A 132426-nucleotide genomic window follows, 5' to 3' on the forward strand; every position below is an offset into this window, starting at 1 on the left:
ACAAGTGGCAAAAGACAGAAAGTTGAGGAATGCTCATCAAACACTTATTTGGAACATCCCACTGGTGAACAGGCTAATTGGAAACAGGTGGGTGCCATGATTGGGTATAAAAGCAGCTTCCATGAAAGGCTCATTCATTCACAAACAAGGATGGGCCGAGGAGACACCACTTTTTGAACAAATGCGTGAGCAAATTGTCAAACAGTTTAAGTACAACATCTCTGAACTAACCATTGCAAGGAATTTAGGGATTTCACCATCTACGGTCCGTAATATCATCAAAAGGTTCAGAGAATTTGGACAAATCACGGTATGGGGGGTGTATTAGTACCTAAGGCCTGGGTAACTTACACATCTGTGAAGGCACCATTAATGCTGAAAGGTACACACAGGTTTTGGAGCAACATATGTTGTCATCCAAGCAACGTTATCATGGACGCCCCTGCTTATTTCAGCAAAACAATACCAAGCCACGTGTTACAACAGCTTGGCTTCATAGTTAGAGTGCGGGTACTAGACTGGCCTGCCTTTAGTCCAGACCTGTCTCGTATTGAAAATGTGTGGGTCAATAAGCCTAAAACACCGCAACGGAGACCCCCGGACTGTTGAACAATGGGAAAGAATTCCACCAGAAAAACTTCAAAAATTGGTCTCCTCAGTTCCCAAACATTTACTGAGTGTAGTTAAAAGGAAAGGCCATGTAACACCGTGGTAAAAATGCCCCTGTGCCAACTTTTTTGCAATGTGTTGCCATTAAATTCCTAGTTAATGATTATTTGCACACAAAAAAATATTTTTTTCAGTTCAAACATTAAATATATTGTCTTTACAGTCTATTTGGGGAATATATAAGTTGAAAAGGATTAGCAAATTATTGTATTCTGTTTTTATTTACAAATTACACAAGGTGCCAACTTCACTGGTTTTGGGTTTTGTAATTGTTTTTGGACAGACATTAACAGTGATCAAACACTCCCTAGTGTTGTTTATAAAAGGTACTGGCATATTGTATGGCCACCTTACCTTACAGGTTTAAAATAAAAACATTAATACATAATTTTTATTATATTCATGTTAGCGTTTAAGATAGCTAGCAACTAGCGGCGCTATAATGTATTTTTTGAATATCGTATCATTGCACAATAACTGTACAAACCCTATTTCCATATGAGTTGGGAAATTGTGTTAGATGTAAATATAAACGGAATACAATGATTTGCAAATCATTTTGAACCCATATTCAGTTGAATATGCAACAAAGACAACATATTTGATGTTCAAACTGATAAACAATTTTTTTTTTTGCAAATAATCATTGACTTTAGAATTTGATGCCAGCAAAATGTAACAAAGAAGTTGGGAAAGGTGGCAATAAATACTGATAAAGTTGAGGACTGCTCATCAAACACTTATTTGGAACATCCCACAGGTGTGGAGGCTAATTGGGAACAGGTGGGTGCCATGATTGGGTATAAAAACAGCTTCCCAAAAAAATGCTCAGTCTTTCACAAGAAAGGATGGGGCGAGGTACACCCCTTTGTCCACAACTGCGTGAGCAAATAGTCAAACAGTTTAAGAACAACGTTTCTCAAGGTGCAATTGCAAGAAATTTAGGGATTACAACATCTACGGTCCATAATATCATCAAAAGGTTCAGAGAATCCGGAAAAATCACTCCACGTAAGCGACATGGCCGAAAACCAACATTGAATGACCGTGACCTTCGATCCCTCAGACGGCACTGTATTAAAAACCGAAATCAATCTCTGAAGTATATCACCACATGGGGTCAGGAAATAAAGTTTGTCGCTACATCTGTAAGAGCAAGTTAAATCTCTACTATGCAAAGCGAAAGCCATTTATCAACAACACCCAGAAACGCCGCCGGCTTCTCTGGGCCTGAGATCATATAAGATGGACTGATGCAAAGTGGAAGTGTTCTGTGGTCTGAGGAGTCCACATTTCAAATTGTTTTTGGAAATATTCGACATGGTGTCATCCGGACCAAAGGGTAAGCGAACCATCCAGACTGTTATCGATGCAAAGTTCAAAAGCCAGCATCTGTGATGATACGGGGGTGCATTAGTGCCCAAGTCATGGGTAACTTACACATCTGTGAAGGCATCATTAATGTTGAAAGGTACATACAAGTTTTGGAACAACATATGCTGCCATCTAAGTGCCGTCTTTTTCATGGACGCCCCTGCTTATTTCATCAAGACAATGCCAAGCCACATTCAGCACGTGTTACAAGAGCGTGCCTTCGTAAAAACAGAGTGCGGGTACTTTCCTGGCCCGCCTGCAGTCCAGACCTGTCTCCCATCGAAAATGTGTGGTACAACACGAAACGTAAAATACGACAGCGGAGACCCCGGACTGTTGAACGACTGAAGCTGTACATAAAACAAGAATGGGAAAGAATTCCAGTTTCAAAGCTTCAACAATTAGTTTCCTCAGTTCCCAAATGTTTATTGAGTGTTGTTAAAAGAAAAGGTGATGTAACACAGTGGTGAACATGCCCTTTCTCAACTACTTTGGCACATGTTGCAGCCATGAAATTCTAAGTTAATTATTATTTGCAAAAAAATATATATGGTTTATGACTTTGAACGTCAAATATCTTGTCTTTGCAGTGCATTCAATTGAATATGGGTTGAAAATTATTTGCAAATCATTGTATTCTGTTTATATTTACATCTACCGTAACACAACTTCCCAACTCAAATGGAAACGGGTTTTGTATGTTTTAGGACTATTTTGTTTTGAAACACATTATGCACAAGATATATACTGTAGGAATGGGGCCCTGCTCCATCCATCATCAGTTTGAAGACCCCTGCAATAAGGAATAAATTATACTATGTAACCTATTTTACCACTATAACAGGGGTGTCAAACATACGGCCAGAGGACCGGATCAGGCCATCGAACAGGTTTTATCCGGCCTGCAGGATGAGTTTGCCATGTATAAAAATTAAGCTGAAATTTTTTAATGAAAGAAACAACTGTTCTAAATGTGTCCACTGGATGTCGCAATAGCAATTCATCATCTTTGTAAATGATGCTACATACTGTATGTACAAAATTAACCACATGATTTTAGTACATCAGTCAAGGAAAATGATCAAACTATCAATCAATCAATCAATCAATGTTTATTTATATAGCCCTAAATCACAAATATTTCAAAGGATTGTACAAACCAATATGACTATGACATCCTCGGAAGAACCCACATAAGGGCAAGGAAAACTCACACCCAGTGGGACGCCAGTGACAATGCTGACTATGAGAAACCTTGGAGAGGACCTCAAATGTGGGCAACCCCCGCCCCCCTCCAAGGGACCGAAAGCAATGGATGTCGAGCGGGTCTAACATGATACTGTGAAAGTTCAATCCATAGTGGCTCCAACACAGCCGCGAGAGTTCAGTTCAAAGCGGATCCAAGACAGCAGCGAGAGTCCCGTCCACAGCAAACCATCCTAAGCGGAGGCGGATCAGCAGCGTAGAGATGTCCCCAACCGATACACAGGCGAGCGGTCCATTCTGGGTCCCGACAAGTGGTACATCCTGGGTCCCGACTCTGGACAGCCAGTACTTCATCCATGGTCATCGGACCGGACCCCCTCTACAAGGGAGGGGGGGACAGAGGAGAAAAAGAAAAGAAGCGGCAGATCAACTGGTTTAAAAAGGAGGTCTATTTAAAGGCTAGAGCAGGGGTCGGGAACCTTTCTGGCTGAGAGAGCCATGAAAGCCAAATATTTTAAAATGTATTTCCGTGAGAGCCATATAATAGTTTTTAACAATGGATGTAACTAAATGCCTGCATTTTTTTAGTAAGACCAAAATTTTTAAAGTATTGTAGGTCTTTTATTCTTTTTAATAACATTGTTATTCTGAAGCTAACCAATAATAAATCAAATACTTCTTATCATGAATGCGACTTCTTGAACAGGTGCGGTAGAAAGCGGATATTTTGACACCGTGATTACCAGCGTAATTATGTAGGTAGGTAAGTATTGTTATTGCCCAAGTACAACACAACTTTGTTAATTTACTGATTGATTTGATTAGACAATCAATCAATCAATCAATCAATGTTTACTTATATAGCCCTAAATCACTAGTGTCTCAAAGGGCTGCACAAACCACAACACAAACCACTACGACATCCTCGGTAGGCCCACATAAGGGCAAGGAAAACTCACACCCAGTGGGACGTCGGTGACAATGATGACTATGAGAACGTTGGAGAGGACAAAAGCAATGGATGTCGAGCGGGTCTAACATGATACTGTGAAAGTTCAATCCATAATGGATCCAACACAGTCGCGAGAGTCCAGTCCAAAGCAGATCCAACACAGCAGCGAGAGTCCCGTTCACAGCGGAGCCAGCAGGAAACCATCCCAAGCGGAGGCGGATCAGCAGCGCAGAGATGTCCCCAGCCGATACACAGGCAAGCAGTACATGGCCACCGGATCGGACCGGACCCCCTCCACAAGGGAGAGTGGGACATAGGAGAAAAAGAAAAGAAACGGCAGATCAACTGGTTTAAAAAGGGAGTCTAATTAATGGCTAGAGTATACAAATGAGTTTTAAGGTGAGACTTAAATGCTTCTACTGAGGTGGCATCTCGAACTTTTACCGGGAGGGCATTCCAGAGTACTGGAGCCCGAAATGAAAACGCTCTATAGCCCGCATACTTTTTTTGGGCTTTGGGAATCACTAATAAGCCGGAGTCTTTTGAACGCAGATTTCTTACCGGGACATATGGTACAATACAATCTGCAAGATAGGATGGAGCTAGACCGTGTAGTATTTTATACGTAAGTAGTAAAACCTTAAAGTCACATCTTAAGTGCACAGGAAGCCAGTGCAGGTGAGCCAGTATAGGCGTAATGTGATCAAACTTTCTTATTCTTGTCAAAAGTCTAGCAGCCGCATTTTGTACCAACTGTAATCTTTTAATGCTAGACATGGGGAGACCCGAAAATAATACGTTACAGTAGTCGAGGCGAGACGTAACAAACGCATGGATAATGATCTCAGCGTCTTTAGTGGACAGAATGGAGCGAATTTTAGCGATATTACGGAGATGAAAGAAGGCCGTTTTAGTAACGCTTTTAATGTGTGCCTAAAAGGAGAGAGTTGGGTCGAAGATAATACCCAGATTCTTTACCGTGTCGCCTTGTTTAATTGTTTGGTTGTCAAATGTTAGAGTTGTATTATCAAATAGAGGTCGGTGTCTAGCAGGACCGATAATCAGCATTTCCGTTTTGTGGCGTTGAGTTGCAAAAAGTTAACGGACATCCAATGTTTAATTTCATTAAGACACGCCTCCAGCTGACTACAATCCGGCGTGTTGGTCAGCTTTAGGGGCATGTAGAGTTGGGTGTCATCAGCATAACAGTGAAAGCTAACACCGTATTTGCATATGATGTCACCTAGCGGCAGCATGTAGATGCTGAAGAGTGCAGGGCCAAGGACCGAACCCTGGGGAACTCCACACGTTACCTTAACGTAGTCCGAGGTCACATTGTTATGGGAGACGCAAACAGTGTTTAGGGTCACAGAACAGCTATGGGGAGAAAAAAACAACTCCAGAGCAAAGCATATATACGTATCACAACATACGTACATCTCCAGACTTGCAACAGAGGGGAGGGAGTGGGGGGCTACGGTGGCGGGCTGCAGCTCTTCAGGCACTGCCCAGTTGTCCATCACCCCTAAGGGATTTTTGTCAAGGGCGTTGGATGAATTATTCATTACTTATCGTGTTAAGCAATGTCAGCTAAGATTTATCTTGAGAGCCAGATGCAGTCATCAAAAGAGCCACATCTGGCTCTAGAGCCATAGGTTCCCTACCCCTGGGCTAGAGTATACAAATGAGTTTCAAGGTGATACTTAAATGCTTGTACTGAGGTAGCATCTCGAACTGTTACCGGGAGTGCATTCCAGAGTACTGGAGCCCGAACGGAAAAGGCTCTACATGAATAACATACGGTAATTTGATTTTGATATAATTTTTTATCTTGACAGAGTGAAAAATAACACCAATGAGCTGACTGATGAACATTTATTCAGAAAATATAAATAATGACAAATAAAGTACAGTATATATACTATTAACCGCAACAGATAATTGTAAAAAAAACAAAAAAACAACACAACATTATGATTTGTACATTTTCAGAATGTGCTTGTTCTTTATCTTTGCCCATTTGGGAGTAGATTTTTCTCAATGTGTCCCCAGATCTACAATGAGTCTGACACCCCTGCACTACAACCTACATCAAGACCAAGTATTTGGCACTGAAGTAATACACAGCCTAAGCAGGAAAGGCAATTTTACAAAAACTGATTAAATAGTTCAAAGGAGAACACACAAGTGCGACTTTTTGGTCGACCCTTTAAGAGATGCTTTGTCCTCACTCTCTCCCATCTTGTGTTGTTTTGCGCTGTCGTCGCCTTAAAACAGGAAGAAATGTTGTTAGTTTGATATGTCGATACATTCCAGCAGAGATGTTGTGTTGACTTACTCGGTGGATCTGTGATGCCTTCAGTTTCCTGCATACACACAAAAAAATAATTTAATATGTCCTTAAAACATTAAAAAAATTGTACTTACTTGACTAAATCTCTCACCTCTGTTAAGTTACTTTTGTTTTTCTTTCTCTGTTCCAAATATCTGCGAATACGATAGAAACTGACAATGACATCGTGCTGCGTTCAATGACATCTTTAACAATGACAGAATGATTAGTATTTTATTATCTTTGACACTATTGATATTGATAGATGTTTTACAAGCCTTTGTTTGATTAATGAAGCAAGGCCCCTGTTGTTTTTTAATATGCTTCAATATTAACGGACAACATTGTCAAATGAGTACATGTTCTTCTTTCAAACACATGTTTAAAAAGCCAATATTGTCAATTGTTTTTTTAATGATATTACAGATCAAATTAGATTTTTTGGCATAGTTAACAAACTTTTTTTAAAGAATGTTTTACAAAGCAAGAACCCTATTTGAAAATAAAAATATCTGAGGTATAATGGCTGATGTAGCTTGGGTTATTAGTCACTTTAGTCCAGTGGTTCTCAACCTTTTTTCAGTGATGTACCCCCTGTGAAAATTTTTTTTAATTCAAGTACCCCCTGATCAGAGCATTTTTGGTTAAAAAAAGAAGTAAAATACAGCACTATGTCATCAGTTTCTGATTTATTAAATTGTATAACAGTGCAACATATTGCTCATTTGTAGTGGTCTTTCTTGAACTATTTGGAAAAAAAAAGATCTAAAAATAACTAAAAAACTTGTTGAAAAATAAACAAGTGATTCAATTATAAATAAATATTTCTACACATAGAAGTAATCATCAACTTAAAGTGCCCTCTTTGGGGATTGTAATAGAGATCCATCTGGATTCATGAACTTCATTCTAAACATTTCTTCACAAAAAAAGAAATCTTTAACATCAATATTTATGGGACATTTCCTCAAAAAAATCTAGCTGTCAACACTGAATATTGCATTGTTTCATTTTTTTTTCACAGTTTGTGAACTTACATTTATATTTTGTTGATGTATTATTCAATAGGTGTATTTATAAAGGATTTTTGAATTGCTGCTATTTTTAGAATATTTTTGAAAATCTCACATACCCCTTGGCATACCTTCAAGTACCCCCAGGGGTACGCGTACCCCCATTTGAGAATCACTGCCTTAGTCCATTTACAATTCCCATTTCAAAGAGTAAATAATCAAATAGAAGTTTTTTTTTAGGTCAAAGAAAGAATGTTATTGATTTGGTTGACTGATGTGGTCAGAGGTCAATTGCTACATTTAATCTCTATTGTTCAAACAGTTATCTTCAAAATTTTAGGAAATGTTTGCGGTTAGCACAAGGTCACTATGTTTTTTTCAATTAACACAAGATACACAAGGTATGTGGGGTCACATGTGGAACAAGTATGTTTCATATACCAAAACAGAAGAATTTTCCTGTTTTTGAATGGACTCAAAACTTAAAGGGGAACTGCACTTTTTGGGGGAATTTTGCCTATCGTTCACAATCCTGAATTGTAACTTGTAAATAAACGTAAATAAAAGTCTGCTTACAGGGACAATGGGAGGTCCTCTATTTCGCTTATACCAGGGGTGTCGAACTCAAAGTTTTAAAACCAAACAAAGCCGTGGGCCAAGGTTCAACAAATTAACCTTTTAATAGGGACCCAAACAGGTTTTGCATTGAATATTGAACAAGCAAGGCTTATATAACTTTATAGAGACATGCAATATCAAGTTTCAAATAATAATAATAAAACATTTCAAAGGCATATCAAATAAAAACTAAAAATTGAATGCCTCTTTTCGGCGGCGGGGTTTGGTGGTAACAGGGGTGTATATTGTAGCGGAAGAGTTAGTGCCGCAAGTGGTTCTGGGTATTTGTTCTGTTGTGTTACGGTGGGGATGGTCTCCCAAATCGTTTGTCATTCTTGTTTGGTGTGGGTTCACAGTGTGGTGCATATTTGTAACAGTGTTAAAGTTGTTTATACGGCCACCCTCAGTGTGACCTGTATGGCTGTTGACCAAGTATGCCTTGTATTCACTTGCTTGTGTGTATAAGTTGCATATATTATGTGAATCGGCCAGCAGGCTGTTTGTATGGAGTAAAAGCGGACGTGGCGACAGATTGTAGAGAACGCCAAAGGCAGTGTTTTTATGGCCCACGCCCAACATTGTTGTCCGGGGGGAAAATCGGGAGAAATTTGGGTGGGGCACTGAACTTCGGGAGTCTCCCGGGAAAATTGGGAGGGTTGACGAGTATGAGTATTAGCGGTGAATGTGGCGTTAAAGCGGCAGGCCAGCTCTAATGTTAATTTGATATTGCCTCAAGGGCCAAATGAAAGTACACGGCGGGCCAGAGTTTGACACCCATGGCTTATACAATCAAATGAATAGCCATTCAAAAACCGCCAACAATACTCCATTTACAATTTCTGACATATTGTTATTGTAAGCGCTAACGCAGACAAACTATTGATAGCGGCGCAATGATCACTACCGTGTGTGCTTATGTTCACATTATCGATTGGTGTGCTGCTTTCTTGCTTCCTTGCTCCCTTTAAGTTTATTGTAGATCATAAATGATGCATCTCACCTGGACAGAAGAAGTCTGAGGAGGTATTCCGACAAATTGGTACACTTTTACAGGCATTTAGGATCCGAAAATGGCGAGAACTAAACAAAAATATATGTTCCCCAGCCCCCGCCCTGTTTCTGTGTGAGGATATAGTTATTCTTCATCTAAATGGGAATATATGAACACCCCAGCAATCGGCATCCTAGTGACAGCAGACATTGTACAGTAAGTTATATTTTCTTATGTCTGTTGGCTCTCATTAAATCTGCAGTGAGCAATAATCAGTGACGAAGAAAAAAAAGCAAACGTTGTGATGCATTTTTTAAATGTATGCTTAAAATGATCAAAATAACTAAATATTTTTATAAATGTGCCTGTTACTACATTACATATATACTTACATTGTTTACAAAACCATTGAATCTGGCATTAGAATCAGAATAGTTTTTTTTTGCCATTGTTTGAGAACAGGTTCACAAACTAGGAGTTTTTCTTGGTGCAATCATGCAACATAGAAGAAGTATAAGACAGAATAGGTAATAAGATGAGCTGTAAGTGAGCTATCAGATCTTGTTCTTGTTCATGTGTCTGATGGCCAAGGAGGAAAAACTGTTCAGGTGGCGGGAGGTGTGGGTCTGGATGGCCTGAGGGGAGAGGGGAGAATAGTTTGTGTCCAGGGTGAGAAGAGTCAGCTGTGATCCGACCCACACGCCTCCTGGTCCTGGAGGACAACAGGTCCTGGAGGGGTGGGAGTTTGCAGCCAATCACCTTCTCAGCAGCAAGTACGATGCGCTGCAGTCTATGCTTATCCTGGCATGTTGCTTAAATCGTAAATAAAAACAGAACACAATTATTTGCTAATCCTTTTCAATCTATATTCAGTTGAATAGACTGCAAAGACAAGTTACTTAACGTTCGAACTGGTAAACTTTATTATTTTTGCAAATACTAGCTCATTTGAAATTTGATACCTGCAGCATGTTTCAAAAAATCTGGCACAAGTATCAAAATAGACAAAAATAAGTTGAGGAATGCTCATCAAAAACGTATTTGGAACATCCCACAGGTGAGCAGGCTAGTTTGGAACAGGTGGGTGCCGTGATTGGGTATAAAAGCAGCTTTCGTGAAATGCTCAGTAATTCACAAACAAGGATGGGGCGAGGGTCACCACTTTGTGAACAAATGCGTGAGCAAATTGTCCAACAGTTTAAGTACAACATTTCTCAATGAGCTATTTCAAGGAATTTCACCATCTAATATCATCAAAAGGTTCAGAGAATCTGGAGAAATCACTGCACGTAAGCAAGGATATTATTGATCTTCGATCCCTCAGGCGGTACTGCATCAAAAATCGACATCAGTGTGTAAAGGATATCACCACATGGGTTCAGGAACACTGTCAGTAACTACAGTTCATCGTTACATCTGTAAGTGCAAGTTAAAACTGTACTATGCAAAGCGAAAGCCATTTATCAACAGCACCCAGAAACGCTGAGTCCACATTTCAAATTGTTTTTGGAAATTGCAAGCGCCGAGTCCTCTGGAACAAAGAGGAAAAGAACCATCCGGATTGTTATAGGCGCAAAGTTCAAAAGCCAGCATCTGTGTTGGTATGGGGGTGTATTAGTGCCCAAGGCATGGGTAACTTACACATCTGTGAGGGCACCATTAATCCTGAAAGGTACATACAGACTTTGGAGTAACATATGTTGCCATCCATTCAGCGTTATCATGGACGCTCCTGCTTATTTCAGCAAGACAACTCAAAGCAATGTGTTACAACAGCGTGGCTTCATAGTAAAAGAGTGTTTGTACGAGACTGGCCTGCCTGTAGTCCAGACTTGTCTCCCATTTAAAATGTGTGGCGCAATATGAAGCCTACAATACGACAACGGAGACCCCCGGACTATTGAACAATGGGAAAGAATTCCACTTGAAAATCTTAAAAAATTGGTCTCCTCGGTTCCCAAACGTTTACTGAGTGTTGTTGAAAGGAAAGGCCATGTAACACAGTGGTAAAAATTCCCCTGTGCCAACATTTTTTCAATGTGTTGCTGCCATTAAATTCTAAGTTAATGATTATTCGCAAACATTAAATATTTTATCTTCTTCAACGGAATATAAGTTGAAAAGGATTAGCAAATCATAGTATTCTGTTTTTGTTTACAATTTACACAACATGCCAACTTTAGTGGTTTTGTAAATAAAATCCTAATAGAGGTGTTTGGATGTTTTTTTAAGGGCTTTAAAGGCGGAATTGCACAGTTCACATAGGCTCCGTTGTAAGCAAACTTTTGATCGCATTTATTTAATATTCAGAATCCCCCCCACAAATTATAATAACATCCATCGTCATTTCTCTCATGTTTGTGAAGGATAGGCAAATTTTTTTAAAAGTGCAGTTCCCCTTAAAAGGCTATTCCAGTAGAGGTCAAAAGCGAATGTTTATTTTTCTTAAACTATTATTAATTTTTTAAACCACAGTCACATATTTAAGTTGTATTTATATAAGTCAACAGAAGGAATTTATTGTTTTAAAACGGCCTATGACGTTGGGTTGGGAGGTGGAGTTAGTAAGTTGGCTTTAGCCACCTGTCAGCCTTAGTGTGGTTGCGATTGTACAGTTTGTTAATAATAATACTTTTCCCGGCTCAGCAAGCTGTACAATTGACCACTAAACGGTAAGACCCGATAAGTTTTTCAGCTTGTTTAAGTCGGGGTCCACGTAAATCAATACATGGTAACACACATAGCTTACAGGTATCCACAGGCATCAGTTCACTCAATGGGACTAGATCAGTAACCTTCCTACCGTTCCAGATAGGAGTCAGAGGTCCTGCTGATCTTCAGTTTGTCCACTCGGCCCGATGCTCCAGATGCAATCGGCATCTCCAACCGTAGACAAAAGATACCTGGATTCAAACTCACGGTCATTTGGATGCAACCCGGGTACAAAAATTTCAAAATATCTCCAGTCTTTTTGTTCTTTGCTTTTATTGGTGAGCCAGCAACAAATAGTGGCTGCTCTGAGTTTATGTGAGGGGTTTGTTGGTGTTTCTATGGCAACAGTCAGGGGTGCTCAAAAGGGTTGGGATGAAATTGGGGGGATGTAAAGGAGATGTGCAGACCGAAGACCTCAATACTTAGTAATGTATTTTATTAAAAGGGGAACATTATCACAATTTCAGAAGGGTTAAAACCAATAAAAATCAGTTCCCGGTGGCTTATTTTATTTTTCAAAGTTTTTTTCTAAATTTTACCCATCATGGAATATCCGGAAAAAAGGCTTTAAAGTGCCTCATTTTCGCTATCAGTTAGTCCACCCGTCCATTTTCCTGTGACGTCACTGCGTGATGCCAATACAAACAAACATGGCGGATAGAACAGAAAGATATAGCGACATTAGCTCTGATTCAGACTCGGATTTTAGCGGCCTAAGCAATTCAACTGATTACGCATGTATTGAAACGGATGGTTGGAGTGTGGAGGCATGGCCGGAAACCAAAACGTTCTATTTTGGTTTCATCTGACTACATGACATTCTCCCAATCCTCTGCTGTATCATCCATGTATCCATTTTGGTATAAACTCAACTCGTCGTGTTTGGAGGAAGAAGAATACTGAGTTGCATCCCAAGAACACCACACCTACTGTGAAGCATGGGGGTGGAAACATCATGCTTTGGGGCTGTTTTTCTGCTAAGGGGACAGGACGATTGATCCGTGTTAAGGAAAGAATGAATGGGGCCATGTATCGTGAGATTTTGAGCCAAAACCTCCTTCCATCAGCGAGAGCTTTGAATGGTTGACCAAATACTTAATTCCCACCATAATTTACAAATAAATTCTTTGAAATTCCTACAATGTGAATTGCTGGATTTTTTTTCACATTCTGTCTCTCACAGTTGAAGTGTACCTATGATGAAAATAACAGACCTCTGTCATCATTTTATCAATCAATCAATCAATCAATGTTTACTTATATAGCCCTAAATCACTAGTGTCTCAAAGGGCTGCACAAACCACCACGACATCCTCGGTAGGCCCACATAAGGGCAAGGAAAACTCACACCCAGTGGGACATTGGTGACAATAATGACCCAGTGGGACGTCGGTGACAATGATGACTATGAGAACCTTAGAGAGGAGGAAAGCAATGGATGTCGAGCGGATCTAACATGATACTGTGAAAGTTCAATCCACAATGGATACAACACAGTCGCGAGAGTCCAGTCCAAAGAGGATCCAAGACACAGCAGCGAGAGTCCCGTTCACAGCGGAGCCAGCAGGAAACCATCCCAAGCGTAGGTGGACCAGCAGCGCAGAGATGTCCCCAGCCGATACACAGGCAAGCAGTACATGGCCACCGGATCGGACCGGACCCCCTCCACACGGGAGAGTGGGACATAGAAGAAAAAGAAAAGAAACGGCAGATCAACTGGTCTAAAAAGGGAGTCTATTTAAAGGCTAGAGTATACAAATGAGTTTTAAGGTGAGACTTAAATGCTTCTACTGAGGTGGCATCGCGAACTGTTACCGGGAGGGTATTCCAGAGTACTGGAGCCCGAACGGAAAATGCTCTATAGCCCGCAGACTTTTTTTGGGCTTTGGGAATCACTAATAAGCCGGAATCCTTTGAACGCAGATTTCTTGCCGGGACATATGGTACAATACAATCGGCAAGATAAGATGGAGCTAGACCGTGTAGTATTTTATACGTAAGTAGTAAAACCTTAAAGTCACATCTTAAGTGCACAGGAAGCCAGTGCAGGTGAGCCAGTACAGGCGTAATGTAATTTTAAGTGGGAGAACTTGCACAATCGGTGGCTGACTAAATACTTCTTTGCCCCACTGTAAATGTTGACGTTGAGCGAGGCAGATAGTCTCCTCTCAAGGATATGGTCATAATTTTTGCATTTGGAAGTCCCAATTAGGGCCTCTTTCCTACGAGAAGTGATCCAATCCACCTGCGAATATCACACTAAGGGGACTTATCTTATTATGTGCTCAAACTGAAATTCCACTGCTTTCTTAAACTTGAACGTTTGTTTTCACCATAATGAATATGAACTTTCACCATATGTAGAACATAATATGAGTTAATTAATTCACTTCACTATGTAAATAAAGCCCACAATAAATGTGCTCAAAATTAGATTTTCACTAAATCTAAAGTGTCAAGGGTGTACACCACCTTCCGCCCGATTGTAGCTGAGATAGGCACCAACGCCCCCCGCGACTCCAAAGGGAATAAGCGGTAGAAAATGGATGGATAGATATAGTGTTGTTTGTTCCAGAGATGAGAAGCAACTAGTTACTAGAAATCGTATTTATCCCAGATATAATGAATGCATTGAAACATGTAGAAGATGATGATGACAGCAATGTTTAGGACTCCTCCTTCTCGTCTCCATGTGTGATGATGTAGCAGAGAGACTTGTAGTCAATATTCCCGGTAGGGTCGATAGGAGCCAGAGCAAATGCCTGATCCACCTTGAAGTAAAGACCGGAAATAAGATGAGTGGGAATGTTATAGATAAATCTTAAAGGGGAACATTATCACAATTTCAGAAGGGTTAAAACCAAGAAAAATCAGTTCCTAGTAGAATATTTTATTTGTCGAAGTTTTTTTCAAAATTTTATCCCGAAAAAAGGCTTTAAAGTGCCTGATTTTTGCTATCTGTAAAGCCACCGTCCATTTTCCAGTGACGTCATCCAGTGATGCCAATACAAACAAACATGGCGGATAGCACAGCAAGATATAGCGACATTAGCTCGGATTCAGACTCAGATTTCAGCGGCTTAAGCGATTCAACAGATTACGCATGTATTAAAACGGATGGTTGGAGTATGGAAGCAGATAGCGAAAACGAAATTGAAGAAGAAACTGAAGCTATTGAGCGAATAGCTATTGACGCTATTCAGCCATGTCTGCCCTAGCATCGCCGGTAAAATGTGCAGACCAAACGATCGGGACTTTCACATCTTGTGACACTGGATCAACTTAAATCTGTCGATTGGTAAGTGTTTGTTTGGCATTAAATCTGGGAGGAGGGAAAGGCTGGATGCAAATATAGCTACAAATGTACATAGAGCTAGCCTAAATAGCATGTTAGCATCGATGAGCATGCCGTGCTAATCGATGCACACTTTACGTAAATAAACTTGAATTCATCCCTGATCGTGTTGTTACACCCTCCGACCACACACCGGCGAGGCATGATGTCTCCAAGGTACGGAAAATAGTCGAAAAAACGGAAAATAACAGAGCTGATTTGACTCGATGTTCATAATGTGTTTGAGAAAATGGCGGATTGACCACCTAGGTGACATCACGTTGTGACGTCATCGCTCCGAGAGCAAATAATAGAAAGGCGTTTTATTCGCCAAAATTCACCCATTTAGAGTTCGGAAATCGGTTAAAAAATATATGGTCTTTTTTTGCGACATCAAGGTATATATTGACACTTACATAGGTCTGGAGATATAGTAATGTTCCCCTTTAAATATGAACGGAACTAACCTCATCTGCTGTGAATTTATCTGCCTGGTTCATCAACAGTCGCCTAAATCTGTGCCAGAGGAGAGAGAAAGTAATGATGAAGTTTGGTTGGAATCCAAACAGGACAAGTTGATTGTCGCAACCTACTCCTCCTTGTTGACAAAGCCTGTACCATTGGGGTCAAAGAGCTTAAAGGCAGCAAGGATAGTGTCTTCTGGGTCGGTCCCTGCAGGGCAGTACATCATAAAATCATGGAACAACTTTCCAGGGTAAGGTTCCCTCACCGTTGAGTTTCTCCCCAAAGAGCGACAAGAAAACGGTGAAGTTGATGGGACCTTTGCCCTCATTCAGCATCTCATCTAGCTCCTCGTCTTTCACATTCAGCTTTCCTGCCAAACATTGACAGAGGGAGAAGTAATTTTAATCAAGCATTCAGTATAGGGCAGGCCTGGGCAATTATTTTGACTAGAGGGCCAAATTTAGAGAAAAAAATGTGTCTGTTGGCCAGTGTAAATTTGGACAGCAAATTTTGATTTAGTTTTAGTCATAGTCTTTTGACTAAAATGTAATTTAGTTTTAGACATAATTTAGTTATTGAAATTGTTTTAGTTTTAGTCTAGTTGACGAAATATCATAAGATTATAGTCGACGAAAACTACAGTAGATTTAGTCGAATAAAGGGTAATATCCTGCCTTCCTTAAGCACACTTGTACACGAAGGCAGTAAGTTCAACACCTACCGCTCATCAAAACTCTGAACACCAGGTTGACTGATGGAGGCAAGGTTTATTGACAATTGAAAGGGTAAAACTGTAGGACACAAACATTGTACATGTAAATGCCTGAATTAAATGAACTTAATAATGTCCTATCACAGACCACAGATTATCAACTATTCCATTTGAAATAAATCTAAGTTGAACTTTGTCACACACTACTGTATGTGTTGTTATAATTATTAAATACCAGTGACAAATGAGCGTTCTGCTGTTTACCGGCAAACTGTCTTAAGTAACAGTACAACAAACGTCCACTAGATGGAGGCAGATGACAACAAATGAAAGTTAGCTGACATGATGAAATCAGAGATCGTCTAACATCGTTAAACACACACATTTCACAGCTAAATATGATTCATTGTGTACTATAAACATTAAAGATAGGTACATACCAACGATGCCGCGAACAGCATAAGATGTAATGGTTGTTTGCTGAGAAACACGAGGAGTGAAGTAGAGTTGTGCGCACCAATTTGAAATGCTTCCGTAGTCTAAACACGGGACCTACCTACGCGTTTCTTATAGGTGCAGCTCACTTAGCAGAACCAATTGAAATGACTTAGCAATAAACACACACTAAATAGAGTAATCTTAATAACTGAGGCAGAACAGGCAATATGTAAACTTTCCATTCAATTTCTGAAAGGCATAAGCAAAACACAGGAAAAATCACCGATACGAGTCGTATTTTGATGAAAATCATGTCTCAAATTTAGTATTTCACGAGTAAGCCGTGTAATAAACGGGATAACGTTGAGTGAGTTGTATGTTGTGGAAAATGCTTACCTGTGTGTGGATTTCGGGGTGATTCGACTGTAAATGTCGCTTCAAGTTTGTTGTGTTTTTCCCCGTAATCCCCGCGCTGCATTTCTTACACTGCGTCTTGTTATCTTTGACGTCAAATATAAAATTTCCCCATATGTCCTCTCTCCTCTTCCTCCCCGGCGTTGACATTTTGTCTTCTTCAGCGCATTCCCGGGTCAGTCTCAAACGCAAACTACGTTTACGTAACTCCTTACCACGTCGCTCTGATTGGTTCTCTTCCCAACTCCTCCCGCCTCTTCTCAACGAAATGAGTTCCGATTGGATCTCGTCTCTGGCAGACATTTTCCTCTTGTTTTTATTCGTTGACGAATATGTCAATACAACTCGTCATCGTCTTAGTCCACGTACATTATTTTTTATTTAGTTATTGTGTCGTTTTAGTAAGAAAAAAATAGGTCGTTTACGATAACTATGACGACAATTTTTCGTCAACAAAATTAACACTGCTGTTGGCCAGCATATCCATTTTTAGGAACACTAATACAAAACCTCACAGTGATGTTTGATTGAATGCTGAAAACGTTATGTCAGACCGCCTGAAAAAACGGAATGGAATTTAAAAAAAAATACTAAATGAGACGCCAAGAATGTACAATAAATTAAAGAATGTGGGATTTACAATATTTATATATATATATATATATATATATATATAACTATGAATGATAAAACACATAATATTGACAACATATGAACGTCACACCCCCTCTCGATCAACATATTTTACGATCAAGCGAAACGCAACAAAATGCAACAAACAGCAAAATATGAATGCGAAGGGTAGAAAAAAACCCACCTACTATCTGATATATTATTAAGCTTTAGAACAGGGGTCGGGAACCTTTTTGGCTGAGAGAGCCATACAAGCCAAATATTTTTAAAAAGTATTTCCGTGAGAGCCATACATTTTTTGTAATTTTTTTTTTAAACACTGAATACAACTGTATGCGTGCATTTTTAAGAAATACCAACATTTTTAGAGTATAATAAGTCTCTTGTTCTTTTTAATAACATTGTTATTCTGAGGCTAGCCAAAAATAAATAAAATACTTCTTACCATTAATGCGACTTCTTGAACAGGTGCGGTAGAAACCGGATGGATGGATGAAAATGCATGAGAATGTTTTATATTTTGAACGTTATTTTTGATACTGTGATTACCAGCGGATTTATTCCTTATTTATTGTGTTAAGCAATGTCAGCTAAAATTTATCTGAGAGCCAGGTGCAGCCATCAAAAGAGCCACATATGGCTCTAGAGCCATAGGTTCCCTAACCCTGCTTTAGAACTTTGTTGTAAAAATCTCCTTTCGCGTCTGTCCCTGACACCCGCATTTCAGGCTGGCCGCTCCACATAAACACTCTGGAAACGCTCCTCACCCACACTGCTTGGTGCCTCATCTGAGCTGCTGTGATGTAGATTACCATAGTAACTAGTTTATCATGCAAAAGTGCAGGCAGATTCAAGACATTGAAATATTGTGAATAGTTCAAGACTTACGATAATTTGAAATCATGACTGCACATCACAATGGCGGCTACATTCTATCTTAAAGATCTAAAAATTGTCCGGCGGGCCAAATTGAAAAGCTTAACGGGCCGCATGTTGCCCCTGGGTCTTAATTTGCCCAGGTCTGGTATAGCCTATAGCAGTGGTTCTCAAATGGGGGGATGCGTGCCCCAGGGGGTACTTGAAGGTATGCCAAGGGGTACGTGAGATTTTTTAATAAATATTCTAAAAATAGCAACAATTCAAAATCCTTTATAAATATATATATTGAATAATACTTCAAGAAAATATGAATGTAAGTTCATAAACTGAAAAAAAAAATACAACAATGCAATCAGTGGTTCTTAACCTGGGTTCGATCGAACCCTAGGGGTTCGGCGGAGGTCAAAACACACCCGACTCATCGTGTGAATACAAACTTCTCCCTATCAGCGTATTACGGATACGGCAACAGCTGACTGATTTGCAGGTGTGTAATTTGTTGTAAGGTTTTGTTGTTGGTTTTGTTGTTTGAACAAGGTGATGTTCATGCAGGGTTCATTTTGTGCACCGGTAAAAAAAAATCATGGTAACACTTGAGTATGGGAAACATATTCACCATTAATTAGTTGCTTATTAACATGCAAATTAGTAACATATTGGCTCTTAACTAGTCATTATTAAGTACTTTTTAATGCCTTTTTCGCCATGTCCGCATTATAACCCTAACCCTCTAACCCTGACCCTAACCCTAACCAAATAACTCCTAATTAAGTGTTTGTTACTTACAATATGTTTCTCTAGTGTACAAATAACTCTAAATTAAGTCTGTGTTACTTAGAATATGTTCCCCAAATTAAAATGTTACCAAAAATATATAACTTTGTATTGAATTTGAAATGTTTTTGTTTTTTATTTTTCACTAAAGAAGGGTTCGGTGAGGGCTTCACAGTGGCAGAGGGGTTAGTGCGTCTGCCTCACAATACGAAGTTCCTGCAGTCCTGGGTTCAAATCGGGATCTTTCTGTGTGGAGTTTGCATGTTCTCCCCGTGAATGCGTGGGTTCCCTCCGGGTACTCCGGCTTCCTCCCACTTCCAAAGACATGCACCTGGGGATAGGTTGATTGGCAACACTAAATTGGCCCTAGTGTGTGAATGTGAGTGTGAATGTTGTCTATCTGTGTTGGCCCTGCGATGAGGTGGCGACTTGTCCAGGGTGTACCCCGCCTTACGCCCGATTGTAGCTGAGATAGGCGCCAGCGCCCCCCGCGACTCCAAAAGGGAATAAGCGGTAGGAAATGGATGGATAGATGGAAGGGTTCGGTGAATGCACATATAAAACTAATGGGGTTCGGTACCTCCAACAAGGTTAAGAACCATCGAATGCAATATTCAGTGTTGATAGCTAGATTTTTTGTGGACATGTTCCATAAATGTTGATGTTAAAGATTTATTTTTTGTGAAGAAATGTTTAGAATGAAGTTCATGAATCCAGATGGATCTCTATTACAATCCCCAAAGAGGGCACTTTAAGTTGATGATTACTTCTATGTGTGGAAATATTTATTTATAATTGAATCACTTGTTTATTGTTCAACAGGTTTTTAGTTATTTTTATATCTTTTTTTCCAAATAGTTCAAGAAAGACCACTACAAATGAGCAATATTTTGCACTGTTATACAATTTCATAAATCACAAACTAATGACATAGTGCTGCATTTTACTTCTCTATCTCTTTTTTACAACCAAAAATGCTTTGCCCTGATTAGGGGGTACTTGAGTTTAAAAAAATCTCACAGGGGGTACACCACTAAAAAAAAGGTTGAGAAGCACTGGGTTATGGTATATGCAGTATTATGTTTTCTATATATTAGATCTGTGAAAATTAACAAGTTAATCACAAAAAAATATTGTGATTATCATGTACACATTTAGATTAATCTTGCGATTTATTTTGACCGTATAAGCTATTTTACCTTAACCACTATATGACCAGTGATCAGAACAATACAAACTTTGTACATTAGTACTGAAATGAGTGACGAGACTATAACGGGCGTGGTCAACGACAAATTTCATTCCAGAATACAACCTGAAAGAACTTTGGATAAAACAGTTACCAGGTTTTGGACACATAAATTACATGCATTTAAAGGCCTAATGAAACCCACTACTACCGACCACGCAGTTTGATAGTTTATATATCAATGATGAAATATTAACATTGCAACACATGCCAATACGGCCGGTTTAGTTTACTAAATTGCAATTTTAAATTTCCCGTGGAGTTTCTGGTTGAAAATGTCGTGGAATGATGACGCGCGTCACGGGCTGTCAAGAAATATTAGCGCAGCACTATTTGCGGCTAAAAGTCATCTCTTTTCATCGTGCAATTAAACAGTGTTCTGGACTTTATTTTGCTGAATCCTTTGCAATTTGTTCAATTAATAATGGAGAAGTCAATGTAAAAAGATGGAGTCGGGAAGCTTAAGCCTTTAGCCACACAAACACACAGTGATTCCTTGTTTAAAATTCCCGAAGGTGAAGCTTTACTATGGATCAGAGCGGTCAAGCGAACATGGTTCCCGACCACTTGTCGACCGACAGGTTTCGGTGAGAAAATTGTGTTAAAAAGTCGCCTCTTACCGGAGATCTGCGGACTTTGCGCCGTCCTTGTATCTGCCCTGACTTCCCTCAGAGACTGGCCTCAAGACACCCGTGGACACACCCCTCCGACTATCAGGTACTATTTAATCTCACTAAAACACTATCAACACAATAGAAAGATAAGGGATTTCCCAGAATTATCCCAGTAAATGTGTCTAAAAACATCTGAATCCGTCCCAATGCAATCGCCTCTTTTTTTTTTAAACTCTATTATTATTTTTATTTGTTTTCTAGTCCTTCGCTATCAATATCATCATCCACGAATCTTTCATCTCCGCTCAAATTAATGGGGAAATTGTCGTTTTCTCGGTCCGAATAGCTGTTGCTGCTGGAGGCTCCCATTTTAAACAATGTGAGGACGTGAGGAGCCCTCACCCTTGTGACGTCATCGTCTGCGACTTCCGGTAAAGGCAAGGCTTTTTTATCGGCACCAAAAGTTGCGAAGTTTATCGTCGATATTTTCAACTAAATCCTTTCAGCAAAAATATGGCAATATCGCAAAATGATCACGTATGACACATAAAATGGACCTGCTATCCCCTTTTAAATAAGAAAACCTAATTTCAGTAGGCCTTTAAGTAAAACATTTAAAAAAGTAGATGGATGACATTCTGACAGTAAAATTGCCTTTGTGTACAAATTTCTGGGTCTTTTCAGATACACAGACAATTCAATTTTTTATAATTTATTATTTATTCAAATCAGTTATCTTATTAAATTCACTGTGTATTTTTGTCAAACTGAAAATGTAATGTAAATATGATTAAAGTTATGGAAAAAAAGATACATAAAAAATCTGCATGGGCTTTTTAGGCTTACACAACATGTTATGACAAATGTGTTATTTTTTGGTTTATGTATATATCAGAACTTCATTCAAATTATGCATTTATGTATAAAATTGAAAAACACAATTGGATAATAAATGACGATTTCAACAACATTATTTTTACCAAACAGATTTTTGACCTGTTTTCCTATTTACTACGGGCAAAGTAATTGATGTTAATGTAATACAATGTTCAAATCATTCTTCTAAATCTCTGCTGATTCCTCTTGACACATTTTCTTCACTTTAAAAAAGTATTTTCGTCAACACTGAGTTGAATAATTATAATCAATTGTATAATTTAATAATTAAGTGAGAAAAAGTGGACAAAAAGAAGAAATGTAACATTTGAAGACTAAAATGTATAGGAGCTTCTGCAGGGTTGGTCACAGCAGCTTGAGGGGAAAAAAATCTTCTCTTTATAACCTGCTGAGCTGACGTCCGTTATGTTTAAAGACAAAATTATTTAGATTTTTGGATCGTAAATTAAGACAGTGAATAGAGTTTAGAGCAGGGGTCACCAACCTTTTTGAAACCAAGAGCTACTTCTTGGGTACTGATTAATGCGAAGGGCTACCAGAAATAGCCAATTTGTTCAATTTACCTTTAATAAATACATCTATAAATATATAAAATGGGTATTTCTGTCGGTCATTCCGTTGTATGTTTTTTTTTTTTTTACGGAAGGTTTTTTGTAAAGGATAAATTATGAAAAAAAACGACTTAATTGAACGGTTTAAAAGAGGAGAAAATAGGGAACAAAAAGAAAATTTAATTTTGAAACATAGTTTATCTTCAATTTTGACTCTTTAAAATTCAAAATTCAACCGAAAAAACGATGAGAAAACTAGCTAATTCGAATCTTATTGAAAAAATAAAAAAAATAATTTATGGAACATCATTAGTAATTTTTCCTGATTAAGATTAATTATAGAATTTTGATGACATGTTTTGATTAGGTTAAAAGTCAATCTGAACTTTGTTAGAATATATAACAAATTGGACCAAGCTATATTTCTAACAAAGACAAATCATTATTTCTTATAGATTTTCCACAACAAAAATTTTAAAATAAATTCAAAAGACTGTGAAATAAGATTTAAAATTGATATTACAGATTTTCTAGATTTGTCAGAATATTTTAAAATTTTAATCATAATAAGTTTGAGGAAATATTTCACAAATATTCTTCGTCGAAAAAACAGAAGCTAAAATGAAGAATTAAATTACAATTTATTTATTCTTTACAATGAAAAAAAAATAAATGTACTTGAACATTGATTTAAATTGTCAGGAAAGAAGAGGAAGGAATCTAAAAGGTAAAAAGGTATATGTGTTTAAAAATCCTACAATCATTTTTAAGGATGTATTTTTCGTCTAAAGTTGTCTTTCTGAAAGTTATAAGAAGCAAAGTAAAAAAATTAATGAATTTATTTAAACAAGTGAAGACCAAGTCTTTAAAATATTTTCTTGGATTTTCAAATTTTATTTGAGTTTTGTCTCTCTTAGAATTAAAAATTTCAAGAAAAGCGAGACCAGCTTGCTAGTAAATAAATACAATTCAAAAAAATAGAGGCAGCTCACTGGTAAGTGCTGCTATTTGAGCTATTTTTAGAACAGGCCAGCAGGCTACTCATCTGGTCCTTACGGGCTACCTGGTGCCCGCGGGCACTGCGTTGGTGACCCCTGGTCTAGAGTGAGCAGAAAAGGCCACACTTTTAAAACTTGTGATAGAAAGTCAAAATGTAACCTAGTTGTGCATAGGTCTCCTTCAGGTCCTGTTTCTTGATGACCCCATCTCTGTCCTGGTCAATGCAGCCAAAAGCCTGCAGAAAAACAACAAAGATCACTAAAGGTTCACGTTAAACCACATGCAGAGATCCATACCTCCTTGAATTCTTGGATCTGGGACTGCTCAAACATGGAGAAGACATTGGAGCAAGACTTCTGTGCTGCCCTCTGTCTCTTATTGGAGGCTTTTTTGCTGGCCTGAGCAAAATAAAATAAAAAAAATATTAATCAGAACTTTAAAATACATTTTCTTTTTTATGGATCACAAAACCACTTACCATGTCTGCTGTGTGGACTCCCGGCAGATGTGTGAGGTTAAGGTAGGTTTTATATGCAGCTTTTGTTATCTCCTGCTCTCCTATAATAGTAACCTAGGGTGGGAGCCCAGACCCTTACATGGCAACAACTGCTGTGCATGTGTCACCAAAGGGAACTGATAAGAGGACATGCAGGATTCCTCCGGCCTGGAAAGTCCAGATATGCTTGTCAGGGGTGGGCAATGAGAGTGCCCCTTGACATCTGACATCTGACATTCCTCAATAACTTTCTTTCACTGTGTTTTATACCAAAACTTATAGTAACTTCTATAATTACTGCCGCCCAATATTGACTCCCCACGTCTGATCCCTTGCAGTGTAGCTGGGGGTACATGGTTGTGTGCTTGTGTTTATACAGTGGGGCAAAAAAGTAATTAGTCAGCCACCGATTGTGCAAGTTCTCCCACTTAAAATGATGACAGAGGTCTGTAATTTTCATCATAGGTACACTTCAACTGTGAGAGACAGAATGTGAAAAAAAATCAAGGAATTCACATTTTAGGAATTTTAAATAATTTATTTGTAAATTATGGTGGAAAATAAGTATTTGGTCAACCATTCAAAGCTCTCACTGATGGAAGGAGGTTTTGGCTCAAAATCTCACGATACATGGCCCCATTCATTCTTTCCTTAACACGGATCAGTCGTCCTGTCCCCTTAGCAGAAAAACAGCCCCAAAGCATGATGTTTCCACCCCCATGCTTCACAGTAGGTGTGGTGTTCTTGGGATGCAATTCAGTATTATTCTTCCTCCAAACACGACGAGTTGAGTTTATACCAAAATGGATACATGGATGATACAGCAGAGGATTGGGATAATGTCATGTGGTCAGATGAAACCAAAATAGACCTTTTTGGTATAAACTCAACTCGTCGTGTTTGGAGGAAGAAGAATACTGAGTTGCATCCCAAGAACACCATACCTACTGTGAAGCATGGAGGTGGAAACATTATGCTTTGGGGCTGTGTTAAGGAAAGAATGAATGGGGCCATGTATCGTGAGATTTTGAGCCAAAACCTCCTTCCATCAGTGAGAGCTTTGAATGGTTTTCCAAATACTTAATTTCCACCATAATTTACAAATAAATTCTTTGAAATTCCCCCAATGTGAATTCCTGGATTTTTTTTTCACACTCTGCCTCTCACAGTTGAAGTGTACCTATGATGAAAATTACAGACTTCTGTCATCATTTTAAGTGGGAGAACTTGCACAATCGGTGGCTAACTAAATACTTTTTTGCCCCACTGTATGTATGAGTGCAGTTGAAATTGGGGTAAGTAGACCTGCCCATTATGGGCACCTGCAGTTATGTCTTCTTCCCTCTGTTGCACAGAACTAACGAAACGTAAAGGGTATTATTTAAATGAGAGAAAGTGGGGAATGGTCAGGACTACTCCTCAGGGGCTACAAAATTAATTAAAGATTCCCCCCAAGATCCCGAACCTCTTCAAATATGTAAACATCAGTGTTAAAGGGGCGTGATCCACGCGTCACCTGTGGGCAGGTCATGCACTGTGAGGCAACTGACAGGTGAGGAGATATCTCAGCGCTCTGACGGACCAACGAGAAGACAATTGCTGAAAAGCACGAGGAGACAATTGCTGAAAAGCACAAGAAGACAATTGCTGAAAAGCACGAGAAGACAATTGATATAAACACGAGGGAGCGTTGACAAAAAAAAAATTAATTGTAAACCCTGAACACGAGGGCGTGTGGCCGTGGTCTGTGGTCCAAAGAGAACCCAGCGGTAGCAAAGACGTTTACAATCAGCTAATAATAGTATACCAGTTTAGGCAATATGGTGACATGTTTGCAATGCATCATCATGGAAATGATCATATACAGAAAACCATATATATTTCCCAGACCTGTCAGAAAACAAAACATTTTTTTCTCAATTACACAACTATAAGACAAATCATCATTTAACCGTTTAATAGCTTATAAACGCATGCTTACCTTAGCTAAAGCTAATTACTACTCAAATCTCATCCGCCTCAACAAAAACGATCCTAAATATTTGTTCAGTAAAATAGCATCGCTAACCCTCACTAACATTTTTAACGACGCCCTGCGCGAAACCATTGAAAGTATAGCACCGCTAAAGCTAAAAAGGGCCCCTAAAAGGCGTACCCCATCAAGCATGGAGTGATAGTTTAATAACATATAAACGCATGCTTACCTTAGCTAAAGCTAAATACTCCTCAAATCTCATCCGGCTCAAGAAAAACGATCCTAAATTTTAGTTTAGTACAGTAGCATCGCTAACCCAACAAGGGACTCCTCCCAGTAGCTCCACTCACTCGGCAGATGACTTTATGAATTTCTTTAATAAGAAAATTCAACTCACTAGAAAGGAGATTAAAGATAACGCAACCCAGCTACAACTGGGTTCTATTAACACAGATACGACTGTATACACAACGGATATTGCCCTCCAAACTAGTCTCTCTCTTTTTGATGAAATAACATTAGAGGAACTCCCACGACGAGTAAATGGGACAAAACAAACATCATGTTTACTTGACCCACTTCCTAAGAAACTTATCAAGGAACTGTTTGTAATATTAGGTTTATCAGTGCTAAATATTATAAACTTATCACTTGCCTCTGGTACTGTTCCCCTAGGATTCAAAAAAGCGGTTATTCATCCTCTGCTCAAAAGACCTATCCTCGATCCTGATCTCATGGTAAACTACCGTCCCACCTTCCCTTTATTTTGAAAATCCTCCAAAAAAAATCGTGCACAGCAGCTAAATGAACACTTGGGGTCTAACAATCTCTTTGAACCCTTTCAATCCGGTTTCAGGGCAAATCAATCTACGGAGACAGCCCTCGCAAAAATGACTAATGATCTATTGCTAACGATGGATGCTGATGCGTCATCTATGTTGCTGCTCCTTGATCTTAGCGCTGCTTTTGATACGTCGATCATAATATTTTATTAGAGCGTATCAAAACACGAATTGGTATGTCAGGCTCAGTCTTGTCTTGGTTTAACTCGTATTTTACTGACAGGATGCAGTGTGTCTCCCATAACAATGTGACCTCGGACTATGTTAAGGTAACGTGTGGAGTTCCACAGGGTTCAGTTCTTGGCCCTGCACTCTTCAGCATCTACATGCTGCCGCTAGGTGACATCATACGCAAATACGGTGTTAACTTTCACTGTTATGCTGATGACAGCCAACTCTACATGCCCCTAAAGCTGACCAACACGCCGGATTGTAGTCAGCTGGAGGCGTGTCTTAATGAACTTAAACAATGGCAAGATGGCGGCGCCCGGACGGGCTGCGACACTGCGGTGCTCTTGCTAAAGATGGAACATTTGGCGGAAATGCCGGACAGTTCTGCAGACTTCATGGCTGGCTCGCATCGTGGTCACTCCGTGATCACGTACGACCGCCAGACACTTCTGGATATGGACACATCGGGCCGTTTTGGACTGATAGACGCGGGCGTGCTAAACATGCTAACTAGCATGGGGATACATCGGCGGCTACATCCAGCGGCCTGTGAAGCAGCGGAGTCTAGTAGCAGCGGGGGCCGTCTACGGAGCAGACGCCAGCGGTGTGTTCGGAAACGCGGATGCCGAGCGGGGCTAAAAACAAAGCAGAAGGCTAATCCCCACAGAACACCACTTCCCTCCACCCTGAAGACGGATTTAGATGGAAAATGCGAGACTACTGGTCTGGGTAAGGAGTCAGTTAAATTAGAACAAGTTTTTTCTGCTTTGAGTGTTTCAGAGTTGGACATGTGTGTTACTGAGGTGGCTAACTATGATGCGTGCAGTTTATCAAAGCAACAAACAAACAATCGGAAAATCCCCGTTACTGAGGAGGCTAACCATGATGCGTGCAGTTTATCAAAGCAACAATCAAACAATCGGAACATTCCCGTCGTATCAATTCCTAGATATGGTCGCAATTATACTGAATGCACTGGGCATAATAAACACAACATTATTAATATTGCTACTACGGATAATTTGATCAAAAATTCCCTAAAACAGCCCACTACCTATAATATAGGTTTTTTAAACATAAGATCATTGTCTCCCAAAACGTTGTTAGTTAATGATATCATCAGAGACAACAATCTTAACGTCATCGGTCTCAGTGAAACCTGGCTTAAACCAAACGACTTTTTTGCGCTAAATGAGGCCTGTCCTCCTAACTTTACACATGCGCATATTGCCCGTCCGCTTAAAAGGGGTGGGGGGGTCGCACTAATATACAACGAAAACTTTAACCTTAGTCCTAACATAAATAATAAATATAAATCGTTTGAGGTGCTTACTATGAGGTCTGTCACACCGCTGCCTCTACACCTGGCTGTTATCTACCGCCCCCCAGGGCCCTGTTCGGACTTTATCAATGAATTCTCAGAGTTCGTTGCTGATCTAGTGACACACGCCGATAATATAATCATAATGGGGGACTTTAATATCCATATGAATACCCCATCGGACCCACCGTGCGTAGCGCTCCAGACTATAATTGATAGCTGTGGTCTCACACAAATAATAAATGAACCCACGCATCGCAACGGTAATACGATAGACTTAGTGCTTGTCAAGGGTATCACCGCTTCCAAAGTTACGATACTCCCGTATACTAAAGTATTGTCCGATCATTACCTTATAAAATTCGAGGTTCAGACGCATGTTCGTCAAACTAATAATAATAATAACTGCTATAGCAGCCGCAACATTAATACGGCCACAACGACAGCTCTTGCTGACCTACTGCCCTCGGTAATGGCACCATTCCCAAAGTATGTGGGCTCTATTGATAACCTCACTAACAACTTTAACGACGCCCTGCGCGAAACCATTGATAACATAGCACCGCTAAAGTTAAAAAAGGCTCCAAAAAAGCGCACCCCGTGGTTTACAGAAGAAACTAGAGCTCAGAAATTATTATGCAGAAAGCTGGAACGCAAATGGCGCACGACTAAACTTGAGGTGCACCATCAAGCATTTAGTGATGGTTTAATAACTTATAAACGCATGCTTACCTTAGCTAAAGCTAATTATTACTCAAATCTCATCCACCGCAATAAAAACGATCCTAAATTTTTGTTTAGTACGGTAGCATCGCTAACCCAACAAGGGACTCCTTCCAGTAGCTCCACCCACTCAGCTGATGACTTTATGCAATTCTTTAGTAAGAAAATTGAAGTCATTAGAAAGGAGATTAAAGACAATGCGTCCCAGCTACAACGGGGTTCTATTAACACTGACACGATTGTATATACTGCGGATACTGCCCTCCAAAATAGTTTCTCTCGTTTTGATGAAATAACATTAGAGGAATTGTTACAACGTGTAAATGGAATAAAACAAACAACATGTTTACTTGACCCTCTTCCAGGGAAACTGATCAAGGAGCTCTTTGTATTATTAGGTCCATCAGTGCTAAATATTATAAACTTATCACTTTCCTCGGGCACTGTTCCCCTAGCATTCAAAAAAGCGGTTATTCATCCTCTTCTTAAAAGACCTAACCTCGATCCTGACCTCATGGTAAACTACCGACCGGTGTCTCACCTTCCCTTTATTTCAAAAATCCTCGAAAAAATTGTTGCGGAGCAGTTAAATGAACACTTAGCGTCTAACAATCTATGTGAAACCTTTCAATCCGGTTTCAGGGCAAATCACTCGACGGAGACAGCCCTCGCAAAAATGACTAATGATCTATTGCTAACGATGGATTCTGATGCGTCATCTATGTTGCTGCTCCTCGATCTTAGCGCTGCTTTCGATACCGTCGATCATAATATTTTATTAGAACGTATCAAAACACGAATTTGTATGTCAGACTTAGCCCTGTCTTGGTTTAACTCTTATCTTACTGATAGGATGCAGTGTGTCTCCCATAACAATGTGACCTCGGACTACGTCAAGGTAACGTGTGGAGTTCCCCAGGGTTCGGTCCTTGGCCCTGCACTCTTCAGCATCTACATGCTGCCGCTAGGTGACATCATACGCAAATACGGTGTTAGCTTTCACTGTTATGCTGATGACACCCAACTCTACATGCCCCTAAAGCTGACCAACACGCCGGATTGTAGTCAGCTGGAGGCGTGTCTTAATGAAATTAAACAATGGATGTCCGCTAACTTTTTGCAACTCAACGCCAAAAAAACGGAAATGCTGATTATCGGTCCTGCTAGACACCGAACTCTATTTAATAATACAACTCTAACATTTGACAACCAAACAATTAAACAAGGCGACACGGTAAAGAATCTGGGTATTATCTTCGACCCAACTCTCTCCTTTGAGGCACACATTAAAAGCGTTACTAAAACGGCCTTCTTTCATCTCCGTAATATCGCTAAAATTCGCTCCATTCTGTCCACTAAAGACGCTGAGATCATTATCCATGCGTTTGTTACGTCTCGCCTCGACTACTGTAACGTATTATTTTCGGGTCTCCCCATGTCTAGCATTAAAAGATTACAGTTGGTACAAAATGCGGCTGCTAGACTTTTGACAAGAACAAGAAAGTTTGATCACATTACGCCTGTACTGGCTCACCTGCACTGGCTTCCTGTGCACTTAAGATGTGACTTTAAGGTTTTACTACTTACGTATAAAATACTACACGGTCTAGCTCCATCCTATCTTGCCGATTGTATTGTACCATATGTCCCGGCAAGAAATCTGCGTTCAAAGGACTCCGGCTTGTTAGTGATTCCCAAAGCCCAAAAAAAGGTCTGCGGGCTATAGAGCGTTTTCCGTTCGGGCTCCAGTACTCTGGAATGCCCTCCCGGTAACAGTTCGAGATGCCACCTCAGTAGAAGCATTTAAGTCTCACCTTAAAACTCATTTGTATACTGTAGCCTTTAAATAGACTCACTTTTTAGACCAGTTGATCTGCTGTTTCTTTTCTTTTTCTTCTATGTCCCACTCTCCCCTGTGGAGGGGGTCCGGTCCGATCCGGTGGCCATGTACTGCTTGCCTGTGTATCGGCTGGGGACATCTCTGCGCTGCTGATCCGCCTCGACATCTCTGCGCTGCTGATCCGCCTCCGCTTGGGATGGTTTCCTGCTGGCTCCGCTGTGAACGGGACTCTCGCTGCTGAGTTGGACCCGCTTTGGACTGGACTCTCGCGACTATGTTGGATCCATTGTGGATTGAACTTTCACAGTATCATGTTAGACCCGCTCGACATCCATTGCTTTCCTCCTCTCTAAGGTTCTCATAATCATTATTGTCACAGACGTCCCACTGGATCATTATTGTCACCGATGTCCCACTGGGTGTGAGTTTTCCTTGCCCTTATGTGGGCCTACCGAGGATGTCGTGGTGGTTTGTGCAGCCCTTTGAGACACTAGTGATTTAGGGCTATATAAGTAAACATTGATTGATTGATTGATAACCGCTACCTTTTTGCAACTCAACGCTAAGAAAATGGAAATGTTGATTATCGGTCCTGCTAGACACCGACACCTATTTGATAACACCACCTTAACATTTGACGACCAAACAATTACACAAGGCGACTCTGTAAAGAATCTGGGTATCATCTTAGACCCAACTCTCTCGTTTCAGTCACACATCAAGTTTGTTACTAAAACGGCCTTCTTTCATCTCCGTAATATCGCTAAAATTTGTTCCATTTTGTCCACTAGCGACGCTAAGATCATTATCCACGCGTTCGTTACATCTAGCCTCGATTACTGTAACGTATTATTTTCAGGCCTCCCTATGTCTAGCATTAAAATATTACAGTTGGTACAAAATGCGGCTGCTAGACTTCTGACAAGAACAAGAAAGTTTGATCACATTACGCCTGTACTGGCTCACCTGCACTGGCTTCCTGTGCACTTAAGATGCGACTTTAAGGTTTTACTACTTACGTATAAAACACTAAAGGGTCTAGCTCCATCTTATCTTGTTGATTGTATTGTACCGTATGTCCCGGCAAGAAATCTGCGTTCAATGAACTCCGGCTTATCAGTGATTCCCAGAGCCCAAAAAAAGTCTGTGGGCTATGGAGAGTTTTCTATTCGAGCTCCAGTACTCTGGAATGCCCTCCCCGGTAACAGTTAGAGATGCTACCTGAGTAGAAGCAGTAGGTCCCCTCCAAGGTTTCTCATTGTAGCCCATTGAGTTGAGTTTTTTCTTGCCCTGATGGGGGATCTGAGCTGAGGATGTCGTTGTGGCTTGTGCAGCCCTTTGGGACACTCGTGATTTAGGGCTGTATGAATAAACTTTGATTGACTGATTGATCATACACTTCAATATGATGACTCTGCTGTGTATCGGAGAGACAGGAATTGGAGTACAGAACACTGATTGCTGACTTTGTGGAGTGGTTTCAAGCGAACTATCTACACCTTAATGTGGACAAGACCAAGGATGTGGTCATCGACTTCAAGAAGAAAATGACCCCTGTGGAGCCCATCAAAATCCAGGTCCGGGAGGTGGCAGTAGTGGGGCAGTACAAGTACCTGGGAGTCAACTTGAACAGTAGACTGGACTGGAAGGATAACAGCAAAGCTGTATGCAAGAAGGGCATGAGGACGTTTAAGTCCTTTAAAGTGTGCAGCAAGCTATTGGGGATCTTTTTTCAGTCTATTGTGGCCAGTGCCTTGTACTTGGCAGTGGTTTGTTTGGGGAGCAGCACCAGCAAAAGAGACCTAAGCCAGATTGACAGACTGATCCGGAAAGCCGGCCGAATTATTGGCACGGAGTTGGAGGCGTTTGTGTCAGTGAGGGACAGGAGGACACTGGACAAACTACTCGCCATCATGGACAATCCTGCCCACCCACTCTGGACAGCGGAGCTCATACTCCATCAGGCTCATTTAACTTTGTTCCCACAGCGTTCGATTCAAGAATTATTTTATTCCGCACTCCATCCAGCTGTATAATCATCGCCATACAGCAATAGATGATATTACTTGACCGCTTCTGTTAGCTATCTCTCTTTGTTTATAACATATCTTTTCTGCTGGAACTACTCTCTATTTTATGCTGCCCTTTTTTTGTTGCTGCAACTGTTACATATACTGTAATATTGTACCTGGTCATTGGGATTTGTTATTTATTGTATATATGATTGTGGAGGGGGACGTTGTTTGCGGTCCTGCCGCGGAACAGGCTGTGCCAGGACCGGCCTCGAAGACAGCGACAGGTGAGTAGATGGCCCAGGTGGGCTTTGTTGTCTAATAACCCGTCGCCTTTATTAGCAGCAGCCGGGGAGGGACACATTGTTGGAGTTGGAGCCAGAGATAGAGAGACACGGACTCTGAAAAGGAAGACATTTTGCTGGAAAGCAAAAGCAGAGCAATCTGTATGCAAACAAAATAGTGTTGCACCCAGAAATCCGGGCTCTCGTGGCAGTGTGTGGGGGTCCGAGGAACCCACTAGAGGGTAACTTCTACAATAATATACAAATGTAATATATTAATATATCAGTATATATTATATACTGTATATATAATATGTAAATATTACATATATGTTATATTTTGTATTGCTCCTATGACACATTTTTAGTCTACTTTATACCTGCAATATCCTTTCCATCCTTACCCTTTCCATCTTCTTTAACTGAACTGTTTTGTGGAAAAATTTCACTTGTAGATCAATACTTTTTGTGTAAGTCTAAGTATATTGGGTGAACCATAAATGGGAAATACGGCAAGTGTATAATGAAGAAGTTTTATTTACAGTACAAGCGTATCCACACTAGTAAAGCACATCTTATTCTGTACATTTGGAATTGACAAAAAACAGAGGAGTTCGGATGGTCATAAAGGTAATGCTGATGAATGTAGCTGAGTCATCAAATAACTGTTCAGCAAGTAAGAAATATACTGTCCTTTTTTAAAATTACAATCTGTACAAATCGTTATCTTAAAAAATTGTTTTTCTATAAACGGATCTTAAAATGAGCTGTTGTCTTATATTTAGTGTTGCCGGTTATTGTGTCCTTATGGGTAATTTGTCGATGCCTGAAGTCCCAAAAGTCCGGCCCGTGGGAAAATATATATATATATATATATATATTTTTTTTTTTTTAACTTGGGACTTACAGCAGACATGTTTGCAAGAAAAAATGAAAAATAATATATATATTTTTTTAATTATTATTTTTAAAAATATTTCCTTTCTAATCCATTTTCTACCACTTGTTACTCTCAGGGTCTCCAAGCTACTCAGGTAAATCATATTGTCTAAAAATGCATTTCCCTATTGATAACGTGACACCGATAACGTGTCGGGCAGCTTTCAGTCAGTTGTGTGCGCGAGGAATATATACAGTGGGGCAAAAAAGTATTTAGTCAGCCACCGATTGTGCAAGTTCTCCCACTTAAAATGATGACAGAGGTCTGTAATTTTCATCATAGGTACACTTCAACTGTGGGAGACAGAATGTGAAAAAAAATCCAGGGATTCACTTTGTAGGAATTTTAAAGAATTTATTTGTAAATTATGGTGGAAAATAAGTATTTGGTCAACCATTCAAAGCTCTCACTGATGGAAGGAGGTTTTGGCTCAAAATCTCACGATACATGGCCCCATTCATTCTTTCCTTAACACGGATCACTCGTCCTGTCCCCTTAGCAGGAAAACAGCCCCAAAGCATGATGTTTCCACCCCCATGCTTCACAGTAGGTGTGGTGTTCTTGGGATGCAACTCAGTATTCTTCTTCCTCCAAACACGACGAGTTGAATTTATACCAAAAAGTTCTATTTTGGTTTCATTTGACCACATGACATTCTCCCAATCCTCTGCTGTATCATCCATGTATCCATTTTGGTATAAACTCAACTCGTCGTGTTTGGAGGAAGAAGAATACAGAGTTGCATCCCAAGAACACCATACCTACTGTGAAGCATGGGGATGGAAACATCATGCTTTGGGGCTGTTTTTCTGCTAAGGGGACAGGACGATTGATCCGTGTTAAGGAAAGAATAAATGGGGCCATGTATCGTGAGATTTTGAGCCAAAACCTCCCTCCATCAGTGAGAGCTTTGAATGGTTGACCAAATACTTATTTTCCACCAGAATTTACAAATAAATTCTTTAAAATTCCCCCAATGTGAATTCCTGGATTTTTTTTCACATTCTGTCTCTCACAGTTGAAGTGTACCTATGATGAAAATTACAGACCTCTGTCATCATTTTAAGTGGGAGAACTTGCACAATTGGTGGCTGACTAAATACTTTTTTGCCCCACTGTATATATGTATATATATATATATATATATATATATATATATATACACATACACACACACACACACACACACACACACACACACACACACACACACACACACAGCTCGGCCTCTGGACAAATTTTACAAATCTGGCCCCCAAATCAAAAAGTTTGGGGACCCCTGGCCTATAATCCCAACCATTATTGGCCTACACTCTTCTATCATTTACTCTATATTGAAACCTTTATTCCATCACATGTCCAGAGCAAATTTTCTTACCAATTACATGTTTTCCCTATGAAGGTAAAGATACATTTGTTGCCTAAATCCCAACCCACAAAACAATAAAGCAACATGTTTGCAACATACAGATTCAAACCCCATATTTACAAAGTAGGAATTGTCTACCTTTCACTATACACTCTTATAAATATTCATCAATGCCAAAGGGCAAATTAGAAAATGATTTTGAGCAAGCTTTTATGCCTTGGTGATGGTTATAGGTGCAAAGTGTAAATGTATTGAGGGTGCCTTCTAAACAAATATGCTGTAGCGCACTTCTTTATGTCATGCAGTCCACAGTCAAAAGTTAAGTGGCGAGCAGGCTCAGTCTTTCACTGTTTTAGCAAACAAGCCGCCATCTTGCAGGCTACTGCTGAGATGAGAGCCGCCCCTCTCCCGCTGCCCTCCTCTGATTGGATGAAGGTGATCTCACAACGTGGCGTGAGCTCCCTGACAATTTTGTGGAACCTGTCCCGAAAACTGGACAAAAGAAAAGATGATGAGTAACAGCACCGTTCCGTGAGCAATCAAGTTATCAATCATGGTTCGTCACCACGGGTGCAGCTTGTAAACGGAGCCGTCCACTCCCACGGTGATCTTCAGGGCGTCTTGGCTGCGTCGCTCCCTCATCAGGTTGATGACAGCCGCCAAGCCCGCGCCGCACATGTGCGCCGAACGAGTCGAAACGCTCTCGCAGACCAGACGGACAATGTCGCAGTCCAGATCGGAGGGCAGCACGCCCAGCGAGGACAGAATGTTGAAAATGTGCTTCCTATCCCCCGAATCACTTTAAAAAAAATCATAACGGTGAGGTGATCTTACAGGTATTATGACTTTGAGGGATTAATAAAAAATAGTAGTTATGCATTCGAGTGTGGTGGTGTGTCTTTAAAGGGGAACATTACCACAATTTCAGAAGGGTTAAAACCAATAAAAATCAGTTCCCAGTGGCTTATTTTATTTTTCGAAGTTTTTTAAAAAATTTTACCCATCATGGAATATCCCGATAATAGGCTTTAAAGTGCCTGATTTTCGCTATTTGTAAATCCACCCGTCCATTTTCCTGTGACGTCACATAGTGATGCCAATACAAACAAACATGGCGGATAGAACAGCAAGATATAGCGACATTACTCGGATTCAGACTCTGATTTCAGCAGTTTAAGCGATTCAACAGATTACGCATGTATAGAAACGGATGGTTGGAGTGTGGAGGCAGATAGCGAAAACAAAATTGCAGAAGAAACTGAAGCTATTGAGCGAATAGCTATTGAAGCTATTCGGCAATCGCCTTCTAACCAACGATTGCATCTTTTGACCACTGGAGCAACTTCAATCCGTCGATTGGTAAGTGTTTGTTTAGCATTAAATGTGGGTGGAGGGAAAGGCTGGATGCAAATATAGCTACAAATGTACATACAGCAAGCCTAAATAGCATGTTAGCATCGATTAGCTGGCAGTCATGCCGTGACCAAATATGTCTGATTAGCACATCAGTCAATAACATCGACAAAACTCACCTTTGTGATTTCGTTGACTTTATCGTTAGAAATGCATCTGCTTTGAGTGTCGCAGGATATCCACACATCTCTGTCGTAGCATTGCTATAGTCGGTAAAATGTGCAGAACAAACGAGTGACTTTCGCATCTTTTGACACTGGTCCAACTTGAATTCGTCGATTGGTATGTGTTTGTTTGGCATTAAATGTGGGTGTAGGGAAAGGCTGGATGCAAATGTAGCTACAAATGAGGCATAACGATGCGATATGTACATACAGCTAGCCTAAATAGCATGTTAGCATCGATTAGCATGCCGTGCTAATTGATGCACACTTACGTAAGTCAACTTGAATCCGTCCCAGATCGTGTTGTTACACCCTCCGACAACACACCGACGAGGCATGATGTCTCCAAGGTACGAAAAACAGTCGAAAAAACGGAAAATAACAGAGCTAATTTGATTTGTGTTTGAGAAAATGGTGGATTGCTTCCCATTGTAACGTCACGGGTGAAAGGTCATCGCTCCGACAGCGAACAATTGAAAGGCGTTTAAATCACCAAATTCACCCTTTTAGAGTTCGAAAATCGGTTAAAAAAACATATGGTCTTTTTTCTGCAACATCAAGGTATATATTGACGCTTACATAGGTCTGGTGATAATGTTCCCCTTTAATTGATGGCACCAATGCAATTGAGAAAATTAATGTTTAGAAACCAATTAGTCTTACAGTTCTTATGATTTCATTTCCTAAATCTGGCCTTCTGTTGGTGCCCACTCTCCCTGTTCTTTGTCTGCTGTGTGGGGCAACAGAGCTCTCCGCCCCAATACCTGTTTCACACAGCTTATATGGCAATTTCACCATGTAAATATTTTCTTTATTGTACATAATCTTTTTACTGTAAAACTTGTTTGCATTGAGGGCCACATTGTAGTTTTGACTGCCCTCAGAGGGCAGGCCGCTTGAAACATTAATAAAAGAAACATACATGTACAAACCCCGTTTCCATATGAGTTGGGAAATTGTGTTAGACGTAAATATAAACGGAATACAATGATTTGCAAATCCTTTTCAACCCATATTCAGTTGAATATGCTACAAAGACAACATATTTGATGTTAAAACTGATAAACATTTTTTTGTTTGCAGAATCATTAACTTTAGAATTTGATGCGAGCAACACGTGACAAAGACGTTGGGAAAGGTGGCAATAGATACTGATAAAGTTGAGGAATGGTCATGAAACACTTATTTGGAACATCCCACAGGTGTGCAGGCTAATTGGGAACAGGTGGGTGCCATGATTGGGTATAAAAGCAGCTTCCATTAAATGCTAAGTAATTCACAAACAAGGATGGGGCGAGGGTCACCAATTTGTAATCAAATTGTCGAACAGTTTTAGAACAACATTTCTCAACGAGCTATTGCAAGGAATTTAGGGATTTTACCATCTACGGTCCGTAAAATCATCAAAAGGTTCAGAGAATCTGGAGATATCCCTGCACGTAAGCGATGATATTACGGACCTTTGATCCCTCAAGCGGTACTGTATCAAAAACCGACATCAGTGTGTAAAGGATATCACCACATGGGCTCAGGAACACTTCATAAAACCACTGTCAGTAACTACAGTTGGTCGCTACATCTGTAAGTGCAAGTTAAAACTCTACTATGCAAAGCGAAAGCCATTTATCAACAACACCCAGGAACGCCGCTGGCTTTGCTGGGCCCGAGCTCATCTAAGATGGACTGATGCAAAGTGGTAAAGTGTTCTATGGTCTGATGAGTCCACATTTCAAATTATATTTGGAAACTGTGGGCGTGGTGTCCTCCGGAACAAAGAGGATAATAACCATCCGGATTGTTATAGGCCCAAAGTTCAAAAGCCAGCATCTGTGATGGTATGGGGGTGTATTAATGCCCAAGGCATGGGTAACTTACACATATGTGAAGGCACCATTATTGCTGAATGGTCCATACAGGTTTTGGAGCAACAAATGTTGTCATCCAAGCAACGTTATCAGGGACACCCCTGTTTATCTCAGCAAAACAATGCCAAGCCACGTGTTACAACAGTTTGGCTTCATAGTAAAAGAGTGCGGGTACTTTCCTGGCCCGCCTGCAGTCCAGACATGTCTCCCATCGAAAATGTGTGGCGCATTATGAAGCGTAAAATACGACAGCGGAGACCCCGGACTGTTGAATGACTAAAGCTCTACATAAAACGAGAATGGAAAAGAATTCCACTTTCAAAGTTTCAACAATTAGTTTCCTCAGTTCCCAAACGTTTAATGAGTGTTGTTAAAAGAAAATGTGATGTAACACAGTGGTGAACATGCCCTTTCCCAACTACTTTGGCACGTGTTGCAGCCATAAAATACTAAGTTAATTATTATTTGCAAAAAAAAAAATAAGTTTATGAGTTTGAACCTCAACTATCTTGTCTTTGCTATACATTCAATTGAATGTGGGTTAAAAAGGATTTGCAAGTCATTGTATTCCGTTTATATTTACATCCAACACAATTTCCCAACTCATATGGAAACGGGGTTTGTATAAGGATTAGCCGCATGATATTGTCACACCATTACCTATGCATTTGATTAGAAAATGTATATATTACCTACACTTTAGGAAAACAAATATCTGTGGATTTGGCACAATGTTACCATAAAATTGACTGTAAAATGGTCACACTCTAAATTACTGTAAACTGTTGGCGATTGAGCTGCTAGTTTTTTGCTAGTTGTTTTTTTTTTTTGCATTTAAAAATATTGTTACTGTATTGTGTATTACTGTAAATGTAAAAATGGTTCCAGAGTTTTTTTCTTCCGGTAGAATTCTGAAGACTGAGCTGTTTAAAATATATATATTATCATGTTTACAGTGTACAATTTGATGGATAGATCATAAATCATCGAAATCAGAAGGCTAAGTAGATATTTACGTATGTTTTTCCCCAAAAATGTTTCGAACATAGGATATGTTGCATTATTATATAGATCAAGTTTAAAATGTATACTGTATAATTGCATGCAGGAAAATTTATTTTTCCATCCATCCATTTTTTACCGCTTGTCACTTCGACATGTCTTTTTCCCCTTTCAAAATAAAAAAAAGAGAGGGGGCCTTGTGTTTGAAACTTGTGTCATAATAGTAATACTTGGTACATTTGTTTATTATTGTATTGCTTATTGTATTATATTGTTTTTTTTATTTTCTCTATTTTATATGTATACATGAAGAAGAGCTGTGACACCTAAAATGTACCCCCCTAAAGTTTGTAAAAGTAATCATGATTGGTGAATGGGCCTGCTATTTCTAAAATTGGGCTTTTGGTCACACATCATTCTGCCCTTTTATGAGTTTAGAATTCTTACAGTATATGGATTTTGTATAGTAACAAGTTGCCGGACATATCAGGGACAGACTGAAATTTGTGAAAACACTTTACACATTTTGTTGTTACAGCCTTATTCCAAATTTATAATAACTTATTTTGTCCTCACAATTCTTAAACCAAAAACCGAACAATGACAAAATGAAAAAGATTTTGGGACATTTTTTTTTACACATAAAAATAAGAAAAACTGTGAAATTACAAGTAGATAAGTGTTCCCTTTGCCATGAAGCTCAAAAGTGAGCTCAGGTGCATCCTGTTTCAACAGATCATACTTCAGATGTTCCTACAGCTTAAATTGGAGACAATCAGTGGTACATTCAGATTTGGAATGGCCAACACCTGTGTGAGTGTGCATATATATATATATATATATATATACATATATATATGAGGTTGCTGAGGTAGTTAAAAAGCTTCTCGGTGGCAAGGCCCCAGGGGTGGATGAGATCCGCCTGGAGTTCCTTAAGGCTCTGGATGCTGTGGGGCTGTCTTGGTTGACAAGACTCTGCAGCATCGCGTGGACATCGGGCCGGTACCTCTGGATTGGCAGACCGGGGTGGTGGTTCCTCTCTTCAAGAAGGGGAACCGGAGGGTGTGTTCCAACTATCGTGGGATCACACTCCTCAGCCTTCCCGGTAAGGTTAATTCAGGTGTACTAGAGAGGAGGCTACGCCGGATAGTCGAACCTTGGATTCAGGAGAAACAGTGTGGTTTTCGTCCTGGTCGTGGAACTGTGGACTAGCTCTATACTCTCGGCAGGGTTCTTGAGGGTGCATGGGAGTTTGCCCAACCAGTCTACATGTGCTTTGTGGACTTGGAGAAGGCATTCGACCGTGTCCCTCGGGAATTCCTGTGGGGAGTGCTCAGAGAGTATGGGGTATCGGACTGTCTTATCGTGGCGGTCCGCTCCCTGTACGATCAGTGTCAGAGCTTGGTCCGCATTGCAGGCAGTAAGTCGAACACATTTCCAGTAAGGGTTGGACTCCGCCTTGGCTGCCCTTTGTCACCGATTCTGTTCATAACTTTTATGGACGGAATTTCTTGGCGCAGTCAAGGCGTTGAGGGGTTCCGGTTTGGTGGCCGCAGGATTAGGTCTCTGCTTTTTGCAGATGATGTGGTCCTGATGGCTTCATCTGGACGGGATCTTCAGCTCTAACTGGACCGGTTCGCAGCCGAGTGTGAAGCGAGCAGAATGAGAATCAGCACCTCCAAGTCCGAGTCCATGGTTCTCGCCTGGAAAAGGTTGGAATGCCATCTCCGCGTTGGGGAGGAGACCCTGCCCCAAGTGGAGGAGTTCAAGTACCTAGGAGTGTTGTTCACGAGTGAGGGAAGAGTGGATCGTGAGATCGACAGGCGGATCGGTGCGGCGTCTTCAGTAATGCGGATGTTGTACCGATCCGTTGTGGTGAAGAAGGAGCTGAGCTGGAAGGCAAAGCTCTCAATTTACCGGTCGATCTACGTTCCCATCCTCACCTATGGTCATGAGCTTTGGGTCATGACAGAAAGGATAAGATCACGGGTACAAGCGGCCGAAATGAGTTTCCTCCGGCGTGTGTCGGGGCTCTCCCTTAGAGATAGGGTGAGAAGCTCTGCCATCCGGGAGGAACTCAAAGTAAAGCCGCTGCTCCTCCACATTGAGAGGAGCTAGATGAGGTGGTTCGGGCATCTGGTCAGGATCCCACCCAAACGCCTCCCTAGGGAGGTGTTCAGGGCACGTCCAACTGGTAGGAGGTCACGGGGAAGACCCAGGACACGTTGGGAAGACTATGTCTCACGGCTGGCCTGGGAATGCCTCGGGATCCCCCGGGAGGAGCTGGACGAAGTGGCTGGGGAGAGGAAAGTCTGGACTTCCCTGCTTTGGCTGCTGCCCCCGCGACCCGACCTCGGATGAGCGGAAGAAGATGAATGGATGGATGGCTATATATATATATATATATGTATATATGGGTGTAGCACATGAGGCGGCAGCCGGGCTGGGCATAGTGCAGGAGGCGGCGACCTCGCTTGGCGTAGCGTAGGTGATCTCGCAGGAATCTGTTTTTCTGCTGGAAAAGACGCAATGGGTGGCAGGCGGGATGTGTGCAGGAGAGTTGAAAATTCTTCCTGTACTGGAAAACTGGTCACGGTAGGATGGCTGCCATCAGCCTGCTGCTGTTGTGTCAATGAAGCCTTATCACTGAAAAGGAAAGCCAACAGCTACCTGTTGGGACTTAGGAACATTTTAACAGACCTGAAGTGGAAGCTTGTGAGATTAACAAAAGAGACAGGCTTTATAGGGGTATCTAGGCGACTTCCAGGTTGACTACCAGGTGGTGGGCCAGAGCAAATGGCCAAACAAGTGCCCAGGTAAGGGTCAGTAGTCAACTCATGGGAAGAGTAACAAAAAAAGGGGAGAAAAATATTTTGGTCAGAGTGTTAGGGACACAAGAAATACCAGGCTGACGACAATTAGGGCGGCGGCGAAGATGCTGGCAAGGACGCTAGTGCCATGTGATTCCCGCTGGGTCCATTCATTGGTCTGATTGTATTGTCACGGTTCTGTCACGGTTGTGGATGTGATCGCTCGGTGAGGAGGATCAATTGCAGGGAAGCCAGGTGAAAAAACACTTTGGAGCTGTTTAACATACGACGCGCAAAAGACATACGACGATAGGACAAAGACAATAACAGCAAACAGATAACTAAATACACTGACTAATTGGACAACTGATTACACTTGGAATAGACACAAGAAGATAATGCAAATTGGAGGAAACCAAAGCCAGGGAAACCATACTTGCCAACCCTTCCGGATTTTCCGGGAGACTCCCGAAATTCAGCGCTTCTCCCGAAAACCTCCCGGGACAAATTTTCTCCTGAAAATCTCCCAAAATTCAGGCGAAGCTGGAGGCCACGCCCCCTCCAGCTCTATGAGGACCTGAGTGACGTGTCTGAGAGCGTGTCTGCCCAATGACGTTATAACTGTAGAATGATCGAGGGCGAGTTCTTGGTTTCTTATGTGGGTTTATTGTTAGGCAGTTTCATTAAGTCCTCTCAGCGCATTAACAACACACAACAACAGCAGTCACGTTTACGTCTACCACTCTACCGTAAGGCAGTTCGTCTGCCATAAACAGCATGTGGCACTCTTAAACATGACAATACTGCCATCAACTGTACATGCACCACGACACCTCCAGGCAACTTCAACCCTTTACTAATCCTCCTCCAATCACATCCCATCTCCCCGGATTGTAAATAACCTAAAGTAAATCATCATTTTTAATGTATATACTTGTTCTTATGCTATCCTAACTCACTATGTTCTCTGCTGGCTGTACATATCCTACTAAATAAGACCTACATTGTTTCAATGTCCATTTCTCTGTTGATGCAATTCTTGATGACTGAAGTACCGATATCAACCAAAGCTCCTCATCCCACCCCCTGGATTGTTAATAATTCAATGTATATACTATGATGATTTACTTGTGTGATGACTGTATTATGCTGATAGTATATATTTGTACCATGAATTGATTAACAAGTTGAAAAACTTATTGGGGTTCTACCATTTAGTGGTCAATTGTACGGAATATGTACTGTACTGTGCAATCTACTAATAAAAGTTTCGATCAATCAATCAATCTACTTTAAAAAGTGCAGTGCACAACCGCGCACACAACAGCTGTAAATATACTCCTCACCTCTTAACCACACCCCCGCCCCACCCCCAACCACGCCGAAATTGGAGGTCTCAAGGTTGGCAAGTATGAGGGAAACACAAAGGTGTAAGCAATAACACTAACAAGCATATGGGGAACAAAAGTAGTTTTAAACATGGGAAGAATGACAAGGGGTCATCAATCTATCAATCTATCAATGTTTACTTATACAGCCCTAAATCACTAGTGTCTCAAAGGGCTGCACAAACCACTACGACATCCTCGGTAGGCCCACTTAAGGGCAAGGAAAACTCACACCCAGTGGGACGTCGGTGACAATGATGACTATGAGAACCTTGGAGAGGAGGAAAGCAATGGATGTCGAGCGGGTCCAAGATGATACTGTGAAAGTTCAATCCATAATGGATCCAACACAGTCGCGAGAGTCCAGTCCAAAGCGGATCCAACACAGCAGCGAGAGTCCCGTTCACAGCGGAGCCAGCAGGAAACCATCCCAAGCGGAGGCGGATCAGCAGCGCAGAGATGTCCCCAGCCGATACACAGGCAAGCAGTACATGGCCACCGGATCGGACCGGACCCCTTCCACAAGGGAGAGTGGGACATAGAAGAAAAAGAAAAGAAACGGCAGATCAACTGGTCTAAAAAGGGAGTCTATTTAAAGGCTAGAGTATACAAATGAGTTTTAAGGTGAGACTTAAATGCTTCTACTGAGCTGGCATCTCGAACTGTTACCGGGAGGGCATTCCAGAGAAAAGTTTGCCAAGATGCACTTGAAATACTCCTGGACCAGGAGAAAAAAAAGTCTCTGGTCTGATGAGACAAAGAATAAACTTTTTGGCGTGAATGATAGGCATCATGTTTGGAGAAAACCAGACAAGAATCATCTCCAGGTCAATAGCATCCCTATAGCAAAGCATGGTGGTTTCAGCATGATGCAGTGTGGATGTATTTTAGCAGCAGGAACTGCAAAACGAGTCTGGATAGAGGGACAGTTGAATGCAGAAATGTACAGAGACATCCTGGATGAAAACCTGCTCCAGGGTGCTTTTGAAGTCAGATGGGGTGACTGATCATCTTTCAGCAGGACAACGACCCCAAGCACACAGCCAAGATATCAAAAGAATGGCTTCAAGACAACTCTGTTATTGAGTGGCCCAGCCAGAGCTCAGACTAGAATCGATTGAACATTTCTGGAGAGATCTAAAAAATGGATGCACACCAACGCTTCCCATCCAACCAGATGGAACTTGAGAGGTGCTGCAAAGAAGAATGGAAGAAACTGCCCGAAGACAAATATGGCATTGTATACACTTGAGGCTGTAGTTGCTGCCAAAGGTGCTTCAACCAATTATTGAGAAAAGGCTGTGAATACTTATGTACATGTGTCTGTAAAACAAAAGAACAATACTTTTTATATTGCGTTTGGAATTTTGAGGACAAAAATGAATTATTCCATTTTGGAATAAGGCTGTAAAATAACAAAATGTGGAAAAAGTGAAATGCTGTGATATATATATATATATATATATATATATATATATATATATATATATATATATATACATATACAGTCACACAGTACAGGCCAAAAGTATGGACTCATTTCAATGCATTTTCTTTATTTTCATGACTAATTACATTGTAGAATGTCACTGAAGACATCAAAACTATGACACCTGTGAAGTGAAAACCATTTCAGGTGACTTACGGCTTGAAGTTCATCGAGAGAATTCCACGAGCGTGCAAAACAGTAATCAGAGCAAAGGGAGACTATTTTGAGGAAACTAGAATATAAAAAATGTTTTCAGTTACTTTACCTTTTTTTGTTAAGTACATAACTCCACATGTGTTCATTCGTAGTGCTGATGCCTTCAGTGACAATTTACAATGTAAATAGTCATGAAAATAAAGAAACCACATTGAATGAGAAGGTGTGTTTAAACTTTTGGCTTGTACTGTATATATGTAAATACATATATATATATATATATTATAAAAAGATTATATTATATAAGAATACAACTTGATTTTACTAAAGGCCTACTGAAACCCACTACTACTGACCACGCAGTCTGATAGTTTATATATCAATGATGAAATATTAACATTGCAACACATGCCAATACGGCCTTTTTAGTTTACTAAATTACAATTTTAAATTTCCCGGGAGTTTTTCGCTGAAAACGTCGCGGAATGATGACGTGTACGCGTGATGTCACGGACTGTAAGGAAATATTAGCGCTGCGCACACACACAGCTAAAAGTTGCCTGCTTTAACCGCATAATTACACAGTATTCTGGACATTATTTTGCTGAATCTTTTGCAATTTATTCAATTGATAATGAAAAAGTCCAAGTAGAAAGATGGAGTTGGGAAGCTTTAGCCTTTAGCCACACAAACACACGGTGATTCCTTGTTTAAAATTCCCCTAGGTGAAGCTTTACTATGGATCAGAGCGATCAAGCGAACATGGATCCCGACCAAATGTCAACCAGCAGTTTTCGGTGAGAAAATTGTGGTAAAAAGTCGCCACTTACCGGAGATCAGCTGAGCTTGTGCCGTCCATACAGCTGCCGTCGATTTCCCTCAGACACGGGCCTCAAGACACCCGTGGACAAACCCCTCCGACTATCAGGTACTATTAAACTCACTAAAACACTAGCAACACAATAGAAAGATATGGGATTTCCCAGAATTATCCTATAAAATGTGTCTAAAAACATCTGAATCCGTCCCAATGCAGTCGCCTTTTTTTTTTTACTTGTTTTTTTTTTTTTTTATTTATTTTTTCTAGCCCTTCGCTATCAATATCCTCAAACACGAATCTTTCATCCTCGCTCAAATTAATCGGGAAATTGACGTTTTCTCGGTCGGAATAGCGCTTTTTGTTGGAGGCTCCCATTAAAAACAATGTGAGGACGTGAGGAGCCCTCACCCGGGTGATGTCATCGTCTGCGATTTCCGGTACAGGCAGGGCTTTTCTATTAGCGACCAAAAGTTCTCAACTTTATCGTCGATGTTCTCTACTAAATCCTTTCAGCAAAAATATGGCAATATCGCGAAATGATCAAGTATGACACATAGAATGGACCTGCTATCCCCGTTTAAATAAGAAAATCTCATTTCAGTAGGCCTTTAAGAAAACGTTTCATTAAAAAAAGTTCAGAAAATGTATTTTTAATTTTAGAAGAATAAAGCAAATGTTCTCATGTTTTAAATGAAAGGTATTATTGAAAGTGTTTTCCCTCATTTAATACACCTCAATATGGGCACCACTAGTTGTACTTAGCAGATCAAAGCTGCACTCGACTTCTTGCCATGTTTGCACTAGCAAGGACATCAGTCTTCAGGGCGTTGATGACATTTAACCTTCCTCTTGTGTTAGCTTTCTGTTACCATCTCTTATGTTAACGGGTCTGTTTTGACCCATGTTTTAAATCAGCTGTAAAATACACTAAAAACAATTATCTATCATCCAATTTGTTTCTCATCTCTTGGTTACCTTGTTAGGCTTCCTTATCCTTGAAAATATTGGTTTTAATATTTTTGGTTTGGGCCATTGGGCCTTATTTTGTCAGTATACCCCTCGATTTCAATTTTTAAAAATGGTAAAACGATCGTCAAGAGAATCATATAAATAAAAAAAAAGGTTGTTGTGTTACCTAACTATTACTAAGGGGTATTAGAACACATCTCTTAAATAAATGTGTTTTGTTTATTTTTTCATTTTAAGAATTTTAACTATAGTAACATCTATGGTGTTACGGGTCAATTTCGACCCATATATATTTACTTCAAGAAAAAGGCTAAAAAGTATTTTTTTCAGCAACAGAAATCCAACATCAAACAAACAACCAATCAAGCAAATGAAACCAAGAGAAATAGATTACTAGTTCCAATACTAATAAAAAAACAAAATCAGAGTGGCAAAAAGTGACACTTTTAGTGTCCGTCTTTTGTTTGTTTTTGTACAGGATAACAAGGTAAAATGAGAATCCACTAAAGCTCACATGATTTGGAGACGAGCTGGCTGTCAGTGTGTTCAGTTTTGGCTCTTATCATTGCTTTATCATCTTATTTTTATAACCGGGTCGAAACCAACCCTAACAACACCAAGGGCATAATTTCTACCAGAGAATTTTATAATTTAGTGAAAAAATTTAAAATGTTTTATTTTGTTGACAAAGAGGTTCCTGACAAAAGTCAAAAAGCGTTGATGCAAAAAAATTAATGTTTTTATGCATTTAAAAACTAAAACGGGTCACCAAAAATTCTGTTGGTGAGCTTGTCATTGAGCGTGTCATCCTTACCTTTCCACCTGCGAGACGTAGCGCGTCTCAAAGCTGCCACGTGTTTTTAGGATCTCCGAGGCCTCGCCGTTAAACATCAGGTTCTCGTTAACCAGCTTCATGGTGACCAGCCTCACCAGCTCGCCCATGTACTTCCCACTGATCAGCTTTTCAAAGCTGTGAGGGCATTGCAACAAAAAGACAAGTATTACTGACATTTAAAAAAAAAAAAAAAAAGAAGGCAGGTTTAACGCAGCGGGGATAAACAAGTCAAGCTGGGCACTCATCCGGCATCAAAAGTAAACAGCCATTAGGCCGAGATCATTAATCTGACACGTTCACCATGAGACCAGTGCGCTGACGTATGAGGCTTCGGACCATTTATAAACATCCTTAAGGAAGAACAGCCGGTAGCTGAGCAACTGCACCCACAGCTCAGGTGAGAATCAGCTGAGAATTGCCACTGTGGGATGCATGAATCTCAAAACAAGATCACCTCCGACGACGCTTGAACATATGTAACCTAATCAGCACAATATAGGGTACAGTGGCACTTAGGGATATGAGTTTCATTTGTTACATGAAGCAGGGGTGTCACTACCTCCAAAGTTATGATTCTCCCGTATACTAAAGTAATGTCCGATCATTACCTTATAGAATTCAAAGTTTTTAATTATTGCCAACAGGCTAATAATAATAATAACAACTGCTATAGCAGCCGCAACATTATTGCTGCCACATCGATGACTCTTGCTGGCCTACTGCCTTCGGTAAAGGCACCATTCCCAAAATGATGTGGGATCTATTGATAACCTCACTAACAACTTCAACGATGCCCTGCGCAAAACCATTGATAGCATAGCACCGCTAAAGCTGAAAAGGGACCCTAAAAGACGTACCCCATGGTGTACAGAAGAAACTACAGCTCATAAACCAGGGGTCACCAACGTGGTGCCCGCGGTAGGTCAGTAATTCATACTAACATTGATTTTGATTCAATGTTATGTTTTGAGCAATGACACTTTGAAAGAAAACAAAACAGCTTTGTCGACATTGCAACTTTTTCAAATTTTCATTTCACCTTTAAGTTTTTTTATTTCAGTTTTGTTATTTTTTTGTTTATTTTAATAGTATTTTTAGAATGTGCCGTGGGCCCTTAAAATATTAGCTGTTGTATGCAAATGGCCTCCGGGGAACACTTTTGACATCCTTGCCATAGAGCAGGGGTCACCAACGCGGTGCCCGCGGGCACCAGGTAGCCCGTAAGGACCAAATGAGTCGCCCGCCGGCCTGTTCTAAAATTAGCTCAAATAGCAGCACTTACCAGTGAGCTGCCTCTATTTTTAAAATTGTATTTATTTACTAGCAAGCTGGTCTCGCTTTGCTCGACATTTTTAATTCTAAGAGAGACAAAACTCAAATACAATTTGAAAATCCAAGAAAATATTTTAAAGACTTGGTCTTCACTTGTTTAAATAAATTCATTTATTATTTTACTTCGCTTCTTATAACTTTCAGAAAGACAGTTTTAGAGAAAAAATACAACCTTAAAAATGATTTTAGGATTTTTAAACACATATACCATTTTACCTTTTAATTTCCTTCCTCTTCTTTCCTGACAATTTAAATCAATGTTCAAGTTTTTTATTATTATTGTAAAGAATAATAAATAAATTTTAATTTAATTCTTCAATTTAGCTTCTGTTTTTTCGACGAAGAATATTTGTGAAATATTTCTTTAAACTTATTATGATTAAAATTCAAAAAAATTATTCTGGCAAATCTAGAAAATCTGTAGAATCAAATCAAATTTTTTTTCAAAGTGGATTTTAACCTATTTAAAACATGTCATCAAAATTATAAAATTAATCTTAATCAGGAAAAATTACTAATGATGTTCTATTAATTCTTTTTTTAATTTTTTCAAAAAGATTCGAATTAGCTAGTTTTTCTCTCCATTTTTTTCGGTTGAATTTTGACTTTTAAAGAGTCGAAATTGAAGATAAACTATGTTTAAAAATTTTATTTTCATTTTTTTTGTGGTTTCTCCTCTTTTAAACCATTCATTTAAGTGTTTTTTTCTTAATTTATTCTCAACAAAAAAACTTCCGTAAAAGGAAAAAAAATGTACGACGAATGACAGAGAGAAATACCAATTTATATATATAAAGGCTGGATGCAAATATAGCTACAAATGAGGCATAACGATGCAATATGTACATACAGCTAGCCTTAATAGCATTTTATCATCGATTAGCATGCCATGCTAATCAATGCACACTCCACGTAAGTCAACTTGAATCCGTCCCTGATCCTGTTAGTTACACCCTCCGACAACACACGACGAGGCATGATGTCTCCAAAGTACGGAAAACAGTCGAAAAAACGGAAAATAACAGAGCTGATTTGACTTGTGTGTGTAATGAGTTTGAGAAAATGGTGGATTGCTTCCCATTGTAACGTCATGGGTAAAAGGTCATCGCTCCGACAGCGAACAATTGAAAGGCGTTTAATTTGCTAAATTCACCGTTTTAGAGTTCGGAAATCGGTTAAAAAAAACATATGGTCTTTTTTCTGCAACATCAAGGTATATATGACGCTTACATAGGTCTGGTGATAATGTTCCCCTTTAAAGGAAAAAAATGTAGTCAGCTTCCAGTGTCTTTGTAGCATGTTCCAAGCACCAGGAAGCTGCATGGACAAAAGCTTTTTCCCCCAGCTCAGTGCGAGCAAAAGGGACAGAGAACAACAGCGGAATGTCGGACCTCAGTGCATAAGAGTTCGTACTTCTCTGTGAAATCAATGCACAAATGTATTCGGGCAATAGTCCCAGGAGAACCTTGTAAAAGAAATAATACCAATGACACTGCCATCCACCCGAGAGTACAAGTCGCAATGGTGTGTCATGGCTCTACAGTTTGTGATGAACCTCAAAGAAGCATGGTAAACACAGTCCACCATCCGAAGACAGGAATGAGTAGCATTCACATAAAAATCACCATAATATACAGTGGGTCAAAAAAAGTATTCAGTCAGCCACCGATTGTGCAAGTTCTCCCACTTAAAATGATGACAGAGGTCTGTAATTTTCATCATAGGTACACTTCAACTGTGACAGAATGTGAAAAAAAAAATCCAGGAATTCACATTGTGGGAATTTTAAAGAATTTATTTGTAAATTATGGTGGAAAATAAGTATTTGGTCAACCATTCAAAGCTCTCAATGATGGAAAGAGGTTTTGGCTCAAAATCTCACGATACATGGCCCCATTAATTCTTTCCTTAACACGGATCAATCGTCCTGTCCCCTTAGCAGAAAAACAGCCCCAAAGCATGATGTTTCCACCCCCATGCTTCACAGTAGGTATGGTGTTCTTGGGATGCAACTCAGTATTCTTCTTCCTCCAAACACGACAAATTGAGTTTATACCAAAAAGATATATTTTGGTTTCATCTGACCACATGACATTCTCCCATGTGCTCTCTGGCAAACTTCAGACGGGCCTGGACATGCACTGGCTTAAGCAGGGGGACACGTCCGGCACTGCAGGATTTGATTCCCTGTCGGCGTAGTGTGTTATTGATGGTAACCTTTGTTACTTTGGTCCCAGCTCTCTGCAGGTCATTCACCAGGTACCCCGTGTGGTTCTGGGATTTTTGATCACCGTTCTCATGATCATTTTGACCCCACGGGATGAGATCTTGCGTGGAGCCCCAGATCGAGGGAGATTATCAGTGGTCTTGTATGTCTTCCATTTTCTGATAATTGCTCCCACAGTTGATTTTTTCACACCAAGCTGCTTGCCTATCGTAGATTCACTCTTCCCAGTCTGGTGCAGGTCTACAATTATTTTCCTGGTGTTCTTTGACAGCTCTTTGGTCTTGGCCATAGTGGAGTTTGGACTCTGACTGTTTGAGGCTGTGGACAGGTGTCTTTTATACAGACAGCGAGTTCAAACAAGTGCCATTAATACAGGTAATGAGTGGAGGACAGAAGAGCTTCTCAAAGAAGAAGTTACAGGTCTGTGAGAACCAAAGATCTTCCTTGTTTGAAGTGACCAAATTCTTATTTCCCACCCTAATTTACAAATAAATTCTTTAAAACTCCTACAATGTGAATTCCTGGATTTTTTTTCACATTCTGTCTCTCACAGTTGAAGTGTACCTATGATGAAAATTACAGACCTCTGTCATCATTTTAAGTGGGAGAACTTGCACAATCGGTGGCTGACTAAATACTTTTTTGACCCACTGTAGCACAGATACTGTAAAATTTGGCAAAGACGAGGCGTTTTTTTACACCAAAAGAAAAAAATGTCTTATTGTGGAAGAGAAACCCCAATTTAAGTTTTAGTTTCTTCACCAGTTGATCTATAAAAGGTTTAACTCATCCCGTCTTATTGGCAAGCAACAAGACAGGACGGGATGTTTGGCGTGATCTTAGCATCTGCTACGTCAACTAGCGTAGGGGAGGCTCCTTAACCCAAAAATATTAGTATCATATAAAAGATCATATCATTGTTAGTATAGATTTGGAACATTAGCTATGGCAGTGTTTTTCAACTAGTGTGTCGTGAGATACAGTCTGGTGTGCTGTGGGAGATTATCTTATTTCTCCTATTTGGGTTAAAAATATTTTTTGTAAACCAGTAATTATAGTCTGCAAATGATGTGTTGTTGTTGAGTGTCGGTGCTGTCTAGAGCTCGGCAGAGTAACCGTGTAATACTCTTCCATGTCAGTAGGTGGCAGCAGGTAGCTAATTGCTTTGTAGATGTCGGAAACAGTGGGAGGCAGTGTGCAGGTAAAAAATGTGTCTAATGCTTAAACCAAAAATAACCAAAAGGTGAGTGCCCCTAAGAAAATCCATTGAAGCTTAAGGAAGGCTATCCAGAACGAAACTAAAACTGAACTGGCTACAAAGTAAACAAAAACAGAATGCTGGACGACAGCAAAGACTTACTGTGGAGCAAATACAATGTACAGCAAAACATGACATGACAATCAACAATGTCCCCACAAAGAAGGATAAAAACAACTTAAATATTCTTGATTGCTAAAACAAAGCAGGTGCGGGGAATAGCGCTCAAAGGAAGACATGAAACTGCTACAGGAAAATACCAAAAACAGAGAAAAAGCCACCAAAATAGGAGCGCAAGACAAGAAATAAAACACTACACACAGGAAAACAGCAAAAAAGTCAAAATAAGTCAGGGTGTGATGTGACATGTGGTGAAAGTACACCTACTTTGAGACAATAGCTATAGTGATGCATGCTTGGTTATGCTTTAAAGTCATATCCAACAACTGCGACAACGACTTTTTATTGTCAACCGAGTTTTGTTTTTTTAATAATTTCTGCTGGTGGTGTGCCTCCGGATTTTTTCAATGCAGAAAATGTGCCTTGGCTCAAAAAAGGTTGAAAAACACTGAGCTATTGGATGGGATATAACTACTCATGTGTGTGTTTGATCAGGGATAAAACATTTTTTTGAGTGGGGATTGAATCATTGACTGTATATGTGTTCACTCAGAAATGTTTGCAAACAGCGAATTTCACTTTACACACATATAAACCTCATGTGGTTAGAGTGTCCGCCCTGAGACTGGAAGGTCGTGAGTTCAAACCCCGGCCGAGTCATACCAAAGACTATAAAAATGTGACCCATTGCCTCCCTGCTTGGCACTCAGTATCAAAAGTTGGAATTGGATGTTGAAATACCAAATGATTCCTGAGCGCGGCCACCGCTTCTGCTCACTGCTACCCTCACCTACCAGGGGGTGAACAAGGTGATGCAAACAGAGGATAATTTCACCAAACATAGTGTGTGTGTGAGACTATCGTTGGGACTTTATACCGGTATAGCTCGGTTGGTAGATTGGCCATGCCAGCAACTTGAGGGTTGCAGGTTCGATCCCACCTTCCGCCATGCTAGTCGCTGCCGTTGTGTCCTTGGGCAAGACACTTTGCCCCCCTGCTCCCAGTGCCACCCACACTGGTTTAAATGTAAAACATTAGATATTGGGTTTCACTATGTAAAGCGCTTTGAGTCACTAGAGAAAAAGCGCTATATAAATATAATTCACTTCACTTCACTTCACTTTAAAGGCCTACTGAAATGAGATTTTCTTATTTAAACGGGGATAGCAGGTCCATTCTATGTGTCATACTTGATCATTTTGCAATATTGCCATATTTTTGCTGAAAGGATTTAGTAGAGAACATCGACGATAAAATTCGCAACTTTTGGTCACTAACAGAAAAGCCCTGCCTTTACCGGAAGTCGCAGACGATGACGTCACATGTTGATGGCTCCTCACATCCTCACATTGTTTTTAATGGGAGCCTCCAACAAAAAGAGCTATTTGGACCGAGAAAAAGACAATTTTCCCATTAATTTGAGCGAGGATGAAAGATTTGTGTTTGAGGATATTGATAGCGATGGACTAGAAAAAAAAACAAGTTAAAAAAAAACACGATTGCATTGGGTCGGATTCAGATGTTTTTAGACACGTTTACTAGGATAATTCTGGGAAATTGTGTTGCTAGTGTTTTAGTGAGTTTAACAGTACCTGATAGTCGGAGGTTTGTGTCCACGGGTGTCTTGACGCCAATGTCTCAGGGAAATCGACTGCAGCCTTATAGACGGCGCAAGCTCAGCTGATCTCCAGTAAAAAGCGACTTTTTAACTCAATTTTCTCATCGAAACCTGCTGGTTGACATTCGGTCGGGATCCATGTTTGCTTGACCGCTCTGATCCATAGTAAAGTTCCACTTCCGGGAATTTTAAACAAGGAATCACCGTGTGTTTGTGTGGCTAAAGGCTAAAGCTTCCCACCTCCATCTTTCTACTTTGACTTCTCCAATATTAATTGAACAAATTGCAAAAGATTCAGCAACACATTTGTCCAAAATACTGTGTAATTATGCGGTTAAAGCAGACGACTTTTAGCTGTGTGTGTGTGCAGCGCTCATATTTCCTAAAAACCCGTGACGTCACGCGTACATGTCATCATTCCGCAACGTTTTCAAGAAGAAACTCCCAGGAAATTTAAATTTGCAATTTAGTAAACTAAAAAGGCCGTATTGGCATGTGTTGCAATGTTAATATTTCATCACTGATATATAAACTATCAGACTGTGTGGTGGGTAGTAGTGGGTTTCAGTAGGTCTTTAACTTTACAACTTTTCCACTTACAGTTGCTGTCCAGGGTTGATGGAGTTCTCGTCCACCACTCTGTCATATTCCAGCCTGAACTCCTCCAGTTCGCCGTTGTTTCCGAAGGCTCCCCACTCTGTGTTCACGCACATGCGGCCCTCTTCGCCTTCCACCAGCTCCACCGTCCTCATCTCTTCCATGTAGCAGGCATTACAACCTGTACCTGTATTTTCCCCACATATGTTAAACTGTGACTGGTGAGGCTTTTGTTCCCTTGTTGCCATTGCTTCCTACCAACAATCATGCCGACTTCACAGCTGCGGTCCTCATAGTAGCATGATATCATGGTGGCTACTGTGTCATTCACCATGGCAACCACATCCATCTCAATGTCCTGTACAGTATCAAAATAAAAGTCAAGGTACAAACCCCATTTCCATATTAGTTGAGCAATGGTGTTAAATGTAAATATAAACGGAATACAATGATTTGCAAATCATTTTCAACCCATATTCAGTTGAAAATGCTAATAAGACAACATATTTGATGTTCAAACTGATAAACATTTTTTTTGTGTGCAAATAATCATTACCTTTAGAAGTTGATGCCAGCAACACGTGACAAAGAAGTTGAGAAAGGTGGCAATAAATACTGATAAAGTTGAGGAATGCTCATCAAACCCTTATGTGGAACATCGCACAGGTGTGCAGGCTAAATAGGAACAGGTGGGTACCATGATTGGGTATAAAAGCAGCTTCCATGAAATGGTAAGTAATTCACAAACAAGGATGGGGTGAGGTTCACCAATTTGTAAGCAAATTGTCAAACAGTTTTAGAACAACATTTCTCAACGAGCTATTGCAAGGAATTTAGGGATTTTACCATCTACGGTCCGTAAAATCATCAAAAAGTTCAGAGAATCCGGAGAAATCACTGCACGTAAGCGATGATATTACGGATTTTTGATCCCTCAGGCGGTACTGCATCAAAAACCGACATCAGTGCGTAAAGGATATCACCACATCGGCTCAGGAACACTTCATAAAACCACTGTCAGTAACTACAGTTGGTCGCTACATCTGTGAGTACAAGTTAAAACTACTATGCAAAGCCAAACCCATTTATCAACAATATCCTGAAACGCGCCGGCTTTAGGCTCACCTAAAATGGACTGATGCAAAGTGGAATGGTGTTTTGTGGTCATAGGAGTCCACATTTCAAATTATATTTGGAAACAGAGGACGTGGTGTCCTCCAGAACAGCAGGGAAAATAACCATTCGGATTGTTATAGGCGCAAAGTTCAAAAGCCAGCGTCTGTGATGGTATGGGGGTGTATAGGTGCCCAAGGCACTGGTAACTTACACATTTGTGAAGGCACCATTAATGCTAAAAGGAGCAACATATGTTGGCATCCGAGCAACGTTATCATGGACGCCCCTGCTTATTTCAGCAAGACAAGTGTTACAACAGCGTGGCTTCGTAAAAAAAGAGTGTGGGTACTTTCCTGGCCCGCCAGCAGTCCAGACCTGTCTCCCATTGAAAATATGTGGTGCATTATGAAGCGTAAAATACGACAGCAAAGACCCTGGACTGTTGAACGACTGAAGCTCTACATAAAACAAGATTGGGAAAAAAAAATCCACTTTTAAAACTTCAACAATGATTTTCTACAGTTGCCAAATGTTTATTGAGTGTTGTTAAAAGAAAATGTGATGTAACACATTGGTGAACATGTCCTTTCCCAACTACTTTGGCACTTGTTGCAGCCATGAAATTCTAAGTTAATTATGATTTGCAAAAAAAAGAATAAAGTTTATGAGTTTGAACATCAAATATCTTGTCTTTGTGGTGCATTCAACTAAATATGGGTTGAAAAGGATTTGCAAATCATTGTATTCCGTTTATATTTACGTCTAACACAATTTCCCAACTCATATGGAAACGGGGTTTGTATAATGGGTAGGATGTTTTGTATTTTGCTCAGTGCAAACATACCCCGCGTCTCTTGATAGCTTCTCTGAGTAAACCAACAATATTGTTTCCCTCGGCCCCAGAAGCCTTGAAACCTTTAGTCCAGTTGAGGAGGATTCCCTGCACACATAAAAATATTCATCTCGAAGCACTGTTTGCAAAAAAAAAAAAAGTGATGTGCTACCTTGTCCAGGTCCTCGTGGCGCACTGGGAAGGAGAAGGTAAAACCCAGAGGAAGCTTCTTGTGCTTGATATTGTGCTTGTCCAAAAAGTCGGACATGCACTCTGCAATGTAGTCAAACAACTGCGAAGATCGCAGAAACAGAAAATAACTTTGTGCTCATGATATCTGAGCTTTTACAGTACAACAAACAGAGTAAAAAGTGTTTTATGTATTTATTGACATGATAAACACCGGCCACATAGGTAAAGCTGCGGCTTTGCTGCTTGAGGATGCTCACGTTCAAACGAGCTGCAAGCATTACTACTCTTCTCGGTGCGAGCATGTAAGGGTGGTGGTGGTGGGGGGGGGGGGGGGGGGGTGAGGTGTCAAAGTCAATTAATTATCTATGGCCCCCGGGATATTTGATTAGTATTAGAACCGGCCCGCACGCCCCGGTTGCCTGCTGCTGTTTTGCAAGCACCAATACTCCATCAGTGTTGGCGCTAGGAATTTTTTAAAATGGGGTTCCAGGGACCCCATCAAGTCATAAAAATGGGGTCCCGCAGTAAATTTTTGGGGTCTCACATTTTTGTAACCATTTTGAAAACAAACGATAAATGTATGCATTATCCTGTTATATCTCACATACTATATTGTGTTTTGGAAAAAGGTTGTCATAAACGTTACCTAATTCATAAAAATAAAAAAAATACAAAAGAAAACACATTTTTATGCTTATATAAATTTATTCAGTTATAAACATTCGTTCACTTTCTTCTTTCCTTCATGGATCTAAACTTTATTTTTTTTATTGCGATATTTTCAGAAGGTGTTTGTTCTATTTTTAGCTAAAGTAAGACAAAGAAAACAATCTGAAGTTTACTTTATTTTGTTGTTTTAATGCCATGTGTGGAGAGGCGGAGCCAACGGGCCAACGCTGCAGCCCTGCCCAAGATAGCGGCAAGGAGGCGGAGGATGTGGCGGAGCAGAGAGGCGGGGCTTGCTGGGAGCGACGCCACTACAATCTAAGTCAGGTGCGTGACACACACACCGGCACACAATTAATTCATCTCCTCCGACTATATAAAAGGGGAGAAGGAGGTCAGAGGTGGGTAGTAAAACGCTACATTTACTCCGTTACATCTACTTGAGTAATTTTGGGGATAAATTGTACTTCTAAGAGTAGTTTTTATGCAACATACTTTTACTTTTACATGAGTATATTTATAGAAAAGAAACGCTACTTTTACTCCGCTCCATTTATCTACAATCGGCTCACTACTCGCTACTTTTGAAAAACTTATTGGGGTGTTACCATTTAGTGGTCAATTGTACGGAATATGTACTGTACTGTGCAATCTACTAATAAAAGTTTCAATCAATCAATCAAAAGTGTAAAGGAAAAAAGACACTTTTTATTTCAACCGTACTTCCCGTCAAAAGCCTAAAGACTGATCGCACAGTTCCTGTCTTCACAATAAAAGTGCCGCTCCACCGCGCCTGCGCTAACAAAATAAGAGTCTCCGAAAGCCAGAGCATACAAGCTAGCAAGCTACGGAGTTTGCCGCCAATGTATTTATTGTAAAGTGTATAAAAACGAATATGGAAGCTGGACAAATAAGATGCCAAACACCAACGACTTTCACGTGGTATTAGACAGAAAGGAGGAACTTTTTTTCTCCTCCATTTGAAAATGTGGACATTATCAGCACTACTGTCTGATTCCAATCAATGCAAGTCATCAGAATCAGGTAATACACCAACTTATATTCTTGTCTTCATGAAAGATGGGAATCTATGCATTAAACATGCATGTATATTCATTAAAACACCTTTAACATGTCAACAAAAACGGGAAAATAAATATAAATGATATACTGTATATATAAATGTATGTATGTATATATGTATATATATATATATATATATGCGTATATATATATATATATATATATATATATATATATATATATATATATATATATATATATATATTTATATATATATATATATATATATATATATATATGTGTGTGTGTATATGTATATATGAGGTAGATCACCTCGACTTGGTCATTTATTAAGTAATTGATTAACGTTGACAAACTTATTATTTTGGTGTTACCATTTAGTGGTCAATTGTACGGAATATGTACTGTACTGTGCAATCTACTAATACAAGTTTCAATCAATCAATCAATCAATCAATCGATGAATGCCTACTGAGCCTATGGTGCTGTTAAGTTATTGTGGCTCAATTTGCCTTAATTTTTTTTATTTTCATGTATTATTATTTAATATATATTATTGTTTTAGTTGCTTAAGAGATATTCCTGGCTATGAATTTGCTCATTGCTATGTTTATGTTTTTGTACATTATTTGTTGCCGTAATCATTAAACAAACAGGTTACTCATCAGTTACTCAGTACTTGAGTAGTTTTTTCACAACATACTTTTTACTTTTACTCAAGTAAATATTTGGGTGACTACTCCCTACATTTACTTGAGGAATAAATCTCTAAAGTAACAGTACTCTTACTTGAGTACAATTTCTGGCTACTCTACCCACCTCTGAAGGAGGTGGAGTGGTGGAACCAGTGGCTGGAGAGAAGCAGACAGCAAGACGCGAGAGATGAGGAGCGAGACACGGAGTGTGAGCAGTGGGAGCAACGACGGGGAAAAATAAATCTTTTATTGAAAAATAAATGAGTCAAACCAGCTAAAGGGATGTCCTTCCGGGGGGGTCAGTGGAACCCGAGCGGCGACAGGGAAAGTCGTTCACACCATACTATAAATTGATTAACGTGGACCCCAACTTAAACAAGTTGAAAAAATTATTCGGGTGTTACCATTTATTGGTCTATTGTATGGACTATGTACTGAACTGTGCAATCTACTTATAAAAGTATCAATCAATCAATCAAAACCATGATTTTAATAGTCCAGCCCGAGTGTGCACAGATTTTCCTCCATGCGGGCCATTGAGTTCAAAGGAGTTTGACACTTAGGTAAAACGGAATCCATCCTATTTGGGTCCCATATCAAACTTAAGAAGGTCAGTGACTTCACTATAAAAGTGGGTGACATTGTTATCACCAGGAAGGATGAGATCACCTACCTAGGTTCCATTCTAGAGGCTAATCTTTCCTGTGATAAAATGGCAACCAAGGTGATCAAAAAGGTCAACCAAAGAACGAGATTCCTCTACAGAATCTCCTCTTTGGTCAACAAAAGCACCTTGAGGATTCTAGCGGGTACTCTCATTCAACCCTTCTTTGATTACACTTGCACCTCCTGGTACCCCAGCACCTCCAAAACCCTCAAATCTCGACTCCAAACATCCCAGAATAAGCTAATCCGGTTACTTTTAGACCTCCACCCCAGATCACACCTCAATCCAACCCACTTCTCCAAAGTGGGCTGGCTCAGGGTGGAGGACAGAGTAAAACAACTTGCACTGAGCCCAGTCTATAAAATCCGCTACACCTCCTTGATACTGAAGTACATGTCAAATTACTTCCTTAACATAAATGACCGCCATAACCACAACACCAGGGGGAGCACCACAAACCACGTTAAACCCAGATTTCGATCTAACAAAGGTCTTAACTCATTCTCTTTCTATGCCACATCAATGTGGAATGCACTCCCAACAGGTATAAAAAGTAAGTGCATCTCTATATTCCTTCAAAACCGCTCTAAAACAACACCTCCAGGCAACTTCAACACTTTACTAATACCCTCCTCCATTCACATCCCAACTCCCCGGATTATAAACAACTCAAATGTACTTCTAATGTATATACTTGTTCTTATGCTATGTCAACTCACTATGTTCTCTGCTGGCTGTACATATCCTACTAAGTAAGACCTACACTGTTTCAATGTCCACATTTCTCTGTTGATGCAATTGTTGATGACTGAAGTTCTGATATCAACCAAAGCTCCTCATGCCACCCCCCGGATTGTAAATAATGTAAATAATTCAATGTACATACTATGATGATTAACCTGTGTGATGACTGTATTATGCTGATAGTATATATTTGTACCATGAATTGATTAACGTGGACCCCGACTTAAACAAGTTGAAAAACTTATTCGGGTGTTACCATTTAGTGGTCAATTGTACGGAATATGTACTGTACTGTGCAATCTACTAATAAAAGTATCAATCAATCAAAAAAAAAAAACCCTGATGTAAGCCATTCATGCTGCAAAAGACAGTTTGAAAAAATGCATGATTTTACTCCCTGCTTCAACAGCAAAATAGCAAGCATGGCATCCGTATGTAAATAATTTCATTCTCGAAGATCCTTTTTGTGAATGGCATACAGTAAAAGAATGCGCACTTTCACCAGACAGCTGTGATTGACAGCCATGATCGCCAGTCATTATAGTCTGTAATTTGTTTTTCCCTATTTTGACAATACATATACATTTATTTGTAAAACTGTTCTCTTAAAACACTATTGGTAACATACGCTTGCAGTTTGTGGTGGTCTTTATTTATATATATTTTTTTAACTCGTTCCCTGCTTGGCACTCAGCATAAAGGGTTGGAATTGGGGGTTAAATCACCAAAAATGATTACCGGGCGCAGCACCGCTGCTGCTCACTGCTCCCCTCACCTCCCAGGGGGTGAACAACGGGATGGGTCAAATGCATAAGACAAATTTCACCACACCTAGTGTGTGTGACAATCATTGGTACTTTAAAGGCCTACTGAAATGTGATTTTCTTATTCAAACGGGGATAGCAGGTCCATTCTATGTGTCATACTTGATCATTTCGCGATATCGCCATGTTTTTGCTGAAAGGATTTAGTAGAGAACATCGACGATAAAGTTTGCAACTTTTGGTGCTGATAAAAAAGCCTTGCCTTTACCGGAAGTCGCAGACGATGACGTCACAACTTAACCCTTTTGAATAGTTTTACTTTCGATTCTCACGGTTTGTTGAGTTAACTCTGGATTGATACGTGGACATGACAAAAAAGGCGTTTGATACCTCGAAGAGTTTACATGTTGGGTTTTTTGTTCAATCCCAGAAAGACTGCGATTTAAAGTTTAATCCTGGCTTCGTAGATAAACTGAGACCACGCCTAAACTCATTGTGTTTTTGAAACTGCACCAATTTCCTCAGAATTTTTTAACAAACTTTAAGTGTCTTTTCCAGAGGATGATTTGTGATTTGTACGTTTTCACAATGTGCTTGTTCTATTTTTGGCCAAAGTAAAAGAAAGTAAACAACCTGGAGTTGTCTGGGTATTATCTTTTACCCAACTCTCTCCTTTGAGTAACACATTAAAAGCGTTACTAAAACTGCCTTCTTTCATCTCCGTAATATCGCTAAAATTCGCTCCATTCTGTCCACTAAAGACGCTGAGATCATTATCCATGCGTTTGTTACGTCTCGTCTCAATTACTGTAATGTATTATTTTCGGGTCTCCCCATGTCGAGCATTAAAAGATTACAGTTGGTACAAAATGCGGCTGCTAGACTTTTGACAGAACAAGAAAGTTTGATGGGCTTCACGGTGGAAGAGGGGTTAGTTCGTCTGCCTCACAATACGAAGCTCCTGCAGTCCTGGGTTCAAATCCAGGCTCGGGATCTTTCTGTGTGGAGTTTGCATGTCCTCCCCGTGAATGCGTGGGTTCCCTCCGGGTACTCCGGCTTCCTCCCTCTTCCAAAGACATGCACCTGGGGATAGGTTGATTGGCAACACTAAATTGGCCCTAGTGTGTGAATGTGAGTGTGAATGTTGTCTGTCTATCTGTGTTGGCCCTGCGATGAGGTGGCGACTTGTCCAGGGTGTACCCCGCCTTCCACCCGATTGTAGCTGAGATAGGCGCCAGCGCCCCCCGCGACCCCACAAGGGAATAAGCGGTAGAAAATGGATGGAAGAAAGTTTGATCATATTACGCCTATACTGGCTCACCTGCACTGGCTTCCTGTGCACTTAAGATGTGACTTTAAGGTTTACTACTAAAATACTACACGGTCTAGCTCCATCCTATCTTGCCGATTGTATTGTACCATATGTCCCGGCAAGAAATCTGCGTTCAAAGGACTCCGGCTTATTAGTGATTCCCAAAGCCCAAAAAAAGTCTGCGGGCTATAGAGCGTTTTCATTTCGGGCTCCAGTACTCTGGAATGCCCTCCCGGTAACAGTTCGAGATGCTACCTCAGTAGAAGCATTTAAGTCTCACCTTAAAACTCATCTAGCCTTTAAATAGACTCCCTTTTTAGACCAGTTGATCTGCCGTTTATTTTCTTTTTCTCCTATGTCCCACTCTCCCTTGTGGAGGGGGTCCGGTCCGATCCGGTGGCCATGTACTGCTTGCCTGTGTATCGGCTGGGGACATCTCTGCGCCGCTGATCTGCCTCCGCTTGGGATGTTTTCCTGCTAGCTCCGCTGTGAACGGGACTCTCGCTGCTGTGTTGGATCCGCTTTGGACTGGACTTTCGCGACTGTGTTGGATCCATTATGGATTGAACTTTCACAGTATCATGTTAGACCCGCTCGACATCCATTGCTTTCCTCCTCTCCAAGGTTCTCATAGTCATCATTGTCACCGACGTCCCACTGGGTGTGAGTTTTCCTTGCCCTTATGGCCTACCGAGGATGTCGTGGTGGTTTGTGTTGTGGTTTGTGCAGCCCTTTGAGACACTAATAATTTAGGGCTATATAAGTAAACATTGATTGATTGATTGATTGATTGATTATTTTGAAGTTATCATGCCATGATTTTACCACTTGGGAATTAATTTTCCTCCATGCGGCCCCTGAGCTAAAATGAGTTTGACACCCCAGCTCTAACCACTAGGCCACTGAGTAGGATAGCTGAATCTAACGATACAAAACTTTGTGTTCATCAAGGCCTTTTTTAATCAAATGTTGTCGACAAATCTGTTTTGTTCTCCTTTGTAGTGATTATACATCCATCTCACAGGTGTGGCATATCAAGATGCTGGATTGATATAACGATAACTGCACTGGCCAATATAAAAATCAACCCTGGAAAGTGTCTTTTTACTGTAGTCTGCTGTCAGCTTGCCTAAACTCAACACTTGCTACATCTGTGGCATTGTCTCTATCAACAGGGGTCCGTGACACCTAGGGCTTCTGCAGAATTACTGCAGGGGGTCGTAAAATTTTTAGTTGATTGGACGTTTTCATACATAACATTTTACCGCAAATGTAAATTATTTTAGATATTTAATATTTAAGATAGCTACCTATTAGCACTCGAGTTCCCAGCTAGCGATTAGCGCTCCAGTTGTCAGCTAGTGATTTGCACTCTAGTTGCCAGGTAGCAATTTACAGACAAGTTGTCTACTATTGGCTATCGATCAAGTTTTTAGCTTGCGATTAGCACACTAGTTCCCCACTAGTGATTTTATCTCTAGTTGTCGCCTAGCGATGAATGCACTTGCCAGCTAGCGATCAGCTCTCTAGTTACAAGCTGGGGATTTGCGGACTAGTTGCCAGCTAGCAATTTATGCACTGGTTGCCAGCTAACGGTTAGTGGTCTAGGTCTAGTTTCTAGCTACCAATTAACAGTCTACTTCCTAGCTAGTGTAGTGGAATTTCTGACTTTCATACCATATTTATTGTCTGTTTGAGTACGAAAAAGAAAGTCTATCTAAAAGCCTATTTATGAATCACTGGGAAGCAAAATGTAAGGGAAAGTTGAATTTGGGGTGGCGCCAACCAGTCTAAGGAATGGCTTCATCTGGCCGGGACCTTCAGCTCTCACTGGATCGGTTCGCAGCCGAGTGTGAAGTGGCCGGAATGAGAATCAGCACCTCCAAATCCGAGTCCATGGTTCTCGCCCGGAAAAGGGTGGAGTGCCATCTCCGGGTTGGGGAGGAGACCCTGCCCCAAGTGGAGGAGTTCAAGTACCTAGGAGTCTTGTTCACGAGTGGGGGAAGAGTGGATCGTGAGATCGACAGGCGGATCGGTGCGGCCTCTTCAGTAATGCGGACGTTGTACCGATCCGTTGTGGTGAAGAAGGAGCTGAGCCGGAAGGCAGAGCTCTCAATTTACCGGTCGATCTACGTTCCCATTCTCACCTATGGTCATGACCTTTGAGTCATGACCGAAAGGATAAGATCACGGGTACAAGCGGCCGAAATGAGTTTCCTCCGCCGTGTGGCGGGGCTCTTCCTTAGAGATAGGGTGAGAAACTCTGTCATCCGGGAGGAGCTCAAAGTAAAGCCGCTGCTCCCTCACATCGAGAGGAGCCAGATGAGGTGGTTCGAACATCTGGTCAGGATGCCACCCAAACACCTCCCGAGGGAGGTGTTTAGGGCACGTCCAACCGATAGAAGGCCACGGGGAAGACCCAGGACACGTTGGAAAGACTATGTCTCCCGGCTGGCCTGGGAACACCTCGGGATCCCCCGGGAAGAGCTAGACGAAGTGGCTGGGGAGATGGAAGTCTGGGCTTCCTTGCTTAGGCTGCTACCCCCGCGACCCAACCTCGGATAAGCGGAAGAAGATGGATGGATGGATGGATGGATGGATGGATGGATGGATGGATGGATGGATGGCCAATCAGTCTAAGAAATGTGATGAATGCTTGTTATGACTAGGAGATCCACGATTGTGCTGGTGCCATTAGTGGCAAAACAAAAAGACCTTGAGACATGAGGGAGTCATATAAAAAAAGCCAGTGGACCAACATTTGACAGATGATTTGCATGTTTTTCGTTTGAGGACGATGTCTGTCTGCATATCGGCAATTAAATCCAACCTGTACTTTTTGATATTGGGTAAAAAAAACTTTTGTACTGAAACCACTTTGTTTGCAGTTAAGTTTCGGACCATTCCACCACAAAAATGGCGCTTGTCTTTTATTCGATTAGCACACTTTTTGACAACTAGTCATTTGAGCACTAGTTGTCGGCTAGCGATTAGTGCACCAGTTGCCAGGTTGAGATTAGCTCTCCAGTTGCTGTCTAGCAATTGGCAGACTAGTTGCCAGCTAGCAGTTTGCACACTAGTTGCCAGCTAATAGTTAGTGGTCAAGGTCTAGTTGCTGGCTAGCAATTATTAATCTAGTTCCGAACTAGCGATTACTACACGAGTTGACAACTATCAATTTCAGCTCTAGTTGTCAGCTAGAGTGCACTGTCACGCCAAATTTCTTAACGCCCACAAAAACTTTCCCCCAGGAAGAAATTTGGCGTGACAGCCCCTCTAATGCCTGAAGGACCCCAATGAGGGCGTGGCAATACCAAGTTATATGACTCTTAAGGGTAACAGCTGCAAAATTAGCAAAGCCAAAATAGCTTGAAAGGTTAGCATGCTGGAATGCTAAAACATTTTCCTCACTGTTAAGGGTTACAGCTGCAAAATTAGCGAAGCAAAAATAGCTTGAAAGGTTAGCATGCTGGAATGCTAATATTTTTTCCTCACCGTTATTTTTCACCAATGACAATCAGCCAATTATAATGCTTTTAAAACAGGCAGCTGTGTGGGCTGTTTTAAAGTCCTTCCACCCTTATTGGGGTCCTTCAAGCATTAGAGGGGCTGTCACGCCAAATGTCTTCTGGGGGGAAGGTTTTTGTAGGGGGGAAGAAATTTGGCGTGACAGCACCAGTTTCCAGCCAACAATTAGCGCTCTGGTTGCTATTTGGCGATTTTCGGATTAGTTGCCAGTTAGCAATATACAGACTCATTGCCAGTTAGCAATTAACACATTAGTTGACAGCAAGTGATTAGTGCTTTATTTGCCAGCGAACGATTTGCACGCTAGTTGCCAACTAGCCATTAGCGGTCTAGTTGCTAATTTGTGATTATTAGCACATTAGTTGCTAACTATCAATTTTAGCTCTATTTGTCTGTGAGCGATTAGTGCACCAGTTGCCAGTTGTGATTAGCATTCTAGTTGCCAGTCGATTTGCCAGCTAGCGATTTGCAGGCTAGTTGACAGCTAGCGGTGTAGTTGCTAGTTACCGATTAGCAGAGTAGTTGACAACTAGTGACTTTACCTCTAGTTGACCGCTAGTGATTATTGCATCAGCTGCCAGTTAGCAATTAGCACTCTAGTTGTCAGCTAGCTATTAAGGGTAGACTGACCATACTTTTTCTTTTCCTCGGACATGTGGGGCGGCATAGCTCGGTTGGTAGAGCGGCCGTGCCAGCATTTTGAGGGTTGCAGGTTCGATTCCCGCTTCCGCCATCCTAGTCACTGCCGTTGTGTCCTTGGGCAAGACACTTTACCCACCTGCTCCCAGTGCCACCCACACTAGTTTAAATGTAACTTAGATATTGGGTTTCACTATGTAAAGCACTTTGAGTCACTAGAGAAAAGCGCTATATAAATATAATTCACTTCACATTTCCTCTTTTGCGGGGCTGTCCGGGAGGAGTTTCTTAAATGACTCAAATGTCCGGCATTTTGAGTTTGGATTGCGTGTATTTTCAATGTACGTCCAGGGTTAAGAAGGGGTTAAAAACAAAACATATTGTGAAGGTGAGAGCGAGGGATTGATTGATTGATTGATTGATTGAGACTTTTATTGGTAGATTGCACAGTTCAGTTCATATTTCGTACAAGTGACCACAAAAAGGTAACACCCGTTAATCAATCTACGTTAATCAATTTATTGTAAAGGGAGCGGAGAGACAGACAAGACACCCAGTTTGCCTGTTTTTTTTTTATTGTATCGATTATCGCTTTCCGCCAGTGTTTTGTTTTGTTTATATTTGTCGGGTCAAATTTTCGTCCCAGTTTATTGCGTTTTTTATTTGATTCGCCAAAAGACGACGAGTTGAGTTTATACCAAAAAGTTCTATTTTGGTTTCATCTGACCACATGACATTCTCCCAATCCTCTGCTGTATCATCCATGTATCCATTTTGGTATAAACTCAACTCGTCGTGTTTGGAGGAAGAAGAATACTGAGTTGCATCCCAAGATTACCTAACATACTGTGAAGCATGGGGGTGGAAACATCATGCTTTGGGGCTGTTTTTCTGCTAAGGGGACAGGACGATTGATCCGTGTTAAGGAAAGAATGAATGGGGCCATGTATCGTGAGATTTTGAGCCAAAACCTCCTTCCATCAGTGAGAGCTTTGAATGGTTGACCAAATACTTATTTTCCACCATAATTTACAAATAAATTCTTTAAAATTCCTACAATGTGGATTCCTGGATTTTTTTTCACATTCTGTCTCTCACAGTTGAAGTGTACCTATGATGAAAATTACAGACCTCTGTCATCATTTTAAGTGGGAGAACTTGCACAATCGGTGGCTGACTAAATACTTTTTTGCCCCACTGTATATGTGTCCTCTTTTTGAGATTTCAGACTATGGTCAGGGCATTAAGGCTATTATTTAAATATCTTAGTATTGCACAATAATAAGGCACCTCTATGACACCATTTTTTAAAAGATTTATAACTCACCATCTCAGCCGTCCCAGTCATGGCATCTTCAGGTATGGAGTACATCTGGTTGTTGGTTTCTACCTTCCAGCTCCTCTCCTGGTCTGCACCCACCTTGACCAGCATCACACGGAAGTTGGTCCCTCCAAGGTCCAGAGCCAAGAAGTCGCCGACCTCTGTCCCGAACACAAATGTCAACAAACGGACAGTAGCGATTGAATTTGCACAATTCTTGATCAAATCCAGGGCAGAGACCATGCATGAGATGAGTGTGCGTGAGCCAATGCACAGACAATGAACTGCAGAAACATGTCAAAGGGCAAGGTGCACTAAGGTGCTAGTACCAGTAAATATCTTTAAATTGGACTTTCGGACTAAGAAAAAACTGTGAATACTTTTACAACAAAGTAACATATTTTCCTGGATAGGAAAAGGAACATGGAATTAATATACAAATAAATATTGGTAAGACCATAAATGGTACTCGGTTTTATAATAAAACATGCTACTGTTCGCAGCCGAGTGTGAAGCGACCGGAATGAGAATCAGCACCTCCAAGTCCGAGTCCATGGTGGAGACCCTGCCCCAAGTGGAGGAGTTCAAGTACCTAGGAGTCTTGTTCACGAGTGAGGGAAGAGTGAATCGTGAGATCGACAGGCGGATCGGTGCGGCGTCTTCAGTAATGCGGACGTTGTACCGATCCGTTGTGGTGAAGAAGGAGCTGAGCCGGAAGGCAAAGCTCTCAATTTACCGGTCGATCTACGTTCCCATCCTCACCTATGGTCATGAGCTTTGGGTCATGACCGAAAGGATAAGATCATGGGTACAAGCGGCCGAAATGAGTTTCCTCCACCGTGTGGCGGGGGCTCTCCCTTAGAGATAGGGTGAGAAGCTCTGCCATCCGGGAGGAACTCAAAGTAAAGCCGCTGCTCCTCCACATGGAGAGGATCCAGATGAGGTGGTTCGGGCATCTGGTCAGGATGCCACCCGAACGGTAGGAGGCGACGGGGAAGACCCAGGACAGGTTGGGAAGACTATGTCTCCCGGCTGGCCTGGGAACGCCTTGGGATCCCCCGGGAAGAGCTGGGGAGAGGGAAGTCTGGGTTTCCCTGCTTAGGCTGTTGCCCCCGCGACCCGACCTCGGATAAGCGGAAGAAGATGGATGGATGGATGGATGTTACTGTCAATGAGACTAAGAAGTAATTAGTGTCATCGCTATTAATCTGTTCCAATGGGTCATTTGAAAACCGAATTGTATGGAAACCAAAACAACTCTTCCCATTAGAAGCAATGTAAATCCAAATAACCAAAATAGAAAATGGATGGATGGATAACCCCTTTTGCACATAATAATTATAGCTGTATGTAAAAAAAACAATAATAAAATGCCTTTAGATGACAAATGAAATTGATTAAATTAGCATCATTTTTTTGAAGACCCTTGACGGCGACGAACGGCAAGGTCAGGGGTGGCGGTGGGGGGAACAAATGCCATCTCTGTATTTTGCTATGACTTATTTCCTGAATTCAAGAGTATTTCTCACCTTCTTAATCAACATGCTCACAACTTTGTTTACAACTGATAAAAACCACACACGTCTAAGACAACTTTGCTCTTTGAAAAACTACGAAAGACAGCCGTCAAGCACCATTTAATCTTTAATTGTTTTTTTATACTTACTGTGATGAATTCAGTGACACTTTGGAAACAGAAACTCTAAACCTCTTGTTGACTTTGGTTGGACTATTACTAAAAATGTATTCGGCTATACGGTGGGTTATTTTACTGCTGTAGTCAAGAAAAAAAGAAATAGGGCTCTAGTGTGTGCTTAATTGTACTAAAACCAAGACTGAGGTATTTGAAAACAAAATTTTTACCTTAAGTAAATTGTTTACTTTTTCAGGATATCCTCCTAATGTGCAACCTTTATTAACGTCGCAAGGATTAAAAAGTGAAGTAAACAACCTCAAAAGTAGTAAGGTAGTAGTAGAGCCAAACTTTTTGAAAAATTGGACTAATTTAGCGCATGGACATGTACTGAGTGCCTCACCAGCCATGAACCTCACCCGCAGCTCAGTGCATTAAGTGACTAGAAAAGCACTCGGAGAGAAGGCCTGATCTTCCAAAAACAAAAAAGTCCTTCATCCAGACGGTGATGCAGATCAGCCCCATAATGTAATGACTTGTCTATTTCTGACATTTCCTGAAAGTTTTTCTGAAAGGTCAATAAAAATGTGGCCATAATGTTTTCAGCTATCTGTATGTAAATAAAATAAAATGAGCTGAGATAGGTTCCGGCACCCCCCGCTACCTCGAAAGAGACAAGCGGTAGGAAATGGATGGATGAATGGATGGATACACACACACACACACACACACACACAGAAACCTCAAGGTAATGTAACATAGTAATAATGAACCAGATCTGGCACAAAATCGAATCAGTTTTTCTTTATCCCAGTGATTCTCAAACTGTGGTACTTGTACCACTAGTGGCACGTGGGCTCCATCTTATTTCCCTATATTCGTGTTCAAACTGTTACAGTGGCCAAAAATATGAAATACAACTGTTGAATAAAACCACTGCCTTGTTTAAATAAATAGTTAGGCCTACTACACTACTGTATTTTAATGTTGGTCATTAAGGTACTTGGAGGGACAAGTTTTTTCGAGGTGGTACTTGGTGAAAACCACTGCTTTAGCTCATTTGGGAATTTTCCTAAAGGTTTCCTGTATATCCACCTGTGGAGGTGGGGGGGGGGGGGGGGCTGCGGCCCTGCAGCGAAGTGGGGTGTGCCGGGACGGGCCTCGAAATCAGCGATAGGTGCCCACCTGTGCCTGGTTATCTAATCACCTGTCGCTCTATTATAAGCAGCAGCCAGGAGAAGAGACGTGGTGGAGTGGGAGTTGGAGCTGGAGGGGAGTTGGAGTGATAGCGAGAGTGTGACAGACACAAACAGACAATTGCTGAAAAGTAACACAAAGAGACATTATTTAGGAAATAAATCTTCATTGTGAATCTGAACTGGGCTCTCATGTCGGTGATTGGTGGTCTGAAGAACCCACTGAGGGGAAACCTCCACAATTTGGCGCCCAACCAAGCCGGACCACATGAGGCGGAAGACATCGACCTCCTGACGGCTCTTGCGAGCGTGCTCGCGGAGGTGACAGCAGCCAACCACCAGCAGATGGAGGCCGTCTGCCAGCAAAGGGCCCAGCAGGCCCAAATCCTACAAGCCCTGGCGGACTGAGGGGGAGCGGCACAGCTAACAGAAGCGACCGTCGTCATACAGCGCATTGGGGAGGAGGAGGACATCCATGCATTTGTAGACATTTTTGTGGCCACGGGAGAGGCATGCGCGTGGCCGAAGGAAGAGTGGGGGGTGAGACTCTTGCCACTGCTGACGGGGGAGGCACAGAGTGCGGCGCTCAGCCTTCCGGCGGCCTCCCATGTACACTTACCGGACCTGAGGAGGGCAGTGCTGGACCGGACCGGGGGAACCGCTGAGGACCACCGATGCCGGTAACGGATGATGCGCTTGGGGAGCGAGGACCGCCAATTCATGCTGGGTCAGCAGCTCCAAGAGGTGGCGACGCTGAGGGAGCGGATCGTTGTGTTACAATTCGTGGAGGCAATCCCTGCGCGGATGGCAAACTGGGTCCGGTATGACTGGCCCCGAGACCTGGCAGCGGCGGTGACCCTCCCCGAGGACCACCAGACAGTGCACTGCGAGGCGCGACTAGCACCCACACCGCACGGACCGAGAGCGTAATAGGAGGAGGTCGTATTGCAGGTCTTAAGGCGCTACTCATATGACTCTCCCTCTGCTCTTTGTCTGCGGGTCCCGGCTGCTGCTTGTACGACATTTCCTGCGCAGACGGCCCCTCAAATGCCTGGGCAGGCATGCTGGAGACATGGGCGGCCCGGTCACGCGCGTCAGGGACCTCTGCGGGAGGTGGGTGATCCGGGTTGCCGGCCCTCCAGTGACCGCCCCAGGCCCGGGTGAGACATATACCGGTAAGGTAACAAGGGGGTACATACCTGGCAATGGTGGATTCAGGCTGCGAGCAGTCCATGATCCACCAGAACCTGGTTCGACCCGCGGCTTTGAGGCAGGAAACACGGGTGAAAATTAGATGTGTTCATGGGGATGTGCACGAGTACCCTGTGGTGCCAGTGGTAATTTGGTTTGATGGGCAAAAGTACAGTGTCAAGGTTGCTGTAAGAACGCACCTTATGCACCCCGTAATTTTGGGTACAAATTGACCAGGGTTTAACCATTTAGTGAAACAATGTATAGGGGTTCTCAGTGGCGACGCGGGTGCATCCGACACTGCCGAGAGGGAACCGGTTCCCCCCGCTGGCACCCTACAGAGGATTTCCCCCTCGAGCGGTCCCGGGATGGCACTCTGCGCTCGGCCTGGGACCAGGTGGCTTCCATCGACGGTCAGCTGGTGTGCCCGGGAACAGCGCAGGTATTTCCTCATTTTACAATCATTAGGGATAGATTATACCAAGTGAGCCGTGACACTCAGACAGGAGAGGAAATCACCCAGTTGTTAGTGCCGAAACGCCACCGGGAAAATCCGCGCACTTCAACCCCATGGTTGGTCACTTGAGGTATGATAAGACACTCAATCGGGTAATGGTTCGATTCTATTGGCCGGCATCCGGGCAGACATGCGCCGCTGGTGTGCTGCCTGCCCAGACTGCCAACTGGTCAATCCGGCGACCACCCCCATGGTGCCCTTGCGCCCATTACCACTCATTGAGGTCCCCTTCGAAAGAATTGGCATGGACCTCATCGGACTATTCCACCCGAGCACACGGGGGTATCGTTTCACGCTAGTCCTGATGGATTACGCAACCCGGTATCCCGAAGCAGTTGCTGCTGCGCTCCATCTCTGCAAAAATTGTGGCGCAAGCACTGTTTCAGATCATCTCCCGAGTCGGAATCCCGAAAGAGATTCTGACTGACCAGGGCACGTCCTTTATGTCACGCACGATAAAGAAACTATACAGATTATTGGGAATTAGAGGGATCCGCACCAGCGTATACCACCTGCAAACGGACGGGCTGGTGGAGCGGCTAAATACGACGTTGAAAACCATGATCCGTAAGTTTACGCACAAGGACAAACCAAATTGGGATAAATGGTTAGAGCCACTACTGTTTGCAATGGGGGAGGTACCCCAGGCATCAGCAGGATTTGCACCTTTTGAATTATTATACGGCAGTAGGCCGTGCAGGGTTTTGGAAATTATTAAAGAAAGCTGGGAGGTGGGTTCAAGCCCCAGCAAAAATGAAATTCAATACATCATGGACCTCCGAGCAAAACTCCACATGGTGGGGCACTTGTCGCGCGAGAATTTGCTCTGTGCCCAGGAACGTCAACAGCGCTTGTGTAACGGGAGGACTTAGCTAAGAAAATTTTCACCGGGAGAAGAAGTGCTTGTGTTACTTCCAACGTCCAGCTGGAAATTACTCACCAGGTGGCAAGGACCATTTGAGGTCACACGGCAAGTGGGTGATGTGGATTATGAGGTCCGATGCTCGGACCGGGGTGGAGGCACTCAAATTTACCATCTAAACCGCCTGAAAGCATTGGAGGAGGCGGAGCCTGTCTCCATGGTGACGGTGGTCGAGGAGGAGGAGGAGTTTGGGCCACAGATCCTGCGCTCTGTCCAACCCCCCACCCTCCTTTGTGATAATCAGCTCACGTTAGCGCAGAAAGCAGATGTTGCCAAGCTTCAGCAGCACTTTTCTGTTCTCCACTTGGCCGGGCCGCACGGACCTCATCCAACATCATATTGAGACGAGCCTGGGTGTTACCATCTAAACCGCCGCTACAGGCTCCCCGGACACAAATACAAAGTAGTTTGGGAGGCATTGAAATCCGTGCTGGAGTTGGGGGTAATAGAAGAATCCCACAATGCGTGGTGCAGCCCCATCGTTCTGGTAGGGAAGAAGGATGGGTTTGTGCAGTTCTGTGTGGATTATTGCAAGGTAATGAGGTATCATGTTTTTACGCGAACCCAATGCCCCGGGTCGACGAGCTCCTGGATTGGCTGGGAACTGCTCGTTTTTTTACGACACCGTATTTGACCAGATTCCTTTGTCGACAGAGTCCAACGAAAAAACAGCCTTTTCCACTCCGGAAGGTTTATACCAATTTGTGACACTTCTGTTTGGCTTGTTTGGTACGCCCGCCACCTTCCAGCGCCTCATTGAGCAGGTGCTGCGCCCTCACGCTACATACGCGGCAGCCTACATGGATGACGTCTTCATCCAAAGTAGTGGCTGGAAAGAGCACATTCAGCGGGTGGGGGCAGTGCTCGAGTCCCTGAGGGAGACGGGGCTCACTGCCAAGCCGGCGAAGTGTGCAGTTGGCCGGAGGGAAGTACAGTATTTGGGGTACCACATGGGAGGGGGGAAGGTGTGCCCGCAGGTGGACAAAACAGCAGCAATTGCGGACTGCTCAAACCCCAAGACCAAAAAAGAGGTGAGGCAGTAGTGGGGGATGGCGGGCTACTACCGGAGGTTTATCCCTTGGTTTGCGGACCTGACCAGCCCACTAACTGACCTCACCCGGAAGGGTGCTCCAGATCTGGTCCAGTGGACGGAGCAGTGCCAGCAGGCGTATGAGAGGGTAAAAAAGGCCCCCTGCAAGGAGCCGGTCCTGCACATGCCTGATTTTTATCTCCCGTTTGTCTGGAGGCTGACGCGTCAGGCAGAGGACTGGGAGCTGTTTTGTTCCAGCGGGTGGAGGGCGTCGACCGCCCCATCCTTTTCATCAACAGAAGCTCATCAGAAAGAGAGGCTAGATATAGCACAGTGGAGAAAGAGTGCCTCGCCATCTGGTGGGCGGTTGTGGCCCTACGATACTACCTTTTGGGCGGCTCACTCATTCTTTGGCCGGACCACAAACCCCTCCAGTGGCTCCACCGCATAAAAAATGCCAACCCGCGGATCACCCATTGGTATCTAGCTTTACACTTTTAGAGTGATCCACAGACCGGGGGCGCAATTGGCCGTGGCCGAATTACTCTCCCGCTCCCTCACGGGGATGTGGGGTAGTAGGCGCGGCCGGATGGCTTCCCGGCCTGTGTCTGGCGGTGGAGGAATATGGAGGGGGCTTGGCCTGTAGGCCTGCAGCAAAGCAGGGTGTGCCAGGACTGGCCTCAAAATCAGCGACAGGTGCGTAGATGGCCCACCTGGACCTGTTTATCTAAATACCTGTCGCTCTGTTATAAGCAGCAGCCAAGAGGAGAGACATGGTATAGTGGGAGTTGGAGCTGGAGGGGAGTTGGAATGAGAGCGAGAGTGCGACAGAGACAATCACACAATTGTTAAAAAGAGGAACACAAAGAGACATTATTAAGGAAATAAATCTTCATTGTGAATCTGAACTGGGCTCTCATGTCGGTGATTAGTGGTCTGAAGAACCCACTGGGGGGCGACCTCCACACCGCCCATGACTTTTTTGAGTTATTTTGAGGACTGACTCAAGACAAACCAACAACAACAATTGCATCAAGCAGGATTTGATGGCGGTTTACCTGATCCCTCTGGAGTGGAGCAAACATAAGTGGGCAACATTTTGACGCTGGCTTCTTCGTGCGTTTCTAAACGCAATCCTCTGTCCATCTCTCTCTGCATCCTCTTCATGATCTCTTTCAGTTCTTCTTTTTTCAGCCTGAACTCGGACAGGACTTGATCTACCTGCGACCAAAACAAGAGATGACCACGATGAACACAATAAAAGAACTGGGTTGTGACATCTCAATACCCTAACAGTACGTTTCTTTGACATCTTACCATCAATTGAACACTATTGACCGCAGGACTGACACTACCAGACGTCTTCACCGTCTTCTCCAGATAAGAGGTGGCACACGGCATTTTTACCAGCAAACGTTAGGTGTGTCGTGAGTGTGTGTTTTTATCCAAGCAGTCAGTCAAGTGGGAGTGCCACTGAATGAGGCTCATCTATTTTTATGCAACAGGTGACGAAGTGGGCCGGCCTCGCCAAAACACCATCTATCACTCGTGTGCATGTGAGTGTGTACGTGTCCTGCACTTAAACATCCCATTAGCAAATGTAACCTACTTTTAAGACTCACTAATACAACCTGCAGTTATTTCAGTAATAAAGCTTTACAAACATGTGATAAATGTTTTTGATCCAAGTATAAGATTTTTTAACGTCACATTTTATTGCCATTTGCATTTTTTTTATCAGATGGTTTTTGCATGCATTTGTGTATTTGTATTTTGAAAATAAAATTTTAACATTAACTCATCATAAAACATTGGGGTTGTACAAAATATAAAAAATAGAGAATTTAAATAAAGACATACTGCATATAAATAGTAAAAACATAAAAATGTAGTACACAATATTGTATCATTTTTGATCATATTTTCATATTTGAAATGAACTTACCTACTTAAATTCAGTGATGGGCAGAAACAAGACACGTAGCAAAGCTATGTAGTTTGCCGTATTTCCTTGAATTGCCGCAGGGCATATAGTATGCGCCTGCCTTGAATTACTGCCGGGTCAAACTCGCTTTGCAAAATAATTAGCGCATGCTTAGTATTACCGCCTGGTCAAACTCGTGACGTCACAATTTACATTTCCCCTGTCATCATTTTCAAAATGGAGGAGGCTGATTTCAATACCGGTAATTTGAAATCACATAAAGGGAAGAAGATTAAGAGCTATTCAGTAGGATTTAAGGTCCAAGCTTACATCACACTCAAATTTTTACTGCATGCCTTTGGTAAGTGCCGGAGTGAGAAGGGGTTTTAAAATAATTAGCGCATGCTTACTTTACCGCATGCCTTTGGTAAGCGCAGGAGTGAGAAGAGGTTTTAAATTAATTAGCGGCCCGGCGGCAATTCAAGGAAATATGGTAACTACATTTTCCAGTAGCATAGCTGCTTTTTTAACTTTTTAGCTTTTCCTGTACCTTAGCCACCTTTAGACCCATGAAGCTAGGAAGCTACATAAGATCCTAAGTCAAACTCATTTTAGCTCAGGGGCCGCATGGAGGAAAATCTGTGCACACGCGGGCCAGACTATTAAAATCATGGCATTAAAACTAAAAAATAAAAAACAACTTCAGATTGTTTTCTTTGTCTTACTTCGGCCAAAAATAGAACAAACACATTCTGAAAATATTACAACAAAAAAAGAGAAAAAAATACCAACAGCGGTAAAGATTGGATTAATGAAGGAAAAATGAAAGTGAATGAATGTTTAAAACTGAATAAATGTACATACAGTGGGGCAAAAAAGTATTTAGTCAGCCACCAATTGTGCAAGTTCTCCCACTTAAAATGACGACAGAGGTCTGTAATTTTCATCATAGGTACACTTCAACTGTGAGAGACAGAATGTGAAGAAAAAAATCCAGGAATTCACATTGTAGGAATTTTAAGGAATTTATTTGTAAATTATGGTGGAAAATAAGTATTTGGTCAACCATTCAAAGCTCTCACTGATGGAAGGAGGTTTTGGCTCAAAATCTCACGATACATGGCCCCATTCATTCTTTCCTTAACACGGATCTATCGTGCTGTCCCCTTAGCAGAAAAACAGCCCCAAAGCATGATGTTTCCACCCCCATGCTTCACAGTAGGTGTGGTGTTCTTGGGATGCAACTCAGTATTCTTCTTCCTCCAAACACGGCGAGTTGAGTTTATACCAAAATGGATACATGGATGATACAGCAGAGGATTGGGAGAATGTCATGTGGTCAGATGAAACCAAAATAGAACTTTTTGGTTTAAACTCAACTCGTCGTGTTTGGAGGAAGAAGAATACTGAGTTGTTTGTCATTGACCATTTTCTTCAAATCACACCACAGATTATTAATCTAATTCCAAGCACCATGCCATTGACATTATATCTTTCTTCAAAAAACGTTATTAACATTTTTGCTCTATGGCATTAAACATTATTTCATCATCCCCAGACATCCTTTTGATTGATGGAAAAAGAAAAGTGTCCAAAATGTCAATTTAAGTATGTGCATTTATTGAAGATCTAATGACAGCCATCTTCCAAGTGCCATAACCTGACATGAACTTTTGCATGTTTTCTTCAGGCATTTGTCTTTATAAATCTCATAAGAACGGTACCAAAGAAAAGTTCCAGCATCATCATCTTGCCCAATGCGATTCGCGATTCATCAATGAATGTGACTTTTATCCAGTAATCCATAGTCCAAGATTGCTTTTCCTTAGCCCTTTGTAACTTTGTTCTTTCCTGTTTAGCTGTTAATGATGGCTTTTATTTAGCTTTTTCTGTATTTAAATCCCATTTCCTATAGACTGTTTCTTCCATGATGATGACTCCAGTTTCCGCCCATTTGTTCTTCATTTGTTTTGCAGTGCATTTTCTGCTTTCAAGACATATTGCTTCATGTTTACTATCTTAACGCTTTGTTGATTTCCTTGGACAACCTGTATGCTTGCTATTCAGAACCTTCCGATGCGTTTAGTACTTGGTCCAGATTTTAGACACAGCTGACAGTGAACAATTAACATATTTTGAAACATTCTTGAAGGTTTTTGATAATCCTATCCTTTGTTTCAATTGATATCTCTCATGTTGGAGCCATGATGTACCAACCCCATTTCTATATGAGTTGGGAAATTGTATTAGATGTAAATATAAACGGAATACAATGATTTGCAAATCCTTTTCAACCCATATTCAATTGAATGCACTAAAAAAACAAGATATTTGATGTTCAAAGTCAGAGACTTTATTTATTTTTTTTGCAAAAAATAATTAACTTATAATTTCATGGCTGCAACACGTGCCAAAGTAGTTAGGAAAGGACATGTTCACCACTGTATTACATCACCTTTTCTTTTAACAACACTCAATAAACGTTCGGGAACTGATGAAACTAATTGTTGAAGCTTTGAAAGTGGAATTCTTTCCCATTCTTGTTTTATGTAGAGCCTCAGTCGTTCAACAGTCCAGGGTCTCCCCTGTTGTATGTTACGCTTCATAATACGCCACACATTTTCGATGGGAGACAGGTCTGGACTGCAGGTGTGCCAGGAAAGTACCCGCACTCTTTTTTTACAAAGCCACGCTGTTGTAACACTTGTCTTGCTGAAATAAGCAGGGGCGTCCATGATAACATTGCTTGGATAACAATATATGTTGCTCCAAAACCTGTATGGACCTTTCAGCATTAATGGCGCCTTCACAGATGTGTAAGTTACCCATGCCTTGGGCACTAATACACCCCCAAACCATCACAGATGCTGGCTTTTGAACTTTGTGCCTGAAACAATCCGAATGGTTATTTTCCTCTTTGTTCTGGAGGACACCACGTCCTCTGTTTCCAAATATAATTCGAAATGTGGACTTGTCAGACCACAGAACACCTTTCCACTTTGCATCATTCCATCTTAGATGAGCTCGGGCCCAGTCAAGCCGGTGGCGTTTCAGGATATTGTTGATAAGTGGCTTTGGCTTTACATTGTAGAGTTTTAACTTGCACTTACAGATGTAGCAACAAACTGTAGTTACTGACAGTGGTTTTATGAAGTGTTCCTGAGCCATGTGGTGATATCCTTTAAACACAGATGTCGTTTTTTTGATGCAGTACCGCCTGAAGGATCAAAAAAACGTAATATCATCGCTTACGTGCAGTGATTTCTCCAGATTCTCTGGACTTTTTGATGATTTTACGGGCCGTAGATGGTAAAATCCTTAAATTCCTTGCAATAGCTCGTTGAGAAATGTTGTTCTAAAACTGTTCGACAATTTGCTTACAAATTGGTGACCCTCGCCCCATCCTTGTTTGTGAATTACTTAGCATTTAATGGAAGCTGTTTTTATACCCAATCATGGCATCCACCTGTTCTCAATTAGCCTGCACACTTGTGGGATGTTCCATATAAGTGTTTGATGAGCAGTCCTCAACTTTATCAGTATTTATTGCCACCTTTCTCAACTTCTTTGTCACGTGTTGCTGGCTTCAAATTCTAAAGTTAATGATTATTTGCACAAAAAAAATGTTTATCAGTTTGAACATCAAATATGTTGTCTTTGTAGCATATTCAACTGAATATGGGTTGAAAATGATTTGCAAATCATTGTATTCCGTTTATATTTACATCTAACACAATTTCCCAACTCATATGGAAACAGGGTTTGTGTGTCAATTCACCTAGTGCAACAGCATTGGTGTGAACATTACTGTTTAACTGCAGACTAATTAGTACATTTAAACTGATGAGGGTGTTAGTTTTGAAATGAAAATCAACACATTGTTTCCATAATTGTTTCTACTCTGCTTGATTGAAATATTAAACTGTTACTGACAAACTACCCACATTTTACATTCTTGATTTATTTCAGTGTTTTTAAAACCAGAAAGTTGCCATTTGAAATTATATACTGTAGTTATTGATTATATGATATGATATGACATAGGATTATGACATAGTTTTGTGTCAGGTCTGATATCTCTTTTTTTTCCTCCAACATTTAACAACTGAGTGAACATCCTCCAAGTCGAACAAATCCATCATTTGTGCCACAGGCTGTAGTACGATTCAGTCAAGCAAAAAATGATCAATTTCAAACAAAATTGAGCAAACCCTGTGTACATAATATCCAACCACTGTATTTGTGTACAAACCCCGTTTCCATATGAGTTGGGAAATTGTGTTAGAGGTAAATATAAACGGAATACAATGATTTGTAAACCCTTTTCAACCCATATTCAATTGAATGCAATACAAAGACAAAATATTTGATGTTCAAACTCATAAACTTTATTTTTTTTTTGCAAATAAAAATTAACTTAGAATTTCATGGCTGCAACACGCGCCAAAGTAGTTGGGAAAGGGCATGTTCACCACTGTGTTACATCACCTTTTCTTTTAACAACACTCAATAAACGTTTGAGAACTGAGGAAACTAATTGTTGAAGCTTTGAAAGTGGAATTATTTCTCATTCTTGTTTTATGTAGAGCTTCAGTCGTTCAACAGTCTGAATGTGCCTTGGCATTGCCTTGCTGAAATAAGCAGGGGCATCCATGAAAAAGACGTCGCTTGGATGGCAGCATATGTTGTTCCAAAAAATGTATGTACCTTTCTTAATTAATGGTGCCTTCACAGATGTGTAAGTTACCCATGCCTTGGGCACTAATGCATCCCCATACCATCACGGATGCTGACTTTTGAACTTTGTGTCAATAATAGTCTGGATGGTTCGCTTCCCCTTTGGTCCGGATGACACGATGTCGAATATTTCCAAAAACAATTTGAAATGTGGACTCGTCAGACCACAGAACGCTTTTCCACTTTGCATCAGTCGATTTTTGGTGATCTCAGGCCCAGAGAAGCTTTTGCTTTGCATAGTAGAGCTTTAACTTGCACTTACAGATGTAGCGACAAACTGTATTTAGTGACAGTGATTTTCTGACGTGTTCCTGAGCCAATGTGGTGATATCCTCTAGAGATTGATGTCGGTATTCTTCTTCCTCCAAACACGACGAGGTGAGTTTATACCAAAAAGTTCTATTTAGGTTTCATTGACCACATGACATTCTCCCAATCCTCTGCTGTATATCATCCATGTATCCATTTTTGTTTAAACTCAACTCGTCGTGTTTGGAGGAAGAAGAATACTGAGTTGCATCCCAAGAACACCATACCTACTGTGAAGCATGGGGGTGGAAACATCATGCTTTGGGGCTGTTTTTCTGATAAGGGGACAGGACGATTGATCCGTGTTAAGGAAAGAATGAATGAGGCCATGTATCGTGGGATTTTGAGCCGAAACCTCCTTCCATCAGTGAGAGCTTTGAATGGTTGACCAAACACTTATTTTCCACCATAATTTACAAATGAATTCTTTAAAATTCCTACAATGTGAATTCCTGGATTTTTTTTCACATTCTGTCTCTCACAGTTGAAGTGTACCTATGATGAAAATTAAAAACCTCTGTCATCATTTTAAGTGGGAGAACTTGCACAATCGGTGGCTGACTAAATACTTTTTTGCCCCACTGTACATGAAAAGGAGTGGGGTCTAACTAGAGACCCTCACAACAAGTATGTTGTTGTTTGGGATGATAGGATAGGATACGATACAATTTGTTTATCCCACAAATTCTGTTGCTGTGGTGCACATTTTACATGAAGTAACAAAAGTAATATTTGCCACTCTAAGAGTTCCTTTCTTTGCTACATTGCAAGCGAAGATATTTGCTCAGATATAGATAAAAATATGTGAAAAGACAGACAGGAACGTTTGGATGCGCATGAATGCTTTGTATGCAGTACTTCGTATGTAGTATGGTCATGTACTACAGTATTGTTTACCATAGGGTGTTTCTTAAGTTTTTTTTCTAAATAAAGTGCATTTTTCTTTTGTACATCCATCCATCCATTTTCTACAGCCTATCTCGGCTGCATTTGGGCGGTAGGCGGTGTACACTCTGGACAAATGTTGTAAAGAATTTGAATTGTAAGAACATATGCATTAAAAATATGAAATATACGTATTGAGTGTGTTACCTTACTACAAACCCCGTTTCCACATGAGTTGGGAAATTGTGTTAGATGTAAATATAAACGTAATACAATGATTTGCAAATACTTTTCAATCCATATTCAGTTGAATAACAACATATTTGATGTTCAAACTGATAACCATTTTTTTTTTGCAAATAATCATTAACTTAAGAATTTGATGCCAGCAACACGTGACAAAGAAGTTGGGAAAGGTGGCAATAAATACTGATAAAGTTGAGGAATGCTCATCAAACACTTATTTGGAACAACCCACAGGTGTGCAGGCTAATTGTAAACAGGTGGGTGCCATGATTGGGTATAAAAGCAGCTTCCATGAAATGCTAAGTAATTCACAAACAAGGATGGGGTGAGGGTCACCACTTTGTAAGCAAATTGTCGAACAGTTTTAGAACATTTTTCAACAAGCTATTGCAAGGTTTTTAGGGATTTTACCATCTACAGTCTGTAAAATCATCAAAAAAATCTGAAAATCTAGAGAAATCACTGCATGTAAGCGATGATATCACAGACTTTTGATCCCTCAGGCGGTACTGCATCAAAAACCGACATCAGTGTGTAAAGGATATCACCACATGGGCTCAGGAACACTTCATAAATCCACTGTCAGTAACTACAGTTGGTCACTACATCTGTAACTGCAAGTTAAAACTGTACTATGCAAAGCCAAAACCATTTATCTACACTATCCTGAAACGCCGCAGGCTTGGCTGGGCCAGATCCCACATAAGATGGACTGATGCAAAGTGGAAAGGTGTTCTGTGGTCTGAAGAGTCCACATTTCAAATTATATTTGGAAACAGAGTACATGGTGTCCTCCAGAACAAAGAGGAAAATAACCATCCAGAATGTTATAGGCGCAAAGTTCAAAAGCCATCTTCTGTGATGGTATGGGGGTGTATTAGTGCCCAAGGCATGGGTAACTTACACATCTGTGAAGGCACCATTAATGCTGAAAGGTCCATACAGGTTTTGGAGCAACATATGTTGTCATCCAAGCAACGTTATCATGGACGCCCCTGCTTAATTCAGCAAGTGTTACAACAGTGTGGCTTCGTAACAACAGAGTGCGGGTACTTTCCTGGCCCGCCTGCAGTCCAGACCTGTCTCACATCGAAAATGTGTGGCGCACTATGAAGTGTAAAATACGACAGCGGAGACCCCAGACTCTTGAACAACTGAAGCTCTACATAAACCCAGAATGGGAAAGAATTCCACTTTCAAAGCTTCAACAATTATTTTCCTCAGTTCCCAAACATTTATCGAGTGTTGTTTAAAGAAAAGGTGATGTAACACAGTGGTGAACATGCCCTTTCCCAACTACTTTGGCACGTGTTGCAGGCATAAAATTCCAAGTTAATTTTTTTTTTTTTTAAATAAAGTTTATGAGTTTGAACATCAAATATTTTGTCTTTGTAGTGCATTCAATTGAATATGGGTTGAAAAGGATTTGCAAATCATTGTATTCCGTTTACATTGACATCTAACACAATTTCCCAACTCATATGGAAACGGGGTTTGTAAGTACAGTAATGTGCAACTTTACCGTAATTTTCATATGGCAAACGGCACTGTCTTGATTCTTCATCATCAGGTAGTGTCACCAACATATAACTTTTTTTTACATTTGAAAAAACTTACAAAGCAAACGTTATAAAGAAAACATGGCAAAGCCATGCCACTATCTTGTTGGTAAACAATGGTGTCAGGTTGACATGTCTTGATGACACTTTCATTAACACGAATACTTGCTTTTGAGGAATGAACATGTTCAACAAGGTTTTGCAATTTGTAATTATTGTTTTAAGAAAATGCACTAGCAAATCCTGCATCTGATGTAAAAAAATGCACCAAACCTGACTGGTCATCCACATGGATGGATGGATGGATGGATGGATGGATGGATGGATAGATAGATAGATAGATAGATAGATAGATAGATAGATAGATAGATAGATAGATAGATAGATAGATAGATAGATAGATAGATAGATAAATAGATAGATAGATAGATAGATAGATAGATAGATAGATAGATAGATAGAACAGACAGACAGACAGACTACCTTATCCATTGTATGACGACAAAGATGTCTTGTTGACCATTGGTAATCTGCTGTTGAAATTCACTTGTCCTCCAAAGTTTTTTACGCTTATTATATTTGAACTGTCCTGCCCTTCTCAGGAAACTCCTTACTTCATTGAGAACAGCAGTACATTTAGGCACTAAGCCACAGAAAAGTCCATAAAGTAACAAATGACTACTTTAAATGGTGTGAATCACACTGACGTATCCCCACTGATGTGGTGTCCTGATGTGTTAAATAAGTGTCTGAAGATCTAAGCATCTCCATTTTTGTAGTCATACATCAAAAAACATCAAGAAGCATCCTCATCTTCATTCCAGTCGTTCCAAGTAGAGAGTTTGTCCTCAACAATACACCAGATCAGTCCCCAAAATAGTGTTGCTTTGTTTTGAAAAAAAGGAGTTTGTCTTCAATCCATCAAATTCCAGAGACAGATTTTTAGCCCTGAAATCAAATCAAGAAACAAAGTTTTTGCTACAAGTTTCTAAAAGACTGCAGACGCAAGCCAAGCTCAGTTCCAGGAAAAGGAGGATGATTCACTCCTGGCCCGGCCGGTCAAACATTTGCACCTAGAACCATCACACCAAGTGTTGCCTTGGAAATGAATTACAGGCACACTTGTGCCGTCAAAAACACTCACCGCTGAGGTAAGTGGCCAGCGGGGAATTGTTAAATGGAGCAAAATTAGCAGAGAAAACATCAATTGACGTTGCCACGACTGGAAAAAGAAAAGCAGAAAAAGCCGTTACTGTACTAGATTCAAACTCACAAATGGTTGCGATAAGACAAATTTTCTTTAATCCTACAAACTAATGACCAAAAATAATGACAATAGCTTTGATGGTGGTTGTTTGTTTTTGCCTATTTGAGAAAACAATGGTAATGGAAATGATATGTTTATTTGACTGTACAAAATGCGGCTGCCAGACTTTTGACCGGTGCACCCAGAACAGCCCATATTACCCCAAATATTTGATGTTCAGACTGATAAACATTTTTTTTTTTTTTTGCAAATAATCATTAACTTTAAATTTTGATCCCAGCAACACGTGACAAAGAAGTTGGGAAAGGTGGCAATAAATACTGCTAAATTTGAGGAATGCTCATCAAACACTTATTTGGAAAATCCCACAGGTGTGCAGGCTATTTGGGAACAGGTGTGTGCCATGATTGGGTATAAAAACAGCTTCCCAAAAAATGTTCAGTCTTTCACAAGAAAGGATGGGGCGAGGTACACCCCTTTGTCCACAATTGCATGAGCAAATAGTCAAACATTTTAAGAACAATGTTTCTCAAAGTGCAATTGCCAGAAATTTAGGGATTTCAACATCTACGGTCTATAATATATTCAAAAGGTTCAGAGAATCTGGAGAAATCACTCCACGTAAGCGGCATGGCCGAAAACCAAATAGAATGACCGTGACCTTCGATCCCCCAGACGGCACTGTATCAAAAACCGACATCAATCTCTAAAGGATATCACCACATGGGCTCAGGAACACTTCAGAAAACCACTGTCACTAAATACAGTTTGTCGCTACATCTGTAAGTGCAAGTTAAAGCTCTACTATGCAAAGTGAAAGCCATTTATCAACAACATCCAGAAACGCCGCCGGCTTCTCTGGGCCCGAGATCATCTAAAATGGACTGATGCAAAGTGGAAAAATGTTCTGTGGTCTGAAGAGTCGACATTTCAAATTGGTTTTGGAAATATTCGACACCGTGTCATCTGGACCAAATGGGAAGCGAACCATCCAGACTGTTATTGACGCAAAGTTGAAAAGCCAGCATCTGTGATGGTATGGGGGTGTATTAGTGCCCAAGGCATGGGTAACTCATACATCTGTGAAGGCACCATTAATGCTGAAAGGTACATACGGGTTTTGGAACAACATATGCTGCCATCTAAGCGCCGTCTTTTTCATGGATGCCCCTGCTAATTTTAGCAAGACAATGCAAAGCCACATTCAGCATGTGTTACAACAGCGTGGCTTCGTAAAAAAAGAGTGCGGGTACTTTCCTGGCCCGCCTGCTGTCCAGACCTGTCTTCTATCGCAAATGTGTGGCGCATTATGAAGCGTAAAATACGACAGCGGAGACTGAAGCGCTACATAAAACAAGAATGGGAAAGAATTCCACTTTCAAAGCTTCAACAATTAGTTTCCTCAGTTCCCTAATGTTTATTGAGTCTTGTTGAAAGAAAAGGTGATGTAACACAGTAGTGAACATGCCCTTTCCCAACTACTTTGGCACGTGTTGCAGCCATGAAATTCCAAGTTAATTATTGTTTGCATAAAAAAATACATTTAATGAGTTTGAGCATCAAATATCTTGTCTTTGCAGTGCATTTAACTGAATATGGGTTGAAAAGGATTTGCAATTCATTGTATTCCGTTTATATTTACATCTAACACAATTTCCCAACTCATATGGAAACGGGGTTTGCATATACTCTGATGATTAACTTGTGGGATGACTGCATGTATTATGCTGATAGTATATATTTGTACCATGAAATGATTAACGTGGACCCCGACTTAAACAAGTTCAAAAACTTATTCGGGTGTTACCATTTAGTGGTCAATTGTACGGAATATGTACTGTACTTTGCAATCTACATATAAAAGTTTCAACCAGTCAATCAATCCACTCCCTCGCTTTCTCGCTTTCTTTGTCTCTTCCCCTCCCTCACGAATGCTGCTGCATGCACACAGCTTCACAATTTGTTTTGTTTTCAACCTCTTCCTAACCCTGGACGTACATTGAAAATACACACAACCCTAACTCAAAATGCCGGACATTTGAGGCATTTAAGAAACCCCACCCAGACAGCCCGGACAGCCACACAAAGGAAAAGAGGACGTATGGTCAGTCTAAGTGAAGTCACAAGTCATTGATGTTAAAGTCTAAGTCGAGTTGCAAGTCTCTTTACAGTTTGTCAAGTCTAGTCTAAAGTCACCAAATTCATGACTTGAGTCTGACTCGGGTCCAGGTCATGTGACTCGAGTCTACACCTCTGGTAAAAAGGGAAATATCATAGAACACAAAGGACATTAAAGACATTAAAAGAGCAAAGCTGATGCAACCAGCTGCCATTTCTACACACATGAACAAAAAAAGTGTAAATGTTTAAAGGCATTACATAGGCAACATATTATCTATTTGTTTATCTGTTTGTTTTACCCCTGTAAAATGGCTTCAGAAACTGTAGTATATAGTCTCCTTTCGTTTATTACTTTGTTTATTCATTACACATATATGCTGAAAAATTAAAAGTAATCAATAACTATAAACCATACTACCAATAATAAAACCCTATTTTATGACACATTTTATGTTATCAATTATTTTTGAATTACCACTGTAGTCTACCTACTTATATACTTTTAAACCAGGGGTCACCAACGCAGTGCCCGTGGGTACCAGGTCGCCCGTAAGGACCAGATGAGTCGCCCGCTGGCCTGTTCTAAAAAAAAGCTCAAATAGCAGCACTTACCAGTTAGCTGCCTCAATTTTTTTAATTTTATTTATTTACTAGCAAGCTGGTCTCGCTTTGCTCGACATTTTTAATTCTAAGAGAGACAAAACTCAAATAAAATGTGAAAATCCAAGAAAATATTTTAAAGACTTGGTATTCACTTGTTTAAATAAATTAATTTCTTTTTTTTACTTTGCTTCTTATAAGTTACAGAAAGACAATTTTGGAGAAAAAATACAACCTTAAAAATTATTTGAGGATTTTTACACACATATACCTTTTTACCTGTTAAATTCCTTCCTCTTCTTTCCTGCCAATTCGAATCAATGTTCAAGTTAGTTTTTTTTTTATTATTATTGTAAAGAATAATACATGAATTTTAATTGTATTCTTCATTTTAGCTTCTGTTTTTTCGACGAAGAATATTTGTGGAATATTTCTTTAAAATTTATTATGATTAAAATAAATAAAAATATTCTGGCAAATCTAGAAAATCTGTAAAATCAAATTAAAATATTATTTCAAAGTCTTTTGAATTTTCTTTTACAATTTTTGTTCTGGAAAATCTAGAAGAAATGATGATTTGTCTTTGGTAGAAATATAGCTTGGTCCAATTTGTTATATATTCTAACAGAGTGCAGATTGGATTTTAACCTATTTAAAACATGTCATCAAAATTCTCAAATTAATCATAAACAGGAAAAATCACTAATGATATTCCATAAATTATTTTTTAAATTTGTTCAAAAATATTTGAATTAGCTAGTTTTTCTCTTTTTGTTTCGGTTTGATTTTGAATTTTAAAGAGTCGAAATTGAAGATAAACTACATTTCAAAATTTATTTTTCTCCCCCCCCCCCCCCTCCCCTGTTTTCTCCTCTTTTAAACCGTTCAATTAGTGTTTTTTTTTTCATTATTTATTGTCTACAAAAAAACCTTCCGTAAAAGTAAAAAAAAATGTACGACGGAATGACGGATAGAAATACCCATTTTATTTATTTATATATAGATGTATTTATTAAAGGTAAATTGAGCACATTGGCTATTTCTGGCAATTTATTTAAGTGTGTATCAAACTGGTAGCCCTTTGCATTAATCAGTACCCAAGAAGTAGCTCTTGGTTTCAAAAAAGGTTGCTGACCCCTGTTTTAAACGATCTAAATCCGGAAAAATTAATCTGGGATATTTGTTTCCACCGGCATGAACATGTTGGGGGACCAAAAAATGATCGTGACGTGGTGATTGGTCACAAGCAAAATAGCATCCTCCAGACTACTACACTCCTCTGGGATTAAGTATTTTCGGATTTAAATCCAAAAAAGGACGATATCTGTTTTCCTCAGAAAAAACATAGTTTATTCAATTTGTTATTTTAATCAAGCAATTCTTCACCGACTTAACGGGTAAGTTAGCTCCGGCCTTACGAAAACAAGCTAGCATGCTTAGCTAACAACAGCTGAGCCTAATTTAGTGTAAAATCATTTAATTTGTTGTTAAACACAGCAATGTGCTAACATTCCAAGGACTCGTTGTAGTGTCGTCTAAAGTTTGCAGTGTTGACGCAATTTAGCAACTACCGTGACTTGTTGGCTAACGTTAGCACTTTTGCTTCTTTAGCTGTGTTGACGTCAGCGAACTGATAGTAGGCTGATAATACTTGTCTTTTGACCCACCATTACGTCATGCTGCTCTTGTATTTTAGATCATCCTGCCTGTTAGGACGCGTCAGTCGGGACGGATCCAACAGCACCATGAAACTGTACAGCCTCAGCATCCTTTATAAAGGAGCCACCAAATCCAACCTCCTCAAAGCGGCCTACGACCTCTCCTCCTTCGGCTTCTTTCAAAAATCCAGGTGGGTCTCACTGGTAGTACATTTTAGTTTAGGAAGGTTATGAGGTGGCGACTTGTCCAGGGTGTTCCTCACCTTCCGCCCGAATGCAGCGGAGATAGGGGTCGCCGGGGGTGCTGGAGCGTAACGGGGCAAGCGGTAGAAATGGATACCGTATTTCCTTGAATTGCCGCTGGGGCGCTAACTAATTTAAAACCTCTTCTCACTCCTGCGTTTACCAAAGGCATGCAGTAAAAGTAAGCATGCGCTATTTATTTTAAAACCTCTTCTCACTTCGGCACTTACCAAAGGGATGCTGTAAAAAATTGAGTGTGATGTAAGCTTGGACCTTAAATCCTACTGAATAACTTATAATGTTCTTCCCTTTATACAATTTCAAATTACTGGTACTGAAATCAGCCTCCATTTTGAAAATGATTACAGGGAAAGTGTCACTCGTTATGTCACAAGTTTGACCAGGCTGAATACTAAGCATGCGCTAATTATTTTGCGAAGCGAGTTTGACCCGGCAGTAATTCAAGGCAGGCGCATACTATATTCCCTGCGGCAATTCAAGGAAATACGGTATATGTAATATATGGGTTATACTTGTATAGCGCTTTTCTACCTTTTTTGAAAGGAACTCAAAGCGCTTTGACACTATTTCCACATTCACACACTGATGGCGGGAGCTGCCATGCAAGGCGCTAACCAGAACCCATCACAGGGATGGGCATTTGGTGCCGCCAGGGTGGTTTTTGACTATGCGTTAGAGATCCGCAAATATACAATTATATCGTCCGCAACCGCATCACTAAAGTCGTCATCCATCCACCCAAACCAACCTTTTATCAAAGCCACAACCACCCGCCCGTTGTTATATATCTAATATAGACGATGCAAGGCATTAGTGAGGTTAGAAAGTGTCACTCCCTCCAAATAGCACAGATACAATGGCTTTCTTGAACTGATTTATCTGAAGGCTTCCTTTCCCTCCAAATTCACCGTGAAAACTGTAATAAACAAAGCACTTTACAAACGTAAAAATAATAACATGCACAGCATGTGGCTCAAACATTTTACCAAGTAAAATACCAACAAATGACAAATACCTCGTTGGCCATACCTGGAAGTAGCTTCCTTACATCCATCGACAGACCAAACGAGACACTTAAAAAAATAAAAGTATGCCCACATACTGTTTCAAAGAGTGCTGCTCGTTTTTCGTATGTGGGTAACAACATTTAACTATTTATAAATGGTTGATTTATATAGGCTAGTAAGGTAAAGTGTTGCACCTGACAAGTTTGGGCTACCTTGCTTCTGCATCCTTCATCAGAGGTGTCACGTGATGTTAGCCTGACGACGTCTGTGACGTGTTATATGGATTGTACCATTAAGTGTTGTCAGGTACAACACTTTACTTACTAGCCTATATAAATCAACCATTTATAAATACACGTCAGTAGGCTAAATGAACCTCTTCAACATAATATTTAACTATGTATATATATTTCCGAATGGTTCAACCGCCACCTGCCCAAATATATTTAAAATCTATTTTTTGGTCATGTCACCCGCCCGACCCGCGTCCGCAGATGAGGGCGCAAACCGCACATCTCTACTCTGCGTTGACCTAGTTATCAGTACAAGGCAGAGAATTCCAAATAATGCAAAAGTGTGCAAGAATTTGATCTATGTTTAAACTTGTATACATAAATTTCATCACATGATACATTTTTATGAAAATATTTGCTAATAAATGTGAAATTTTGGTCATGAGAATATTGTTAGATTTTGACTCAAAATAGCAGGAAATGTATCCTAAGCTAACATAGATTTCAACATTTTTCTGGGGGTCGGCATTTCCCCAGACCCCCCTAGCAGGCACTTTGTGCACCCGGGTGCGGCCTTCCGCAAAGCGGTGTTTTAGGATTAAAAGATTTTCAGCTGATTTTGTAAATCTTCATTCCCATCCCTGCCATCAGGAGCAAGGGTGAAGAGTCTCGCTCAAGGACACAACAGATGTGACTAGGATGGTACAAACCCCGTTTCCATATGAGTTTTGGAAACCGTGCTACATGCAGATACAAACGGAACACAACGACTTGCAAATCCCCCTCAACGCATATTCAGTTGAATGCACCACAAAGACAAGACACTTGATGTTCAAACTAATAAACCTTATTTCTTTTTTGCAAATAATAACCAACTTAGAATTTAATGGCTGCAACATGTGCCAAAGTAGTTATGAAAGGGCATGTTCACCACTGTGTTACATCACCTTTTCTTTTAACAACACTTAATAAACGTTTGGGAACTGAGGAAACCAATTGTTGAAGCTTTGAAAGTGGAATTATTTCTCATACTTGTTTTATGTAGAGCTTTAGTCGTTCAACAGTCCGGGGTCTCCGCTGTCGTGTTTTACGCTTCATAATGCGCCACACATTTTTGATGGGAAACAGGTCTGGACTGCAAGTGGGCCAGGAAAGTACCCGCACTGTTTTACTACGAAACCACGCTGTTATAACACGTCGCTTGGCATTGTCTTGCTGAAATAAGCAGGGGCGTCCATGATAACTTTGCTTGGATGACAACATATGTTGCTCCAAAACCTGTATGGACCATTCAGCATTAATGGTGCCTTCACAGATGTGTAAGTTACCAATGCCTTGGGCACTAATACACCCCCATACCATCACAGAAGCTGGCTTTTGAACTTTGCGCCTATAACAATCCGGATGGTTATTTTCCTCTTTGTTCCGGAGGACACCACGTCCACAATTTCCAAATTAATTTGAAATGTGGACTCGTCAGACCACAGAACACTTTTCCACTTTGCATCAGTCCATCTTAGATGAGCTCTTTACCCAGGATGGATGGATGTTTGTTTTCTTGTAGGCCGTAACGGTAGATGTTTACAGAAATGCACATTCCCCACTTCCCTCGGGTGTTAAAAAAATATCCATCAACATGAGTAATAAAATATGTTCACACAAAAACAGATTTATAATTGTTATGCACAAATTGTCCAATCAGAAGCCTTGAAAATGGAGCTTCGGATGATTTGGTACCTTTATAACAACTATGTTCTCAATATAATAACACATTAGATTTACAATATTTGGTACATTAGATTAGACCCTGTTTAAGGTTATCCAGGGTAAATCCCACCTAACCTTATACGTGTTCACACACAACAATGCCACTGTTTAAGCCCCCCTCGCCCCTGTGTCCGCTGGCGCAACGCAACCTATTGCGCATGCGCGGAAAATGCGCACATCATAGTCACCTCCTTTGTGTGCAAGTTTTTAACTTATCTGTACAATATCCAGTGTTGTGGTATTTCAATTAACTGGAATCCAGTGGGCTGTGGGGCCCTATTGTAGTAAATCACACCTGAGCCATCATAAATTAATCAAATCTTTAATAAACACGTGAAAGTATAAGATGTGACAAAGAACGTTTTACAACAATCAGTCTCGGGATCTAGATATCTGGTCAAGAGACTCTTCACTCTTTTGTCTTCACCGTCATTGTACATTCGTTTTCGGTGACTTTATATACTCTGGATCTAGACATTGAGTCCGTGACATACATGGCGGACAATAACTGATAAAGAGAGTCTGCTTTGCCAGTCCAAATGTATTCGCCGTTTTCCAGTAGTCTTCCCTCGACGGCCAGGTAATACAAAGCACATGCTACCTTTTTTATCACATCCACGGGAGCTCGCATTCTCATTGACTCTCCTTCGACAAATGGACATAGTTTTTTGGTAAGTAGAATCACAGGTGACCTGGACATTCGAAAGTTCTCTTGCCGTCTGAGAAGCGTTTTCTCTTAAGGTATTCATGTGTGATTTCCACAAACGTCTGTACAAATGGAAGGAGAAACTGGGGCATGTTTTGATGACTCGCCTTCATATTTCCAGTGGTTAACTCCGAGTTACGAAACGGCATTATTATGAAGCTGGCTGTGGCGCGTTCTTTCGGACGTCACTTCCTCTCCGAACTCAGTTTGTAAATGATCAATGAGTCCATACAAAGCTAAAAGCCGGAGATTCAAGAAATACACGGCGCACTTACCCGTGTAAAAAATTGTCCGAGGAGGGGGACCTTAAATGATAGTTTAGTATGGCTGAAACGGGGCTTTGGCTAAATAATTATTCGTTTAGGGGGTTATCCGGATTAGTGTTGACATAGGCTAAGGCTAAATCATTCACCTGCCTAAAATCACCGACGGAGCCCACAGGAAACCTCATCAATTGTTGTTTGTTTTAATTGCCCTGCATGATATAGTCAAGGAGCATGCATGTGCATATACTTCTGCACAAAATAGAAACCCTCCATCTATCCATTTTCTACCGCTAGTCCCTCTCGGGGTCGCGGGGGTGATGGAGCATATCCCAGCTGCATTCGGGATATGTACTCTTAAGTACATAGGGGTGTAACAATCAATCGATATATGGGTAGATCAAATCCATCCATCCACTCGGACAGTATATATTCTTAAATGTCAAGTATATTGATCTGTGATCGGCAAGTTTGCCTTCTGGGACGGTAGGTATCGATCTAAGATCGTTTTAAAAGGGAATTTTTTTGATACTAGAAAAAGGAAAACTTTGCATTTACAGGCAATCAAAAAAAAAAAAATTGAGCGCTCATCTCAGCCGCAGGGAATTTATTTAGCAGGTAAATCTACTGTTAAAATATTGATTGTTATAGTTTTATTAAAAATTGCTTGAATGAAGAACATTTTAGCAGAAAAGGTTTCATTTTGTTAAGTCAACTTCCATTGTTGATTGCACTTTATTTAAATAAGACGTACATATAATAAATAAGACATGAATACACATTACATTAATTGTTGTTTACTTGCTTGTTTGTACTCGTATTTATTTGTACAAGAAATAACAGGATTATAGGAAATTTCACCTGCAGTTTCCGGTATCCAATTTTTATTTCATAGACACATTTGTTAATTTTTGTATGCTAATCAGTTGCAGAATCGATTTCAACTCACTGAATCGTTTCGGAACATATCGTATATCGTCTTTGAATGGTATTGACAGCCATAAATTCTGAATTGAATCGAATTGTTGTTCAAACAATGTGCTCGTAAGCCAATATTGTCATGTTTTATTATAAAATTAGGTTTAAAAACAATGTCGCACATTCCTTATGGCACAAGACAAAAGCGTTCAAAAATAGTTTTTAAAAACACCCTGTTTTAAGGGAAAAAATAAGATGTTTGCATGTGGACCAGAGAGCAAAATGTGTTTCCTAAAATATCTATTTGTGTGGACATGGCCTTACTGTCTTTGATTTTTATTGTTCAGCGTCCAGGAGTTTATGACCTTCACCAGTGCTTTGATTGTTGAACGGACAACAATTGGAAGTCGTGCCTCTGTCAAAGAACAAGGTAAAAATTGACCAATTTCAGTAATTTATTAGTCCTTTTAGTATACTACATTGAAAGAAGGGATGGGCCGGTTTATGAAAAAATCTGAACTGTTCTGTTAACCTGACCAGGTTCAGAGTTTATGTGTTGTTTGAATCATGTATTTTTTTTTATTTTGTGGAGTTCTGAAGCCTGAGGCATTTATGTCGGAAACATGGCGAGTGGAAAAGTCAGTCAGAATGAATGGCTTTGCTGAATTGTAGCACTTGGTCAGACCTGCCAACTATTCCAGACTCTCTGGAAGACTCTCAGATATTGCCTTTGTCTAACGACATCCCGGTGATTAAAGTTCAGAATCTTCTGATGTTTTTGTTTTGATATAAAATATTGTGGCTTTTGCTTGGATGTTTAAGAGATGAAAAAAGAGGTGGTCGATCAACAATCGCTTTATTAAACAATTGAAACAACATCTAAAACCGCCTCACTTAAAGCAAGCAACATTTCAAAGCACATGCAGAGGCAGATAAAGTTGCTGACTAGTAATGACACTTCAAATGCAGCTACTGACGTTTTTTGGAGTTAATGAAAAAATTGTCTGAGGAGGTTGATTGCAGCCACTAATCTGGCACTAATTAGACATCTCAGCGGTTATTTGCTATTGTAGACCCATGCACCTTTGAGAGACAACATATGAAGAACAGCTGTCAGTATAAACCAGTGCTTCTCAAATATTTTCTGTTACGCCTCCCCTAGGAAGAAGAAAGTATTTCACACCTCCCACCCCTCTCCACCGACACTATAAATAGAATCATTTGTCTATACAATTGTTACAAGTACACATCTGCATAACATTGTCAGCTTATTAACATTAAAAGAAACAACACACTGGTCTTTCTTCGTCTCTCATCATGGTTACAGTGAAGCCCAAAACTACATACGCTTCATCATATTCTGGTACTGGAAAAAAAAAAAAGCATGTTTCCCGAGGTCACCCTGGCATCGCACCACGCCCCTCAGTGGGGCCCTCCCGACTATTTGAGAAGAACTGGCATAACCAAAAGTGCTGCAGTCTTAAACTACAGGTCACAGCTAACAATATTGTTGTACTTCACAAATATTATTAATGGCTGTGTTGCTCCCACAGAGTATCTGTGCCATGTGTATGTGAGGAATGACAATCTAGGTGCGGTGGTCATCGCAGATTATGAATACCCACAGAGAGTCTGCTTCACATTGCTCGAAAAGGTATAATATATATCCATTCATCCATCCATCCATTTTCTACCACTTGTCCCTTTCGGGTTTGATTGTCACACTTCTGCGTCCATTGAAATGTGGTCTTGTGTTTTAGGTGTTAGAAGAGTTCTCCAGGCAGGTAGACAGTATAGACTGGCCCTCTGGGAACCCTGACACCATTAACTACAAAGCCCTAGACATTCACTTGTCCAAATACCAGGTTTGCAAGCTTGAAATTCACCAATACAAGTAAAATCTGGAGTTACTTGTGTGCTGAATATTAGTGTTTGTTCCTCCTCAGAACCCCAAGGAAGCAGACGCAATGACCAAAGTGCAGGCAGAGCTGGACGACACAAAGATAATTTTGGTACAGTAGCTTTCTTTTTAACAGATTTTATCGAAATGAGCCTTAAAATGATACTTCTCTAGATTTCTGGCACTAACCCTGTATAATAGCAGTCGCTCATTATTGGCATGTTGAGTAACATGTTATATCTTGCAGCACAAAACAATGGAGAGTCTGTTGGAGCGAGGAGAGAAACTGGATGATCTTGTGGCCAAGTCAGAGCACCTGGGGACCCAATCCAAAGCCTTTTATAAGACCGTGAGTACATATCTCTTTTTCATTTAGTAATTGGGTGGTGTTCATTTACTTATTGTTAGAGCAAAACACTGTTTGAGAAAATAGAAACTATTGAGTAAAGGAGTCCATTAATGCCCCACTTGCAGGCACGGAAACAGAACTCATGCTGCGAAATCATGTGATGCTGCTGCCTCATCTCTGTGGACACACCTCTCTCTGCCTTTCTGCTCAATCTGGTCCTACATCACCCATCAAGCACCAGCAACACTCGCTCAACACGACAGACGTCACATTGATGGGTGGCAAAATTTCTGCCAGGCAGCTGCGTCAGGACTTCTCTGATTTTGGACTAATGGGGGCTTAAGGAGTGATGGCGTTGGTGTCAGCGGAACCTTTGTTGGGCTTCAATAGCGGATGAGGACGTGGTAGCGTGACCGTGTATTATGGTGATGTATTGCTGAAACCATTTATTCTTATTTTGATTGAGTGACCGTACTGACACAACTATAAGACAACTCTTATTTTCAAAAGACAAAGTTACAGTATAAAACTTTTTGTGGGTATCAGATTTGTCAGCTGGTCGGTTACAATAAACAATGTCACATTTCTTATTTGTTCAACGGTTGCTTGATGACACAGCTTCATTATTTAGCATTAACCTAAAATTAGCATCATTACATCTGCATCACTCCTGGTCATTGGTGTGTATAAGTGATAGGACTAAAAGATCTGATTCACTTGGGGAGATGTCGTTTGGCGCCACCTTTTGGTTCACATGCAGGAAAAAATCAAATTCTAGGGGAGCGTGGTTATGTTTTGATTAATACAGTACATCTTATATTCCTAATGCTTAATATACTTGTTTTTAAACACAGTCTCATGAATGCTGTCATACTTCTCAATGAAGTACTTCAAACAAAAAAAGTCCACCTCAGGGCGCGTCTATTAAACGTAAATGTCTTAATTGAAGTGGACAATGACAGTTTTGTGAGATGCCCTCTTAAAAAACAAAAATGAAGGTTTGTTTTCTGTCTCAAGATGTTCATATACATTTTCAACATTCCCACTGTGGTTGATTGTGTATATTTGTGAGGTGATTGTTGCCATTACAGTGTGAAAAACATGTATTGGACCCATTATGATGTTTTTAATTCTAGTAAGGACTACAGTGGAGCCTAAGTTTATCTTTTGTCCTAAACCACTAACATTTTGGTTGCAAAATTCGAGGTGCGTCATTCAAGCATTGATTACTATTTGCCATTTTTTCCGAACTAATCTGAATTCGAACTGTTCTGCTTACAATTTAAAGGCCTACTGAAACCCACTACTACCGACCACGCAGTCTGATAGATTATATATCAATGACGAAATAATAACATGGCAACACATGCCAATACGGCCTTTTTAGTTTACTAATTTGCAGTTTTAAATTTCCCGCGAGTTTCTTGTTGAAAACGTCGCGGAATGATGATGTGTGCGCGTGACGTGACGGACTGTAAGGAAATTTTAGCAGCTGCACCAAACACAGCTAAAAGTCGTCTGCTTTAATTGCATAATTACACAGTATTTTGGACATCTGTGTTGCTGAATCTTTTGCAATTTGTTCATTTAATAATGGGGACTATAAAAAACAATGCTTTTGGTGGAAAGCGGTGGATTGCAGCTGTTTTTAGCACCGAGACACAGCCAGTGTTTCTTTGTTTGTTGTGAAGCTTTAACACAGAGCGGTCAAGCGAACATGTTTTCTCCACGTCAACCAGCATGTTTTTGGATGGGGAAATTGTGATATATATCTTACCGGAGAAATCATTGGATTATTCGTCGTCCCGCAGCAGCTGTTTAAGAGGCAGCTGTGAGCTTGGCTCCTCGGCTTCTCTCTGAGACACTTCTTGTTCACAGCAGCCATCCAACCTCGAGATATGTCTTTACAATCTTTAAAATCCCACTAAAACACTATTAAAACAATAAGCAGATAAGGGATCTTCCAGAATTATCCTAGTAAATGTGTCTAATTACATCTGAAACGCTCACACTGCCGCCACTTTTTTTTTTTCTTTTCTAGTCCTTCACTATCAATATCCTAATTCACAAATCTTTCATCCTCGCTCAAATTAATGGAGAAATTGTCGCTCTCTCGGTCCGAATTGCTCTTACTGCTGGTGATTCCCATTAAAAACAATGTGAATATGTGTGGAGCCCTGCAACTCGTGACGTCACGTCAGGGCTTTTCTATTAGCGACCAAAAGTTGCGAACTTTATCGTCGATGTTCTCTACTAAATCCTTTCTGCAAAAATATGGCAATATCGCGAAATGATCAAGTATGACACATAGAATGGACCTGCTATTCCCGTTTGAATAAGAAAATCTCATTTCAGTAGGCCTTCAAACATGCAGATATGCCTTTGGTTTTAGATGTTTATATGGGCTTTCTGCACTATGTATGCGTGTGCAACTTATCTTGTCAGAGTATGTGGCTTTTACAGTGTAAACTGTTGTGCAATATCGCTGCAGACTTGTGTACACAAGTCTTATGTCTACTTCCCCCTACATAAAGCCTGTGCAGGGTTGATTCTTGACTTAATAAACACGTGTCTGTACTGTATTAACTTTTGGTTTTATTTAGGTTCAAATTTACCATTTATTATTAAATCAATTTGTAAGAATGGTTTCATGTGCCATGTCTTTTGTTACCATTTGCTGAATTAGAAAAGTATGCTTATCTAAGTGTGAATGTGCACAATGTGAAGATGAGCTTGTCTGTAGTCGCCGATGTTCGATCGGCAAACTCAGCCTTTTTTCCGAAGCATGTCCATTGAGGAGACGAAGCACCATTTGAGGTTCTACGAAAGCTGGTTATTTATTCAAACACGCTGTTTCTCTCCTCTACCGTTGTCCACTAACCTTGTCTGTACATTTATACCACGTACATATACATTTCCGATTGGCACAAGTACAATAACGACTATTTTTAGGAACGAAAAGTCGTAGTCAATCATTGTTTTTGTAAACAGTCCGAGGTTTAACTAGGTCCGTGAACGCATCGCACGCAGTATGAAAGAGACACAAACATGCGCTGAACATTTTCCTGACCGCGCCACCTCAAAATGTGGACTAAGACGCTACACAACAGCAACTTCAATAACAGAAGCGCGAACACATCGAAGGTAAGAAAGAACAAAGTACAGAAGACGAAATCAACCAAAAGCAGACTTTTTGTTGTTGTTCGTAACTTCACTTTACGTACTTCATTGGGCGACTTCACACTGATTAAGTGTCCCCCGACACATATAACTGTATATTTGAGTCAAATAATTGTGATTTTCACGCTTCTGTTTGTGTAAATGAAATTTTGCAGTTTCACGTTATTTTATCTGAAATGTTTACTTTGCGCCTGCGCCAAGTTTTTGCTGGCGTGCTGTCCCAAGCCTGCTGTAGTGGTCCACTTCCGGAAGTATTTAATTACCTTCTTTGCGCTCTACATTCATAAACATGTCTGCCACATTACATCTTATCTCCTGTTTGCTAATACGTCATTATTTCTCATGCATCTCCAGATGGTTGACCCAGATCTGACATGGCAGACATTGCAGGCTCTCCAGAAAAATGGTGAGCTTATTCTTCGTCATTTCTACTCCATATTATGGACTCCATAAAGGCCTACTGAAATGAGATTTTCTAATTTAAACGGGGATATGTGTCATACTTGATCATTTCGCGATATTGCCATATTTTTGCTGAAAGGATTTACTAGAGAACATTGAAGATAAAGTTCGCAACTTTTGGTCGCTAATAGAAAAGCCCTGCCTCTACCGGAAGTATGTGCGCGTGACGTCACGAGTTGCAGGGCTCTGTTACCCCTCCAAAAACCTTCCCCCCGGAAGACATTTGGCGTGACAGCCCCTCCAATGCCTGAAGGACCCCAATGAGGGCGTGATAATACCAAGTTATATGACTCTTAAGGGCGCCGCCGGCTTCTCTGGGCCCGAGATCATCTAAGATGGACTGATACAAAGTGGAAAAGTGTTCTGTGGTCTGACGAGTCCACGTTTCAAATTTTTGGGGGAAATATTCGACATCATGTCATCCGGACCAAAGGGGAAGCGAACCATCCAGACTGTTATCGACGCAAGGTTGAAAAGCCAGCATCTGTGATGGTATGGGGGTGTATTAGTGCCCAAGGCATGGGTAACTTACACATCTGTGAAGGCACCATTAATGCTGAAAGGTACATACAGGTTTTGGAACAACATATGCTGCCATCTAAGCGCCATCTTTTTCATGGACGCCCCTGCTTATTTCAGAAAGACAATGCCAAGCCACATTCAGCACGTGTTACAACAGCGTGGCTTTGTAAAAAAAAAAAATAGTGCGGGTACTTTACTGGCCCGTCGCAGTCTAGACCTGTCCCCCATCAAGAATGTGTGGCGCATTATGAAGCGTAAAATACGACAGCGGAGACCCCGGACTGTTGAACAACTGAAACTCTACATAAAACAAGAATGGGAAAGAATTCCACTTTCAAAGCTTCAACAATTAGTTTCCTCAGTTCCCAAATGTTTATGGAGTGTTGTTAAAATCAATCAATGTTTATTTATATAGCCCTAAATCACAAGTGTCTCAAAGGGCTGCATAAACCACAACGATATCCTCGGTAGAGCCCACATAAGAGCAAGGAAAAACTCACCCTATTGGGACGTCGGTGACAGTGACAATGATGACTATGAGAAACCTTGGAGAGGACCGCATATGTGGGCAACCCCCACCCCTTGCTAGGGGACCGAAAGCAATGGATGTCGAGCAGGTCTAACATGATATTGTGAAAGTCCAATATAACCGTGAGAGTCCAGTCCAAAGTGGATCCAATATAGTAGCGAGAGTCCCGTCCAAAGTGGAGCCAGCAGTAAAAGAAAAGGTGATGTAACGCCCTTTCCTAACTACTTTGGCACGTGTCGCAGCCATGAAATTCTAAGTTAATTATTATTTGCATTAAAAAAAAGAGTTTATGACAGGGGTAGGGAACCTATGGCTCTAGTGCCAGATGTGGCTCTTTTGATGACTGCATCTGGCTCTCTGATAAATCTGAGCTGACGTTGCTTAACACAATAAGTAATGAATAATTCCACTTGTAATCACAGTGTTAAAAATAATGTTCAAAATATAAAACATTCTCGTGCATTTTTAATCCATCCGTCCGTTTCCTACCGCACCTGTTCAAGAAGTTGCGTTAATGGTAAGACGTTATTTATTTATTATTGGTTAGTGTGGGGCTTGCCCTCCTGGGGGTTCTTCAGACCCCCAAGCCCTGACATGAGAGCCTGTTTCAGGGTTACAATATTGTTTTATTTTTCAATAAGTCTCTCAGTTGCTTTCCAGCAATAGTATTTCCAGCCCCAACTTAGTCTCCCCTCCTGGCTGCTACTTATAACAGAGCGACAGGTGATTAGATAACAAGGCCCAGGTGGGCCGTCTACGCACCTGTCGCTGCATGCCTGCAGGCCACGCCCCCTCCACAGTTAGCTTCAGAATAACAATGTAATTACAAAGAATAAGAGACGTATTATACTCTAGAATTGTTGGTCTTACTTAAAAATGCACGTTTAGTTGTGTTCAGTGTTAAAAAAAATATTATATGGCTCTTACGTAAATATATTTTAAAATATTTGGCTTTTTGGCTCTCTCAGCCCAAAAGGTTCCCGACCCCTGGTTTATGAGATTGAAGATCAAATATCATGTCTTTGTAGTGCATTCAACTGAATATGGGTTGAAAAGGATTTGCAAATCATTGTATTCCGTTTATATTTACATCCAACACAATTTCCCAACTCATATGGAAACAGGGTTTGTAAGTCGAGATGATTGCGTCATTATTTCATTATCAGGCACCGTAAAGTATTGGTAAGGCTAAGTTATTTATAGACTATATGATTTCTGACTTTTTTATCACGTAAAAAATACCAAACTCGCCCACAAAATTAACAACAATGACGATTCTTTAAAAATGATTTTAACGATTGAAAGTCGCCATCAGTCCCACGTGGGTGCTCCGCATCGTCCATGGGTGCTCGACCCCGAAGCACACATGGGATCGGTGCCTATGAAGTGATGTATAGTAATGTTTCTACATTTAATAAAGTATGTATTAGTTTTGATTGAGAGGTAGCGGTAACATTCCGCCTATAATAAGAACAACATTTAAATAGATACTAGACCTACTGTACCTATACTATCATTGCAAGTACGGTATCCAAACAGCACTGTATAGCACACCATGTGTGCACATTTGTAAAATATCTTTAGAACTTCCTGCTGCCCTTGTCTGAATGTATTTATAATCATTGCCTGCCTCAATATTCTTTCAAGAATCCCGGTTTTCAGTTTGTAATGTCTTGTCCCCCACATGAAGGTTCGACTGCAGCAGCTGCTCGTCCATCCAGCAGAGACGATGCTTTGGACACGAGCAATGGTATCATTCCTGGTAAGCAAAGAAAACCTGCAAAATTGAGAACAGTTTGAGTTGAAATGGTAGCTGGACTCTGTTCAGTGTGCAGAGTGTAAATTAAAGCATTATTATCAGTACCAAATACACAGTACAGGCCAAAAGTTTGGACGCACCGTCTGCTCATTCAATGAGTTTCCTTTTTGTTATTATGACTATTTACATTGTAGATTGTCACTGAGGCATCTAAACCATGAATGAACACATTGCAGAGTTATGTACTTCACAAAACAAAGGTGAAATAACTGAAAACATGTTTTATATTCTAATTTCTTCAAAATAGCCACCCTTTGCCCTGATTACTGCTTTGCACACTCTTGGCATTCTCTCGATGAGCTTCAGGCACACCTGTGAAGTGAAAGAAAAAGAGGCAGCATTCTTATAATTTCATTAACATCCAGGAAGAAGGCAGTTCAGTTTTCAACTACCGTATTTCCTTGAATTGGCGCTGGAGCGCTTATTAATTTAAAACCTCTTCTCACTCCTGCGCTTACCAAAGTCTTGCGGTAAAAGTAAGCATGCGCTAATTATTTTAAAACCTCTTCTCACTCCGGCACTTACCAAAGGTATGCAGTAAAAAATTGAGTGTGATGTAAGCTTGGACCTTAAATCCTACTGAACAGCTCTTAATCTTCTTCCCTTTACAGTGGGGCAAAAAAGTATTTAGTCAGCCACCGATTGTGCAAGTTCTCCCACTTAAAATGATGACAGAGGTCTGTAATTTTCATCATAGGTACATTTCAACTGTGAGAGACAGAATGTGAAAAAAAATCCAGGAATTCACATTGTAGGAATTTTTAAGAATTTATTTGTAAATTATGGTGGAAAATAAGTATTTGGTCAACCATTCAAAGCTCTCACTGACGGAAGGAGGTTTTGGCTCAAAATCTCACGATACATGGCCCCATTCATTCTTTCCTTAACACGGATCAATCGTCCTGTCCCCTTAGCAGAAAAACAGCCACAAAGCATGATGTTTCCACCCCCATGCTTCACAGTAGGTATGGTGTTCTTGGGATGCAACTCAGTATTCTTCTTCCTCCAAACACGACGAGTTGAGTTTATACCAAAAAGTTCTATTTTGGTTTCATCTGACCACATGACATTCGCCCAATCCTCTGCTGTATCATCCATGTCTCCATTTTGGTATAAATCTGTGAATCGTTTAAATCCAGGTAGAAAATTATAGGGGTGGTTAGGTACTCGTGGTTTTTGTCTCTGCGCTGACCTAGTTATCAGTACAAGGCAGAGAATTCCCGCGAAAAATATAATGCCAATGTGTGAAGGCACAAGATTGGCTAGCTCTACTATCAACCAATGACATTGCCCGTTATAGGCGTCTGCACGCGTCATTTTCTGACAATATATAGTCCCTGATCCTCAATTATTGTGAGCGTTTCTGAACTCGTATTTTGTTTATATTGGTTGTGTTTATCGGCGACTAATCTGGAAAGAAAACACAGTAGCTCTCAATTAACATGTTTCTTTATTGACAAAACAGTTTCAGACATGTTTAAGTTTATTCAAGAGTCAGACTCGGATTTCAGCTGCTAAAGCGATTCAACAGATTACGCATGTATTGAAACAGATGGTTGGAGTATGAAAGTATTGAAGAAGAAACTGAAGCTATTGAGCGAATAGCTATTGACGCTATTCATAGCCATAGCATGGCCGAATAGCTGCGTTAGCATTGCCGGTAAAATGTGCAAACCAAACGATCAGGACTTTCGCATTTTGTGATAATGGAGCAACTTAAATCCGTCTATTTGGTAAGTGTTTTTTTTCGCATTAAATGTGGGTGGAAGGAAACGTAATATAGTTGCAAATGCATCTGCATGTTATCCATACATCTCTGTGCCATGTCTGCTTCAGCACCGCCGGTAAATAGCATGTTAGCATCGATTAGCTGGCAGTCACGCCGCAACCAAATATGTCTGATTAGCACATAAGTCAACATCAACAAAACTCACCTTTGTGATTTCGTTGACTTTATCGTTGCAAATGTATCTGCAGGTTATCCATACCTCTCTGTGCCATGTCTGTCATCGCCGGTAAAATGTGCAGACATTCCGGCACATTCAATGGGGGTCTGGCGGCAGGTTTCTTGCCACTTTCGCATCTTCGGTGCAACTTGAATCCCTCCCTGTTAGTGTTGTTACACCCTCCGACAACACACCGACGAGGCATGATGTCTCCAAGGTTCCAAAAAATAGTCGAAAAAACGGAAAATAACAGAGCTGAGACCCGGTGTTTGTAATGTGTTGAAAATGAAAATGGCGGCTTTATTACCTCGGTGACGTCACGTTCTGACGTCATCGCCACCAGAGCGATAAACAGAAAGGCGTTTAATTTGCCAAAATTCACCCATTTAGAGTTGGGAAACCGGTTAAAAAAATACATGGTCTTTTTTCTGCAACATCAAGGTATATATTGACGCTTGCATAGGTCTAGTGATAATGTTCCCCTTTAAATGTGTGTGCTTGCAGGAGCTATTGCAGCTGCCATTTTCATCGCACTTTTGCTGGGCCTCTACGCCGGGCTGTGGAAGTGCATGGTGTCCCCACCACAAAGGTAACCGCCTTTAAACACCGTCACAAAACCATTCCTGCTGACGCTCGCCTGTGTGGTCGCCTTCCAGAAAGCGCCGGAAGGTGAGAGCGAGAGTTCACCAAAGAACGTTGGTGTGAAGATTTGACACGGGAGTAAAATACCAGTTTTTCTAGAAAAGGTGTGGACTGAGATGCAGGTGGAGCACATTTCTCCTCGTCACCATGCAGGAGTTTTTTTTTTTGGTAAACTCTGCTTTTCCTACTGCAGCCTTTTGAATGTTGGAAACCGTGCCTGCTGGTTTTTGTTTTTGCTCTATGAACTCAGTGAGGCACAACATGGCCAGCTCACGTCTTCGGGAACAAATAAGCTGTGTGTGTGTTTATGTATGCAAAGTATTGTTCAATACCTTCATGTATGGAACCTCAACTCGCACAGTTCTGAGGGTATACCAAGAACATTGCCTTTGATATTTTTCATAAACCTTCCTTGGAATGCTTTGCTAAATGACTGCAGACATTCTGTTATGAGTCGCAGCATTTTGTAGTGTACTGTGAACCTCGATAAATGTGAAATATCCAACTAATTCTGTACTTTCTGAATAGGGGGGCAGGACCTCATGGGGGGAGGTTGCTGCAAGGTGTTCATGTTTTTATTCGGCCCCCAGCTGGGCTTGTTCACCCTGGCAAGACAGCGGAACATGGGTGTACAGAACTGAAGGAAGCCTGCATAGGCCGCAGGTTTATTTTTGCAGCATGAAAGCGGAACATGTAAGATGGCATCTGCAGACCGCAAAGGCCTACTGAAATGAGATTTTCTTATTTAAACGGGGATAGCAGGTCCATTCTATGTGTCATACTTGATCATTTCGCGATATTGCCATATTTTTGCTGAAAGATTTAGTAGGGGACGGCGTGGCGCGGTTGGGAGAGTGGCCGTGCCAGCAACCTGAGGGTTCCTGGTTCAATCCCCACCTTCTACTAACCTCGTCACGCCTGTTGTGTCCTTGAGCAAGACACTTCACCCTTGCTCCTGATGGTTCGTGGTTAGGGCCTTGCATGGCAGCTCCCGCCATCAGTGTGTGAATGTGTGTGTGTGTAGGGGTGAATGTGGAAATAGTGTCAAAGCGCTTTGAGTACCTTGAAGGTAGAAAAGCGCTATACAAGTATAACCCATTTACCATTTAGAGAAAATTGACGATAAGGTTTGCAAGTTTTTGTCGCTCTTAAAAAAGCCCTGCCTTTCCCAGGAGTAGTGCGCATGTTGTCACAGATTATCGGACTCCTCACATCCACCCATTGATTACAATCATGGAGGCCAGCAGCGCGAGTAATTCTGATCGAGAAAGCGACAATTTCCCCATTAATTTGAGCGAGGATGAAAGATTCGTGTTTGAGGATATTGGTAGCGACGGACAAAAAAAAAAAAAAAAAGCGACAGCTCTGGGCAACGGCAGTGTGAGTGTCTCAGATGTAATCAGACACATGTACTCTGATAATTCAGGAAGATCCCTTATCTGCTTATTGTTTTAATAGTGTTTTAGTGAGATTTTTGTTACGAAAATTGGAGAGTGGATCCCAAGGATGCAGGGACGTAGTATGATATAGTTAAGTTCTTCCTTTATTTAGGTGGAAGTGGAACATAGCCAAAACAAAAAGCGATGGTGGAAATACAAAAACACCATGAATAAATAACTATATCAAACAACCAAAAAATTGAACAGAAAACGCTAGACGAAGCTAGGATAACTTACTTCAAAACACGAAGTAAAACAAAGAAACAAAATGTTAACTAAAGGCGCTAGACAAGGCTAGGATATAAATAAGCAAACCTGAGAGGTGCACAAGACGGACTAGAAAGACTGTGAGTTTGTAGGAGGCCAAGACACATGCGAGAGAACTTGCAGTGGAATACAAAGTTCCGGCACTGACAGGCCGTCAGCACCCAGACTAAATAGGCCACCTAATCAGCTTTCAGGTGTGCACGATTGCCCAGCGTCAGCTGCACTCCAGACTGTGGGCGAGAGCGAGAGTAAACATGACGTGCAAACTTACACAGAAAAACATGAAAAATTCAGTTCACCACAATTTTAAACATTGTAAAGACATACCTCGAGGTCGGATGGCTGCGTTGAACACACTGTGTCTCAGAGAGAAGCCGAGGAGCCAAGCTCACAGCTGCTGCAGAATGACGAATAATCCACGGATGTCTCCGGTAAGATATATATCACAATTTCCCCATCCAAAAACATGCTGGTTGACGTAGAGAAAACATGTTCGCTTGACCGCTCTGTGTTAAAGCTTCACAACAAACAAAGAAACATCGGCTGTGTCTCGGTGCTAAAAACAGCTGCAATCCACCGCTTTCCACCAAAAGCATTGTTTTTTATAGTCTCCATTATTAAATGAACAAATTGCAAAATATTCAGCAACACAGATATCCAAAATACTGTGTAATTATGTGGTTAAAACAGCAGACGACTTTTAGCTGTGTGTGTGAGCAGCGCTAATAATTCCTTACAGTCCGTGACGTCACGCGTACACTTCATCATTCCGCGACGTTTTCAACAAAAAACTCCCAGGAAATTTAAAACTGCAATTTAGTAAACTAAAAAGGCCGTATTGGCATGTGTTCTAATGTTAGTTTATATATCAATGATGAAATATTATCAGACTGCGTGGTCGGTAGTAGTGGGTTTCAGTAGGCCTTTAATTTACACCCTAGTCATGTCAAAAGGCCACTGAACTTTTTTTTATTTACTTATGCCGCAATAACACTGTTGGCCTCATTCTAAAAAAAAAAAAGATTAAAGGTTATTACCAAGGCTTAGGTCAGGTCAATTACAAACCCCGTTTCCATATGAGTTGGGAAATTGTGTTAGATGTAAATATAAACGGAATACAATGATTTGCAAATCATTTTCAACCCATATTCAATTGAATATGCTACAAAGACAACATATTTGATGTTCAAACTGATAAACATTTTTTTGTTGTTGCAGATAATCATTAACTTTAGAATTTGATGCCAGCAACACGTGACAAAGAAGTTGGGAAAGGTGGCAATAAATACTGAAAAAGTTGAGGAATGCTCATCAAACACTTATATGGAACATCCCACAGGTGTGCAGGCTAACATACTCAGTGGCCTAGTGATTAGAGTGTCCGCCCTGAGATCAGTAGGTTGTGAGTTCAAACCCCGCTTGATTCATACCAAAGACTATAAAAATGGCACCCAGCATTAAGGGTTGGAATTGGGGGTTAAATCACCATTAATGATTCCCTGGCATGGCACCACTGCTCCCCTCACCTCCCAGGGGGTGATCAAGGTTGGTGGGTCAAATGGAGAGAATAATTTTGCCACATCTAGTGTGTGTGTGACAATCATTGGTACTTTAACTTTAACTGGGAACAGGTGGGTGCCATAATTGGGTATAAAAACAGCTTCCATGAAATGCTAAGTAATTCACAAACAAGGATGAGGCGAGGGTCACCACTTTGTAGGCAAATTGTCCAACAGTTTTAGAACAACATTTCTCAACGGGCTATTGCAAGGAATTTAGGGATTTTACCATCTACGGTTCATAAAATCAAACGGTTCAGAGAATCTGGAGAAATCACTGCACGTAAGCAAAGATTTTACGGACCTTCGATCCCTCAGGCGGTACTGCATCAAAAACCGTCAGTGTGTAAAGGATATCGCCACATGGGCTCAGGAACACTTCAGAAAACCACTGTCAGTAACTACAGTTGGTTGCTACATCTGTAAGTGCAAGTTAAAACTTCACTATGCAAAGCCAAACCCATTTATCAACAACACCCTGAAACGCCGCTGGGCCCGAGATCATCTAAGATGGACTGACGAGTCCACATTTCAAATTTAATTAGGAAACAGAGGACGTGGTGTCCTCCGGAACAAAGAGGAAAATAACCATTCAGATTGTTACAGGCGCAAAGTTCAAAAGCCAGCATCTGTGATGGTATGGGGGTGTATTAGTGCCCAAGGCATGGGTAACTTACACATCTGTGAAGGCACCATTAATGCTGAATGGTCCATACAGGTTTTGGAGCACCATATGTTGTCATCCAAGCAATGTTATCATGGACGCCCCTGTTTATTTCAGCAAGACAATGCCAAGCCACGTGTTACAACAGCGTGGATTCGTAGTTGATTTTATACCAAAATGGATACATGGAGGATACAGCAGAGGATTGGGAGAATGTCATGTGGTCAGATGAAACCAAAATAAAACTTTTGAGTATAAACTCAACTCGTCGTGTTTGGAGTAAGTGGAATACTGAGTTTCATCCCAAGAACACCATACCTACTGTGAAGCATGGGGGTGGAGACATCATGCTTTGGGGCTGTTTTTCTGCTAAGAGGACAGGACGATTGATCCGTGTTAAGGAAAGAATGAATGGGGCCATGTATCGTGAGATTTTGAGCCAAAACCTCCTTCCATCAGTGAGAGCTTTGAATAGTTGACCAAATACTTATTTTCCACCATAATTTACAAATAAATAATTTTAAAATTCCTACAATGTGAATTCCTGGATTTTTTTTCACATTCTGTCTCTCACAGTTGAAGTGTACCTATGATGAAAATTACAGACCTCTGTCATCATTTTAAGTGGAAGAACTTGTACAATCGGTGGCTGACTAAATACTTTTTTGCCCCACTGTATGTATAAATTTTAAGCAAGGTTCGTTGAAAAAACATCGATAAAAATGTCATTTTTGGGCCACTGGTAACTAATTGGTCATTAACCGTTTGTCTAATGATGATAAAACACTGATGAATATCATTAATAAGGGTATGCGAGCGTGTCTCAATTCTTCCTTTTTGAGAGTATAGTTGAAATATAAACATTGGACAATAATTGCATTCAGACGGGTCGAGTCCAGTCCCCGCTCACGTGACACAGCGCTGTTGTGTGGTCTGGTTGCTGTTTGGGAAGCAGATGTTCCAGCTATGCCTTGGCCGTGACCTCTCTCAAATTGTGACGAGTCAGCTAGAATACACACACGTTGAAAACATGCATGAAAATGAGGAACTGCTTGTTGATGCACATTTGAGCGCCAGTACAGGGCAATGAGGGTTCAGACCTGGATACAAATATGGAAATCGTGACTGGCTTGTGGAACGAGGTTAGTTCACTTGAAATTAAACTAAAATTTGTTGTTTTTGATCCAATCTGTTTCTGTATTCTCAAAACATTTTGTCCTGACTCGCTCACATTTGTACTACAACGTATTTTATCAGCGGACAACATACAGAATACACACTTCAAAGTAGTCAGTGTGCAGCTTGTATAGCAGAATAGATTTGCTATCCACTGAAAATGGTTGAGCACAAAACCATTGTTTTCTAAACTGCTGGTAAAACAAGTGAGTTGGAGCAGTGGTTCTCAACCTTTTTTCAGTGATGTACCTGTTGTGAACATTTTTTTTTTTAACTCAAGTACCCCCTAATCATAGCAAAGCATTTTTGGTTGAAAAAAAGAGATGAAGTAAAATACAGTACTATGTCATCAGTTTTTGATTCATTAAATTGTATAACAGTGCAAAAATGTTCATTTGTAGTGGTCTTTCTTGAACTATATGGAAAAAAATACATAAAAATGACTAAAAACTTGTTGAAAAATAAACAAGTGATTCAATTATAAATAAATATTTCTACACATAGAAGTAATCATCAACTTAAAGTGCCCTCACATTGTTTTTAACGTGAGTCTCCGACAAAAAGAGCTATTCGGACCGAGAAAACGACAATTTCCCTATTAATTTGAGCGAGGATGAAAGATTTGTGTTTGAGGATATTGATAGCGACGGACTAGAAAAAAAAAACGCAATTGCATTGGGACGGATTCAGATGTCTTTAGACACATTTACTAGGATAATTCTGGGAAATCCCATATCTTTCTATTGTGTTGCTAGTGTTTTAGTGAGTTTAATAGTACCTGAAAGTCGGAAGGGTGTATCCACGGGTGTCTTGAGGCCAGTGTTTGATGGAAGTCGACGGCACAAGTTCAGCTGATCTCCGGTAAGAGGCGACTTTTTACAACAATTTTCTCACCGAAAACAGCTGGTTGATATTTGGTCGGGATCCATGTTCGCTTGACCGCACTGATCCATAGTAAAGCTTCACCTCCGGGAATTTTAAACAAGGAATCACCGTGTGTTTGTGTGGCTAAAGGCTAAAGCTTCCCAACTCCATCTTTCTACTTTGACTTCTCCATTATTAATTGAACAAATTGCAAAAAGATTCAACAACACAGATGCCCAAAATACTGTGTAATTATGCGGTCAAAGCAGACGACTTTTAGCTGTGTGTGTGTGCAGCGCTAATTTTTCCTGACAGTCCATGACGTCACGCGCACGCGTCATCATTCCGCGAAGTTTTCAAGAAGAAACCCCCGGGAAATTTAAAATTGCAATTTAGTAAACTAAAAAGGCCGTATTGGCATGTGTTGCAATGTTAATATTTCATCATTGATATATAAACTATCAGACTGCGTGGTCGGTAGTAGTGGGTTTCAGTAGGCCTTTAAGATTTTACTACTTGCGTATAAAATACTACACAGTCTAGCTCCACTCCTCTCTGAGATGCCACCTTATTATGGTAGAGGAGTTTGCATGTCCCAATGATCCTAGGAGTTATGTTGTCCGGGGCATAAGGGTCTCCCAAGACAAACAGGTGAGGGATCAGACAAAGAGCAGCTTGAAGACCTCTATGAAGAATACGAATGAAGGACCCAGATTTACCTCGCCCGGATGCGGGTCACCGGGGCCCCCCTCTGGAGCCAGGCCCGGATGTGAGGCACGATGGCGAGCGCCTTGTGGCCGGGCCTGTTCCCATGGGGCAAGGCCGGGCACAGCCCGAAGAGGCAACGTGGGTCCCCCCTCCAATGGGCTCACCACCCATAGCAGGAGCCATAGAGGTCGGGTGCAATGTGAGCTGGGTGGCAGCCGAAGGCAGGGCACTTGGCGGTATGATCCTCGGCTACATAAGCTAGCTCTTGGAACGTGGAACGTCACCTCGCTGGGGGGGAGAAGGAGCCTGAGCTAGTGCGTGAGGTGGAGAAGTTCCGGCTGGATATAATCGGACTCACTTCGACGCACAGCAAAGGCTCTGGAACCTGTTCTCTTGAGAGAGGCTGGAGTCTCTTCCACTCTGGCGTTGCCAGTGTTACAGGTCCCGGCGTGGGTACCTGGTAACAGCTTATAATTGTCCTGAAATATATACACAAGGAACATGAATGGAAACGTGTAGTCCCTTTCACAGATTCCACAGGATTGTGGAGTTTGGGCAGAATTACGTCAATAGACAGGAGACTTCCACGGTGAAATAGGCCAACACTGCCCCCTACTGTCAGTAGCTAGCTATTGTTCAGACATCCATTGAGATGCCTGTGTCACCATTACCTCTCATGAATACTAACAAAACAAATCATAAAGATATACAAAAACAACTTACTGTGGTTGTCACACGTTCCCCGACAAAATGAAAACGGCTCCTGACATTCTCAAAAAATTTAATACAAATGTTTCTTCAAAACCCAAAATCAATGAATGGGTGCAAAATATGGACTATAGTTTGTGGCATGTAAGGTGCAGGTGGGTACGCTAGTGAGATATGGTAGGGTGTACCCCAGAATAATATGTATGCCTCAGACTGTGTTTACTGTTGGGCTTACCAAGTGTATCATATGTAAATATGGGTCGTGGTCTCCTCTCTCTGGTTGATCTTCTGACATTACTGTTTGGTGGTAAGTGGTCATCGTCATTTGTTCCTTCTGATTGCCTCTGTTCTTCTGTTGCAGGTGAGGGAACTTGATCAGGCACGTATTCTTCATCATTTTGTTCTTGTAGTTGCCCTTGGTACTCCCTTTCAGGTACTCCTACTAGATCAGGTAAATGTCTTTGTTCATCATCTTGTGTTTGTGGTTGCCCTTGATTTTCCCTTGCATGTACTCTCACAGGATCAGGTAAGTATATTTCTTTTTTCTGTATTCCCTTCATTACAGGTTCATTATCTGATTTTCTTCGACTTCGTTCTGTCCTATTCAAAGGCAGTCTTAGCCAATAGTGTCCAGTGCTCTGTTCATCCTCAGAGTTGTCACTCTCATGCATCTTGTGCTCTGCATCACTGGCTCTTGAACATTTTTTCTCTGTCTTCCCGCAGTAGCTCAGTTCATCGGACCAGGAAGAGTTTTGATTGGTAGGTCACTCACAGGTAACAACAGATTACGATGCAGGGTTCTTGTTTTTGCTTGTCTCCACTTTCTTGATACACAACGTACACAGGATTTTCGGATACCTGTTCTTTGACTAGGTATATGGCTCTTTCCCAATACGACCTTAGCTTTCCAGGACCTCCTCGTTCGCTGAGGTTCCTCACGAGCACTCTGTCTCCAGGTTTCAGGGCAGATCCTTTCATCTTTTAGTCGTAATATGACTTGCCTCTGGCACTTGACTGCTTGCTGTTTTCGCTTGCAATGTGGTGAGCCTCGGACATTCTCTTTGCCCACTTCTGTGCATACCCTTTTGGTGTGACTGGGTCTGTTTCTTCCATCAACCTAAATAACAGATCGACTGGCAGGCGTGGGTGATGGCCAAAGAGCAGATAATGTGGCGAGTAGCCAGTGACCTCATGCCGGGTACAGTTGTACTCATGTACCATTTGTGGTAGATGGTCTTTCCAGCGCTCCTTCTCTCGGTCTGTCTGCCAGCGTTCTCAGCATTTGCAATAAGGTGCAGTTAAACCTCTCTGCTGGGTTGCCTTGTGGGTGATATGGTGACGTTCTGGAATGTCAAATTCCTGAGAGTTTCTGCAACGTCCGAAACAGTTTGTTCTCAAACTCACGGCCCTGGTCGTGGTGCAGCTTGGCCGGATAACCAAAACGTGGGACGAAGTCATTATATATGCGTTCTGCTGCGGTATGACCTGACTTTTTCTTTGTAGTGTACACTTGTGCAAATCACGTGAAATGGTCAATTACAACCAGGATGTATTGATAACCTCCCTTGCTAGTCTCAAGGTGTAGGTAGTCAATGCAGACAAGTTCTAGAAGGAAGCTTGTCGTTATGCTGCCCATAGGAGCACACACGTGAGATGCATGGGCACCTCCTGGTAACATAGTCCTCAATCTCCCTCTTCATATAGGGCCAGTAGAATCGTTCTCTAGCCAGGTTGAGCACCCTCTCCATACCAACATGTCCCATCTCGTCATGAAGACGAGATGGGACAATGCCACAGGTCTGTATTTTGCAGGTAGGACAAGCTGCTGTCTGTAATCAGTCCGTCTGTACAGGAGTTCATTCTCCAAGTGTAGCTTACTCCACTCATGGAAGAGCTTCCTGGTATATACATTGGCTGCTTTTCGCATCTCATCGGTGAGTGCTGTACATGTCTCCTTGAACTTCACAATCTCTCGCTGTGCTCTCCCCAGCTCATCATAGCTTATTGTTGGCAGGAGTGCAGGTGGCTGCTGTCTGATGTTCAGGGGGGAGATGTATAGGGTAGCGATCCAGGCGACATCATTCCTCTGAGCCGCTCTGTTTCCCTCCCACGTTGCACACACCACATCTTGGGGTAACTCCCCAGTGCAAGCGGACATATAGCCATCAATGTCTAGCGGTATTCGTGACAGCATATCTGCAGACGTTTACCTTGACCGGGCGATACCTCACATCAAAACGAAAATCGGACAGTTCCTCTACCCATCGATGCCCCACGGCATTTAGCTTGGCACTGCTCATGATGTAGGTGAGCGGGTTATTGTCTGTATATATCGTGAAGTGAGGGGCATAATACAGGTAATCCCTGAACTTCTCACATACAGCCCATTTCCAGGCAAGAAACTCCAACTTCCCACTGTGTAGATTGTAATTTCTCTCTGCAGGGGTTAATGTTCTCGAACCATACCCAATGGCCCTCAACTTCCCCTCTTGTTGCTGGTACAGGATCCCTCCGAGCCCCTGCTCGGATGCATCGGTATGCAGCACAAACGGCTGGTTGAAGTCGGGATAGGCCAGTACCGGTGGGCTGGTGAGCATGTTCACGAGTCGCTCAAGTGTCATCTGATGTTCTCTTGTCCACTCTACAGGAGTTCTGGAGAATAACTGTGGTCCTTTTGTACTTCCCTTTCCGTGTCAGGGACCCTTCTATCTCAGGCTTTACTTGCAGTAGTTCATAAAGAGGTCTTGCAATCCGCGAGAAGTCCTGGATCTACGATCTGTAGTAACTTAGGAATCCAAGAAAGCGTCTCATGTCTCCCACTGTCTGTGGAGTCTTGGTTTTAAGGGACACCACTGCCTCCAGATCCCCTGGGTCAATTCTGTCTCCCTCGGCTGACACCAGCCTCCCCACATACCGGACTTCTTGACAAAACAGTTCGCATTTCTCAGGCTTCAGTTTCATGTCATGTTGTTGGAGCGCTTTAATGACCTTGCATACTGTCTCCATGTGTTCTTCAAACGACCTTGCGTGGCATAGGACATCGTCGAGGTAGGGGATGCAGTGCTCGTCCCTCAAGGGGCCTAGCATCTCCTCCATGCTCCGCTGGAAGGCTGCGGATGCGTTAGTGAGGCCAAATGGGATACGTACCCACTCGTACAGCCCCCAGGGTGTGACGAAGGCCATCAGGTGTCTGTACCTCTGCTCCAGAAACCCCTGGTGGTAGGTTTTACCCTAGTCCAATATGCTAAACCAGGAATAGCCACCAAGGGAGTCTGTTAGGTCCTGGATACGGGGTAACGGATGTCGGTCTGGAATAGTCTTCCGGTCATACTTGCCAACCCTTTTTGGATTTTCCGGGAGACTCCCGAAATTCGGCGCCTCTCCCGAAAACCTCCCGGGACAAATTTTCTCCCGAAATTCAGGCAAAGTTGGAGGCCACGCTCCCTCCAGCTCCATGCAGACCTGACTGACGTGTCGACAGCTTGTTTTCACTTCCGCTTTCCCACAATATAAACAGCGTGGCTGCCCAATGACGTTATAACTGTAGAATAATCGAGGGCGAGTTCTTGGTTTCTTATGTGGGTTTATGGTTAGGCAGTTTCATTAACGTCCTCTCAGTGCAGTAACAACACACAACAACAAACAGCAGCCACGTTTTCGTCCACCGTAAAGCAGTTCGTCTGCCGTAAACAGCTATGTTGTGACACTCTTAAACAGGACAATACTGCCATCTACTGTACATGCAGTTGTGACAATAACATCTACGGCTTTTAGAGAGTGCAGTGCAAAACTGCGCACACAACAAGGAGACGAAGCAGAAGAACGAGGAAGATACAGTCATGGCGACGCAGACGACGAGTAAGATGAAGAGATACGCTTGTAAGTTCCAAGCCGCAGCTGCGGTTGCACCTGGATAGAAGAAGTGGACTGCAAGTGCTTGGCAGTAAAGATCTTCCTCAGGAAGCAAAGATTGACCGGTTTTGGGCCATGCTAGCGAGAGATGGAAGATTCCAGACACTAGTGCATTTGATGAAAGCACTTTTATGCGTGCCACACGGCAATGCATCATTAGAGAGGGTGTTCAGCATGGTTAGAAAAATAGTAAGAGAGAATAGAACAAGGATGGTAAATTCAACCCTTAACTCAACAATCAGTATATGAGTGTTATGTGTTTGTATATGTGTAAATAAATTAACACTGAAATTCTAGTATTTCTCTTATATATATATATATATATATATATATATATATATATATATATATATATATATATGAAATACTTGACTTGGTGAATTCTAGCTGTAAATATACTCCTCCCCTCTTAACCACGCCCCCGCCCCACTGCCGACCACTGGTCCGTTTCAGTGTTGTCAGGTGAGTATGTTTCAACTACTTTTGCTATTGTCTGAACAATTCCCAGGGTAGTCTTTCGAGGCAGAATGATGTCATGCTTAGTATTGTTCCCAACTGGCACTGTCACATATGGTTGCTTCGCATTCTGTATTTCGAGCAAACCTTCACCCACATCAAGTTTTTCTAGTGGCACGCTGCACTTGTCTGGCTCAAACAAGAAAGGGAGCTAGTAGATGGACTCATGCTTGGTGGGACTTTGCACTTTATCCATGAAACTTGACCAGCAGGGATGACCATGTCATGTTGGCCTAGCCTCAGGCGTCCGTGTTGCATGCTGGGTGTTGTGATGGATACACAGCTCATTATGGCCTCTGCTTTGTCAGTTGTGATGTAGATGGCCCCGCAGAGTAAGGTAATCAGTGTTGGGATGAGTTTCTCTGGTTGCTCCCGGATCAGCTCCTCCACGACATTGAAACCAAGCAGCGGTCTCTCCAAAGCCATGCTACTCACGAGGAATGGGACACTGATCAACAGGTTAGGGTCTTCACTACCAGGTAAGTTTACTGTTACCCAACCATCAGATGGGATGAGGTCTCTATTCACTGCATAGACTCCCAGCTCATCCTCTTCTTTCATAAGCTCAGTAAACAGCTGGGTCTCAAAATGAGGGAAGTGTTTGTCTTTCCACGCCTGGTCGATCATACTCACTTGGGCCCCAGTATCCAACAAAGCATTCACAACTAGCCCATTCGGGTGACATTGAATGAGCGTTTTTCTCCCGATTAGTCTTGCAACTAGTTCATTTTTTGCATCCAATGGGTCTGATGATGGTAATTCAGCAGTTATCTTTCTCTGTCCATGTTTCTGTTTTGCACAGGCTACTACTGGAGAGATATATGGTGAAGGTTTTGTTTTGGTCGTGTCCTCTGCATTAGTCTGGCTGTCTTGGACACCACGGAGCTGAGGCGGTTGGTGTCCGATCACTGGTTGCCCCCTTGAAGTTTCCCTGGTTCTTCTGTCTTTTTAGACACCTCACAGCCCTGTGACCTTCTTCACCACAGATGAAGCAATGGCGACAAAGTGACAGGCCCTGTTCCACACACTTAGGGCAGCATAGTCCTCTCTCTCCCAGCAGTCGTCGATTTGGTAATGGTAATTCAGCAGTTATCTTTCTCTGTCCATGGTTCTGTTTCGCACAGGCTACTACTGGAGAGATATACGGTGAAGGTTTTGTTTTGGTTGTGTCCTCTGCATTAGTCTGGCTGTCTTTGACACCACATAGCTGAGGTGGTTGGTGTCCGATCACTGGTTGCCCCCTTGCAGTGACCAACTCCAGTTTCCCTGGTTCTTCTGTCTTTTTAGAAACCTCACAGCCCTATGACCTTCTTCACCACAGATGAAGAAATGGCGACAAAGTGACAGGCCCTATTCCACACACTTAGGGCAGGCTAGTCCTCTCTCTCCCAGCAGTCGTCGATTTGGCAATGATAATTCAGCAGTTATCTTTCTCTGTCCATGGTTCTGTTTCGCACAGGCTACTACTGGAGAGATATACGGTGAAGGTTTTGTTTTGGTTGTCTCCTCTGCATTAGTCTGGCTGTCTTTGACACCACGGAGCTGAGGCGGTTGGTGTCCGATCACTGGTTGCCCCCTTGCAGTGACCAGCTCCAGTTTCCCTGGTTCTTCTGTCTTTTTAGAAACCTCACAGCCCTATGACCTTCTTCACCACAGATGAAGAAATGGCGACAAAGTGACAGGCCCTATTCCACACACTTAGGACAGCCACTAGTCCTCTCTCTCCCAGCAGTTGTTGATTTCCTCTGGGGACATTGACACGACTGTTCTGGTGGTTGTACCTGTGTTAGTTGTTTTAGTGAGTCAACCACTTTGGTAAGTGCCTCAATCTTTGCTGACAGCTGTTGAATAATGTCCGTTCCAACTGCCTGTTCAACATTCTGCTGCTTAGCACCTTGGGCTTGTGCTGAAATGCCTCGAGTTGTGCACTGTGGGGTGTAGTTTGGTTTTGGCGGGGTGTTGAGCCCAACCTCCGTTGCCTCTCACTCCCTTCAGTGGTTATTCTATTCACATGTTTAAGGATCACCTCATCTTTCACATTATTTTCTGAGAGGAGGGGTTTCAACTCCCGGCAGATGTTGTTGTGTCCGTGTCCCAGCCCCTGATACACTGTGTATAAGAAAATATCTTGGGACAGTCTCTTTGCTGTACTATCCGGAAGGCGTGATGTAAACAGTATCTTCCGTTTGAGGCCAATTACTCTGTAAAGGAACCGCTGGAGTGTTTCATTGTCGTTCTGTTTCGCACACATCAACTGTTGAAACAGTTCAGTGCTATCCTTTTCTCTGAGGTGGGACTGCAAAAACCCTTTCAGTTCCTCCACAGTCACATCATCTTTGTTACTCAATATATCCTTGAAACTGCCAGGTTTAATAATCCTGAGCACAGACCTGACAATTTCAGAGTCACTGAAACCCTCTTGGATTCCCTCATCAATCTGTCGGCCCACATTACCGTATGTAATGTCTGATGTGTTATCGCCAATTTGACCCCCTTGAATTTTGAATTCTCTTTGGTGAAGATAACAGAGTTCTCTATACAAGACAACCTTCTCTTCTGGCTGGTGAGTATTGTGTCCAGGTTGGTAGCGAGTGTGTGATGTGTATGAAATGTGTGGGGTGTATGAATCTTTGTTCCGTACAGCTCGTGGGGTGAGTGAATGTTGTGAGGTGAGTGACATTCTTTTTAGCTCAACTTTTTGTGCGGCCCCAAATGAATCAGGCATAGCAGTATCATTGTTATCACTGATTGGGTTAAAATTGTCTGTATTTACAGTAGTAGTGTTAATGGAGTCATTTGACTGAGCAGGCACGGCTGCATTGGTTACAACTGCCTGAGTAGAATCAATTGGCCCCACATGAACACTAGCATCAGCATCTACGGTGTTACTTTCAACAGGTTTGACAAATGTTACCACTTTTTGAGACTGTAATGCAGCATCAACAACATTTTTCAGAAGCAAAAAAATCTGTCATACCTTGGTCTTCTTTGTTAATGTGATGTTCGCTATAAATAAACTCACAGATGTGATCAAAGCAACCCTCGTGATCTTCTTTCTCCAGTTTAGGCTGTTCTTCTCCTGGCACTGGGCCCATGTTGTTGGCAATGTCAAAGAGGTTGCTTGGTGACAGGCAGAACAGGCTCTTCTTAATGTCCCACATTAATCTCTTCCTTTCTCCATCAGCCATTGTTCCTCTTCTCCTCTTCCTCACGTCACACAGTCTCTACTTCTGTCAAACAATCGCCGTGATGTTCCCACCTGTCCTTCTTCCACCTATTTGGAATTATAACAACAGGACATCTGCTGATTGGAGTAAGCGTTGCTGGGGTTTGTCGACAAATTGAAAGTTGCTGGCAGTCTTCAAAGTACCCCAAAGCTGCCACAAATGATTGGAGGATGCGGGAAGAACTGTGGAATACATCGGACTGTCTATCCCGCAGTTTTGAGGACCAATCATAGACAATTTAGAGTGAAAAGCAAATTTTGTTTTCACCCGCATAAAAAAATCATTCTAACTTGGATTGTTTCCCTGGCTTTGAGACTCTCCCGAAGGACAGCACAGCGAAGACACAACAAACTCCCTTCTTGTCTCTCATGGACACACACCTGTTGTTGTTGACTTTGGATTAGCGACTGCAATACATCAAGGCCGCGGAACAGAGACACACTACGGGCTTACACTCACACATCCACAAAAATATACGCTACACATTCACACCCCATTCCCCCCAACCCAACGCCCTCGACGCAAATCCCATAGGGGTGATTAATGGGTGGTCAGTGCCTGAGAGCTGCGGCCTACCACCATGACTTTGAACTACCTTCCCTCTGTTGCTAGATATCTCGAGATGTATGTTGGAATATGGATATATGCGTTGCTATGGAGGTTTTTCCCACTCCAGACTGGGCCCACTTAGGAGCCCAGTTTGGATTGTATTTTTTTACTCATCCTTCCCCAGCATTTACCTTTTTCCCATCTTTTACGGGGCGCATTAAGGCGACCCATCAGCATTCTTGTTCTGTAACCCTGTACACTGTTTGTTTGTTTAATCTTGAACAGGTTTGTGCTGAAAACAACGTTTTGTTGTACTTTTGCAATGACAATAAAAACCTATCCTATCCTATCCTTCCACAACATTCATCAATTGCAGCGGCCGCGCAGCTCTAGATGTCATCTATTGTAGTGGATCAGCTTCCAACCTTGGCCTGTAGGCGGCGCTGATTCCGGACGAGCCCCCAAGAAACTGTTACAGGTCCCGGCTTGGGTACCTGGTGACAGCTTATAATTGTCCTGAAATATATACACAAGGATCACGAATGGAAACGTGTAGTCGCTTTCACAGATTCCACAGGATTGTGGAGTTTGGGCGAAGTACGTCAATAGACAGGAGACTTCCACGGTGAAATAGGCCAGCACCGCCCCCTACTGTCAGTAGCTAGCTATTGTTCAGACATCCGTTGAGATCCTTGTGTCACTACCATTACCTCTCATGAATACTATCAAAACAAATCATAAAGATACACAAAAACAACTTATAGTGGTTTACACACCAGCAGGGAGAGGCGACGGGCTGTGGTGGCAATTCTTGTTGGCCCCCGGCTCAAAGCCTGCACGTTGGAGTTCAACCCAGTGGACGAGAGGGTAGCTTCCCTCCCCCTTCGGGTGGGGGGACGGGTCCTGACTGTTGTTTGCGCTTACGCGCCAAACGGCAGCTCAGAGTACCCACCCTTGTTGGATTCACTGGAGGGAGTACTGGAGAGTGCTTCCCCGGTTGATTCCCTCGTTCTACTGGGGGACTTCAACACTCATGTTGGCAACGACAGTGAAACCTGGAGAGGCGTGATTGGGAAGAATGGCAGCCCGGATCTGAACCAGGGTGGTGTTTTGTTATTGGACTTTTGTGCTCGTTACAGATTGTCCATAACAAGCACCAAACATAAGGGTGTCCATATGTGCACTTGGCACCAGGACACCCTAGGCCGCAGTTCCATGATCGACTTCGTAGTTGTGTCATCGGATTTGCAGTCTCATGTTTGACACTCGGGTGAAGAGAGGGGCGGAGCTTTCTACCAATCGCCACCTGGTGGTGAGTTGGCTGTGATGGTGGGGGAGGATGCCGGACAGACCTGGCAAGCCCAAACGCATTGTGAGGGTTTGCTGGGAACACCTAGCAGAGTCTCCTGTCAGAGAGAGTTTCAATTCCCGCCTCTGAAAGAACTTTGAACATGTCACGAGGGAGGTGCTGGACATTGAGTCCGAGTGGACGATGTTCCGTACCTCTATTGTCCAGGCAGCTGATAGAAGCTGTGGCCACAAGGTGGTTGGTGCCTGTCGTGGCGGTAATCTTAGAACCCGCTATTGGACACCTGCTTAGAACGTGTTTAGGCTGCTGCCCCAGCGACCCGACCTCGGATAAGCGAAAGAAGATGGATGGTCTAGCTCCATCCTATCTTGCTGATTGTATTGTACCATATGTACCGGCAAGAAATTTGCGTTCAAAGAACTCCGGCTTATTAGTGATTCCCAGAGACCCAAAAAAGTCTGCGGCTATAGAGCGTTTTCTATTCGGGCTCCAGTACTCTGGAATGCCCTCCCGTTAACAGTTATAGAGATGCTACGTCAGTAGAAGCTTTTAAGTCCCATCTTAAAACTCATTTGTATATTCCAGCCTTTAAAATAGACCCCCCCTTTTTGACCAGTTGATATGCCGTTTCTTTTCTGCTCTGCCCCCCTCTCCTTCGTAGAGGGGGAACCAGGTCCAGTGGCCACGGATGAAGCGCTGACTGTCGAAAGTCAGGACCCGCTTGCCAGTGCATCGGTCTCTGCACTGCTGACCTTTCTTCGCTCGGGATGGTCTCCTGCTGGACTGGACTCTCACAGTATAATGTTAGATCCACTATGGACTGGACTCTCACACCATTATGTTAGATCCGCTACGGGCTGGACTCACAATATTATGCTCGATTCACTCGACGTCCATTGCACCGTGCGCCCAGAGGGGGTCTCCACATCTGCGCTCCCCTCCAAGGTTTCTCCTTGTCCCATTGGATTGAGTTATTCCTTGCCCTGATGTGGAATCTTTGCCGAGGATGTCTTTGTGCAGCCCTTTGAGACACTCGTGATTTAGGGCTACATAAGTAAACTTTGATTGCTGATTGATTGATGCTCTGCTTAAGATGACAGCAAAAAGAAACACTAAACAACAAGACAGAATACTATCAAATGTATCAGTGTACTCACCGTAGTGTACTGCCAAAGACACCAGGTAGTCGGAAAAGGGCCGTTCTGAATCATTATCAAGCCAGCGCGGTATCCCACAGTACAGTTTCTTTGAACACAACAACCTTTATGAGCCGCATGAGCATTAACACGTAACAACGATTACAAGGGAAGAAACCAAATATTGTGTACAGTGCATGAAACCTTTGACACGTAATAAATTACCAACTTAAAATGAGGTGGAGGGGAGGATTATGGCACTTCACTGAGAAAGGGAAGAGTGTGCATACTGTAGGTAGCCCTTTCAACACATATAATACTTATATCCACACATGTAGAGTTATTTTTCTTTGAATTATAATAAATAATATTCAACATCACATGGCAGTAAGATGACACTCTTTAGGAGAGAAATTACAGCTGTACATTTAGTTCGAGAAATGGCTATTTTGTCGTTTCCCATAAATTATTTATATTTGTAGTTCCAGTCCAAAGTTTGGAGACAATTTTGGTTTCTATTGAAAGAGAACGTGTTTCCAAACGTTTGACAGGTGCTGCATATTAAGTGCGAAAGGAAAATATCACGAGTACTTTTCTAATCATCCATCTCCAGCCAAAAGTCATTACAGGTAGTTTCAAAGTTTGGAAAGAAAAGGCACAACACGGAGTCGCCACAAACACCAATAAAGGCAGATACACAGTGGGGCAAAAAAGTATTTAGTCAGCCGATTGTGCAAGTTCTCCCACTTAAAATGATGACAGAGGTCTGTAATTTTCATCATAGGTACACTTCAACTGTGAGAGACAGAATGTGGAAAAAAAATCCAGGAATTCACATTGTAGGAATTTTAAAGAATTTATTTGTAAATTATGGTGGAAAATAAGTATTTGGTGAACCATTCAAATCTCTCAATGATGGAAGCAGGTTTTGGCTCAAAATCTCACGATACATGGCCCCATTCATTCTTTCCTTAACACGGATCAATCGTCCTGTCCCCTTAGCAGAAAAACCGCCGCAAAGCATGATGTTTCCACCCCCATGCTTCACAGTAGGTATGGTGTTCTTGGGCTGCAACTCAGTATTCTTCTTCCTCCAAACATGACGAATTGAGTTTATACCTAAATGGATACATGGATGATACAGCAGAGGACTGGGAGAATATCATGTGCTCAGATGAAACCAAAATAAAACTTTTTGGTATAAACTCAACTGGTCGTGTTTGGAGGAAGAAGAATACTGAGTTGCATCCCAAGAACACCAGACCTTCTGTGAATCATGGGGGTGGAAATATCATGCTTTGGGGTTGTTTTTCTGCTAAGGGGACAGGATGATTGATCCGTGTTAAGGAAAGAATGAATGGGGCCATGTATCGTGAGATTTTGAGCCAAAACCTCCTTCCATCAGTGAGAGCTTTGAATGGTTGACCAAATACTTATTTTCCACCATAATTTACAAACAAATTCTTTAAAATTCCTACAATGTGAATTCCTGGACGTTTTTTTTCACATTCTGTCTCTCACAGTTGAAGTGTACCTATGATGAAAATTACAGACCTCTGTCATCATTTTAAGTGGGAGAACTTGCACAATCGGTGGCTGACCAAATACTTTTTTGCCCCACTGTACAGTACATATTCCCTCATGATTATCCACAGTTTTATGTCAAAAAGCTTCCTCAGAGGTAAACAATGTTCTCCTCGCCTCCATCCTCTCTGAGATGTCCTTCGAGAGAGAGGTAGGACTGTGGGGACAGGAGTGGGGTAAGGGAGGGAGAGGAGCAGTAGTTATTTTCGTAATGTTCTTGACTTGTGACCTCCGGCCTCCAGGCCCCCGAGGAATGGCGGTCCAACTGTGGACTGAAATCTGACAAGAGGAAGAAAAATGCGTCACTTTTTGTGCATTCTCAGAATCCAATGGCGGTCTGTTCGCTTCAGAATCATAGTACTTGTCACGTACGCTTGCTGGTGATCTGTGGCTGCGCTGGGACTTTGCTGCTGAAGGGATGCACAGACTCCTTCAAAGGACGGCTGCAACCATTGTTCTTCGAGTAGTTCGTGTGCGCCAGGCAATCCTGTGGTTGTTTTTCGTGCGCCTGGCTCAGCAGGGCGTTGAGGCTGTTGTAGAGGCTGGCGCTAAGGCTAAGATCCGCCCCATAGCTGGCGACGTCATGGTTGGGCCTCGGGGTCGAGCGAAGATACTGGTGCGGGTTGTTGTTGTGGTGGACGGCCTGGGTCTTTTGGAGGGACGCCAGCAGAGCGTCATCATTCTCATACGTCCAACAGTTGGTGTCCAAGCTGCCTGAGCGACTGTGACTCGACACCTGTGGAGGTTTGAAATAGAAGAAATTCATGCATTTGTGTGTATGAATTTAAGGAATGCGGAAATGTTTTGTTCATTGAAGGACTCTCTTGCAGTGGGGCAAAAAAGTATTTAGTCAGCCACCGATTGTGCAAGTTCTCCCACTTAAAATGATGACAGAGGTCTGTAATTTTCATCATAGGTACACTTCAACTGTGAGAGACAGAATGTGAAAAAAAAATCCAGGAATTTACAATGTAGGAATTTTAAAGAATTTATTTGTACATTATGGTGGAAAATAAGTATTTGGTCAACCATTCAAAGCTCTCACTGATGGAAGGAGGTTTTGGCTCAAAATCTCACGATACATGGCCCCATTCATTCTTTCCTTAACACAATCAATTGTCCTGTCCCCTTAGCAGAAAAACAGCCCCAAAGCATGGTGTTTCCACCCCCATGCTTCACAGTAGGTATGGTGTTCTTGGGATGCACCTCAGTGTTCTTTTTCCTCCAAACACGACGAGTTGAGTTTATACCAAAAAGTTATATTTTGGTTTCATCTGACCACATGACATTCTCCCAATCCTCTGCTGTATCATCCATGTATCCATTTTGGTATAAACTCAACTTGTTGTGTTTGGAGGATGAGGAATACGGAGTTGCATCCCAAGAAGATCATACCTACTGTGAAGCATGGTGGTGGAAACATCATGCTTTGGGGGAGTTTTTCTGCTAAGGGGACAGGACGATTGATCCGTGTTAAGGAAAGAATGAATGGGGCCATGTATGCAAGAGCTGGTTGACCAAATACTTATTTTCCACCATAATTTACAAATAAATTCTTTAAAATTCCTATAATGTGAATTCCTGGACTTTTTTTTCCACATTCTGTCTCTCACAGTTGAAGTGCACCTAAGATGAAAATTACAGACCTCTGTCATCATTTTAAGTGGGAGAACTTGCACAATCGGTGGCTGACTAAATACTTTTTTGCCCCACTGTATATGAGTTAAATTGTTACAATAATAGCTATATTCTTGTATTTTGTCATTTATTATACATGTTTTATAACACAAACAAGCTAATGTATGATTAGTTTAAGCAGGCGTGTCCAATTAATGATGCGGAACAAAAGCATAAAAAATGGTTCAGTTCAGTTTCAGTTTATTTCTAACATGCATACGAAACAATGTAATGCATCACACGTTAACAGTTGTTTCATTAGAGCATGTCCGAAAAGTAGTAGGAAGAAGCTGAGCTTATTCAAAAGACCTACTGAAACCCACTACTACCGACCACGCAGTCTGATAGTTTATATATCAATGATGAAATATCAACATTGCAACACATGCCAATACGGCCTTTTTAGTTTACTAAATTGCAATTTTAAATTTCCCGCAAAGTGTCCTGTTGAAAACGTCGTAGAATGATGACGTGTGCGCGTGACGTCACGGACTGTTAGGAAGTATTAGCGCTGCGCACACACACAGCTAAAAGTCGTCTGCTTTAACCGCATAATTACACAGTATTCTGGACATCTGTGTTGCTGAATCTTTTGCAATTTGTTCAATTAATAATGGAGAAGTCAAAGTAGAAAGATGGAGTTGGGAAGCTTCATCCTTTCGCCGCACAAACACACGGTGATTCCTTGTTTAAAATTCCCGGAGGTGAAACTTTACTATGGATCAGAGCGGTCAAGCGAACATGGATCCCAACCACTTGTCAACCAGCAGTTTTTGGTGAGAAAATTGTGGTAAAATGTCGCCACTTACCAGAGATCAGCTGAGCTTGTGCCGTCCGTACAGCTGCCGTCGACTGTCCTCAGACACTGGCCTCAAGACACCCGTGGATGCACCCTTCCGACTATCAGGTAATATTAAACTCACTAAAACACTAGCAACACAATAGAAAGATAAGGGATTTCCCAGAATTATCCTAGTAAATGTGTCTAAAAAAATCTGAATCCGTCCCAATGCAATCGCCTTTTTTTTTTTAACTTGATTTTTTTTTTTTTCCTAGTCCGTCACTATCAATATCCTCAAACACGAATCTTTCATCCTCGCTCGAATTAATGAGGAAATTATCGTTTTCTCGGTCCGAATAGCTCTTTTTGTTGGAGTCTCCCATTCAAGACAATGTGAGGATGTCAGGAGCCATCAACGGGTGATGTCATCGTCTGCTACTTCCGGTAGAGCCAGGGCTTTTCTGTTAGCGACCAAAAGTTTCGAACTTTATTGTCGATGTTTTCTACTAAATCCTTTCAGCAAAAATATGGCAATATCGCGAAATGATCAAGTATGACACATAGAATGGACCTTCTACCCCCGTTTAAATAAGAAAATCTCATTTCAGTAGGCCTTTAATCCTACACTTTTTCATACAATTTCAATTTTATCCCATTTCCTTGTTCTCTGTAACAGAACATTGAATAAATAAATAATAAGCGGTAGAAATGGATGGATGGATGGATAAACAATGTACCATAATAAGTAAACAAATATTAAATACATAAATGATCGTTATCTCACAGGAAAAAAAAGGGTTCAAGATCCATCCATCCATCCATTTCTACCGCTTGTCCCTTTCGGGATCGCGGGGGTCGCTGGAGCCTATCACAGCTGCATTCAGGCGGAAGTCGGGGTACACCCTGGACAAGTCGCCAGCTCACCGCAGGGCCAACACAGATAGACAGACAACATTCACACTCACATTCACACACTAGGGCCAATTTAGTGTTGCCAATCAACCTATCCCCAGGTGCATGTCTTTGGAAGTGGGAGGAAGCCGGAGTCCCTGGTGGGAACCCACGCATTCACGGGGAGAACATGCAAACTCCACACAGAAAGATCCTGAACTCAGGACTACTCAGGACCTTCGTATTGTAAAGCACATGCACTAACCCCTCTTCCACCGTGCTGCCAGGGTTCAAGGTATTCATCACAATTATCTTTTTGTGTACTTTGTGAACACTTATAGTTTGAACAGTCTCTTAAACTGAATCATATTGGTGCTTTGTTTGCTTTCTTTGGTTAATCCATTCCATAATTTAATTCCACATACAGATATGCTTAAAGTTTTAAATGTTGTACGAGCATACAAATGTTAGATTTTCCTCTAAGGTTATATTTCGCCTCTTTTGTTTAGAAGAATTGTTGTACATTCTTGGGTAGCAGCAGGTTATAGTGGTGATAGGTTATGATGAAACTAATAATGAAGAAAAGCACAAGTGTGTGTCTTTAAATATATGGCTAGTATTAATTTGCGTTTTTATTAGAGTATTTTTTCAATTATAAATGACATCGTGTTTAAAGCCCCAACTCCCACCACTTTTTTACCAAACCTGATGATGATTAATAATCGTCATTTCAATATTGATAAACATAATCCTGATTATTACATTTCAAGTCAATTTTTTGTATCTGATACATAGCATAGCTGGAAAATTTAGTGTATATTTAAAAAAATGCAAAGTAGCACTTCTTGGATCCACGCATGCTGTCAGAGACAGGTGTGGACAAACACCGATCATTAACATTAAAGCTACAGACACACAAAACGGTTGGTTGGCAGTAAGGCTTACAAAAATAATTTTTAAACTGTCCCCATTGTCAAAAAACTTGATAAATCCTACTATCAGCCACTTGATTTTATAACACGATGTTCCCATGTTGTAACAATGTTTGATCACACCCACCCACCTTGTATCCATCCAGTGGAATGGTAGCGGGTAGGCTGCTCTGCCGGTTGTGTCTCCAGCTCTGGAGGAGCCTCTGCTGGACTTGGATCCTCTCCTTCTCTCGGTCCACGCTCTTCTGACCGTCGCGGAGTCGGTCCAGATTGCTGCGATACTCCAGCATCTGAGCCTCCAACTCCTCTCTCTCGTAGCGCAGCCTCTCTGCCTCCAGGATGCAGCGCTTCTCACGCTGCTCCAGTGCGCTTTCTTGTTCACTCTGCACACATTGAGTACGTCAGAATACTTCAATATTCAATGTCACACTTTGAGTACGTCGGAATACTTCAATATTCAATGTCACACATTGAGTACGTCAGAATACTTCAATATTCAATGTCACACATTGAGTACGTCAGAATACTTCAACATTCAATGTCACACATTGAGTACGTTGGAATACTTCAATATTTAATGTCACACTTTGAGTATGTCAGAATACTTCAAAATTCAATGTCACACATTCAGTACGTCAGAATACTTCAACATTCAATGTCACACATTGAGTACGTCAGAATACTTCAATATTCAATGTCACACTTTGAGTATGTCAGAATACTTCAATATTTAATGTCACACTTTGAGTATGTCAGAATACTTCAATATTTAATGTCACACTTTGAGTATGTCAGAGTACTTCAATATCCAATGTCACACTTTGAGTACGTCAGAATACTTAC

General features: G+C 41.4%; 5 protein-coding genes across 10 annotated transcripts in view; 2 read left to right on the top strand and 3 right to left on the bottom strand.

The window, feature by feature from the left end:
- Positions 1 to 14459: 14459 nt before the first annotated feature.
- Positions 14460 to 24457, bottom strand: myl7 (myosin, light chain 7, regulatory). 2 transcript variants are annotated; one of them, XM_061898117.1, is made up of 7 exons: positions 24305 to 24457; positions 24123 to 24224; positions 23986 to 24061; positions 15932 to 16036; positions 15795 to 15873; positions 15669 to 15717; positions 14460 to 14638 (listed from the first exon to the last, which is right to left on the bottom strand). In XM_061898117.1, the coding sequence occupies exons 1-7, from the start codon at positions 24305 to 24307 to the stop codon at positions 14534 to 14536; spliced, it is 519 nt and encodes a 172-aa protein (XP_061754101.1). In that variant the 5' UTR covers positions 24308 to 24457; the 3' UTR covers positions 14460 to 14533. The 2 variants fall into 2 exon arrangements, with proteins under 2 accessions (XP_061754101.1, XP_061754111.1); XM_061898127.1 differs by lacking the exons at positions 23986 to 24061; positions 24123 to 24224; positions 24305 to 24457 and adding an exon at positions 17213 to 17411.
- An 11108-nt stretch (positions 24458 to 35565) lies between these two features.
- gck (glucokinase (hexokinase 4)) lies at positions 35566 to 86603 on the bottom strand. The gene is made up of 10 exons (XM_061919500.1): positions 86015 to 86603; positions 76930 to 77092; positions 69389 to 69543; positions 57983 to 58102; positions 57823 to 57918; positions 56121 to 56220; positions 55866 to 56049; positions 48690 to 48845; positions 36365 to 36598; positions 35566 to 36291 (listed from the first exon to the last, which is right to left on the bottom strand). The coding sequence occupies exons 1-10, from the start codon at positions 86021 to 86023 to the stop codon at positions 36144 to 36146; spliced, it is 1365 nt and encodes a 454-aa protein (XP_061775484.1). The 5' UTR covers positions 86024 to 86603; the 3' UTR covers positions 35566 to 36143.
- A 4108-nt stretch (positions 86604 to 90711) lies between these two features.
- Positions 90712 to 101230, top strand: ykt6 (YKT6 v-SNARE homolog (S. cerevisiae)). The gene is made up of 8 exons (XM_061898153.1): positions 90712 to 90916; positions 91216 to 91368; positions 96683 to 96765; positions 97889 to 97989; positions 98096 to 98200; positions 98282 to 98347; positions 98483 to 98584; positions 98710 to 101230. Exons 2-8 carry the CDS (start codon positions 91265 to 91267, stop codon positions 98743 to 98745), a joined length of 597 nt encoding a protein of 198 aa, XP_061754137.1. The 5' UTR covers positions 90712 to 90916; positions 91216 to 91264; the 3' UTR covers positions 98746 to 101230.
- Positions 101231 to 101361: 131 nt separating this feature from the next.
- sb:cb288 (uncharacterized) lies at positions 101362 to 111872 on the top strand. Its single transcript, XM_061898162.1, has 5 exons — positions 101362 to 101728; positions 102119 to 102170; positions 104968 to 105039; positions 107547 to 107631; positions 107699 to 111872. The coding sequence occupies exons 1-5, from the start codon at positions 101669 to 101671 to the stop codon at positions 107745 to 107747; spliced, it is 318 nt and encodes a 105-aa protein (XP_061754146.1). The 5' UTR covers positions 101362 to 101668; the 3' UTR covers positions 107748 to 111872.
- A 14930-nt stretch (positions 111873 to 126802) lies between these two features.
- The window catches only part of LOC133551456 (rho guanine nucleotide exchange factor 28-like), a 93258-nt gene continuing 87634 nt past the window's right edge, over positions 126803 to 132426 (bottom strand). For 4 of the 5 annotated variants that reach the window (XM_061898196.1, XM_061898189.1, XM_061898176.1 and 1 more), the window contains 3 exons: positions 131715 to 131966; positions 127675 to 128038; positions 126803 to 127581 (listed from right to left, as the gene is read on the bottom strand). In XM_061898196.1, the coding sequence (XP_061754180.1) occupies positions 127394 to 127581; positions 127675 to 128038; positions 131715 to 131966 (804 nt within the window). In that variant the 3' untranslated portion in view covers positions 126803 to 127393. The remainder of the gene's footprint in view (positions 127582 to 127674; positions 128039 to 131714; positions 131967 to 132426) is intronic. The other variant, XM_061898205.1, reaches the window with a different exon arrangement.

The sequence above is a fragment of the Nerophis ophidion genome, linkage group LG01 (genome assembly GCF_033978795.1).
Source record: "Nerophis ophidion isolate RoL-2023_Sa linkage group LG01, RoL_Noph_v1.0, whole genome shotgun sequence".
NCBI classification, from domain to species: domain Eukaryota; kingdom Metazoa; phylum Chordata; class Actinopteri; order Syngnathiformes; family Syngnathidae; genus Nerophis; species Nerophis ophidion.

What these genes read in the sequence shown, in the direction of transcription:
- myl7 (XM_061898117.1), bottom strand. An exon ending in GGCTTTGTCAACAAGGAGGA is followed by an intron (nt 15,718 to 15,794) that starts GTAGGTTGCGAC and finishes CCTCTGGCACAG; the next exon opens with ATTTAGGCGACTGTTGATGA. An exon ending in ATAAATTCACAGCAGATGAG is followed by an intron (nt 14,639 to 15,668) that starts GTTAGTTCCGTT and finishes CTTTACTTCAAG; the next exon opens with GTGGATCAGGCATTTGCTCT.
- gck (XM_061919500.1), bottom strand. An exon ending in CTCCACTCCAGAGGGATCAG is followed by an intron (nt 69,544 to 76,929) that starts GTAAACCGCCAT and finishes TGTTCGGGACAG; the next exon opens with AGGTCGGCGACTTCTTGGCT. An exon ending in TGAAGTCGGCATGATTGTTG is followed by an intron (nt 56,050 to 56,120) that starts GTAGGAAGCAAT and finishes GGGAAAATACAG; the next exon opens with GTACAGGTTGTAATGCCTGC.
- ykt6 (XM_061898153.1), top strand. Translation starts at nt 91,265, where the DNA reads ATGAAACTGTACAGCCTCAGCATCCTTTATAAAGGAGCCACCAAATCC. An exon ending in GGCTTCTTTCAAAAATCCAG is followed by an intron (nt 91,369 to 96,682) that starts GTGGGTCTCACT and finishes TTTATTGTTCAG; the next exon opens with CGTCCAGGAGTTTATGACCT. An exon ending in TGCCTCTGTCAAAGAACAAG is followed by an intron (nt 96,766 to 97,888) that starts GTAAAAATTGAC and finishes TTGCTCCCACAG; the next exon opens with AGTATCTGTGCCATGTGTAT.
- sb:cb288 (XM_061898162.1), top strand. Translation starts at nt 101,669, where the DNA reads ATGTGGACTAAGACGCTACACAACAGCAACTTCAATAACAGAAGCGCG. An exon ending in GCAGGCTCTCCAGAAAAATG is followed by an intron (nt 102,171 to 104,967) that starts GTGAGCTTATTC and finishes CCCCACATGAAG; the next exon opens with GTTCGACTGCAGCAGCTGCT. An exon ending in GAGCAATGGTATCATTCCTG is followed by an intron (nt 105,040 to 107,546) that starts GTAAGCAAAGAA and finishes GTGTGCTTGCAG; the next exon opens with GAGCTATTGCAGCTGCCATT.